The sequence below is a fragment of the Panthera onca genome, chromosome X (assembly GCF_046562875.1).
Source record: "Panthera onca isolate mPanOnc1 chromosome X, mPanOnc1 haplotype 2, whole genome shotgun sequence".
Taxonomy (NCBI): Eukaryota; Metazoa; Chordata; class Mammalia; order Carnivora; family Felidae; genus Panthera; species Panthera onca.
Genome location: NC_138357.1, coordinates 53284169 through 53428347, shown reverse-complemented (window position 1 = coordinate 53428347; position 144179 = coordinate 53284169).

Genomic DNA, 144179 nt, shown 5'->3' with positions numbered 1-144179 from the left:
TATACTTCTCAGCACACAAATCTTTTACATCTTTGGTTAGGTTTATTCCTAGGTATTTATTCCTAGGTTCTTCACGCAACTGTGAATGGTTGATTCCTTGATATACCTTTCTGTTGCTTCATTATTGATGTATAGAAATGCAACAGGTTTCTGTATGTTTTTATATCCTGCGAGTTTGTTGAATTCCAGTATCATTCTAGCAGGTTTTTGGTGGAGTCTTTCGAGTTTCCATGTAGAGTATCGTGTCATTTGTAAAAAGTGAAAACTTGACTTCTTCCTTGCTGATTTGTATGGCTTCTATTTCTTTTTGTTGTCTGATTGCTAAGGCTAAAACTTCCAACACTATGTTAAACAACAGTGTTGAGAGTGGATATTCCTGTCGTATTCCTGATCCTAGGAGGAAAGCTCTCAGTTTTTTCCCATTGAGGATGATAGCAGCTGTGGGACTCTCACATATGGCTTTTATGAGGTTGAGGTGTGTCCCTTCTATCCCAAGTTTCTTGAAGGTTTTTATTAAGAAAGGATGCTGTGTTTTGTCAAATGTTTCTTCTGCATCTATTGACAGTATCATACGGTTCTTACCCTTTCTTCTATTGTTGTGGTGTATCACGATTGATTTGTAAATATTGAACCAACCCTGCAGCCCCAGAATGAATCCCACTTGATCATGGTGAATAATTCTTTTAATATACTGTTGAAGTTGATTTCCTAGTTTTTGTTGAGAATTTTTGTGTCCATGTTCATCAGCAATAGTGGACTGTAAATCTCCTTTTTAGTGAGGCCTTTGTCTGGTTTGGGAATCTAGATAATGCTGGCTTCATAGAATGAATCTGGAAGCTTTCCTACCATTTCTGTCTTTTGGAACACCTTGGGAATAATAGGTATGCTTTAAATATTTGGTAGAATTCCCTTGGGAAGCCATCTGTCCCAGGAGTCTTATTTATTTATTTATTTATTTATTTATGCAAGATTTTTAGTAACCAATTCAATTTCTTCACTGCTTAAGGGTCTGTTTAGATTTTCTATTTATTCCCTTTTGAGTTTTGTTAGTGTGTGGGTATCTAGTGATTTGCCCATTTATTCCAGATTTTCCAGTTTGTTGGAGTATAATGTTTCATAGTATACTTTTATAATTGTTTGTATTTCTGTGGTGTTTCTTGTGATCTCTCTTCTTTCATTTGTGATTTTATCTATTTGAGTCCTCTTCTCTTTTTGGAGAAATCTGGTTAGGAGTTTATCAATTTTGTTTATTTCAAAAAACGATCTCTTAGATTCATTGATCTGTTCTTCTGGGTTTTTTTTTCTTTTCTTTTCTTTCTTTCTTTCTTTTTTTTTTTTTTTTTTTTATTCTATATTCTTTACTTCGGCCCTAATCTTTATTATTTCCTTTCTTCTGCTGGCTTTGTGCTTTCTTTGCTGTTGCATTTCTGGCTCCTTTAGGTTTAAGGTAAGGTTCTGTAATTATGACCTTTCTTGCTTCTTGTGATAGGACTGGAATGCGATGTAGTTTCCTCTTAAGACTGTCTTTGGGGGTACCTGGGTTGCTCAGTCGGTTAAGCCTGCAGCTTCAGCTCGGATCACAATCTCGTGGTTCGTGAACTTGAGCCCAATGTAGGACTCTGTGCTAAGAGCCCAGAGCCTGGAGCCTGCTTCAGATTCTGTGTCTCCCTCTCTCTCTGACTCTCCCCTCTCTCACTCTGTTTCTCTCTCTCTTTTTCTCTGAAAAATAAATAAACATTAAAAAAAACCTAAAAAATAAAATAAAATAATTTTGGGGGGCACCTGGATGGCTCAGTCAGTTGAGTGTCCGACTTTGGCTCAGGTCATGATCTCACGGTATGTGAGTTTGAGCCCTGCGTCAGGCTCTGTGCTGACAGCTCAGAGCCTGGAGCCTGCTTCAGATTCTGTGTCTCCCTGTCTCTCTGCTCCTCCCCTGCTCACACTCTCTCTCTCAAAAATAAATAAAGATTAAAAAAAATAAAAAAAAAAGACTGTCTTTGCCACATCCCAATGGGTTTGGGCTTTCTGTTTTCATTTCCATTTGCTTCCATATATTTTTTAAATTTCTTATTTAATTTACTGGTTGATCTATTCATGTTTTAGTAAGATGTTTTTTAACTTCCATGTATTTGGGGCCTTTCCAATTTTTTTTGTGTGGTTAATTTCAAATTTCATAGCATTGTGATATGACAATATGCATGCTATGATCTTTATCATTTTATATTTGTTGAGGGCTGTTTTGTGACCCAGTATGTGATCTGTTTTGGAGAATGTTCCATGTACACTTGAGAAGAATGTTTATTCTCCTGCTTTTGCATGAAAAGTTCTGAATATATCTTTTAATTCCATCTAGTTCAATGTGTCATACAGAGACATTGTTTCCTTTTTGATTTTCTGCCTAGATGATCTGTCCATTGCTTTAAGTGGAGTATTAAAGTCCCCTACAATCACATTATTATTGTCCATACATTTATTTATGCTTGTGATTGATTTATATATTTGTGTCTTTCACATTGGGGCCATAAAACATTTACAATTATTATCTCTTCTTGATGGATATACCCATTAATTATAATATAATGAACTTCTTCATAGCTTGTCACAGTTTTGTTTTAAAATCGATTTTGTCTGATATAAGTATGGCTACTCTGGCTTTTTTCTGACATCCAGTAGCATAATAGATGATTTTCCATCCCCTCTCTTTCAAGCTGCAGATGTCCTCAGGTCTAAAATGAGTCTCTTGTAATGCAGTATACAGATGGATCTTGTTTTTTGTTTTTGTTTTTTATTCATTCTGATACTCTATGTCTTTTGATTGGAGCATTTAGTCCATTTACATTCAGAGTGATTACTGATAGATATGGATTTAGTGTCATTGTGCTATCTGTAGGTTTCATGATTATGGTGATGTATATGGCACGTTGTAGTTTTTGCCATTTTCCACTCACAGAGTCCTCCTTAGGTTCTTTTGCAGGGCTGGTTTAGTGGTCATGTATTCCTTTAGTTTTTGTTTGTCTGGGAAAGTCTATCTCTCATTCTATTCTGAATGACAGCCTTGCTGGATAAAAGATTCTTGGCTGCATATTTTTCCTATTCAGCACATTGAATATTTCCTGTTATTCCTTTCTGGCCTGCCAAGTTTCAGTAGACAGGTCTGCTACTACCCTTATGTGTACCCTTGTAGGTTAAGGCCACTTTGTCCCTAGCTGCTTTCAGAATTCTCTCTTTATCTTTGTATTTTGCCAGTTTCACTATGTTATGTCGTGGTGTTGACGTATGTTTGTTGATTTTGCATGTATATTTCTGCACCTCCTTGACTTGGATGTCTTTTTCTTTCTCCAGGTTAGGGAAGTTCTCAGCTATAATTTGTTCAAATAAACCTTCTGATCCTTTCTCTAGCTCTTCATCCTCCAGAACTCCTATGATATGGATATTATTTCATTTCATTGAATCTCTTAGGCCTCTAATTCTCACTTCATGATATAATAATTTTCATTCCCTCTTTTTCTCAGTGTCATAATTTTCCATAATTTTACCTTCTATATCACCTATTCTCTCCTATGCTTATTTTCAAAAAAAATGTTTATTTTTGAGAGACAGAGAGACAGAGTAAAAGTAGGGGAGGGGCAGAGATAGAGGGAGACACAGAATCTGAAGCAGGCTCCAGGCTCTGGGCTGACATGGGGCTCAAACCCACAAACTGTGAGATCATGATCCCAGCTGAAGTCAGACGCTTAACTGAGCCACCCAGGGTCCCCTCTCCTGTGCTTCTTCCATCTTTGCTGTCACTGCATCTAACTTATTTTGCATCTAATTTACAACATTTCTTAATTCATTGTGACTATATCTTAGGTCTTTGATCTCTGTAGTGATAGATTCTCTGCTGTCTGCTATGCATTTTTGAAGACCAGCCATTAGTCTTATGACTATTATTCTAAAGTCTTGTTCAGATATATTGTTTATAACTGTTTTGAGCAATGCTCTGTCTGTCCTTTCTTTCTGGAATTTCTTTTGAAAAGAATCCTTCCATTTCATAATTTTGGCTAGTTTCTGTCCTTTACGTTTTTAATAGCCTGCACCTGCAAGTACTGCTATCTTAAAAAGGGGTCATACACTATCCAGGGCCTGGCACTTCAGAAAGTGTTTTTGGAGTGTGTTGCACGCACTCTGTTGTTGCATCTTTGGCTGTTCTATACCACTGTTTGTAGTGGTGGATTGTTTGGTCCTTCCACCAGGCATGCTTTTATTTGTTTGTTGAAATAACCATGGAATAAAGGGGGAAAAAAAGGCAGGGAGCCTTATCCTGTACAAAGAGAAATGAAAGGAGCAAAAAAAGAAAAAAAAAAAGACCAGGTAGAGAATCAAAGAAATTATAAGGCTTAATCCAAAGAGAGAGAGAGAGAGAGGAAAATAAAGAAGAAAAGATGTAGAAAAGGTGTAAAAAGAATAGAGTAAAAATAGCTGATTTAAAAAAGAATCAACCACAGCAGAGAAAGAAAGAAAAATGAAAAATATATATTTATATACAATAGGAATTGGCCAAAAATAAAATCATATTCTATGAGCCTGATTCCAAAGGAAAGGAAAAAAAACCCAGAAGGATAAAAAGAAAAATAAGGGAAAAGAGAATAGAAGGAAAGAAAAGTGAAAAAAAAAACCACAACAGACTAACGTGTAAAACCACAGGACAGTTATCTGTTGGTGCCTGGGACTGGTGGCTGTGCTGGTCTGGAGGAGAGGCTGTCTGGTTTGGTCAGTGTCAGTCCCACTCTAGTAGATAAGCAGTTACCAGACACTGAGGAGTGGGTTTGGTGTAAGAGGGTCCTACCTCCACCGGGGGCTACTGTGCTGTTCCCTGAAGCTCCATGGTTTTTGTGATGGGGAGAAAAATGGTGACACCCAAATCTCTCCCCACCCCCAGACATGATGTCTAAAACCATGCTGCTTAGGCAGTCCTCACCGAGCAGCAAAGACAGCTGACTTGTCCTGCTCCACAATCTCCCAGGCCTCCTAGGTGCTCAGCTGGGATTCAAAACCCAAATGTCCTGAGGTGCCTGGGTGGTTCAGTTAGTTAAGCATCCAACGTCCGCTCAGGACATGATCTCACAATTTGTGGATTAGAGCCCTGAATTGGACTCTGTACTGATAGCGCAGAGCCTGGAGCCTGCTTCAGTTCTGTGTCTCCTTCTCTCTCTGCCCCTCCCCTGCTATCTCCCTCTCTCTCTCTTTCTCTCTGCCTCTCTCTCTCTCAAAAATAGAAAAAAACATTAAAAAAAATATCTTAAATGATTCTGCTCTACTTGGACCTGTTTCTGGGTTAGTGCCTCTCAGCTGACAAAGGGCCTCTGGCTGGTGCCTGCAGGGGTTTTTGTCCTTGGTGGGGGGCAAAATACCGTCTTCCCACATTATTCAATGGAGGGGACTGTTCTTTCCCATTGTGCCCCTGAGATCACTACTATGCCCCGTGGCCAGCTCCTTCCCCACTAGGCACGGGCACATGGTGTGGCTCCAGTCCATAGAAAGTCACGCGCCACTGAAAACTCTGATTTTTATCTCCTAAGGCTGTTTGCAAAGTAGAAACTGACTGTCTCAATATTATTCGTTCCCCAGTCTGTGGTCTGGAAAGGTTTTTCTCTTGTCCAAATACAACCCCACACTTCCACAGACCTTCTTTTTCTTCCTTTTGTCTCTCCACAAAAGGGGTTCCCCTTCTCTGTGACTGTGCTGCCCATTGTATCTCTCCCAACTCACATACACGCATCTCTGTCTGACCAAGCTGTTTCTTTTCACCTGTGATTTTTCTGTCACTCTGCAGCCTGTATTCCTGGGTATTCCTAGTTTTATGACATCAATACAGCTGTGTTTAAGAAACAAGTGAAATTCAAATCCCCCTCCTTCTCCACCATCTTCATAATCGTATATATATATATTTGGTCTCATCCATGTTTTCTGGCTTACAACCCCCCAAACCCTTGGAATTACCTGAGCAATAAGAGCAATGGGAGCATCTTTTGTTATAAATTTTGTCTCTTGTTCTCAGTTACTGAAATCCCCTCAGAGTCATAAAGGTGAAATAGGTGTCTTGTTATTCATAAAATACCCCTTTCCACTCTAACTGCATTTATGTTACAGAAGGTGACTTTTGGAAAATACCTAAGGATAAAGGCTGCTTGTCAGGAAGTCCAACCATAAATAGAGGTTTGGAACTTTCAGTCCCACCTACTGATTTCTGGGGAGGGGAAAGGAGCTGAAGTTTGAATCAATTACCAATAGCTAATAATTTAATCAATCATGCCTATGTAATGAAGTTTCCATAAAAACTCAGAAGGAGGGGGTTCAGAGAGCTTCTGGGTTGGTGAACATGTGGAAGTTTGGGGACAGTGGTGGGCTGAGAGAGGGCAGGGAAGCCCACTGCTTTTTCTCCATACTCTGCTGTATGCATCTCTTCCATCTGGTTGTTCTTGAGTTATATTCTTTTATAATAAACAAGTAATCTAGTAAGTAAAATGTTTTTATGAGTTTCTGTGAGCTTCTCTAGGAAATTAATCAAACCCAAGGAGGGGTTCATCAGAACTTCCAATCTATAGCCCATTAGTTAGAAGCACAGGTGATAACTTGAGTTTGTGATTGGCATGTGAAAGGGGGCAGGGAAATCTTCTGAAACTAAACTCTTAATCTGTGGAATCTGATGCTACCTCTGTGTAGATAGTATCAAAATTGAATTGAATTGTGAGGCATTCAGCTGATGTCAGAGCATTTCTTGTTAGTGTGGGGAACCCCTTCTCCAGACATTGGATTTGGGTGCAGAATCTGTACCCCCTCATTCATAATTAATTCCCCCCCACACAACTTCCCCATGGTACTTTGTATATCTTAAAAACTAAGCACAATGTACCTCAAAATAAAGTTATCTGTATCTGTGTCTGTCTCCAGATTCTATTACAGATTCTAGTATGTAGTGTCTACTCAAATGATGGATGGAATTAAATATTTGTGAGCTCTCCCATCCCTGTCAATGTTCATTTAAACTATTCACCTTATATTATATTTTTCCTATTGCTTCTTAATTGTTTCAATTTATTTGACATGGGAGTGTAATTTCCCCCCAGTTAGATTTTAAGGTAGCAAAACCTTCTGTTTCTTTAAGGTTTCTTATTCCTTGCCCTTTCTATTGTCAAGACTATCTGCTTCCCACCTTAGTTCCCCCAATCCTAGCCCTTTCTTTACATGTAGCATGTTGCTGAACTTATAGCAAGTATACTCTGTATAAACAGTGAATGAATACTAAGCAAATAAATGAATAAAAATAAACTTCTAATAAGTTCAGTCTGAGAAGTTGAAAAAAATAGCATGAAAGCAGTCCAACTAGTTTTTCCCTTTCTTTCAAGTGGAACAAAGGCTAATTGAGGAGAAAGGGGTGTGGTGGTAGCCCTGGGCTCCTAGCCAGAGACAGTAATAGGGAATTAGAATCCCTCGGCTCATAATTTCTGGCAGATATACACAGAGATTTAAGAGAAAAGATAGGACCAAATAGACAAAACAGGGCCAGGATATTATTCGCCTTTCCTTCTTTCCATACTTGCCACAACACAGAGACAAAAGCAGCTTTGGCATGAGTAAGTGCAGTTTGATTTTTCCTTAGCATTATTATTTCATGTTACTGGGGAAGGCTTAAAAATGGCTATTTGTCAAGAATATCCATTCGTTAGACAAATAACAAAAATCTATTATGCTTATGAACTTTATGCATATCCTTGGAAGGCAAGAGGACTATCTATTAATAAATTAGTGGACTGGTAAATATTTATTGGTTAATTTATAGGTTGCAGTGGCCATGATTATTTGTTTTTTTAAACATGAAATTTAGTCTGGACAGGCATCCTTATTTAAGATATATATATCTCTTATATCATACATATATATATGTGATATATGTATATGTATACATATATCATATGTATGTATGTATACATATATGTATCTATACATATATGTGTACATATACATATGTATATGTATGTATACATATGTATACATATGTATACATATATCATATGTATGATACATATATCATACATATATGTATATATATATGTATATATATATATATATATATATATATATACATACATACATACATATATATATATTACCCACGATGGCTTATGACATAGTCTAGATGAGAAAATCCAAACAAATATCTCCTATGTATTTTTTGGAATAAACATTTCCCAGAGGCAGAGCTCTGCCATCAGCCCTGCCTACTAAAGCACATAGCTGTTTGAGTTTTTCTTATAAACACAAGGAAGAGATGAAGAAAGAGAGAGAGAGAGAAATGCAAGGCAAAGTTTCTTAATGCATAAATTAAACATTGAGTCTCTGGAGGAAAACCAGCATGTTTGATTAGTTGTTTTTCTTTCATGAGTTGTATGTTTGTTTTAGAAAGACCTCTCCAGCCATGAACAAAAAACAAACAAAATAACAACAACAGTAATTGGAGAAGTGACTCAGCCACTGAAGACTATCTAGAACAATGATAAACTTATCAAGCTCCAATTAGGTGAGAAAAACAAAAAAAATAAAACAAAACAAAATAACATTGCTATTATCAAGATGCTTAAGCATGTACAGTAGTAGTCTGCAAGGGAGCTTTCCTGGACCCAGACTGTAAAGCAGAGGAAGCAAAAGAATGGTGAATAGTGAACAATGAAGTCTGTCAATTCTATTGTAGCTAAAGAAAGGAATTTCACTCTGGGAATTGAGATCTATCTCTTGACAGTTTAGTATAATTATATCATCAGCCACCAACCATAAAGAATACTTTTGATGGGATCAAGACTTTAATATACCAGAAAGTCTTTCATAGGAGAAACTGTTTATAATACAGTAACAGCAGCATTCAAAAAAGTCTTTTAGATTTTATTTATTTATTTTGAAGTTCGTTTATATTTATTTTGAGGGGGGAATGGACAGAGAGAGAGGGAGAGAGAGAATCTCAAGCCGGCATAGTGCTGTCAGCCCAACACAGGGTTCGACCTCATTACCCATGAGATCATGACCTGAGATGAAATCAAGAGTCAGATGCTTAACTGATGGAGCCACCCAGGCACCCCTTAGGATTTAAAAATAAAATTACCCTAAGGGAGCCTGGGTGGTTCAGTTGGTTGAGTGTCCGACTTCAGCTCAGGTCATGAGCCCTGGGTCTGAGCCCTACGTCGTGCTCTGTGTGTCAAGCTCAGAGCCTGGAGCTTGCTTCAGATTCTGTGTCTCCCTCTCTCTCTCTCTCAAAAATAAATAAACATTAAAAAAATTTAAGTTAAAATTACCCTTACTAATGCAATCATTTCCAGCTATGATATAGTCCTCTTTTCAAACAATGGATAAATTGAGATTTGTATTTTAAAATATTCTGACACATTTTACTTGAACTTCCAGTTGATGTAGTAGACTTCTATAATCTATAACCAACAACTAAATACATAATGCAATACCCCACTCTGATGCATTTTTGTCACACTACAAATATTGCCTTATTTACCTATAATATCTTTCTCTGCATGGTAGAAAGTTACTTTTTTATATATAACTTAAAAAATCCTTTAATAAGCAAATATATTGCAATTGTGGCTGATCAGAAAAATATTAAGCCTAATGAGTCAGGAATGGTATAAGCCACCTAAACAAACTGATGTCTAGGACATTTGGAAAGAGACAACACACACAAATAACTTCTTAGATAGAAATTTCATGGAAGAATGGATTGTACTTTTTATTACAAAGTAAATAATATTTATAGAAGATTGAAATCCATCAAGTTCAAATGTTTGTTAGAACTGTGTGAAATAATGTATTTAAAGATATGAAGTTTTGTACATCTAATCCATTTGGCACTCCAAATTTCTAAATTCTAATAAGGTAAGGCATTTGCTGTCATGCCAAAAAAAGTGAAAGTTAAAGACATACATTTTAGTGCGTTATTATACAAACACAGCAAGTGGATTATGTACATCAGAATCACCAAGAGTATTTGGTACAAATATGGATTCCAGGTTCCACCACCCAGATATTCTAAAGTATATTTATTTTCTGAGATTGAGAACATTTGGAATTTTTCCTTGTAATAAACTCTCAGATTATCTTATCATAATTAACATTTGAGAATCACTGATTTAAGTATTTATTCTAAGTTATTCCTTTAATACTCAAACAAGTCTTTCTAACCTTTCTGTGTGAAGGTTTACTAATATACTAAATTGATGTATTGTCCTGTTTCCAAATGAGAGCAATAAGCAAAGTCATGAGGTTCCGGAAGATGGCGGCGTAGGAGGACGCGGGGCTCACAGCGCGTCCTGCCGATCACTTAGATTCCACCTACACCTGCCTAAAGAACCCAGAAAACCGCCAGAGGATTAGCAGAAGGGAGTCTCCGGAGTCAAGTGCAGACCAGAGGCCCACGGAAGAGGGTAGGAAGGGCGGCGAGGCGGTGCGCGCTCCACGGACTGGCGGGAGGGAGCCGGGGCGGAGGGGCGGCTCGCCGGCCAAGCAGAGCCCCCGAGTCTGGCTGGCAAAAGCGGAGGGGCCTGACAGACTGTGTTCCGACAGCAAGCGCGACTTAGCGTCTGGGAGGTCATAAGTTAACAGCTCTGCTCGGAAAGCGGGAAGGCTGGAGGACAAAGGGAGGGAGAGCTGCTGAGCCCCCGGACGGCAGAGCTCAGCTTGGCGGGGAACAAAGGCGCCAGCGCCATCTCCCCCGCCCATCCCCCAGCCAAAATCCCAAAGGGAACCAGTTCCTGCCTGGGAACTTGCTCCCTCCGCGCAAACACCCAACTCTGTGCTTCTGCGGAGCCAAACCTCCGGCAGCGGATCTGACTCCCTCCCGCTGCCACAGGGCTCCTCCTGAAGTGGATCACCTAAGGAGAAGTGAGCTAAGCCTGCCCCTCCACCCCCCATGCACCTTGCCTACCCACCCCAGCTAATACACCAGATCCCCAGCAACACAAGCCTGGCAGTGTGCAAGTAGCCCAGACGGGACACGCCACCCCACAGTGAATCCCGCCCCTAGGAGAGGGGAAGAGAAGGCACACACCAGTCTGACTGTGGCCCCAGCAGTGGGCTGGGGGCAGACATCGGGTCGGACTGCGGCCCCGCCCACTAACTCCAGTTATACACCACAGCACAGGGGAAGTGCACTGCAGGTCCTCACCACGCCAGGGACTCTCCAAAATGACCAAACGGAAGAATTCCCCTCAGAAGAATCTCCAGGAAATAACAACAGCTAATGAACTGATCAAAAAGGATTTAAATAATATAACAGAAAGTGAATTTAGAATAATAGTCATAAAATTAATCGCTGGGCTTGAAAACAGTATACAGGACAGCAGAGAATCTCTTGCCACAAAGATCGAGGGACTAAGGAACAGTCACGAGGAGTTGAAAAACGCTTTAAACGAAATGCAAAACAAAATGGAATCCACGATGGCTCGGCTTGAAGAGGCAGAGGAGAGAATAGGTGAACTAGAAGATAAAGTTATGGAGAAAGAGGAAGCTGAAAGAAAGAGAGATAAAAAAATCCAGGAGTATGAGGGGAAAATTAGAGAACTAAGTGATACACCAAAAAAAAATAAATATACGCATAATTGGTATCCCAGAGGAGGAAGAGAGAGGGAAAGGTGCTGAAGGGGTACTTGAACAAATTATAGCTGAGAACTTCCCTGAACTGGGGAAGGAAAAAGGCATTGAAATCCAAGAGGCACAGAGAACTCCCTTCAGACGTAACTTGAATCGATCTTCTGCACGACATATCATAGTGAAACTGGCAAAATACAAGGATAAAGAGAAAATTCTGAAAGCAGCAAGGGATAAACGTGCCCTCACATATAAAGGGAGACCTATAAGACTCGTGACTGATCTCTCCTTTGAAACTTGGCAGGCCAGAAAGGCTTGGCACGATATCTACAGTGTGCTAAACAGAAAAAATATGCAGCCGAGAATCCTTTATCCAGCAAGTCTGTCATTTAGAATAGAAGGAGAGATAAAGGTCTTCCCAAACAAACAAAAACTGAAGGAATTTGTCACCACGAAACCAGCCCTACAAGAGATCCTAAGGGGGATCCTGTGAGACAAAGTACCAGAGACATCACTACAAGCATAAAACATACAGACATCACAATGACTCTAAACCCATATCTTTCTATAATAACACTGAATGTAAATGGATTAAATGCGCCAACTAAAAGACATAGGGTATCAGAATGGATAAAAAAACAAGACCCATCTATTTGCTGTCTACAAGAGACTCATTTTAGATCTGAGGACACCTTTAGATTGAGAGTGAGGGGATGGAGAACTATTTATCATGCTCCTGGAAGCCAAAAGAAAGCTGGAGTAGCCATACTTATATCAGACAAACTAGACTTTAAATTAAAGGCTGTAACAAGAGATGAAGAAGGGCATTATATAATAATCACAGGGTCTATCCACCAGGAAGAGCTAACTATTATAAATGTCTATGCGCCAAATACCCAAGCCCCCAGATATATAAAACAATTACTCATAAACATAAGCAACCTTATTGATAAGAATGTGGTCATTGCAGGGGACTTTAACACCCCACTTACAGAAATGGATAGATCATCTAGACACACAGTCAATAAAGAAACAAGGGCCCTGAATGATACATTGGATCAGATGGACTTGACAGATATATTTAGAACTCTGCATCCCAAAGCAACAGAATATACTTTCTTCTCGAGTGCACATGGAACATTCTCCAAGATAGATCATATACTGGGTCACAAAACAGCCCTTCATAAGTTTACAAGAATTGAAATTATACCATGCATACTTTCAGACCACAATGCTATGAAGCTTGAAATCAACCACAGGAAAAAGTCTAGAAAACCTCCAAAAGCATGGAGGTTAAAGAACACCCTACTAACGAATGAGTGGGTCAACCAGGCAATTAGAGAAGAAATTAAAATATATATGGAAACAAACGAAAATGAAAATACAACAATCCAAACGCTTTGGGATGCAGCGAAGGCAGTCCTGAGAGGAAAATACATTGCAATCCAGGCCTATCTCAAGAAACAAGAAAAATCCCAAATACAAAATCTAACAGCACACCTAAAGGAAATAGAAGCAGAACAGCAAAGGCAGCCTAAACCCAGCAGAAGAAGAGAAATAATAAAGATCAGAGCAGCAATAAACAATATAGAATCTAAAAAAACTGTAGAGCAGATCAACAAAACCAAGAGTTGGTTTTTTGAAAAAATAAACAAAATTGACAAACCTCTAGCCAGGCTTCTCAAAAAGAAAAGGGAGATGACCCAAATAGATAAAATCATGAATGAAAATGGAATGATTACAACCAATCCCTCAGAGATACAAACAATTATCAGGGAATACTATGAAAAATTATATGCCAGCAAATTGGACAACCTGGAAGAAATGGACAAATTTCTAAACACCCACACTCTTCCAAAACTCAATCAGGAGGAAATAGAAAGCTTGAACAGACCCATAACCAGCGAAGAAATTGAATCGGTTATCAAAAATCTCCCAACAAATAAGAGTCCAGGACCAGATGGCTTCCCAGGGGAGTTCTACCAGACATTTAAAGCAGAGATAATACCTATCCTTCTCAAGCTATTCCAAGAAATAGAAAGGGAAGGAAAACTTCCAGACTCATTCTATGAAGCCAGTATTACTTTGATTCCTAAACCAGACAGAGACCCAGTAAAAAAAGAGAACTACAGGCCAATATCCCTGATGAATATGGATGCAAAAATTCTTAATAAGATACTAGCAAATCGAATTCAACAGCATATAAAAAGAATTATTCACCATGATCAAGTGGGATTCATTCCTGGGATGCAGGGCTGGTTCAACATTCGCAAATCGATCAACGTGATACATCACATTAACAAAAAAAAAGAGAAGAACCATATGATCCTGTCAATCGATGCAGAAAAGGCCTTTGACAAAATCCAGCACCCTTTCTTAATAAAAACCCTTGAGAAAGTCGGGATAGAAGGAACATACTTAAAGATCATAAAGGCCATTTATGAAAAGCCCACAGCTAACATCATCCTCAACGGGGAAAAACTGAGAGCTTTTTCCCTGAGATCAGGAACACGACAGGGATGCCCACTGTCACCGCTCTTGTTTAACATAGTGCTGGAAGTTCTAGCCTCAGCAATCAGACAACAAAAGGAAATCAAAGGCATCAAAATTGGCAAAGATGAAGTCAAGCTTTCGCTTTTTGCAGATGACATGATATTATACATGGAAAATCCGATAGACTCCACCAAAAGTCTGCTAGAACTGATACATGAATTCAGCAAAGTTGCAGGATACAAAATCAATGTGCAGAAATCAGTTGCATTCTTATACACTAACAATGAAGCAACAGAAAGACAAATGAAGAAACTGATCCCATTCACAATTGCACCAAGAAGCATAAAATACCTAGGAATAAATCTAACCAAAGATGTAAAAGATCTGTATGCTGAAAACTATAGAAAGCTTATGCAGGTAATTGAAGAAGATATAAAGAAATGGAAAGACATTCCCTGCTCATGGATTGGAAGAATAAATATTGTCAAAATGTCAATACTACCCAAAGCTATCTACACATTCAATGCAATCCCAATCAAAATTGCACCAGCATTCTTCTCGAAACTAGAACAAGCAATCCTAAAATTCATATGGAACCACAAAAGGCCCCGAATAGCCAAAGTAATTTTGAAGAAGAAGACCAAAGCAGGAGGCATCACAATCCCAGACTTTAGCCTCTACTACAAAGCTGTCATCATCAAGTCAGCATGGTATTGGCATAAAAACAGACACATAGACCAATGGAATAGAATAGAAACCCCAGAACTAGACCCACAAACGTATGGCCAACTCATCTTTGACAAAGCAGGAAAGAACATCCAATGGAAAAAAGACAGTCTCTTTAACAAATGGTGCTGGGAGAACTGGACAGCAACATGCAGAAGGTTGAAACTAGACCACTTTCTCACACCATTCACAAAAATAAACTCAAAATGGATAAAGGACCTGAATGTGAGACAGGAAACCATCAAAACCTTAGAGGAGAAAGCAGGAAAAGACCTCTCTGACCTCAGCCGTAGCAATCTCTTACTCGGCACATCCCCAAAGGCAAGGGAATTAAAAGCAAAAGTGAATTACTGGGACCTTATGAAGATAAAAAGCTTCTGCACAGCAAAGGAAACAACCAACAAAACTAAAAGGCAACCAACGGAATGGGAAAAGATATTTGCAAATGACACATCGGACAAAGGGCTAGTATCCAAAATCTATAAAGAGCTCACCAAACTCCACACCCGAAAAACAAATAACCCAGTGAAGAAATGGGCAGAAAACATGAATAGACACTTCTCTAAAGAAGACATCCGGATGGCCAACAGGCACATGAAAAGATGTTCAACGTCGCTCCTTATCAGGGAAATACAAATCAAAACCACACTCAGATATCACCTCACGCCAGTCAGAGTGGCCAAAATGAAGAAATCAGGAGACTACAGATGCTGGAGAGGATGTGGAGAAACAGGAACCCTCTTGCACTGTTGGTGGGAATGCAAATTGGTGCAGCCGCTCTGGAAAGCAGTGTGGAGGTTCCTCAGAAAATTAAAAATAGACCTACCCTATGACCCAGCAATAGCACTGCTAGGAATTTATCCAAGGGATACAGGAGTACTGATGCATAGGGGCACCTGTACCCCAATGTTTATAGCGGCACTCTCAACAATAGCCCAATTATGGAAAGAGCCTAAATGTCCATCAACTGATGAATGGATAAAGAAATTGTGGTTTATATACACAATGGAATACTACGTGGCAATGAGAAAAAATGAAATATGGCCTTTTGTAGCAACATGGATGGAACTGGAGAGTGTGATGCTAAGTGAAATAAGCCATACAGAGAAAGACAGATACCATATGGTTTCACTCTTATGTGGATCCTGAGAAACATAACAGAAACCCATGGGGGAGGGGAAGGAAAAAAAAAAAAAAAAGACGCTAGAGTGGGAGAGAGCCAAAGCATAAGAGACTGTTAAAAACTGAGAACAAACTGAGGGTTGATGGGGGGTGGGAGGGAGGGCAGGGTGGGTGATGGGTATTGAGGAGGGCACCTTTTGGGATGAGCACTGGGTGTTGTATGGAAACCAATTTGACAGTAAATTTCATATATTAAAAAATAAAAAAAAAAAAATAAGCAAAGTCTTTAAGCATTTTAAAAGATAGTCCCTCTTTCTGGAAAGGGACTTTTTTATTTTACACTACTAGGATAACTATAATTTATTTTTTTTCAGTCTTTAAAGCTTTATTATAATTTAAAAGAATTAAAAAAGAGAGAAAATGGAAAAATCTTATCAAAGGCTGGAAATGATCTTTGTACTGAATAGTTACTTTACAAACTGTTAAGTTACTTTGAACTGCTAAGTACTGCTAATAGTTACTTTACAAAGCTAAGTTACTTTGAACTGCTAAGTTCAGTCAGTTAAGCCTCCAACTTTAGCTCAGGTCATGATCTCATGGCCCATTAGTTCCAGCCAGGCACGGGCTCTGTGCTGTCAGTTCAGAGCCTGGAGCCTGGTTCAGATTCTGTGTCTTCCCTCTCTCTCTGCCCCTCCCCCACTCATGCTCTGTCTCTCTGTATAAAAACAATGAATAAACATTAAAAAATTTAAAAAGGTTTGCTGAGACTAAAAGTGCTAAAGTACTGATACTATTTTAAGCTATAATTCCTAGAGGGCAGAGAATGTTTAACTGAACCATGGTTATGTAGGAAAATTTTTTAAAAGGCAAAGTTTTTGATGATTGCTATTAGCAAAAATAGAAAAGAACAGTTTAATATTTACTCAGTAGACTCTAAGAAACACTCAGTGAATGTTTATTTAAACCACACTCTCTCTCTCTCTCTCTCTCTCTCTCTCTCTCTCACACACACACACACACACACACACACACACAAGCCAATTAACAGTTTTTGCTGAGCATGTAGAAAAACTGCTATCTGTTCTGATTTAGACATTGTAGTCAATGAAACCTGCAGAAGATTCACAGAATAGTGGCTTACAGCAATATTCAAAACTTTCCATGTTTTTCTGGTGAAGTTAATTATCACAGTGTCTTTTAAACCCCATATGGGCAATTCCTATTGATTATAATGTTGCCTGCTGTTGAGAGTAAAACTGATTCATTATGCACTCGAATGGATAATCCTTGCCAGCAGGTCAATTATGCATCCTAAGGTTTCCTTTTAACACAACTAATTATGATGATGATGGTGATGAAGATAATAATAATAATAATAATAATTTTTAATTTTTTTTAACTTTTATTTATTTTTAAGAGAGAGAGAGGTAGAGTGCGAATGGGAGAGGGGCAGAGAGAGAGGGAGACACAGAATCTGAAGCAGGCTCCAGGCTCTGAGCTGTGAGCGCAGAGCCCAACATGGGGCTTGGATCCACCAACCGTGAGATCATGACCTGAGCTGAAGTCAGATGCTTAACCGACTGTGCCACCCAGGCGCCCCAGTAATAATAATTTTTAATGCTTACTCAACACATTGAGTAAATAGGGATTACAGAATACCATTTCCTTGACAGTGCACTATAGTGTAGAATATTCTAAAGGCCCAATTACAGTTTGATAGTAATTTGAGATGTTTTTTCAGAAACTACATCCTAAATTCATCCTTGAATTAAAACACTTTTAATGAACAGCTATAAGATAACTATACATTTACTACAGTTATATCCTTTACTGTATAAGGTTTTCTTATTTCCCATAACTCATATCAAAATAATTCTCAAAGGATATATATATATATACATGTGTGTGTGTGTGTGTGTGTTGCAGGTGGCTTCTTCTCAGTAAAGGAAGAAAGTAGTTCTTATAAGTTTTGCAAAATATACCTTCTTACTAGAGATATTTTCTTTTATTAAAGGAATATAACCAAAAAATCTTACTCCATCAATTATCAAATTTGTTTATCCATCAAATTTGTTTATCTAAATTACCAAATTTTGTTTATCAAAATTGTTTATCCAACCTACCCTTAGTAGGTTCAAAAGTGAAGACAGTTTCTTTCACTTAAAAAATATGGTAAAGCCAAACATGTTTTCTGAAGCTCCAATAATAGGTGGGTCCAAAGTTGAATTAAATTTTTCCTTAAGAGGACTATGGAAAAAGATGGTGGTGTAGAGGGTGCTGGGCTCACCTCCTCCTGCTGATCACTTAGATTCTACCCACACCTACTTAAATAACCCAGAAAACCACCCAAACACTAGCAGAATGGACTCTCTGGAGCCAAGCATAGACAGGCAGCTCACAGAAAAGGGTAGGAAGGGCAGAGAGGCTGTGCTTGCTACAAAGACTGGCAGGAGGGAGCCGGGGTGGTGGAGGGGCAGTCCCCTGGGCAAGGAAAAGTCCCTCGCAAGAGTGGAGGGTCTGGACTCCATGAGTTCTGACAGCCAGTGGGACTGAACATCTGGAATGTTAAAAGTTAACAGCTCTGCTCTCAGAGAGCAGGGAGGGCGAGAGGACACAGGGAGGGAGAGTCGTTAAGCCCCAGAAGACAGAGCTCAGCTCTGCAGGGGAACAAAAGTGCTGGCAAGTGCCATCTCCCTCTCCCATCCCCCAGCCAAAATTCCAAAAGAAACCAGTTCCCATCACTGAACTTGCTTGCACTGAACAAATGCCCAACGTTGTGCTTCTGTGGATCCATTACTCAGAGAGGTCTGCCCACCCTCCCAGTGCTACAGGGCCCCTGACATATCAGGGGACCACCCATGGCAAAGCTAGCTCAGCCTGCTCCTTCCACCTCTGTGCACCTTGTGGATGCACCCCAGCTAATATGCCAGATCCCATCGAAGCAACACCACATGCCTGGCAGTGTGCAAGTAGCCCATACAGGGGCCACACCACTCCACAGTGAGTCCTGCCCCTGGGAGAGGGGATGATAAGGTACACACCAGTGTGACTGTGGCCCCAGCAGTGGGCTGGGGGCAGACATTGGGTCTGACTTCACCCCCACCCACCAACACAAGTTACTCCCAACAGCACAGAGGAAGTTTCCTGCAGTTTGGAGCTACTGCAGGACTACCCAAAATGATGAAACAGAAGAATTCTCCTCAAAATAAACTCCAGGAAGTAGTGACAGCTAACGAATTGATCAAAAACTAAGCAATAAAATGGAACAAGAATTTAGAATAATAGTCATAAAATTAATCGCTGGGCTTGAAAAAAGTATAGAGGACAGCAGAGAATCTATTGCTATAGAGATCAAGAGACTAAAAAATAGTCATGAGGCATTAAAAAATGCTATAAATGAGGTCCAAAATAAAATGGAGGTGGCCATAGCATGGATTGAAGCCGCAGAGGAGACAAATGAATTAGGAGATAAAATTATGGAAAAAGATGAAGCTGAGAAAAAGACCCCGAATAGCCAAAGTAATATTGAAGAAGAAGACCAAAGCAGGAGGCATCACAATCCCAGACTTTGAGCCTTTACTACAAAGCTGTAGTCATCAAGACAGCATGGTATTGGCTCAAAAACAGACACATAGACAAATGGAATAGAATAGAGACTCCAGAATTCGACTCACAAAAGTATGGCCAACTAATCTTTGACAAAGCAGGAAAGAATAGCCAATGCAAAAAAAAGAGAGTCTTTTTAACAAATGGTGCTGGGAGAAGTGGACAGCAACATGAAGAAGAATTAAACTAGACTACTTTCTTACACCATTCACAAAAATAAACTCAAAATGGATAAAGGACCTGAATGCAAGACAGGAAGCCATCCAAACCCTAGAGGAGAAGGCAGGAAAAAGCCTCTCTGACCTCAGCTGCAGCAATTTCTTACTTGACACATCTCCAAAGGCAAGGGAATTAAAAGTAAAAATGAACTATTGGGACCTCATGAAGATAAAACAAACAAACAAACAAACAAACAAACAAACTTCTGCACTGCAAAGGAAACAATCAAAAAAATTAAAAGGCAGCCAATGGAATGGGAAAAGATATTTGCAAATGACATATCAGATAAAGGGCTAGTATCCAAAATCTATAAAGAGCTCACCAAACTCCACATCCGAAAAACAAATAACCCAGTGAAGAAATGGGCAGAAAACATGAATAGACACTTCTCTAAAGAAGACATCCGGATGGCCAACAGGCACATGAAAAGATGCTCAACGTCACTCCTCATCTCCTCATCAGGGAAATACAAACCAAAACCACACTGAGAAACCACCTCATGCCAGTCAGAGTGGCTAAAATGAACAAATCAGGAGACTATAGATGCTGGAGAGGATGTGGAGAAATGGGAACCTTCTTGCACTGTTGGTGGGAATGCAAACTGGTGCAGCCACTCTGGAAAACAGTGTGGAGGTTCCTCAAACAATTCAAAATAGACCTACCCTATGGCCCAGCAATAGCACTGCTAGGAATTTACCCAAGGGATACAAGAATGCTGATGCATAGAGTCACTTGTACCTCAATGTTTACAGCAGCACTTTCAACAATAGCCAAATTATGGAAAGAGCCTAAGTGTCCATCAACTGATGAATGGATATAGAAATTGTGGTTTATATACACAATGAAATACTACTTGGAAATGATAAATAATGAAATATGACCTTTTGTAACAATGTGGATGGAACTGGAGAGTGTTATGCTAAGTGAAATAAGTCATACATAGAAAGACAGATACCATATGTTTTCATTCTTATGTGGATCCTGAGAAACTTAACAGAGGACCATGTGGGAGGGGAAGGAAAAAAAAGTTAGAGAGGGAGGGAGTCAAACCATAAGAGACTCTTAAAAACTGAGAATAAACTAAGGGTTGATGGGGGGTGGGAGGGAGGGGAAAGTGGGTGATGGGTTTTGAAGTGGGCACATTTTGGGATGAGCACAGAGTGTTGTATGGAAACCAATTTGACAATAAATTTCATATTAAAAATATTTTCCTTAAGAGTATAAATATAAAACCAATATATCGCTAGTATCATCTTTAAACTTTTTTGTCTTTCTATATATTTCCTTTATTTTTTAATGGTCTAGTTGCATCATCAATTTTTAAAATATCATTTGGTAATGTAGCTATAGATATTCTTTCATTCATCCTTGTTTTCTTGGAGAAGTAAAATGAAATGGCTATACAACTTTACTTTAATGATCCCTTCAAGAAGCCTATGATTATGACCTATTAAAGAACTACTTAATTTCTTACTTCATTTAGAAAGAAAATACAGGCTGAGAGGACGTACCTCCTGTTGAATGCAAGTTTCATATTCACCGCCATCAAGCTATAAAGCTATTATTTATTTATTTATTTATTTATTTATTTATTAATTTATTTATTTAAAAATTTTAATGTTTATTTCTCTTTGAGAGAGAGAGATAGATACAGATTTGAGTGGCAGAGGGGGAGAGAGAGAGGGAGACACAGAATCCGAAGCAGGCTCCAGACTCCAGGCTATCAGCACAAAGCCTGACATAGGGTTTGAACCCACAAACCGTGAGATCATGACTTGAGCTGAAGTTGGACACTTAACCATCTGAGCTATCCAGGCACCCCAAAGCTATTTTGTATAAAGCAAAATTTGTTATACGGTACTTTTAGTTGTTTGGAACCCAAACAAGGATAGCTATTTTCTGACAAAATATAAGGCAGTATCATTATAGAAGCAGAAACACACCAAAATCAGTGAAAGACTTTATACTATCATTATAAAAATCATTCAAAAAAAGCAGGTGTTTAAAACTATTGTTGTCTAAGTCAGCTTGGGCTGCCATAACAAAATCCATAGGCTGGATGGCTTAAACAAAAGAAATTTATTTCTCACAGTTCTGAAGGCTGGAAAGTCCAAGATCAATGTGATGGCAAGATAGGTGTCATTCTTAGACCTCCTCTCTTGATTTGCAGGTAGTCACCATGTCCATATGACCTCTTCTTTGTGTGTACCCAGAGAAAGAGAGAAAGCTCTCCAGTATATCTCCTTAAAAGGACACTAATCTCATCATGAGGGCCTCATTCTTATGACCTCATCGAATCTTAATCATTTCTCAAAGACTCCATCTCCAAATAGTATCATGTTGGAGGTTATGGCTTCAACCTATGAATGGGGTGAGGGGACACCAACATTCAGTCCATAACAATCATGTTGCCTACACCACAAAAATTTGTCATTTTTTCTGATGAGACACAGATTTAAAGGACAAAATTCAAACATTGAATGCAAATAGAAAGTAAGAGTTGAACAATACAAGTATACAATTTGAACAACTTCTTACAGTGAAAAATAAAGGACCTTCCCACCCCAAGCCCTGCCTATAACCTTGTTTTTGGCCTAGTTAATCTGTTTAAAAGCCCTATTTCTTTACTCTATGCACTCACTTTACAATAATTCTATGGTGAAATACATATAATTAACTGAGAAAGTATTTTTTCCCAAGTTGGCTTCACTGTATAAAGACCTCCTCTGTACTAATATAAAGACCTCCCTTCAAAAAAATGAAAAGGCAGTGTTCAAGTAGCCTCTTTTATCACTAGATATGAATGATTCTATCCAGGTGGGAGTATGACTTACTCACATTAACTAAAGTTCCAGATTTGGCAGTACATTGTAGAAACAGTAAACTAAGGAACAAATTTTGTCATTGCTCATCATCCTGCTGTATTTGTTTTCCTATTTTCAGAAGGTAGCAACTCTCTGGAAGACTGGGAGCACGACTGCTATGATCTATAATTTTTATGTACCCCCCAAAATTAATATGCTGAAGTCCTAATGCCCAAGGTGATAGTATTAGTACATGAGGTCTTTGGGAGATGCTTAAGTCCTGAGGACGCAGCCCTCATGAATGAGATTAGTGTCCCTGTAAAAGAGGCCCCAGAGAAGTCTCTTGACCCTTCCACCAAGTGAGGATGTAAGAAGTTCGTGGAAGAGGGTGCTCACCTGAGCATTCTGGCACCCTGATATTGGATTTCCAAGAACTATAATAAATAAATTTTAATTTTTTATAAGCTATCCAGTGTGTGATATTTTGTTATAGCACTCTGAATAGATTGAAAACAGAACTTCATCTATGAAATGCTCCCCAAAGCTAGGATTTCACAGAGCAAAATACAATTTTAAGATAGTAATATTTGATATCTGATTTTCTTAATAATTCTTACCATAATTCAACACATGATTTTGGATTCTAAATATACATTTATTGTTTTTGCTTAAGAAACCAATGCTGACTGCAATGTTTTGTGGGCTTTTGGCTCAAAATTCTTTTTTACATGCTTGAATGATCAGTTCAATAATCTCTGCTTCTAATGGTATCCCCAAACTTTTATAGCAATACAGAATGGACTTTTTTTCTCAGTTATTTCAATCCCTAAAGTGGTCACCAGTGGCTCCTTTCATTAATCATACAATGTCATAAATTTATGTATATTTTAACACTGGAGCTACTTTGAAATGAGCAGATTTCAAATTAATTCGTGCCTATGAATTTTGATATTCAAGTTGGTTTCTTAGTTCTGTCTCACTTCATGGATGTGACAATCACAATCAGTTTCTACACACAAAATATAGGAAATTTAGAGATCTAAAATTAGTGTGAGTGAATTATTTCAATAAATGCTGCATAAGAAAAAGATTAATCAGGTCACAGGAATGGCTGGAATGTCTCAAATCTGAGCTCTCACTTATTTTCTTCTCCACTAGTAGTATAACCAAAGGTAGCACAAATTTCATTTAATGAACTTATAGAACTTACAGTGTTTTATTGGTTTTTAAACCCATAATGATCTGATATCCATAGCTGAATTTAGGAATTTTTGTTCATTTTCTGACTGAAAATATTTTCAAAATGAATGTACAATTAAGCTTTACATACAGTTGAGAATTTTCAAAAGGAACGTACAATTAAGCTTTACATACAGTTGAGAATTAATGAATATTATTGATCAATAAAGGCAAGATATAAGTTCATTGTTGTATCTTGCTAATTATATGTCTAATTACCTGGTTTATGGCTTTTACAAACAAGACTTATTATGTGTCATTTTAATGAAGCAAAACCAATGCAATTTTGAAGCTTATAATTACTTTCTATTTTTACAAAATAGAAAACTTATGAATATCTTTACTTGTCCTAAAACTGTCACGAAGAAAATCTAAACAAAATCTCATAAGCATACATGTTATTCATATATAATTTCTATTTTCACTGTTTTTTCATGCTATGTTATAAATTAACATATATCTATTATATGTTATATAATATATATATATATCTATTATTATGAAAAAAATATCATAAAATGCATTTTGGAGTTGTAAACCCAATTGCTTATAGTATGCATGCTTTGAATATTTATTTGATGAATAAATCAAGAAGCATTTCTCTTCCACACTCCAAGGAAGATAGACAGTACTTTCTGAAGAAAATGGTGATAACTCATATTCTCAACTGTTGAATCTATTCCTGTCTATATAAGGTTTTAACTACGTCTCAGGCAAGAAACATAGATTTTTCCATAGTTAAAGAAAGCCAAGATCCAGTGAGGCAGTGGGCAAATTGTATGCAGAAAACTTGTAGTTGGATTGTAAAAGGAGAATTTCAGATGAGAGCCACGCTAATTTTCAATAACAGCTAGGGTCCAAGAGCCTGTTCCTAGGTAGCAAATATTTACAAGCTCCAGAACTGTTACTTTCCACTTTCCTTTAAAAAAATTGCCATGAGTAAGGCCAACAAGACCCTCAGAGAATCCAGGCATAAATGTTACATTATTAATGTATTTGGCATTATTACAAAAGGTTGGGACAGAACAAAAAGTGAGTCAGATTTTAACACGCAGTTTATTTTTGCTTTTGTTTCCCTTGCCTCAGGAGACATAGCTAGAAAGAAGTTGCTTCAGCTAATGTCAAAGAAGTTATTGCATGTGTTCTCTTTTAGGATTTTTGTGGTTTCAGGTCTCACATTTTGGTCTTTCATCAGTTTTGAATTTATTTTTGTGTATGGTGTAAAAAGTTGTGAGTTTCATTCTTCTGCATGTTGCCGTTCAGTTTCACTGACACTATTAGCTGAAGACACTATCCTTTTCCCATTACATATTCTTTCCTTCTTTGTTGATGATTAATTGACCATACAGTTGTGGACTTATTTATGAGTTTTTAATTCTATTCGATTGGTCTCTGTGTCTGTTTTTTGTGCCAATACCATACTGTCTTAATCACCACAGCTTTGTTCATCCTGACTGGTTCTTAGGACTTTGATCTCTGCAGCAAAGGTTTCTCTGCTGTCTTCTATGATTTTTTAAAGCTGAGCTATTTGTCTTATGCCTTGTTCTAATTTGTTGTTCGATATGTTTTGAGCAATTATTTGGCTGTGATTTCTTCTTGACCTTTCTTTTGGGGAAAATTCTTCAGTCTTGTCATTTTGGCTAAGTTTCTGTCTTTTGTGTGTTTTAAAAGGTTGTTATGTGTCTTGCACCTGAGAGTACTACTATATCAAAAACGGGTCATATACTATCCAGGGCCTGGCACTTCAGGAAGTGTTTCCAGTGTATGTTGTGTGCACTCTGCTGTTGCATTTTGGCTGTTCTTTTCCACTGATCAGTCTTCTGCAGAGCTCCTACTTGCTTGTAGTGGTAGAGTGTTCAGACCTTTAATTACGTGTGCTTTGATTTGTTTTTTGAAGTAACCCTGGAAAAAATAGAGGTGGGAAAGCTGATCCCTTAAAAAGAGCAAAAGGAAAAGGGAGAAAAGAAAATCAAACAGAGAATAAAAAAACTATAAGGTTGATTCCAAGGAAAAAGAAAGGAAAGAAAAAGAAGAAAAAAAGCAGAAGAAAATAGAAAATATGGAATAAGAATAGAATAAAAAGTCATATATATATATTTACTATATATATATATTTACATATATATATTTACTATATATATATTTACATATATATATTTACTATATATATATTTACATATATATATTTACTATATGTATATATTTACATATATATATATTTACTATATATATATATTTACTATATATATACATATATATATATATATATATATATATGTATATATATATGTATAAAACTGACTAAAAACAAATCAGGAACTGTGAGCCTGATTCCAAAATTAAAAAAAAAAGGGGGTGGAATAAAAGGGAGAAGAAAAGAAAAAAAAGACTGTTGTTGCCTTGGACTGGGGCTGTGCTGGTCTGGAAGAGAGACCAGCTATGTTGGGTCAGTCTTGCTCCAGTAAATAAGCAGTTGTCAGGCACAGAGGGACAGGGTTGGGTGTAAGCAGGTCCCACCTCCACTGGGGGCTGCTGTGCTGCTCTCTGAAGTCCCATCCTGTTGATGTTGGGTGGAAAATGACATCACCCTACTCTCTCCTCCCTGGACTGGGGAACTCAGCCCAGGCTGTTCAGGCAACCCTCACAGAATAGCAAGAAGAGTCAGTTTACCCTGTGCCACAGTTCTCCTGAACTTTCCCCTTGGCACTTGGCCAGGATTCAAAATCCAACATCTTAAAGGACCCAGCACCACATGGATCTGCTCCCCTCCTCCAGAGTAGAGCCTCTCCACCTTGCTAATGAAAGGCCTTTGGCTGGCACCCGCAGGGTCTTTTGTCCTTGGGGAAGCAATAACCCCTCTTCCCAAAGTACTCCGGGAAGGGTACTGTTCTCTCCCAGTGTGCCCTGGAGATAACTACACCATGTTATTCAGTCCGGGGCTAGCTCCCTCCTCCCCAGGAGTGTGTGCCATGGTTCCACTCTGGAGAAAGTTGTGCACTTCTGAAACCTCTGAGTTTCAGCTCCAAAGGCTGTTAGTAAAAAAGAAATGGAACTCTCTGTACTTCTCATTTTCTGTCCATGGTCCAGAGAGGTTTTCCTCTTGTACTAACTTCATGCCACACTTTCACAATCCCTCTCTCTTTCTCTCTTTTGTCTCTCTATAGAAACAATTCCCTCCCCTCCATGACTATGCTGTTTTATCTCCCCCAATTTACATACACGCACCTAGATCCTGCCAAGCTGTCTCCCTCCAACTGTGGATATCCTTCTGTCACTCTGTGGATCGATTTTCTGGGTGTTCCAAGTGATATGACCTTAATACAGAATGCGGAAATTCCTAGTCCCCTTACTTCTCTGCTATCTTAATTCCTCTGATCACTACAGCTTTGTAATATAACTTGAAGTCCAGAATTGTGATGCCTCCAGCTTTGCTTTTCTTTTTCAAGATTGCTTTGACTCTTCAGGGTCTTCTGTGGTTCCATACAAATTTTAGAATTATTTGTTCTAGCTCCGTGAAAAATGTGGTTGGTATTTTGGTAGGAATTGCATTAAATGTGTACATTGTTTAGGGTAGTATAAACACTTTAAAAACATTTGTTCTTTCAATACATGAGTGTAGAATATCTTTCCAATTCTTTGTGTTCTCTTCAATTACTTTCATCAGTGTTATATAGTTTTCAGAGTATAGATCTTTCACCTCTTTGTTTAGTATTTTATTTTTTGTGCAATAGTATATGAAATTGTTTTCTTATTTTTTCTTTCTGTTGCTTCATTATTGGTGTATAAAAATGCAACATATTTCGGTATATTGATTTTTGTATCCTGCAACATTACTGAATTCATTTATCAGCTCTAGCAGATTTTTATACAGTCTTTCAGGTTTTCTATAAATGGAATCATGTTATCTGCAAATAGTGAAAGTTTTACTTCTTTGCTGATTTAGATATCTTTTAGTTCTTTTTGTTTTCTGATTGCAGTGACTAGAACTTTCAGTACTATATTAAATAGACATGGTGAGAGTGGACATTCTTGTCTTGCTCCTGACCTTAGGGGAAAAGCTCTCAGTTTTTCCACATCGAGTATGATGTTCCTGTGGGGTTTCTGTGGGTTTTTTTACATAAGGCCTTTATTATTTTAAATCTACTTTGTTGAGAGTTTTTATCATGAATGGATGTTGTATTTTATCAAAATTTTTTTTTTGCATTTACTGAAACGTTCATATGGTTCTTATACTTTCTCTTATTGATGTGATATAACGTGTTAATTGATCTCCAAACATTAAACCACCTATGAAACCCAGAAATAAATCCCACTTGGTCTTGGTGAATGATTTTTAAAATATATTGTTTTGCTAGTATGTTGTTGAGGATTTTTTCATCTATGTTCATCAGAGATGCTGGCATGTATTTTTTTTCCAGTGAAGTCTTCATCTGGTTTTGGAATCAGGGTAATGCTGGCCTCATAGAATGAATTTGGAAGTTTTCCTTCCTTTTATATATTTTGGAATAGTTTGAGAATAAGTATTACCTCTTTTTAAATGTTTGGTAGAATTTGCCTGTGAAACCATCTGGTTCTGGACTTTCTATTTGTTGGGTGGTTTTTCACTACTGATTCAATTTCCTTGCTGGTAATTGTCTGTTCAAATTTTCTATTTCTTCCTTTTTAGGTTTTGGTAGTTTATATGTTTCTAGGAACTAATCCATTTCTTCCATTTTGACATATAGTTTTTCATAATCTCTTGTAATTGTTTGTATTTCTGTTGTGTTGGTTGTTATTTCTCCTCTATCATTTGTGATTTTATTTATTTGAGTATTTTTTTTCTTTTTTTATTGAAAAGCCTGGCTGGAGGTTTATCAATTTTATTGAATTTTTCAAAGAGCCAGCTCCTGGTTTCATTGATCTGTTCTATTGTTTAATTTCTATACCATTTATTTCTGCTCTGATCTTCATTATTTCTTTCCTTATACTGTTTTTAGGTTTTCTTTGTTGTTCTTTTTCTAAATCCTTTAGGTATAAGGTTAGGTTTTTTATTTGAGATTTTTCTTGCTTCTTGAGATAAGCCTGTATTGCTATAGACTTCTCTCTTACAACCACTTTTGCTGCATCCCAAAGGTTTTGGATATTTTTTTCAATTTCATTTGTTTCCATGTACTTTTTATCTTTCGTTTTATTTCCTTGTTGACCCATTCATTGTTTAGTAGTATGTTGTTTAACCTCCATGGATTTGTGATCTTTCCATATTTTTCTTGTGATTGACTTCAAGTTTCAGGGTATGTGATCCAAAAAGATACATAGTATGACTTCAATCTTCTTGAATTTGTTGAGACTTGATTTTGGGCCTAATATGTGACCTACTCTGGAGAATGTTTCATGTGCACTTGAAAAGATGTGTATTCTGCTGTTTTAGGATGTAATGTTATGAATGTATCTGGTAAATCCATCTGGTCCAGGGTGTCATTCAAAGACATTGTTTCTTTGTTGATTTTCTGTTTGGATTGGTCCCTTGATGTGATCGGGGGTGTTAAAGTCCTCTAATATTATTGTATTATTTTTAATTAGTTATTTTATGTTTAGTATTAACTGTTTTATACATTTGGATACTCCTATGTTTGGTGCACAAATAATTGTAATTGCACAATCTTTTTGGATTGCCCCCTTTATTATTATACAGTGTCCTTTGTCTATTATTACATTCTTTGTTTTAAAGTCTATTTTGTCTGAAATAAGTGTTGTTACTCAGGCTTTCTATTGACATCCATTTGCATGACATGTTTCAATCTTCGGGTCTCTTTAGTTCTAAAATAAGTCTCTAATAGGCATCATACAGATGAGTCTTGTTTTATCCATTCTGTCACTCTATGTCTTTTTATTGGAACATTTAGTCCATTTACATTCAAAGCAATTATTGATGGATATGTCTTTATTGTCATTTTATTATTTTTTTTTGGTTATTTGTAAGATTTTTTAACATCCTTTCTTCTTTTTCTCTTTCATGGTTTGCTGATTTTCTTTAGTGACATATTCGTATTTTTTTCTCTTTATTCTTTGAATATTCATTAGTTGTTTTGATATATTGTTATCATTATGTTTGTATATAACATCTTCTGCATATAGTAGTCTATAGTAAGTTGATTGTTGTTTAAGTTTTAATCTATTCTTTATTCCTCTCCTCCCTACGTTTTAAGTATATGTCCTTATATTTTACATCCATTTATTCTCTTCTTTGATTGACTGAGTTTTAACAGAAAGAATCATTTTTACTGCTTTTGTGTTTTCTACCTTTATACTGTCACTTTTTGTGTCTGCTTTCCACTCAAAGAGCCCCCTTTAGTATTTCTGCAAGGTTAATTTTGAGGTTTCCACCTCCTTTAGTTTATTTATTTATTTTTTTCCCAGCAACTCTTTATCTGTCTTTCTATTCTGAATGGTAGCTTTGCTGGATGGAGTATTCTTGGCTGAAGAATTTTTCCCAGTCAGCACTCTTAATATTTCATTCTACTCCCTTCTTGTTTGCTAAGTTTCTGTTGAAAGGTCTCCAGCTACCCTTATGGGTTTCCCCTTATAAGTTACTCTCTTGCTGCTTTAAAATTGTTTTTCTTTATCACAGTTTTGCCAATTTAATTACAATATATCTTGGTGTGGTTCTGCTTTTGTTGATTTTTATGGGAGTTCTCTGTGCCTCCTGGATCTGGATATGTTTCTTTTCCCATACTAGGGAAATTTTCAGCTATTATTTATTTACATAAAGTTTCAGTCCCCTTTTCTCTCTCTTTGTCTTCTAGATGTCTCTAATATGAATGTTATTACATTTGATGAAGTCATTGACTTCCCTAAGTTTATTCTCATACATAATTATTTTTTGTCTTTTGTTCAGTTTGATTACTTTCCATTACTCTGATTTATAAGTCACTAATTTGTTCCTCTGCTTCTTCCATCCTGCTATTTATTCCATCAAGTGCTTTCTCATTTGGCTTATTGTATCCTTTCTCTCTGTTATATTACTCCTTATCTCTGTGTTAAGTGCTTTACTCATGTCTTCTACTCTCTTCTCAAGTCCAGTGTGTATTCTTGTATACATTGTTTTAAATTCTTTATCAGACATATTACTTATATCTGTTTTGCTTAGGTGTCTGGCTGTGGTCTTGTTCTGTTCTTTCATTTGGGATAATTTTCTCTGTCTTCTCATTTTTGTCTAAGTCTCTGTACCTGTTTGTCTGTGTCAGGAAAGTGAACTATGTCTTCTCTTCTTCAGGGTAATGGATTTATGAAGAAAAGGTCTTATAGTGTCCTCCCATGTTGTGTCCTCACTTCCTCAGGGCCTGGCATGTCCAGTAGTGTCCCCAAAGTGTGCGGTGTATGGTCTGCTATTCTGTCCTGGCCACTTTAGCCTTCAGGGTAGTTGTCTGCAGAGCGTCTTTTTCCTTTTTGGACAGTGTTTAATCCATAGACTGAATGTGGTGCATTTTAAGTAGGTGTACTTTGGTCCATTTGTGAAATAAAATCTGTCACCACACTGCCAGAACTGAGTGTCTGCAAAACTCCCACATCCGGAGATGTGGTACTGGTAGGGGTTTGGGATATTCTTCTGGACGGGGGGGGGGGGGCACTATGCTGTGACTGAGGCAAGCGTGACTGGGAATAGCACTTCCACATGGGCAGAGTGGGAGCAGGGCTTGGTGTAAGCAAGTTAGGAAACGAGTGTCTGAGTTGTGTTGGTTCTTGTAAGTAGTCCTGTGCTTATGTTGTGGGGCATGGGAGGGAAATGGCACTGGTCAGTTCCTTTGTTCCTGGAGGAGTCTTTCCATGAATGCTATCTCTCTGGGTTGCGCTCTGAGATGAGTGAATATCCTCTCCACTGTGTGCCCATCTTCCTATTGCTGTTCTCAAACTGTATGTCCATGGGTTGTTTGCCTGCCTTTTCTCCAAGAACAGTGCAATGCCCCCCAGGCTCTATCCCAGTCAAGCCCCCTGGCCCTTAAAACTTCAGGCTTTAAGCCTTGCTGGTGGCCATAAGTCATGAAATTTGAACCCTCTTGATTTCCAAGCCAATTGTTATGGGGGTTTGTCTTCCCCATGCACTTCCCTGTGTTTAAGTCTGCCTCTCACCCTTCTCCATGATCCTGGCTCCCTCCCCACCACAGCAGCCATGATCAGTTTCTCTCCTAAACCAGGTCTTCATACTATCTAGCTTCTATGTGGCCTCCTCTCTACCTTAGTGGTGGAGTTTATTCTTCTAGACTTCACATCAACTTCTTAGGTATTTAGGATGATTTGATAGTTATCTAGTTGCATTGTGGGACAAGGTGAGCCAGGGTCCTCCTATTCTTCTGCCATCTTTCCCAATCCTTGACCTCTATTTTTTTTAATAGTAGGCCATAGATTAACTTAAAATGAAGAAAGGGAATAGTGACATAAAGAACATTCTGTTCCATATTCAGCTTCTGGTTTCAGATACACTTACTACCCTAAGACCCACCATTTTAGCACTAATTTATACATTAGCTTCTTAGTGAATAGCCACTTCATATCCCATCAGAATACTCTTTCTTCCTCCAAGAGACAAACTTTACTATGAAATTCTCAGATCCTAGTGTTTTAAAAGACAGACTGCATCCCCCAAAATAGTCTCTTGCATACTCAAAAACAGCTTTCAATAGTCTTGTGGTTAGTTTCTTATATTTGAAGAACACACACTTTTATATCTTTTTATCTCATAAAACCATTTTACCATTAACATTTTTCCCCATCATCTTCAGATTTCTATTTGTATGTTAGTTTTGTATGGTATAATCCCCTTCCAACACTTCTGGAAACATCCACTATAGATCACAAAATGTACTATGCCCACTTAACCAGCAAACACGTTTAATACAAAATTGTAAAAATGACATTTAATTACAAGTGCAAATGCATGTCAAGGAATAAAATTACGGTTTTAACTATGAAAGTGGAAAGCCTTGTGAACTTCTATTCTTCACTGCATATCTTGACAAACTCATAGCCAATGTCATGGATACCAAATAGGCAGACCCAGACACATTTTTTCCAAGACTGAGGAATTTACTAGAATGTTGGACTTTCAGTGTTAAAACTAAGAAATTTCTCAGGAAACTAGTATGTTTGGTTACCCAAAGACCAAAAAAATGTAGTGGATAGTGCTACTGTCAAGAAAATGTTCTCTATAAAACCAATATTTTGTTCTGTTTGTTTTGTTTTGTTTTGAAAGACAGTGTGAGTGAAAGGCAGAGAGAGAGAGAGAGAAAGAGAGAGAGAGAGAGAGAATCTCAAGAAGTGCAAAGAGAGAGGGAGAGAGAAAGGAAAAGAGAGTTTGAAGCCCAGAGTGGGGCTCTAGCTCACCTGAAGTGGGGCTCAAGTTCACCTGAAATGTGGCTCGAGCTCATCTAATGCAGGGCTAGAACTCACAAACCATGAGATCATGACCTGAGCTTAAGTCAGACGCTTAACCTACTGAGCCATGCAAGCATCCCCCAAACCAATATTCTGTGTCTTCCAGTTTTCTTATTATGATTGCTGTTTTGACCAAAAAGATAGTAATTTCTTTTGAAATCATCACTTTAAAGACTCTTCCTTAACTATTTTATCTTATACTTTTTAAAAAGAAATTATAGGGGGTGCCTGGTGGTTCAGTTGGTTGGGTGTCCTGCTTCAGCTCAGGTCATGATCTCATGGTTTATGAGTTCAAGCCCTGTGTTGTACTCTGTGGTGACAGCTCAGAGCCTGGGTCCTGCTTCGAATTCTGTGTCTCCCTCTCTCACTGTCCCTCCCCTGCTCATACTCTGTCTCTCTCAAAAATAAATAACATATTTTTAAAAATGAAAAAGAAATTATAGATATGTATTACATGATAACTTCTCGCATCATGCTATCTATTGTATCCATTTCTCCCTTTTTCATCTCACCAATGAAAGTATCTGGGATTTTGCTATCTTACGACACTTATGCATTTGTTACATTTATCTTGCCATCACAATTACAGATATTGTTCCCATTTCCATGATGAAAAAATAGAGGCTAAGTGGAATAAGATGACTGGCATAGATTGTACAACTAGTCACAGAATAAGCCTACCGTCTACCATGGCCTTGGCTTTCCATATATATATGAATAGTGACTCTCCATTTTCTAACCTCTCTTTCAAATGTACTTAACATCAATATGCATAGAAGGAATGTGACCTAACTTGTAGATCAAAACATCTACTGAAAAAAAAAATTTTCAGCCCTGTCTTGCCTGTAGCTTAGACAGCTTGATGGTTGACTTTTATAATTCCATGAAATAAGAAAATCTAATTCTCTGACAGAGTGTTATTGAGTTGTTGTCTTTATTTTTATATTGGATATACCATTTGTGTTTTAAGTTTTTATGGTAAAAAATACCCAGAAATTGGAGTCTAATAATATTTCAAAAGAAAAACTATATTCAAGAACTTGAAAAATAAGAAGGGAAAAACATAGTCCTTAATTTTTTTTTCACTCAAAGTACTTTTGATTGAAGTTTGAATTTCAGGGCACCAGACCAAACATTTTTTCTCCAAACTTGAAGTTAAAATCCTCTTTATTTTTTCATATTTACTATGCAAGAAAAACAAACATGCCAGTAACCCATAATTCACGTTAGTGGAAGAAGTTTTTGGGGAATTATATTCTTTTTTTTTTTTTAATTTTTTTTCAACCTTTTTTATTTATTTTTTGGACAGAGAGAGACAGACCATGAACGGGAGAGGGGCAGAGAGAGAGGGAGACACAGAATCGGAAACAGGCTCCAGGCTCCGAGCCATCAGCCCAGAGTCTGACACGGGGCTCGAACTCACGGACCGCGAGATCCTGACCTGGCTGAAGTCCGACGCTTAACCGACTGCGCCACCCAGGCGCCCTTGGGGAATTATATTCTAAAAATAGCTATACTTTGGCAATTCTAGAATCTCTAGAATCTCTACTTTGAAAGATAACTCTGCTTTATGAAATTCACATAATGAAAGGGAAAATAAAAGCTTAAGTTAACTCTGTAAGAGTATAGGAATACATCCAGTCTTTGATACAAATTAATGACATCAAATGAAGTCACAAACTTGAACAATTTATTGGGAAGAATATCTGCAAAGTCAAAATATACAAACAGTATTTATGAATGTGAAGTAAGATACCAGAACAAAGATCACTGAAACACAGACTTAGAGTTCTACTTTAACTTTCTATAGGGAAGTTTTTATTTGGTTCATCCTAGAAGATTCCAAAATAGGAGTTAACTAAATACTAATTTACAAAGAGAACTGACAGCTACTCAGGCACATTTCACTCTAGTTGGTTAGAGCCAATGATGCCTTCATGGTTTTATAGTACTAGAAAGGATGTGTATATCTCTGTATACAGGTTCACAGCAATTGTAAGGAAACAAGGGCAAACAATATAGACTTTGAATATATAGGTATAATGGATAAATTAATAAAATCTTAACTCCTACATTTTATATCTTATACATGTCTGGCTTAGGTATATGTAACAGAAGTATTCAAATTTTGTTATAAGAAAAATGAATGTCCCTGACGATTTTCATAATATGCCTGTTTATTTTTAACACGATTGCTTTAAGATTTAAGATGTATTGCTTAAACTAGTGTCCTATTAAACTGCAACTTTCAAAGTATAGCAAAACATAACTTACTATCATTTATAAACCAGTGATTACCATTTGTATGGGCAGGGTTCAGTAAACTGAATAAAGTAAATAGGTGTCTAAACATCTACATTAACACCTCTGGTATACTTTATAATCAGTTTAGGAGGGAATAATAATCACAATCACTTGGGAAACAGTGGATGCAAATTACTAAAGCCATTAGGCTCTAACATTTCTAGAAAAATTGCCTTATTAAAATAGATTGATGATCTATATTGTATTATGAGCCTGGATACCTCATTCTACACTTAATTTAAGATATCCACAAATATCACAGAGCTAAAAAGACATTCAAATGAAAAAAATATATATGTGTATGTATATATATATATATATATATGCTTTCAATTTGATTATTATAGTAATCTATCACATTGAAATCACAATGCATTTTTTTAATCAAATCATGGTTCCTAAATACTTCAAAGACCATAGCTAAGACAGTAAAATACTTTTCATGTTTCACATGCATTCCCTTCCATCTGCTAGGAACATTTATTTTTATAAGTTTATATCTTTAGAGTACAGGAAAACAAAGTGGTATGATTAAGGTTGTAAAATTTTAAGAAAAGAATTGGTGATTTTAGTACAATACTGAGAACTATTTCTTCACCCCTAAAAATATTTTTATATCTGTTCAACTATTAGTAATACATACTGAACTATTTTTGAACATAATATGATAAATTTGTCCTAAAATATTCCAGGCTAAAGAAAATGAGTGGGATAGATGAAACAAAATTGTAAAAGTGTTAATGTGTTAATAATTCTGGAAATTGGATGATAGCTACATGGAATTGATTATATTATTCTCTCTACTTTCGTGTGTATGTGAAAATTTCAGTGTGTGTATAATAAAAGTTTCAATTTTTAAAAATCACAATTCATCCTATTTTCATGGGACTAACTTTAGAAAGTATGGCATAATGATGTATATGAACTTCATGTAAAAATACCACATTTTATTCTTTTCTGAATCCAAAAATGAAAGAATATTTCCCTGTAAATGTTATCCTATGACAAATACATAACTGTTGAAAAGAAGGGTAAAATCAGTAGGATTCTGTGAGACCTATCCTTGAAGTAATTTAACGGATGGCTTTACATCTCAAAAGTAGTGGGAGTATATAAGGATATAATTTAGGCATCAGTTTCCTGATATGAATCAATCAACTATTTTCAGGCATGTCTCATTTTTTTGTGCTTTGGCTAGCTGTATGATCCTGTCAATCAATGAAGACAAAGCATTTGACAAAATTCAGCATCCTTTCTTAATAAAAGCCCTCGACAAAGTTGGGATATAAGGAACATACTTAAACATCATAAAAGCCATTTATGAAAAGTCCACAACTAATATCATCCTCAATGTGGATAAACTGAGAGCTTTCCTCCTGAGATCAGATTATGACAGGGATGTCCACTCTCACTGCTGTTGTTTCACATAGTGTTGGAAGTGCTAGCATCAGCAATCACAACAAAAGGAAATCAAAAGCATCAAAATTGTCAAAGATGAAGTTAAGCTTTCTCTTTTTGCAGATGACATGATAGTACATATGGAAAACCCGATACACTCCACCAAAGTATGCTAGAACTGATACATGAATTCAGCAAAGTCACAGGATACAAAATCAATGTACAGAAATCAGTTGCATTCTTATACACTAATAATGAAGCAAGAGAAAGACAAATAAAGAAGTTGATCCCACTCACAATTGCACCAAGAATCGTCAAATACCTAGGAATAAACCCGACCAAAGATGTAAAATATGTGTATGCTGAAAACCATAGAAAGCTAATGAAGGAAATTGAAGAGCATACAAAGAAATGGAAAAACATCCCATGCTCATGGATTGGAAGAATAAATATTGTTAAAATGCCAATACTACCCAAAGCAATCTACACATTCAATGCAATCCCAATCAAAATTGCACCAGCATTCTTCCCGAAGCTAGAACAAACAATCCTAAAATTCATATGGAACCACAAAAGGCCCCGAATAGCCAAAGTAATATTGAAGAAGAACAAAGCGGAGGTATCACAATCCCAGACTTTAGCCTCTACTCCAAAGCTGTAATCATCAAGACAGCATGGTATTGGCATAAAAACAGACACAGAGACCAATGGAATAGAATAGAGACTCCAGAATTCGACCCACAAAAGTGTGGCCAACTAATATTTGACAAAGCAGGACAGAATATCCAATGGAAAAAAGACAGTCTCTTTAACAAATGGTGCTGGGAGGACCGGACAGCCACATGCAGAAGAATGAAACTAGACCACTTTCTTACACTATTCACAAAAATAAACTCAAAATGGATAAAGGACCTCAATGTGAGACAGTAAACCATCAAAACCCTAAAGGAGAAAGCAGGAAAAAAACCTCTGTGACCTCAGCTGCAGCAATTTCTTACTTGACACATCTCCAAAGGCATGGGAATCAAAAGCACAAATGAACTATTGGGACCCCATGAAGCTAAAAAGCTTCTGCACTGCAAAGGAAACAATCAACAAAACTAAAATGCAACCAAAGGAATGGAAAAAATATTTGCGAATGACATATTGGACAAAGGTCTAGTATCCAAAATCTATAAAGACCTCACCACACTCCACACCCGAAAAACAAATAACCCAGTGAAGAAATGGGCAGAAAACATGAATAGACACTTCTCTAAAGAAGGCATCCAGATGGCCAACAGGCACATGAAAAGATGCTCAATGTCACTCCTCCTCAGGGAAAGACAAATCAAAACCACACTGAGATACGACCTCACACCAGAGTGGCTAAAGTGAACAAACCAGGAGACCATAGATTCTGGAGAGGATGTGGAGAAATGGGAACACTCTTGCACTGTTGGTGGGAATGCAAACTGGTGCAGCCACTCTGGAAAACAGTGTGGGGGTTCCTCAAAAAATTAAAAATAAACCTACCCTATGACCCAGCAATAGCACTGCTAGGAATTTACCCAAGGGATACAAGAATGCTGATGCATAGGGGCACTTGTACCTCAATGTTTATAGCAGCACTTTCAACAATAGCCAAATTATGGAAAGAGCCTACATGTCCATCAACTGATGAATGGAGAAAGAAATTGTGGTTTATACACACGATGGAATACTATGTGACAATGAGAAAGAATGAAATCTGGCTATTTGTAGCAACATGGATGGAACTGGAGAGTGTTATGCTAAGTGAAATAAGTCATACATAGAAAGACAGATACCATATGTTTTCACTCTTATGTGGATCCTGAGAAACTTACCGAAGACCATGGGGGGGGGAAGGGAAAAAAAGTTAGAGAGGGAATGAAGCAAACCGTAAGTGACTCTTAAAAACTGAGAATAAACTGAGGGTTGATGGGGAGCAGCAGGGAGGTGAAAGTGGGTGATGGGCATTGAGGAGGGCACCTGTTGGGAGGAGCACTGGGTGTTGTATGGAAACCAATTTGACAATAAATCTCATATTAAAAAAATCAATGTGGTATAAAATATAAGAGGTCAAAAGAGTATGTATGAAATATTATCTCTTTCCTGACTCTTAGTAGCTATTTATATTAAACTACGTTAACAACCTTCTTTTTGGAAGTTGTACTACTATAGTTTTTTTCCAGCTAAAAAGACAATGTTCTAGGATAAGGAAACACAGTTTTATTAGTAAATATATCTTCGGGTGCCTGGTGGCTCAGTCGGTTGAGTGTCCAACTCTTAATTTTGGCTCAGGTGGTGATCTCACAGTTCGTGAGTTTGAGCCCCACACCAGGCTCTGTGCTCACAGCTCAGAGCCTGCACCTGCTTTGGATTCTTTGTCTTACTCTCTCTCTCTCTGCCCCTCCCCTGCCTTGCTCTGTCCCTCTCTCTTTCAAAAAGAAATAAACATTAAAATTATTTTTAGAAAGAAAGAGGTGTTTCTTCAAGTGGAAGGTATTTATCTATCTGAATATATAAAAATATTTATATGTATATATAATTAATGTATCTTGTGGGGATATTCAGCTTCAAAGGTGTATTTTATACTAAAAAGGACATGATTTACAAGAATCTCTGCAGGTGACTTCCTTGAAGAGTAGAGCATCCAAAACACAACAGCATAGTGCACACAACACACAGCAGAGACACTGCCTGAAGCACCAGGCCCTTGACAGTATATGACCTCTTCTTAATAAAGCCATTCTTCCCAGGAGCATGAAACATAGCAAGCTTGTGTAACACATAGAAGAAGGCAGAAACTTAGACAAATTACCCAGATGAAGGAATTCATCCCAAAAGAAAGAACAAGGAGGGTCACAGCCAGGAATCTAATCAAAACAGATAAAAGTAATATGCCTGATTCAGAGTTTAAAGCAACAATCATAATGACACTAGCTGAGCTTGAGCAAAGCATAGAAAATATCAGAGATTACTTTACAATAGACATAAAAGAATTTAAAAGCAATCAAACCAAAATGAAAAATGCAATAACTGAGATTCAAAACTACTGGATATAATGCCACCAAGACATGAGGAAAAAGAGAAACAAATAAGTGCTATAGAAGATAGAATTATGGAAAATAATTAAGTGATCAAAGCAGGGGAAGAAAAATCTTGGATCAAAAAAAACAGACTTAGGGAACTCAGTGACTGCATGAAACATAGTATTAGTATCATAGGATTCCTAGAAGAAGAAGAGAGAAGATGAGGCAGAAGTTTTATTTAAGGATGTTACAGCTGAAAACTTCACTAATCTGGGGAAGGAAACAGACATCTACATCCCAGAGGCACAGAGAACTCCCATAAAAATCAACAAAAGCAGGCCAACATCAACACATATGATAGTAGTAAATTTGCAAAATATAGAGATAAAGAAAAAGTCCTAAAGGAAACAAGACAAAGAACTTCCTAACCTACAAGAGAAGATAAATCAGGTTAATGGCAGATCTTTCCACAGACACTTGGCAGGAATGAAGGAAGTGGAATTACATATTCAACATGCTGAATGGGAAAAATCTGGAGCCAAGAATACTCTATCCAGCAAGGCTATTATTCAGAATGGAAAGGAGACATAAAAAGTTTCCCAGTCTAACAAAACCTAAAGGAGTTTGTGACCACTAAAATACCTTCTGCAAGAAATATTAAAGGACAATTTTGAGTGGGAAAGAAAGACCAAAAGTGACAAAGACCTGTTGTCGCAAACAACAACATCCAAATAAGAAATAAAATGGCACTAAACTTATATTTATCAATAATTACTCTGAATGTAAATGGATTATTGCTCCAATCAAAGACATAGGGTGTGAAAGTGGATGATAAAAATAGGAACCATCTATATGAAGCCTATAAGAGACTCATTTTAGAGCCAAAGACACCTCAGATTATAAGCGAGTGGATGGAGAACCGTTTACCATGCAAATCGCTATAAAATTAAAGCCAAAGTACCAATACTTATATCAGACAAACTAGATTTTTTTTTTAAATTTTTTTTTTAACGTTTTTTATTTATTTTTGGGACAGAGAGAGACAGAGCATGAACGGGGGAGGGGCAGAGAGAGAGGGAGACACAGAATCTGAAACAGGCTCCAGGCTCCGAGCCATCAGCCCAGAGCCTGACGCGGGGCTCGAACTCACAGACTGCGAGATCGTGACCTGGCTGAAGTCGGACGCTTAACCGACTGCGCCACCCAGGCGCCCCCAGACAAACTAGATTTTAAACCAAAGACTGTAACAAGAGTTAAAGAAGGACACTATATCATAATAAAGAGGTCAATTGACCAAGAAGTTCTAACAATTGTAAATATTTATGCCCCCAACTTGAAGGAACCCAAATACATACAACAATTAATAACAAATGTAAAGTAACTCATTGATATTAATACAATAATAGGAGGAAGCCTTAATTTCCCACTTACATCAATGGACAGGTCATTTAAGCAGAAAATCAACAAGGACACAATGGCTTTGAATGACCTTGCACCCGTGGGACATAACAGATATATTTGGAACATCTCATCCTAAAGCAACAGATTACATATCCTTTTTTGAGTGCACATGGATCATACCTCAGATTAAATCATACAGTAGGTCATAAATAAGGCCTCAACAAGTACAAAATGACTGAGATCATATGACACATATTTTCTTATCATAATGCTATGAAACCTGAAGTCAACTACAAGAAAAAATATGGAAATACCACAAATAAATGGAGGTTAAAGAGCATTGTACTAAAGAATGAATGCATATTAAAGGAGAAATAATAAGAGAGAATTTTTTAAAAATGAAGAGTGCCGGAGTGTCTCAGTTGATTAAGCATCTGACTCTTGGTTTTGGCTTAGGTCATGATCTCCTGGCTTGTGGTATCAAGTGCCATGTTGGGCTCTGTGCTGACAGCACGGATCCTGCTGGAATTCTGTCTGTCCTTCTCTCTCTCCCTCTCTCTCTGTTTGTCTCTCTCTCAATAAATGAATATTTTTTTAAAAAAATTAAAAAAAAGAAATTAAGGAAAACATGGAAAATAAATGAAAATGAAAACATGACCACACAAAACCTTTGGGATGTACCAAAATGGGTCATAAGAAGGAAGAATATAGCCATAAAGGCCTACTGAAGAAGCAAAAACTATCTAAAATATGCAATCTAATATTATACCTGACAGCACTAAAAAAGAACAGCCCGCAAAGCCTAAATCAAGCAGAATAAGGGAAATAATAGACACCAGAGGAGAAATAAATGATATAGAATAAAAAAAAAAACAGTAAAACATATTAAGGAACCAAGATCTGGTTCTTTGAAAAAACTAATAAAATTAATAAACTCTAGCCAGATATATCAAGAAGGCAAGAAAAAGGACCTAAATATTTAAAATCATGAATGAGAGAAGGTATATCATAATAAACATCACAGAAACACATTTATAAGAGAATATTATGAAGAATTATATGCCAACAAATTGGACAATCTGAAAGAAATGGATAGATTCCTAAAAACATATAAACTGCCAAATTGGAAACAGGAAGAAATAGAAAAGTGGAACTGACCAATAACCTGCACAGAAATGGAATCAGTAATAAAAAATTTCCCAACAAACAAAAGTCCAGGGACAGATGGTTTCATAGGGAAATTCTACCAAACAATTAAAAAGTTAGTACCTATTCTTCTCAAACTATTCCAAAACATAGAAACAGAAGAAAAACTTCCAAACTCACTCCATGAGGCCAACATTACCCTGATTCTAAAAACAAAGACTCCAGTGAAAAAGGGACTATATCCCAACATCACTGTTGAACATGGATGCCAAAATTCTCAGAAGATATTGACAAATCAAATCCAACAGTACATTAAGAGTATCATTCACTACTTTCAAGTGGGATTTATTACTGGGGCAAAGGGTGGTTCGAATTTCACAAATCAACCAACATAACACACCACATAAATAAAAGGAAAAGTAATAATCATATGATCCTAAATAAAAGGAAAAGTAATAATCATATGATCCTCTAAATAGGTGCAGTAAAAGAATTTGACAAAGTACAGCATCCATTCTTGATAAAAACCCTCAGCAAAGTAAGGATAGAGGGAACATACCTCAACATCATAAAGGCTATATATGAAAGAACCACAGTCAGTATCATCATCAATGTGGAAAAACTGAGAGCTTTTCCTCTACAGTCAGGAACCAGACAACGATGTCTACTCTCACCACTGTTATTTAACATAGTACTGGAAGTCATAGCCTCAGCAATCAGACAACAAAAAGAAATAAAAGGCACCCAAATAGGCAAGGAATAAGTCAAACTGCACTATTTGCAGATGACTTGATGCTCTATGTAGAAAACCTGAAAGACTCCACCAAAAAACAAACAAAAAAAAAAATTCTAAAACAGATGCATGAATTCAGCAAAGTTGCAGAATCCAAAACCAATGTACAGAAATCTGTTACATTTCTATACACCAATAATGAAGCAGCAGAAAGAGAAGTCAAGTAATAAATCTCATTTACAGCTACACCAAAAGCAGTAAGACAGCTAGGAATAAATCTAACCAAAGAAGTAAAAGATCTGTACACAGAAAACTATAAAACATTGAAAAAAATAAATTGAAGATGACACAAAAATTGGAAAGACATTCCATCCTCATTGATTACAAGAACAAATATTGTTAAAATGTCTATACTACCTGAGGTATCCTACACTTTTAATGCATTCCCTATAAAATACCACCAGCATTTTTCACAGAGCTAGAAACAACAATCCTCAAATTCATATGGAACCACAAAAGACCTTGACTAGTGAAAGCAATCTTCACAAGAAAAGCAAAGCTGGAGGCATCACAATACCAGACTTCTAATTATATTAAAAAGCTGTAGTGATCAAGACAGTATGGTACTGGCAAGAGAGAGAGAGAGAGAGAGAGAGATCAATAGAAGAGAATAGCAATCTCAGAAATGGACCAACAGAATTATGGTAAACTAATCTGCAACAATGAAAAGAATATCCAATGGAAAAAAAGACCATCTATTCAACAAATGTCCTCGGAAACCTGGACAACCACACACAAAAGAATGAAACTGGACCACTTTTTTAGTCTATACACAAAATTGAATTCAAAATGGATGAAAGACCTAAATGTGAGTCAGGAAACCATCAAAATCCTTAGGAAATCACATGCAACAACCTCTTGGCATTGGCCAAAGAAACTTCTCTCCTGACATGTCTCTGGAAGGAAGGGAAACAAAAGTAAAAATAAGGTATTGGGACTTCATCAAGATAAAAACATTCTGCAAAGTGAAGGAAACAACTAACAAAACTAAAAGAGAACCTTGAGAATGGGAGAAGATATTTGCAAATGGCATATCTTATGAAGGGTTAGTATTCAAAGTATATAAACAAATTATACAGCTCAACACCCAGAAAACAAATAATACAGTTAAGAAATGGACAGAGTATATTAATAGACATTTTTTTCCAAAGAATATATACAGATGGATAATAAACACATGAAAATATACTCAACATCATTCATCATTGGGTAATACAAAATTAAACTAGAATGATATATTACCTCACACCTGTCAGAATGGCTAAGATTAACAAAGCAGGAAACAAGAGATGCAAGAGAGGATGCAAAGAGTAAGTCTTATACTTTTGTTGGGAATGTTAAATGGTTCAACCACTCTGGAAAACAGTATAGAGGTTCCTCAAAATGTTAAAAATAGAATTACACTATGACACAGCAATTGCACTACTAAGTATTTACCCAAAGGATACAAACATAGTGATTCAAACAGATACATGCACCCTGATGTTTATAGCAGCATTATCAACAGTACCAAAGTATAGGAAGAGCCCAAATGTATGTTGACTGATGAATGAAGAAAGAGCAATATATATACATGTATATATAAAATGGATTACTCAGCCATAAGAAATAATGAAATCTTGACATTTGTAATGATGTGGACAGAGGTAGACAGTATTATGGTAAGTGAAATAAGTCAATTAGAGATAGACAAATACAATATGATTTCACTTATGCATGAAATTGAAAAAGCAAAGCAGATGATCATATGTGGAAATAAAAGAGAGGGAAAGCATAAAACACACTCTTACCTATAGAGAAGAAAATGAGGATTGTTGGAAGGGTGTTTGACAGGGAAATGGATTCAATGGCTTATGGATTTTAAGGAGGGTACTTATTGTGATCAGTGCTGGCTGTTGTATGTGATGAATCACTAAAGTCTACACGTGAAACAATATTACACTATTTATTAACTAACTGTGATTTATTCATTTATTTATTTGAATCTAAATAAAAAAGTGAAACCATGAAGGAAAGAGAGAGAACGAGGAATTATGGAACTGGGGAATAAACTTAGGGAACTCAGTGATTCCATAAAGCATAATATACTCACATTATAGGAGACTCAGATGAAGAAGAGAGAGAGAAGTGTGCAGAAAATTTATTTCAGGAAATAATAGCTGTAACCTTCCCTAATCAAGGAAGAAAACAGACATACAGATCTGGGCGGCACAGAAAATTCCCATCAAAATCTAGAAAATAAGGCAAACACCAAGACATATTGTATTTAAATTTGTAAAATGTACTGATAAACAAACATATTAAAAGCACCATGAAGAAAGAAGTCCTTAACTTACAAGGAGAGACCCATCTCTTCTTAATATAACCATTACCCTCAGGATGAGGTAAAGCAATAAGATTTCCTAACATACAGTAGACAGAGGTCTAGACCAAATGCGAAGATGGAGGAATTAATCCCAAAAGAAAGAATTGGAAGAGGTCATGGCCAGGGATCTAGTGAGAACAGATATAAATAATACGTCTGAACCAGAATTTAAAATAATAGTCATAAGCATACTAGCTAGGCTTGAGAAATGGATAGAAGACACTACAGAATCATTTTCTGAAGAATTAAAATTACTCAGGCTGAAATAAAAAAAAAAAAAACTAATACAACTGAGATGTAAAACTGACTGCTGCAATAATAGCTAGGATGGATGAAGTAGAGGGAAGAATCAGTGCTATATAAGATAAAATTATGGAAAATAATGAAGAGGGAAGTCAGTGTGAAAGAAAAGCATTGGATCATGAATGAAGACTTAGGGAACTCAGTGGCCCATAAAGTGTAATAACATTATTATCATAGGAATCCCAGAACAAGAAGAAAGGAAAAAAAGAGGCAGAATCACAGGAATCCCAGAACAAGAAGAAAGGAAAAAAGAGGCAAAAGGTCTATTTGAACAAACTATAGCTGAAAACTTCTTTAATCTGTGGATGGTAAAAGGCATCCAAATCCAGGAAGCACAGAATACTCCCATTAATACATCATCAAGACATATCTTAGTAAAATTTGCAAAGTATAGAGATGAGGAAAGAATCCTCCAAGCATCAAGGGAAAAGAAACCCCTAATCTACAAGGGAAATCAAATAAAGTTAGCAACAGATCTCTCCACAGAAACTTGACAGCCCAGAAGGGAGTGGCATGAAATATTCAACATGGTGAGTGGGAAAGGGATAGATATGCAGCCCCAAATACTTTATCCAAGAAGGCTGTCATTCAGAATAGAAGGAGAGACAAACAAAAACTAAAAGACCAGAAAACCATCCCTGCAAGAAATATTAAAGAGGACACTTAAAGAAGGAAAAAAAGACCAGGAGCAAAGAGTAGAAAGGAACACAAAAAAATCTCAAGAGAGACTTCACAGGTAATAAAATGGCACTAAATTCTTACCTATCAATGATTACTCTGAATGTGAATAGACTAAATGCTCCAAACAAAAGATATAAGGTATCAGGGGCGCTTGGGTGGCTCAGTTGGTTAAGCATCCAACTTCGGATCAGGTCATGATATCACAGTTCACAAGTTTGAGCCTTGTGTTGGGTTCTGTCCTGACAGTTCAGAGCCTGGAGACTGCTTCAGATTCTGTGTCTCCCTCTCTCTCTACCCCTCCCCTGCTTGTACATTCTGTATCTCTCTCTCTCTCTCTCTCTCAAAAATAAATAAAACAGTAAAAAAATTTAAAATATATAAAAATAAAAAAAAATACATAGGGTATCAGAATGAGTTAAAAAAAGATCCATCTATATTTGCTTACAAGAGACCCATTTTAAACCTAAAGATACCTTCAGATAATTGAGGAGATGCAGAACCACTTATCATGCTAGTGAATGTCAAAAGAAAGCCAGGGTAACCATTCTTATATCTGACAAACTAGATTTTAAACCAATAACTGTAACAAGAGATGAAAAAGGCCACTATGTCATAATTAAGAGGTCTATCCAAGAAGAAGATCTAAAATTTGTATATATTTATTCCTCAAATTTGAGAGCACTCAAATATATAAATCAATTAATAAAAAACATAAAGAAACTCATGGGTAATAATATAATAACAGTAGGGGACTTTAACACTCTATAGCAATGGACAAATCATCTAAGCAGAAAACCAGCAAGAAAAAAATGACTTTGAATGACACGGTGTATCAGATGGACTTAACAGATATATACATAACATTTCATCCTAAAGCAGCAGAATACACATTCTTTTTGAGTGCACATGGATCATTCTCCAGAATAGAACACCTACTGGGTCACAAATCATGCCTCAAAATGTACAAAATTACTGAGACCATACCATGCATATTTTCTGACAACAACACTATGAAATGCGAAGACAACCACAGGAAAAAATTTGGACAAACCACAAATGCATGGAAGATAAGAAACATCCTACTAAAGCACGAATGGGTTAACCAGGAAATTAAAGAAAAGATTATATATATATGTATATATATAATCTCATATATATATAATCTCTTATATATATAATTTCTTATATATATAGATCTCTTCTATATATATATAATCTCATACATCTATATATATAATCTCTTCTATATATATAATCTCTTCTATATATTTTATATATATATAATACATATATATGTATAATATATATATTATATATATATTATATATAGATAATAACTATATTTAATCTCTTCTATATATTATATATATATTATACATATATTATATTACATATATATAATATATATATTATATATATAATACATATATTATATGTAATATAATATTATATATATGTAATTATAACATTATACAATTATTACATGTAATAATATTATATGTAATATAATATATATATAAAATGCATATATTATATGTAATATAATATTACATATATGTAATATTATATTACATATAATATATGTATTTTATATATATATATATATATATATATATATATATATATTCTATCTATATATCTATTGAAGCAAAAAGAAAATGAAAACACAATACACAATAGTCCTAAACCACCCCTGGGATGCAGCAAAGTGCATCATACAGGGGAAATATATACCAATGCAAGCTTACCAATAGAAGCAAGAAAAGACTCACATACACTACCTGACCTTACACCTGCTGGATGTAGGCAAATAAATGCTAAAGCCAGCAGAAGAATGGAAATAATAAAGATTAGAGCACAAATTATATAGAAACAAACAAAAACCCCACTAGAACAGATCAAAGAAACCAAGATCTGTTTCTTTGAGGGAATTAATAAAATTGATAAACCCTAGCCAGACTTATCAAAAAAAAAGAGGACCCAAATAGATAAAATTATGAATGAAAGAGGAGAGATCACAACCAACACCACAGAAATACAAACATTTATAAGAGAATACTATGAAAATTATAGGCCAACAAACTGGACAATCTAGAAGAAATGGACAAATTCCTAGACACTCATACACTATCAAACTTCAAACAGGAAGAAATAGAAAATTAGAACAGGTCCATAACCAGCAAATAAATTGAATCAGTTATCAAAAGTCCCCCCCCCACCACCAAAAAAAAAGAGTCTTGGGCCAAATGGTTTCCTAGGAGAATTCTACCAGAAATTTAAGGAAGAGTTAATACCTATTCTTTTCAAACTGTTCCAAAAAATAGAAATGGAAGGACAGCTTCCAAATTCATTCTATGAAGCAAGAACTACCTTGATTCAAAAGACAAAGACTCCCCTGAAAAGGAGAATTACAGGCCAATATAACCTGATAAACAAGGATGAAAAAACTCTCAACAAGATGCTAACAAATCAATGCAACATTAAAAGAATTATTCACCACAATCAAGTGGGATTTATTCCTGGTCTTCAGGTTTGGTTCAATATTCACAAATCAATGTGGTAAAATACCCGAATAAAAGAAACAATAAGAATGATATGATACTCTCAATAGATGCAGAAAAAAGCATTTGACAAAATATGGCATCTTTTCTTAATAAAAACCCTCAAAAATGGGGATAGAAGGAACATATCTCAATAACATAAAGGGAATATATGAAAGACCCACAGCCAATATGAGGAAAATCTGAAAGTTTTACCTCTATAGTCAGGAGCCAGACAGGGATTTTCACTCTCACCTTTGTTATTTAACATATTACTGGAAGTCTTAGCCTCAGCAATCAGACAACACAAATAAATAAAAGTCATCCAAATTGGTGAAGAAGAAGTCAAATTTCACTATTTGAAGATGATATGATACTCTGTGTAGAAAACCCAAAAGAGTCAATCAAAAATTTGCTAGAACTGATAAATTAATTTGGTCAAATCTCACAATACAAAATCAATGTGCAAAAATCTGTTACATTTGTACACACCAATAATGAAGCAGTGGAAAGAAAAATCAAGGAATAAGTCTCATTTATAATTGCACTAAAAACCATAATATACCTGGGAATAAACCTAACCAAAGAAGTTAATGATCTATACTCTTAAAATTATAGAACACTTATGAAAGAAATTGAAAAAGACAGAACTTAATGGAAAAAAAAATCCCATGCTCATGGATTGGAAGAACAGATATTGTTAAAATGTTTATACTACCGAAAGCAATCTACACATTTAATGCAACCCCTATCAAAATACCACTAACAGTTTTCACAGAGCTGAAAAAAACAATTCTACAATTTGTATGGAGCCAAAAAAGACCTTGATTAACCAAAGCATCACTGAAAAAGAAAAGCAAAGCTGGAGGAATCACAATTCCAGACTCAAGCTATATTTCAAAGCTTTAGTCATCAAGTCAGTATGGTACTGGCACAAAAACAGAAACATACATCATTGGAAAAAAATATAAAACCCATAAATTGACCAACAACTATATGATCAACTAATTCTCAACAAAGCACAAAAAATATCCAATGGAAAAAGTGACAGTCTCTTCAACAAATGGTGTTGGGAATCCTGGACAGCAACATCAGAAGAATGAAAATGAAATACTTTCTTACTCCATACATTGAAGTAAATTCAAAGTGGATGAAAGACCTAAATATGAGACAGGAAACCATCAAAATCCTACAGGAGAACACAGGCAGTTACCTGTTTGATCTTGGTCAGAGTGACTTCTTACTAGACACATCCTGGAGACAAGGGAAATAAAAGCAACAATAAAAGATTGGGATTACATGAAGATACAAAGCTTCTGCACAGCGAAGGAAATAATCAACAAAGCTCAAAGACAACCTACATAATGGGAGAAGATATTTACAAATGACATATCTTATAAAGGGTTAGTATCTAAAAACAATCCAGAACTTATCAAACTCAAGACTCCAAAAAATAAATAATCCAGTTAAGAAATGGTACTAGACATGAATAAACATTTTTCTAAAGAAGACATACAGATAGCTAACAGACACATGAGAAAATGCTCAAAATTAGTCATCATCATGGAAATACACATCAAAATTGAGGAGGGCACCTGTTGGGATGAGCATTGGGTATTGTATGGAAACCAATTTGACAATAAATTACATATATATAAAATCACAATGAGATATGACCTCACCTACCTGTAAGAATAGCTAAAATTAACAACACAGGGAACAACAAATGTTGGGAAGGATGTGGAGAAAGGGGCCTTTTTTTATATTGTTTATGGGAATGCAATTTGGTGCAGCTACTCTGGAAAACAGTATGGGGGTTTCTTAAAAAGTTATAAATGGATTTATCCTATGACCCAGAAATAGCACGCCTAGGTATTTACACAAAGGATACAAATATATGGATTTGAAGGGGCACATGCACCCTGATGTTTAAGAAGCATTATCAACAAGAGCTAAATTATGGAGAGCCCAAATGTCCATCAACTGATGAACGGATAAAGAAGATGTGGTATATATATATATATATATATATATATATATATATATATATATGTATATATATATATATATATATTTAATGGAACATTTCTCAGTCCTCAAAATAATGAAATCTTGCCATTTTCAATGATGTGGATGGAAGTAGAGTGTATTATGCTATGTCAAATAAGTCAGTCAGAGAAAGACAAATTCCATATGATTTCACTCATATATGGAATTTAAAAACAAAACAGATGACATATGGGAAGGAAAAAAAGAGAGGGGAGCAAACCATTAGAGACTCTTAACTATAGAGAACAAACTGTGGGGAATAATGAGCTTTTCCTCTCTGGTCCGGAAAAAGATGGGATATCCACTCTTATCACTGTTATTTAACATAATACTGAAAGTCCTAGACACAGCAATCAGGTAACAAGGACAAATAAAATGCATCCAAATCTTCCAGGAAGAAGTCAAATTTCCACTATTTGCAGTTGACATGATATTCTATATAGAAAAACTGAAAGACTCCCCTTAAAAATTGCTAGAACTGATAGATGAATTCAGTAAAGTTTCAAGGTACAAAATCAACATACAGAAATCTATTGCATTTATATACACCTATAACAGGAGCAACAGAAACAGAAATTAAGGAAGCAATGTCATTTACAATTGCACCAAAACCAATTAAGATACCTAGCAATAAACCCAACCCAAGAGCTGAAAGGTCTGTATTCTGAAAACTATAAAACACTGATGAGAGAGAAGCACCTAGGTGGCTCAGTCAGTTAAATGCCCAACTCTTGATTTCAGCTCAGGTCATGATCTTGTGGATTGTGAGTTCAAGTCCCCTGTCAGGCTCTACACTGACAGTGCGGAGCCTGCTTAGGATTATTTCTCCAACCCCCCCCCCCCCGCTCCTTTCCTACTTGTTCTCTCTCTCTCTCTCTCTCAAAATAAATAAGTAAACATTAAAAAAACACTGATAAAAGAAATTGAAGATTATACAAAGAAATGGAAAGACATTCCATGCTACTGGATTAGAAAAACAAATATTGTTAAAATATCTATACTACCCTAAGAAATCTACACATTTAATGAAATCCCTATCAAAATACCACCAGAACAAACAATCCTAAAATTTGTATGGAAGTACAACAGACAATGAATAGCCAAAGTCATCTTGAAAGAGAAAAGCAAAGCTGGAGGCATCACAATTTTGTACTTGTTATATTACAAAGCTATCTTAATCAAAACACTATGGTGTTGGCACAAATATAGACACAAATATCAATGAAACAGAATAGAAAATCCGTAAGTGAACCCACAAGTATGTGGTCAATGAAACTTTGACAAAGCAGTAAAGAATATCCAATGGAAAAAAAGTCTCTTCAACAAATCGTTTTGGGAAAACTGGACAGCTACATGGAAAATAATGAAACCATTTTTTTACACCATACACAAAAATAAATTCAAAGTGGATGAAAGACCTAAATATGAGACAGTAAACCATTAAACTCATAGAGAAGAACACAGACAGTTATCTCTTTGATATAGGCCATGGCAACTTCTCTCCTGAAATATCTCCTGAGGCAAGGGAAACAAAAGGAGAAATAAACTATTGAGACTTCATCACAGTAAAAGTTTCTGGACAGTGAAGGAAACAATCAACAAAACTAAAAGGCAACTATTGGAATGGGAGAAGATACTTGTAAATGACATATCTGATAAATGGTTAGTACCCAAAATATATAAAGATGTTATAACAGTCAATATTCAAAGAAACAAATCATCCAATTAAAATGAAAAGACATTTTTCTAAAGAAGACATACAGATGGCCAACTCATGATAAGATGCTCAACATCACTTGTTATCAGGGAAATACTAATTAAAAGTACAATGAGATATCACCTCACACCAGTCAGAATGACTAAAAGTAACAACAGAAACAATAGATGTTGGCATGGATGTGGAGAAAGGGGAACCCTCTTAACTGTTGGTAAGGATGCTAACTTGTACAGCAATTCTGGAATACAGTATGTAGTTGCCCCAAAAAATTAAAAACAGAAGTACTCTACAATCCAGAAATTGCACTACCAGGTGTTTATTCCCCAAATACAAAAATACTATTTTAAATGGCTTCATGCACCCCTATGTTTATAACAGCATTATCAACAATAGCCAAATTGTGGAAAGAGCCCAAATGTTCATCGGCTGATGAATGGATAAAGAAGATGTGACATATGTGTGTATATATATATACATATATATACACACATACACACACATATGTGTATATACACACACACACACACACACATATATATATATATATATATATATATATATATATATATAATGGAATATTCTGGAATACTCCTCAGCCATACAAAAGAATAAAATTTTGGGGAACATGTGTGGCTTAATCAATTGAGCATCTGACTCTTGGTCTCAACTCAGGTCTTGATCTCAGGGTCATTAGTTCAAGTCATATATTGGGCTCTATGGTGGGTGTGAAGGCTATTTAAAAAAGAAATAATAGGAAAAAAATAATGAAATCTTGCCATTTACAACATGTGGATGGAGCTAGATAGTATTATACTAAGGAAAATAAATCAGGCAGAGAAAGCCAAATACCATATAATTTCATTCATATGTGGAATTTAAGAGACAAAACAAAGGAACATAGGAGGAATAAAAAAGAGAGGAAAACCAAGAAACAGACCCTTAACTATAGGAAACAAATTGGTTGTTACCAGAGGGGTGGTGGGTGGAGGGATAGGTTAAATAGTCTATGGTTATTAAGGAATGCACTTGTGATGAGCACCAGGTGTTTATATAAGTGTTGAATCACTAAATTGTATACCTGAAACTAATATTGCACTGAATGTTAAATAACTGAATTTAAAGAAAAACTTAAAAAGAAAGGAAAAAAAAAACCCTAGAAATCAGAAGAGACTTAATGGTTTTGAAAACTAAGAGGAAATAGTGTATTGGACACCTTTGGTTCTGTTACCTCATGTGCACTCAGTCCACGTTTTACTCTGGTCGTTGCTGGAGCTGACAGATTTGCATAGTTATGACTTAGTAATTTTGGACACTTCATCTTTCTTTCTGATGTGTGGGAATCCATAGCACTTATACGTGTATGCAACTTAGAAGTAAGTGGCATTTAATAGCCCATCTTACCATGCTTGATCAATGAGAAGCAGGAGTCACTGGAGTGAATGGTAAACAGTTCTGTGCTGCACTCCGTATGCTCTTTCAAAGGTCACTTGTAGAAAAAAGTCCCAGTTGGCCAAAGTCGTGATCAACTCAATAACACAATCTTTATTTTTTAATTAATTTTTTATTCTTATTTTTATTTTATTTTATTTTTTTGACCTCAATCTTTTTATTTCCCTTTTTAAATTTTATTTTTTATTTTTTTAAATTTACATCCAAATTAGTTAGCATACAGTGAAACAATGATTTCAGGAGTAGATTCCTTAGTGCCCCTTACCCATTTAGCCCATCCCCTCTCCCACAATCCCTCTAGTAACCCTCAGTTTGTTCTCCATATTTATGAGTCTCTTCTGTTTTGTCCCCCTCCCTGTTTTTATATTATTTTTGTTTCCCTTCCCTTATGTTAAATTTTTAATTTTACTTTTAGAGACAGAGTGCACATGAGAGCGGGGGAGGGGCAGTAGGAGAGAGAGAAAGAATCTTAAACAGGCCACACTCAGTGCAGAGCCTAATGTGGGGATTGAACCCACAACCCTGGGATTATGACCCGAGCCAAAATCAAAAGTCAGTCACTCAACTGACTGAGTCACCCAGGCACCCCAATAACATAATCTTGAATAGGCCTTCCTTCCTTCCTTTATTCACTCTTCTCCAGTGCCACATACCTATTCCCTGGAATCATACACTTTGCCCCAACTATATTACCTGCATATAAGTTCTTATCTCAGAGAATAAATAAAGGCCTAAACAATTGATAAAGTTTCCAGACAAATATAAAATATCATAATGAAGCTAGAAGAAACAGAAAATCTGACTAAACTGATTATCATTAAATAAATTGAACTGAAAGTTAAAAAAAGATATTGCCATCCCTCCTATTCCATTGTAAAGTTATCAAGTGCAGCTACATGTGTATTTTATCACTCCTTCAAGAATAGAATCCCTATTAAATAAATATTTTTCAAATTTGAAAAAATAAAGATATGCTCCCCAACCAACTTTATAATTTTTATTAATAATTTATTACTGAAAAATAGACAAAGGAAATACAGCAGAAGAAAATTATAGTCCAGTGTCTTTTCTTGACATAAATATAAAAATTATATATAAAGCATTAAAAATTGAGAGAAATATGACAGTATCTAATAAGGTTTAAAGTGATTCAATAATTGAATATTCAACTCAATTATTCAAACATCCTGGTGGAAAAATTAATATTTATGTATATAACATATAGAATTTAATGCACAAATGCACAAGGTTGGTAGCTAAATCAATGTTTAGAATACCAAAAGCAAGAGTCAAGTTAAATGTTTATCATAGTGAATGGGTAAATAATGGCATCTTGATATGATGGAATATTATATAACTGTTAAAAATGAATGTGTGTTATATAAATAACATGGATATATTGGTATAAATTAATAAGCTAGATATTTATACATCAACATGGATAGATCTCAAAAATGTTAAGTAAAAAATGTGAGCAGCAGAATGATGAATATGATATTTACCTTTTCTTTAAGGCAGTCCAAATAATATCAAATACTTTTTCATGAAAATACTTATAATGTATAATAACAATGAGAAGTATATAAATAAAAATCATGGTTATTGATGGTTCTGGGTGGGGGGGGATAGATCTGATTTAAACAATGATATAAAGGCACCTTAATTCTGTAATATTTTACTTATTCTTAAAAAAAGAAAAGTTATTGAGAAATTAAAATAGTATTGATATTTATTACTTCTGGAAGGTGGATAATTATACTTGTATTATTTACTGTAATTTTCTATATATTTTCACAATAGATTTGCAAACCTGATTGAAAGGTTACATTTCAATATTATATATTCAAGTGTGCTTACAGTTCATTGAGAATGGGAAAATATTTAAGAAGATATATAAAAAATCAGAAATATAAGTAACTACTGTCCACATAAAATTAATGCTTCACTAGTGACAAAGAAATGTAAGTTAGAGTAATGAGATCCCTTTGGCATCTTTAATAAATGCCACTGAAGTGTGCGTGTTGTGTGTGTGTGTGTGTGATGTATATATGTATTTATATATCTACTTATCTATCATCTACTGCACTGTTAGTGAGAAAAACATATACACTGCTGATGACAGTGTAAAATAATTCCTGAAAGCAATTGCGTAGTATTTATTAAAAGATTTCAGGGGCACCTGGGTGGCTCAGTCGGTTAAGCGTCTGACTTCAGCTCAGGTCATGATCTCATGGTCTGTGAGTTCGAGCCCCGGATTGGGCTCTGTGCTGACAGCTCAGAGCATGGAGCCTGCTTCAGATTCTGTGTCTCCCTCTCTCTCTGCCTCTCCCCAACTCATGCTCTCTCTCTCAAAAATAAATAAAACTTGAAAAAAAATTAAAAAAATAAAAGAGATTTCAAAACGTTCACACTGTTTGCTTAATTCCCCTTCCAGTAATTTATCCATAGAAAATAACAAATGATTAAAAGATATATATTTATTATGCATTTAGTTATAATAACAAAAAATCAGAAATAGCTTAAATGGTCTATAGTATTTTGCTTAAATGCCTTATGGTCCGTTTATACTATGGAATCCTATGTAACTACTTACAATTGGAACTATATCTACAGATGGGGAAAATTTCCATTATATAGTCTGAAGTGAGAAAAACATACCATGAATCCATGTATATACTGTATAAGACACTGTAGACACACACACATACACAATGCACACAAAGAGAAATACAGCAAAATATTGACACTTGTAATTTTTGAGTTTGGGGATAATAGGTTTTATAATTACTGAGTTTGGGGAAAGGAATGATTTTTTGTAATGTTATTTTTTTTTTGATACTCCAGATTTTCTATAGTAAATGCATATTTTTAAGCAGAGAAAGAACTTACTTCTAAAATGTTAATATAGGGGCGCCTGAGTGGCTCAGTCAGTTGAGTGTCCGACTTCTGCTCAGGTCATGATCTCTCGGTCTGTGAGTTCCAGCCCTGCATTGGGCTTTGTGTGGACAGCTCAAAGCATGGAGCCTGCTTTGGATTCTGTGTCTCCCTCTCTCTCTGACCCTCCCCCACTCATGCTCTGTCTCTCTCTCTCTGTCAAAAATAAATAAACATTAAAAATTTTTATATAGGTCTCCAGAGCCAAGCGCAGACGAGAGGCCCACAGAAGAGGGTAGGAAGGGCGGCGAGGCGGTGCGCGCTCCACGGACTGGCGGGAGGGAGCCGGGGCGGAGGGGCGGCTCGCCGGCCAAGCAGAGCCCCCGAGTCTGGCTGGCAAAAGCGGAGGGGCCGGACAGACTGTGTTCCCACAGCAAGCGCGACTTAGCGTCTGGGAGGTCATAAGTTAACAGCTCTGCGCGGAAAGCGGGAAGGCTGGAGGACAAAGGGAGGGAGAGCTGCTGAGCCCCCGGACGGCAGAGCTCAGCTTGGCGGGGAACAAAGGCGCCAGCGCCATCTCCCCCGCCCATCCCCCAGCCAAAATTCCCAAAGGGAACCAGTTCCTGCCAGGGAACTTGCTCGCTCCGTGCAAACACCCAACTCTGTGCTTCTGCGGAGCCAAACCTCCGGCAGCGGATCTGACTCCCTCCCGCTGCCACAGGGCTCCTCCTGAAGTGGATCAGAAGGAGAAGTGAGCTAAGCCTGCCCCTCCAGCTCCCGTGCACCTTGCCTACCCACCCCAGCTAATACGCCAGATCCCCAGCACCACAAGCCTGGCAGTGTGCAAGTAGCCCAGACGGGACACGCCACCCCACAGTGAATCCCGCCCCTAGGAGAGGGGAAGAGAAGGCACACACCAGTCTGACTGTGGCCCCAGCAGTGGGCTGGGGGCAGACATCGGGTCGGACTGCGGCCCCGCCCACTAACTCCAGTTATACACCACAGCACAGGGGAAGTGCACTGCAGGTCCTCACCACGCCAGGGACTCTCCAAAATGACCAAACGGAAGAATTCCCCTCAGAAGAATCTCCAGGAAATAACAACAGCTAATGAACTGATCAAAAAGGATTTAAATAATATAACAGAAAGTGAATTTAGAATAATAGTCATAAAATTAATCGCTGGGCTTGAAAACAGTATACAGGACAGCAGAGAATCTCTTGCCACAAAGATCGAGGGACTAAGGAACAGTCACGAGGAGTTGAAAAACGCTTTAAACGAAATGCAAAACAAAATGGAATCCACGATGGCTCGGCTTGAAGAGGCAGAGGAGAGAATAGGTGTACTAGAAGATAAAGTTATGGAGAAAGAGGAAGCTGAAAGAAAGAGAGATAAAAAAATCCAGGAGTATGAGGGGAAAATTAGAGAACTAAGTGATACACTAAAAAAAAATAATATACGCATAATTGGTATCCCAGAGGAGGAAGAGAGAGGGAAGGGTGCTGAAGGGGTACTTGAACAAATTATAGCTGAGAACTTCCCTGAACTGGGGAAGGAAAAAGGCATTGAAATCCAAGAGGCACAGAGAACTCCCTTCAGACGTCACTTGAATCGATCTTCTGCACGACATATCATAGTGAAACTGGCAAAATACAAGGATAAAGAGAAAATTCTGAAAGCAGCAAGGGATAAACGTGCCCTCACATATAAAGGGAGACCTATAAGACTCGTGACTGATCTCTCCTTTGAAACTTGGCAGGCCAGAAAGGCTTGGCACGATATCTAGAGTGTGCTAAACAGAAAAAATATGCAGCCGAGAATCCTTTATCCAGCAAGTCTGTCATTTAGAATAGAAGGAGAGATAAAGGTCTTCCCAAACAAACAAAAACTGAAGGAATTTGTCACCACGAAACCAGCCCTACAAGAGATCCTAAGGGGGATCCTGTGAGACAAAGTACCAGAGACATCACTACAAGCATAAAACATACAGACATCACAATGACTCTAAACCCATATCTTTCTATAATAACACTGAATGTAAATGGATTAAATGCGCCAACTAAAAGACATAGGGTATCAGAATGGATAAAAAACCAAGACCCATCTATTTGCTGTCTACAAGAGACTCATTTTAGATCTGAGGACACCTTTAGATTGAGAGTGAGGGGATGGAGAACTATTTATCATGCTCCTGGAAGCCAAAAGAAAGCTGGAGTAGCCATACTTATATCAGACAAACTAGACTTTAAATTAAAGGCTGTAACAAGAGATGAAGAAGGGCATTATATAATAATCACAGGGTCTATCCACCAGGAAGAGCTAACTATTATAAATGTCTATGCGCCAAATACCCGAGCCCCCAGATATATAAAACAATTACTCATAAACATAAGCAACCTTATGGATAAGAATGTGGTCATTGCAGGGGACTTTAACACCCCACTTACAGAAATGGATAGATCATCTAGACACACAGTCAATAAAGAAACAAGGGCCCTGAATGATACATTGGATCAGATGGACTTGACAGATATATTTAGAACTCTGCATCCCAAAGCAACAGAATATACTTTCTTCTCGAGTGCACATGGAACATTCTCCAAGATAGATCATATACTGGGTCACAAAACAGCCCTTCATAAGTTTACAAGAATTGAAATTATACCATGCATACTTTCAGACCACAATGCTATGAAGCTTGAAATCAACCACAGGAAAAAGTCTGGAAAACCTCCAAAAGCATGGAGGTTAAAGAACACCCTACTAACGAATGAGTGGGTCAACCAGGCAATTAGAGAAGAAATTAAAGCATATATGGAAACAAACGAAAATGAAAATACAACAATCCAAACGCTCTGGGATGCAGCGAAGGCAGTCCTGAGAGGAAAATACATTGCAATCCAGGCCTATCTCAAGAAACAAGAAAAATCCCAAATACAAAATCTAACAGCACACCTAAAGGAAATAGAAGCAGAACAGCAAAGGCAGCCTAAACCCAGCAGAAGAAGAGAAATAATAAAGATCAGAGCAGAAATAAACAATATAGAATCTAAAAAAACTGTAGAGCAGATCAACGAAACCAAGAGTTGGTTTTTTGAAAAAATAAACAAAATTGACAAACCTCTAGCCAGGCTTCTCAAAAAGAAAAGGGAGATGACCCAAATAGATAAAATCATGAATGAAAATGGAATGATTACAACCAATCCCTCAGAGATACAAACAATTATCAGGGAATACTATGAAAAATTATATGCCAGCAAATTGGACAACCTGGAAGAAATGGACAAATTTCTAAACACCCACACTCTTCCAAAACTCAATCAGGAGGAAATAGAAAGCTTGAACAGACCCATAACCAGCGAAGAAATTGAATCGGTTATCAAAAATCTCCCAACAAATAAGAGTCCAGGACCAGATGGCTTCCCAGGGGAGTTCTACCAGACATTTAAAGCAGAGATAATACCTATCCTTCTCAAGCTATTCCAAGAAATAGAAAGGGAAGGAAAACTTCCAGACTCATTCTATGAAGCCAGTATTACTTTGATTCCTAAACCAGACAGAGACCCAGTAAAAAAAGAGAACTACAGGCCAATATCCCTGATGAATATGGATGCAAAAATTCTTAATAAGATACTAGCAAATCGAATTCAACAGCATATAAAAAGAATTATTCACCATGATCAAGTGGGATTCATTCCTGGGATGCAGGGCTGGTTCAACATTCGCAAATCGATCAACGTGATACATCACATTAACAAAAAAAAAGAGAAGAACCATATGATCCTGTCAATCGATGCAGAAAAGGCCTTTGACAAAATCCAGCACCCTTTCTTAATAAAAACCCTTGAGAAAGTCGGGATAGAAGGAACATACTTAAAGATCATAAAGGCCATTTATGAAAAGCCCACAGCTAACATCATCCTCAACGGGGAAAAACTGAGAGCTTTTTCCCTGAGATCAGGAACACGACAGGGATGCCCACTGTCACCGCTGCTGTTTAATATAGTGCTGGAAGTTCTAGCATCAGCAATCAGACAACAAAAGGAAATCAAAGGCATCAAAATTGGCAAAGATGAAGTCAAGCTTTCGCTTTTTGCAGATGACATGATATTATACATGGAAAATCCGATAGACTCCACCAAAAGTCTGCTAGAACTGATACATGAATTCAGCAAAGTTGCAGGATACAAAATCAACGTGCAGAAATCAGTTGCATTCTTATACACTAACAATGAAGCAACAGAAAGACAAATGAAGAAACTGATCCCATTCACAATTGCACCAAGAAGCATAAAATACCTAGGAATAAATCTAACCAAAGATGTAAAAGATCTGTATGCTGAAAACTATAGAAAGCTTATGCAGGTAATTGAAGAAGATATAAAGAAATGGAAAGACATTCCCTGCTCATGGATTGGAAGAATAAATATTGTCAAAATGTCAATACTACCCAAAGCTATCTACACATTCAATGCAATCCCAATCAAAATTGCACCAGCATTCTTCTCGAAACTAGAACAAGCAATCCTAAAATTCATATGGAACCACAAAAGGCCCCGAATAGCCAAAGTAATTTTGAAGAAGAAGACCAAAGCAGGAGGCATCACAATCCCAGACTTTAGCCTCTACTACAAAGCTGTCATCATCAAGTCAGCATGGTATTGGCACAAAAACAGACGCATAGACCAATGGAATAGAATAGAAACCCCAGAACTAGACCCACAAACGTATGGCCAACTCATCTTTGACAAAGCAGGAAAGAACATCCAATGGAAAAAAGACAGTCTATTTAACAAATGGTGCTGGGAGAACTGGACAGCAACATGCAGAAGGTTGAAACTAGACCACTTTCTCACACCATTCACAAAAAGAAACTCAAAATGGATAAAGGACCTGAATGTGAGACAGGAAACCATCAAAACCTTAGAGGAGAAAGCAGGAAAAGACCTCTCTGACCTCAGCCGTAGCAATCTCTTACTTGGCACATCCCCAAAGGCAAGGGAATTAAAAGCAAAAGTGAATTACTGGGACCTTATGAAGATAAAAAGCTTCTGCACAGCAAAGGAAACAACCAACAAAACTAAAAGGCAACCAACGGAATGGGAAAAGATATTTGCAAATGACACATCGGACAAAGGGCTAGTATCCAAAATCTATAAAGAGCTCATCAAACTCCACACCCGAAAAACAAATAACCCAGTGAAGAAATGGGCAGAAAACATGAATAGACACTTCTCTAAAGAAGACATCCGGATGGCCAACAGGCACATGAAAAGATGTTCAACGTCGCTCCTTATCAGGGAAATACAAATCAAAACCACACTCAGATACCACCTCACGCCAGTCAGAGTGGCCAAAATGAAGAAATCAGGAGACTATAGATGCTGGAGAGGATGTGGAGAAACAGGAACCCTCTTGCACTGTTGGTGGGAATGCAGATTGGTGCAGCCGCTCTGGAAAGCAGTGTGGAGGTTCCTCAGAAAATTAAAAATAGACCTACCCTATGACCCAGCAATAGCACTGCTAGGAATTTATCCAAGGGATACAGGAGTACTGATGCATAGGGGCACCTGTACCCCAATGTTTATAGCGGCACTCTCAACAATAGCCAAATTATGGAAAGAGCCTAAATGTCCATCAACTGATGAATGGATAAAGAAATTGTGGTTTATATACACAATGGAATACTACGTGGCAATGAGAAAAAATGAAATATGGCCTTTTGTAGCAACATGGATGGAACTGGAGAGTGTGATGCTAAGTGAAATAAGCCATACAGAGAAAGACAGATACCATATGGTTTCACTCTTATGTGGATCCTGAGAAACATAACAGAAACCCATGGGGGAGGGGAAGGAAAAAAAAAAAAAAGAGGTTAGAGTGGGAGAGAGCCAAAGCATTAGAGACTGTTAAAAACTGAGAACAAACTGAGGGTTGATGGGGGGTGGGAGGGAGGGCAGGGTGGGTGATGGGTATTGAGGAGGGCACCTTTTGGGATGAGCACTGGGTGTTGTATGGAAACCAATTTGACAGTAAATTTCATATATTAAAAAATAAAATAAAAAAAAAAAGAAATATGAAAAATAAAAAAAAAAAATTTTATATATAAAATTTAAATATAATCCTTGTCTAGTACATCTGTAGAAGGATATACCCTTCAATACACATTGCCATTTCCTGTGTTTGTTTCTTTTTTGGACAGCTATCAATTATAATAGCAAATGGCTGGTCTGATTGTTATATAAGCCAGCAGTATATATACAGTACTTAAGTCTAGGCCTATTTACTCACTTTGCATCTTTTTTGGACAATGCTGAAATAAATAATGCTGCTAAATGTCTTGATTTCATTAACACTGTAAGGCTATAAATACTGGTAACATTCTCCCATTCACAGACACTCTACCTTTTAATTATCCATGGGAAAGGAACTGAAATTTATTTGGTATTCAGTTAGGGTCTCTGTCTTTTCCAGAAAAAAAAGAGGATGATAGTGGATTAAATTGTTGAGTCTTAAAGGCCAAGTAAAATTATTCTCAAACACCATCCTTGAATATTTTAATAACTAGCTAGTACTCCTATAACCTATTAAATATTGGGGTAGCTCCTTATGGTTCCGTGCGCTGTTGGAAATTATCTAACTGTGCTTGAATTAATTACCTAATAAGTTTTAGGTAAATTATATAAGAAACTTAGAAATGTCTTCCTTTATAAAAAAGAAAATAAGGAAAGCAATTAAAAGCTTAATAGTAATAATATTTACATTTATTTCAGTGTATTTTAAAATGTCTCTTAAAATATTGAAATATATGTAAAATAACTTCATACCTATTGATTGGGATGTGGCACAAAGAGTATGGGGAAAGCAATATAATTTATTATAAGCATTTAAGAAATGCTGGTAATATTGTAAATAGTGTCTCACTTATCTACCATGAGGTGATTCAGATAGTGTAATCTTATCTTGTTTTAGTGTTCAAAGTTATATTGGTTTAAAGTGGTTTTTCATTATTTTTTTAGATAGAATGTGTACTGGGCTAGGCATAGGGAAGGGATGTATCAATAGGAAAGAATCTTATAATTTTGGCTTATAATTTTTTTTAATGTTATGTTTTTATTTTTTTAAATTTAATCCAAATTAGTTAGCCTACAGTGAAACAATGATTTCAGGAGTAGATTCCTTAGTGCCCCTTACCCATTTACCCCATGCCCCCTCCCACAACCCCTCCAGTAACCCTCAGTTTGTTCTCCATATTTATGAGTCTCTTCTGTTTTGTCCCCTTCCCTGTTTGTATATTATTTTTGTTTCCCTTCCCTTATGTTCATCTGTTTTGTCTCTCAAAGTCCTCATATGAGTGAAGTCATATGATATTTGTCTTTCTCTGACTGACTAATTTCACTTAGCATAATACCCTCCAGTTCCATCCACGTAGTTGCAAATGGCAAGATTTCATTCTTTTTGATTGCCGAGTAATACTCCATTGTATAAGTATACCACATCTTCTTTATCCATTCATCCATTGATGGACATTTCTGCTCTTTCCATACTTAGGCTATTGTTGATAGTGTTGCTATACACATAGGGGTGCATGTGTCCCTTCGAAACAGCACACCTGTATCCTGTGGATAAATGCCTAACAGTGTAATTGCTGGGTAGTAGGGTAGTTCTATTTTTAGTTTTTTGAGGAACCTCCATACTGTTTTTCATAATGGCTGCACCAGCTTGCATTCCCACCAACAATGCAAAAGAGATTATCTTTCTCTGCATCTTCGCCAACATCTGTTGTTTCCTGAGTTTTTCCTGTTAGCCATTCTGACAGGTGTGAGGTGGTATCTCATTGTGGTTTTGATTTCTATTTCCCTGATGATGAGTGATGTTGAGCAGTTTTTCATGTGTCTATTGGCCATCGGGATGTCTTCTTTGGAGAAGTGTCTATTCATGTCTTTTGCCCATTTCTTCAATGGATAATTTGTTTTTTGGGTGTTGAGTTGGATAAGTTCTTTATAGATTTTGGATACTAACCCTTTATCTGATATGTCATTTGCAAATATCTTCTCCCATTCTGTCAGTGTCTTTTAGTTTTGCTGATTATTTCCTTAACTGTCCAGAAGCTTTTTATCTTGATGAGGTCCTGATAGTTCATTTTTGCTTTTGTTTCCCTTGCTTCTTGAGACATGTTGAGTAAGAAGTTGCTGCAGTCAAGGTCAAAGAGGTTTTTGCCTGCTTTCTCCTCTAGAATTTTTATGGATTCCTTTGATGTCTTTCATCAATTTTGAGTTTAGTTTTGTGTATGGTGTAAGAAAGTGGTCCACGTCCATTTTTCTGCATGTTGCTGTCCAGTTTTCCCAGCACCATTTGCTGAAGAGACTGTCTTTATTCCACTGGACATTCTTTCGTGTTTTGTCAAAGATTAGTTGGCCATACATTTGTGGGTCCATTTCTGGGTTCTCTATTCTGTTCCTTTGATCTGAGTGTCTGTTTCCATTCCAGTACCATACTTTCTTGATAATTACAACTTTGTAATACATCTTGAAGCCCAGGATTGTGATACCTCCGGCTTTGGTTTTCTTTTTCAGGATTGCTTTGGGTTTCGGGGTCTTCTTTGGTTCTATATAAATTTTAAGATTGTTTCTTCTACCTCTGTGAAGAATGCTGTTGTTATTTTGATAAGGATTGCATTGAATATGTAGGTTGCTTTGTGTAGTATTGACATTTTAACAATATTTGTTCTTCCTATCCAGGAACATGGAATATTTTTCATTTTTTTGTGAATTTTTCAATTTTTTCATACACTTTCTATAGTTTTCAGTGTATGCACTTTTCATCTCTTTGGTTAAGTTCATTCATATTTATTTTATGTTTTTTGGTGCAATGGTATATGGCATCAATTCCTTGGTTTCTCTTTCTGTTGCTTCATTGTTAGTGTATAGAAATGTAACAGATTTCTGTGCATTGGTTTTATATCCTGCGAATTTGCTGAATTCACAGATCAGTTCTAGGGTTTTTTGGTGGAATATTTTGGATTTTCCATATACAGTATCATGTTGTCTGTGAAGAGGGAAAGTTTGACTTCCTCCTTCCTGATTTGGATGCCTTTTATTCTTTTGTGTTGTCTGATTGCTGAGGATAGTACTTCCAATACTATGCTAAATAACAGTGGCAACAGTGGACATCCCTGTCATGTTCCTGACTTTAGGGGGAAATCTCTCAGTTTTTAAACATTGAGGATGATATTAGCAGTACGTATTTCATATATGGTTTTTAAGAATGAGGTATGGTCCTTCTATACCTACTTTCTTGAGGGTTTTTATCAAGAAAGGATGATGTATTTTGTCAAATGCTTTCTTTGCATGTATTGAGAGGATCATGTGGTTCTTTTCCTTTCTTTTATTGATGTGATGTATCACACTGATTGTTTTGCAGATATTGAACCAGCCCTGCATCCCAGGTATAAATCCCACTTGGTCGTGGTGAATAATTCTTTTAATGTATTGTTGGATCCTGTTGACTAGTAATCTTGTTGAGGATTTTTGCATCCATTTTTGGTCTGTAGTTCTCCTTGTTAGTAGGGTCTCTGTCTGCTTTTGAGATCAGGGTAATGCTGGCTTCACAGAATGAGTTTGAAAATGTTCCTTCCATTTCTATTTTTTGGAACTGCTTCAAAAGAATAAGTTTTAAGTCTTCTTTAAATGTTTGGTATAATTCCCCTGGAAAGCCATCTGGCCCTGGACTCTTGTGTTTTGGGAGATTTTTGATTACTAATTCAATTTCTTTACTAGCTATGGGTCTGTTCAAATTTCCTATTTTTTCTTGTTTCAGTTTTGGTAGTTTATATGTTTCCATGAGTTTTTCCATTTCTTCTGGATTGCCCAATTTATTGGCATATAATTGCTCATAATATTCTCTTGTTATTGTTTGCATTTCTGCAGTGTTGGTTGTGAGGTCTTCTCTTTCATTCTTGATTTAATTTTTTGGGTACTTTCCTTTTTCTTTTTGATAAAACTGGCTAGGGATTTATCAGTTTTGTTAATTTTTGTTAATTTTTTCAAAAAACCAAGTCCTGGTTTCATTGATCTGTTTTTTTTTTTTTTTTTGATACCATTGACTTCTGATATAATCTTTATAACTTCGTGTCTTCTACTGCTTTTGGATTTTGTTTGCTGTTCTTTTTCCAGCTCTTTAAGGTGTAAGGTTAGGTTGTGTATCTGAGACCTTTCTTCCTTCTTTAGGAAGGCCTGGATTGCCATATACTTCTCTCTTGTGACAGCCTTTGCTGCATCCCATAGGTTTTGCGCTGTTGTGTTATCATTTTCATTGGCTCCCATGTACTTTTTACTTTCCTCTTTAACTTCCTGGCTAGCCCATTCATTCTTTAGTAGGATGTTCTTTAGTCTCCACGTATTTGTTATCTTTCCAATTTTTTTCTTGTGGTTGATTTTGAGTTTCATAACATTGTGGTCTGAAAATATGCACAGTATGATCTCAATCTTTTGTACTTGTTGAGGGCTGATTTTTGTCCCATTATGTGATCTATTCTGGAGAATGTTCATGTAAATTATCTAAGAATGTGTATTCCACTGCTTTAGGATTACATGTTTGAATATCTGTTGAGTCCACCCTGCCCAGTGTGTCATTCAAAGTCATTGTTTCCTTGTTAATTTTCTGTTTACATGATGTGTCCATTGCTGTAAGTGGGGTGTTGAAGTCCCATACTGTTATGAGTTACTTTATGTTTATGATTAATTGATTTACATTTTTGGTTGCACCACGTTTGGAGCATAAATGTTTACAATTGTTAGATCTCAGTGATAGACCCGTTAATTATGATATAATGTCCTTCTTTATATCTTGTTATACTCTTTAATAACTAGATTGTCTGAAATAAGTATGGCTACTCTGGCTTTCTTTTGGCGACGATTAGCATGATACATGGTTCTCCATCCCCTTACTTTCTATCTGAAGGTGACTTTAGGTCTAAAATAGGTTTCTTCTAAACAGCATACAGATGGATCTTGTTTTCTTCTCCATTTTTTACTCTATATATTTTTTTTGTTTTTGTCACTGTTCTTTTCTTTCTAATTTTTTATTTATTTTTTCAATATACGAAGTTTATTGTCAAATTGGTATGCATACAACAACCAGTGCTCATCCCAAAAGGTGCCCTCCTCAATACCCATCACCCACCCTCCCCTCCCTCCCACCCCCCCATCAACCCTCAGTTTGTTCTCAGTTTTTAAGAGTCTCTTATGCTTTGGCTCTCTTCCACTCTAACTTCTTTTTTTTTCCTTCCCCTCCTCCATGGGTTTCTGTTAAGTTTCTCAGGATCCACATAACAGTGAAACCATATAGTATCTGTCTTTCTCAGTATGGCTTATTTCACTTAGCATGACACTATCCAGTTCCATCCATGGTGCTACAAAGGACCATATTTCATTCTTTCTCATGGCCACGTAGTACTCCATTGTGTATATAAACCACAATTTCTTTATCCATTCATCAGTTGATGGACATTTAGGCTCTTTCCATAAATTGGCTATTGTTGAGAGTGCTGTTATCAGCATTGGGGTACAAGTGCCTCTATGCATCAGTACTCCTGTATCCCTTGGGTAAATTCCTAGTAGTGTTATTGCTGGGTCATAGGGTAGGTCTATTTTTAATTTTTTGAGGAACCTAAACACTGTTTTTCCAGAGTGGCTGCACCAATTTGCATTCCCACCAACAGTGCGAGAGGGTTCCAGTTTCTCCACATCCACGCCAGCATCTATAGTCTCCTGATTTGTTCATTTTGGCCACTCTGACTGGCGTGAGGTGATATCTAAATGTGCTTTTGATTTGTACTTCCCTGATGAGGAGCGACGTTGAGCATCTTTTCATGTGCCTGTTGGCCATCCGGATGTCTTCTTTAGAGAAGTGTCTACTCATGTTTTCTGCCCATTTCTTCACTGGGTTATTTGTTTTTCGGGTGTGGAGTTTGGTGAGCTCTTATAGATTTTGGATACTAGCCCTTTGTCTGATATGTCATTTGCAAATATCTTTTCCCATTCCGTTGGTTGCCTTTTGTTTTGTTGGTTGTTTCCTTTGCTGTGCAGAAGCTTTCTATCTTCATATATATGTATATATATATTTAGCAGTTGACCTGGTGATGTCCATTCATTCAGAGAGGTGCCAGCAAGGATCTTTAACATAATGTAAAGTATAATTTATTCATTTTTGCCTTTTGAGTAATATTTGATCATTGAATGTTAAAAATATTTTAATTCATTGAGAAATTATAGTACTAGCAAATAGCATTAATACAAAAATGCCCTTTTTCTTTTGACATTTTGAAAACTTTAAGGATAGTGTTAAAATCTAACATTTCAGACTAAAAACACACTTTCTTTTTTGCTTTTTTGGTTCCATGTGTATTGAAGGAGTTTGGAAATTGTGTTTATGGGCTTAAGAAACTTTAAAGCTTTGCCATTTTCCAGTTTTATTATCTTTGAAAAATCACTCTGTCTCTTTAGGTTTTAGGTTCTGCACCTATAAAATAAGGGAATTGTTGGAAAAATAATCTCTAGGCCCTTTGCACCTCTAAAATTCTGTGGTTCTGTGCTCAAAGATTCCTTTTTTTTTCATGAACATCTCATCTGTGAGATTTAAGGGAGTTTAGTTTTAAGTTCCACAGCAATTTAAAGTTTCATTTTTTCAAGGTCCAAATCCCCTTATAACATTTATAACATCATTCTGAAACTTTTTTTGTTTGTCATCCTTTTTAGAGTAGTCTGACAGCCTTGAAGGCAAAGGCATTCCACTGTCAACTCACACAATATCTGGCATATAGCAATCTTTCAATAAATGATAAACGGATGGATGGAAAAATAAATGTATGATTGTTTATGGTTGTAATTTTGATTATTTAAATGTGTGCCTCTGTGCTTACCTGTTAGAAGGGCTTCATTCCTGGGTTCTTTCTTACAAGTCAGTTGTATTAAATGAAATTGTTGATTTGAAAGGGCTTTTGAAACTTTAATCATATTACATAAAAGTAAGGCTTCACTGTTAATGTTTTCCATAGTGGATTAAATAGCTTTAGTTGTTCAAAAAGTTTTTTATAATTAAAAATTTATTTGAGAGAGAGAGAGAGAGAGAGAGAGAGAAACTGAGTGAACAGGGGAGAGGGGCAGAGGGAAAGAGAGAATATCTTAAGCAGGCTCTATGCTCAGCATGGAGCCCAATGTTGAGCTCAATCCCAGGACCCTGGGATCATGACATGAAGTGACATCAAGAGTCAGACACTCAACTGACTGAGCCATCCAGGTGCTTTGAATTGCTCACAAATTTTGGGTTTTGTTTCTCCTTAGCCAACTTCTCATTTCCTAATATATTGTAATTGTTAATTGTTGCTTTTTTCTTGTTACAGTTTCTTTAAAAGATATTTCATACCTCAATTTGAAAGATCTTTAGGGACAAATTCCAGATAGCTTTAGGAGTTCTAAAATTTCTACCATTTGGAATAGGAGAAGTCACATTATGAAAATTAAAGACGAATCACCTTGCTTTTTCCTTCTGGGGGAATCATAATATAAGAACCAACCATTTCATTCCACTTGTCAGTATGCTTCACTAGAAACTACACCATCAGGCTTTCCTACAAGTAAAACAAATGGGATTTTGGTTATTCTCCATATGCATGAACTGTGTGCTTCTCAAAAATGTTAGAAATGAAAGAATCAAAGTAATGACATGGAATTTCAGAAATCCTGTTGTATTAATCTTATTATTATTAATAAAAAACATATACCTACTAACAAATCTTGATAGGAATTTGAATATTTTAATAATATTGTAATACTATTTTAATAATATTATACTGGAGATATATATATGTGTGTGTGTGTGTGTAATTTTCATATTAAATGTGTGTATATATATATATATATGTGTGTGTGTATACATACATATAGTATATTAATCATGTATAAATATGTTTGGAAGTTAAGTATTCAGTCTAGAGGTGATTATATAAGTAGGAGACCAATAGCTGCCTAGATGGTTAGGACATTTTATGTCCCTTATATAATGTCTCTCTCATTTCTTGATTATTGTCAGGATTATTTCACTATTCAAAACCAATAAGATAATTCTGTTCTTAAAAATATGAAACTTACATAATTAGCAAAAACTATCTGATTGAGTGACCAAATTGATCACTTTTCAGGCTGTGTTTGGTGTATGAAGATACAATCTTTTTTTTTCAATACTAGATACTGTATTTCAGTAATAAAGCTTTCACTAATGAATACAATTTTCCCTATCTCTTTAAGGAAGGGTCTCCCAAATTATCATTACTAGATAAAATCATATGTTATAGAGCATTGTTTTGAAACTCAGTTCACATTGGATATTATCTACATCTCACTTACTATTATAGAAATTTCAAATACACTTAACATACCTTTTGACAAATTTTAATGTCCTGATAATAAAAAGGAATGAAATCACAGAGTTCCTATGAACCTCTGTGTATTTGTTTTAGTACAGGCTTTTAGAAGCAGAGTCACAGGTTTGGGAATAAGCAAAGTTGCAAGTTTCTGTGGGAAGACTGAAGAATGAAGATCAAAATCCAATTCAGAGCTTTGGCTTTTCCAATTATGAAGAAATGTATGTGTTAGCCTTGTGTGTGCCATTGTAAGATACATTTCCAAAGGCCACACATTTCATATTCTCTAGGGAACTCAGTAAGGAAAGGTGCTCAGGGATAGTAAAAAGCTAGTGGTCAAGATTCTGGACTGATAGGTCACAGCCTTGCTTCTTGCTTCGTTTATCTCTAGGAGTGATATTTCCTTCAGTGTCTTTGATCTGTTGTTCTTGTAGTACCTCACATGGAAACGTGGAAGGAAGAAAACGGATTGAAATTACAGAGATTTTGGTGGAGAATTATGTCCCTAAATTGGTATTTTAACTATAGTGTTTTGATTTGTTATATTTACTATTTTAAGATTCTGGGATAGCATTTTCCTTTTTTTTTTTTTTTTACTTTATATGTATCATAAGTTTATAACAAGGGCACCAGGGTGGCTCAATTGGTTGAGTGTCTGGCTTCGGCCCAGGTTATGATATCGCAGTTTGTGAGTTTGAGCCCAGTGTCGGGCTCTGTGCTGACAGATTGGAGCCTGGAGCCTACCTCAGATTCTGTGTCTCCCTCTCTGCCCCTTCCCTGCTCACTCTGTCTCTTTCTTTCAAGAGTAAACATTGAAAAAAAGAAGTTGATAACAGGTACTTTTTGAATTAACTGCCTGGTATATTGTGAGATTCAATAAATAATTGTTGAGTGAATATAAGAATTATTAAAGTTAATAATTTTATAATCTATTAGAATTACCCAATTACATGATTTTAAATAATTTCTCCAAAGATAAATACAAACATAGCTATATTTTATTTATTTTATTATTTTATTTTATTTTATTTTATTTATTTTTTATTTTAGAGAGAGGGAGAGAGTGTGACGTGGGGGAGAAGGGCAGAGGGAGAGAAAGAGAATCTTAAGCAGGCTCCATGCTTAGCGTGGAGCCTGACATGGGGCTTGATCTCAAAACCTTGGAATGGTGACCTGAGCCAAAATCAAGAGTCAGATGCTCAATCAACTGAGCCATCCAGGCACCCCAGCTATTATATATATTATATATATATGTGTGTATATATATATATATATATATGTATATATATATATATGATATGTATATAATATATATTATATATATATGATATGTATATCATATATATCATATATATATGATATGTATATCATATATATCATATATATGATATGTATATCATATATATCATATATATATGATATGTATATCATATATATCATATATATATGATTGATATATATGATATATATATGATATATATATATGATAGATAATAATATGGATGTCTTTTTCTGTTCATTTATCTAAGTATTTCTTGATCAATTTTTTGCAACTGCTGTCTCTTTTCTTATCTTTCACACACACAGAGGCAGATGCACATATATATTGTGTGTATATACACACATGTGTATACACAAATGCAATATATATATATATATATATATATATATATATATATATATATACAATATACATACATATGTTGCATTATTTTCTCAAGACCCATCTCATTTCTATTTTTGTTTTTCTAAGTCTTTTTGCCTTTGGCTGTGATCCTTCCTTTTCCTGTACTGTCTTTTCTCTATCTGCTAAACTTCCCTTCTACCAGTCTGACTATGTATACATCAAGGTCTCTATATAGCCTGCCATGATCTCCAAGGAAAATGATTTGCTCCTTTGTGCTTCCTGGCCTTTGTTCATATCTCTATAGCAAATTTACCACATGTCATTTATTTCTGAGTACTAGGCATGTAGCCAAACTCAAGGTGTTCACTGTTTAGCGCACATTAAGTTGAACATAGCCCAAGAAAGTGTTGAAAGAAAAGGGTTTTTTAAAAATGTTTATTTATTTTGAAAGAGAGAAAGCACACAAGCAGGGGAGGGGCAGAGAGAGGGAGAGAGAGAATTCCAAGGAAGATTTGCACCATCCCCATGGAGCCCGACATGGGGCTCAATCTCACAAACTGCAAGATCATGACCCAAGCTGAAATCAAGAGTCGGATGCTTAACTGACTGAGCCACAGAGATGCTCCAAAAGCAAAATACTTTTTATTACTTGTTACAAGTAAGGAGACGGGGAAATAACTCTCAAAGCACTGTCTCTTTGTGGGGTTAGTGCAAGAAGCTTTTATTCAGTGTAATAGAGGACAGGGGCAGAGAGCTTGCATACACATTAAAGAATTTGCACATATTCTATTACTTAGGCACTTCAGTTTAATTGCACATGCCTAGCATGTCAATGTGATAGTACATACATCATACGTTCAAAAAATGGCTGAAAACTCCATTCTTAAGAGGAGATCTTAGTATTGTAATAAGGTAAGTGTAACTTTAGGACAACTTAAGGGGTTTCTGTACAGATACTCAGCTCCAAACTGGCTCAAATGGGCTCACATAAGGGGCTATCATGCCTAACTGGCCATCTCCTTATCTGTAACTGCTGGACCTCCAAAATAAAACACATGCCCTCCCTGATTTTGTCCTCTCCCCCTCCTCCCTTCTATGGATAACTTTCAGCCCTATGATTTGAGTAACTTCCCATTGCATCCTACTTGAATGGTAGAGTGGTCATTGCTGAAGCATAGGACAGTGAAGACTATGGGAAGGAAAAAACTTGGATTTAAATCCTAGCTGCACCACTTGGGCAAGTTTCTTAATCTCTCTAGGCCTCTTTCCCTAACTCATAATTGTAAGATGAACCATGTAAATTATTATCCAAACTGAAGCATGTCTGAGAGTGAATGAGGGTTCTGAAAACAAAGCTAAATAATAGCTGGAAATATTTATTGAGCAGCAGATTGGTTTTACTTTATTAATGAACCTGTAAAATAGTTTTATGCAAAAACTTTCCAAAAATAAAATATTTCTAAAAGTAAAAACAACACATATTTGTGTACATTAAAGCAAATTAAAACAAATACACTTTATATTGATTATCTGAGCCACCTCTGTAATCAAGATGTAAAAGATTTACAGTACTCCAGAAGATTTCCAATTAATCATCAAGTTGTTCCCCCGACCCTAGGCAAACATTGATCTGCTTTCTATGACTAAAAAATAGTTTTGCCTATTTTAAAATTTTATATAGATACAATCAAACAGCATGTACTTCTTTGGCTTCTCTCACTCAGCATCATGTTTTTTTATATTAAACCATATCCATGCCTTATTTTTATAGGAAATATTTCATTTTATGGACAAATCATGATTTGTTTATGTTTGATGTTATTTCATTGAGATTTCAGCAGGAAGTGAAAGCAGACCCTCTTGTCCAATCTATATCAGTCTTATTTAAAAGAAATATCCTTATTTTCCTGGTTTGCTGAGTTTCTTGTTATTGTTTTATTCCTGCATGATTGCTAATTTAGTTAGATCACTTTTTTTTTCCTGGATCTTTGGAGGTAATATTTTTTTTTATTTCTTCCCTTTTTTTCTGCTAAAACAGTGAATTGCATTATACATTTCCTAATGTTAAAACAACCTCACATTCTTGAGATAAACACAATTTTGTCATGATGTATTATCCTTTTTATCTGTTGCTGGATTTAGTTTGCTACTGTCTCATTTACATTATTTGTATTTATTTTGTAATTGAGACTGGTTCATGATTTTATGTTCTCATCCCCTTCTTTTGCCCTAGTTTTTGTATCAAGATTATATTAGCCTCATAAATTAAGTTTGGGAGAGGTTTCTCTTTTTTTCTTTCTTGAAATATATTATGTAAGATTTATTTATCTGTTCCTTATTTAATAAGAGTAAGTTCTATATTAGTTTTCTTTTGCTGTGGTAAATAATTACCCAAAATTTAGGAGCTTAAAGCAACACCCACTTATTATCCATAGTTTCATAGGTCAGAAATCAGGTGAGCATGTTTGGTTTCTCTGTTTAGAGTCTCACAGACCAAACTTAAAAAGTCAAAATAGCTTCATACCTTTCTGGGCTTTCTAGGGCAGAGTCCATTTTGAGGCTCATCAAACCATGGTCTGAATTCAGTTCTATGCACCTGTAAGTTTCTGAGGTTATGGTTTCCTTGAATAAGCTTATTATCAACTTTAATTCCATGAGGAAAGTCTCTTCTGACTTGTAATATAACATGTTCACAGGCATAACACCAGGGACGAAATCACAAGGGCCTAAAATTTTGCATATCAAGATTCATCCATAGAACCATTCGTGCTTGGACTTTTTTCTGTGTAAAAACATTCAGCTGTTGATCTTTACAAATACAAGTTTAAGATTTTCTATTTCTTTTTGACTTAATTTGCAAAGTTAATTCTTCTAGTATTTATACATTTTAATGCAAACTTTCAAAATTAGTGTGTAATTTAATTTTTTTTGCAATATGTACAATCATATACTCCTTTGTGGTGGAAATAAATTTAGATATACAGTTAATGATAAGAAAGGTAAATATTCACACAATGGAAAAGCACATAAGAGTCAGAACAAACTGACCAGATCTATATGTATCAACACAAATCTCATAAACAATTGTACTCTGAGTACAAAATAAAATTCAAAAGGATATACATAGTTTGGAACCACTTTGTAAATTGTAAAATGACACAAAGCAATGTTATTTATTGCTTATGGATACCAATGTAGGTAGCTGAATTTGAATGGAGGAATACACACTAAAAATTTTTTAAAAACCAAATGCCACTAAAATTAAAATAAAACACTTTCCAGTTGATGCAGAGATTCTGCAAGGCAAAGAGAATCTGAGGATCTCTCAGACCTTCGGAATACTCAGCTTCCAAACTGTGAAGTCACCTTCCAGAATGCCTAGTCTGATTGAGATTTCTTAATTTCTATAAATTCTTGTCATAGACTAATGAAATACTCCACTATAATCATTCATTTAAAATATATTAGATCATGATACTTCTCAGCTCAGATCTATCAGTAGTTCCTCATACTACTCAGGAAAATAGCTGAATCCTGCAAATAGCCTGCAAAGCTCTCCATACTTGATATTCCCTATAATAGCAAACCTCCAAGATGGCCTCCAATGGGTCCCACCTCCTGATATTTAAACTTTTGTACAATCCCTTTCCACTCTTTCAAGATTTACCTGTGTAGTAAGTAGAATAAAGTAGAAGTAATGGCATATTACTTACAAAATTAAGTTATAGACACTGGAGTTTACATATTGGTTGCTTTCTCCATCTGGCTTGGATGATTCACCTTGGGTAAAACCAGCTGCTATGTCATGAGCAGCCCCACATAGAGTGCACCTGTTAAGGAATTATATTCTTCTACCAACAGGCTTGTGAGTTTGGAAGTTGATTCTCCAGCTGTAGTGAGGCTTAAAGGAGAGTTTTTGTTTTTCTCTTTTTTCTTTTTAAATTTAATTCCAGTGTAGTTAACACACAATGTTGCATTAATTTCAGGTGTACAATAGAGTAATTCAACAATTCTATATATAACTCAGCACTTATAAATGTACTATTAATCCCCTTCAACTATTTCACCCATCACCCACCCACTTCCTCTCTGGTAACCGTCTGTTTAATTTCTATAGTTAAGAATTTATTTTGTGTATTTGTTTTGTATTTTATTTTTTGATTTATTTTTTAAAATAATTTATTGTCAAATTGGCTAACATACATTGTGTACAGTGTGCTCTTGGGTTGGGGGGTAGATTCCCATGGTTCATCACTTACATAAAACACCCACTGCTCATCCCAACAAGTGCCCTCCTCAATGCCCATCACCCATTTCCCCCTCTCCCCCACCCCCCTTTCAACCCTCAGTTTGTTCTCTGTATTTAAGAGTCTCTTATGGTTTGCCTCTCTCCCTCTCTGTTTGTAACTATGTTTTACCCTTCCCTTCCCCCATGGTCTTCTGTTAAGTTTCTCAAGGTCCACATATGAGTGAAAACATATGATATCTGTCTTTCTCTGGCTGACTTATTTACTTAGTGTTATACTCTCTAGCTCCATCCATGTCAATGCAAATGGCAAGATTCCATTCTTTTCTATGAATGAATATTATTCATATATATATATATATATATATATATATATATATATAATCCATTTGTCAGTTGATACACATTAAACATTTGGGCTCTTCCCATAATTTGGCTATTGTAAGTAATGCTGTGATAAACATAAGAGTGTATATATTTTTTCAAACACTGGTTCTATATAGTTTGGGTAAATAGTAGTATGATTACTGGATCATATGGTAGTACTATTTTTCATTTTTTTGAGGAAACTCAAACCTCAACCACAGTGGCTGTTCCAATTTGCATTCCCACAAACAGTGCAAGAGAGTTCCTTTTTCTCTGTATCCTCACCAAAACTTCCTGTTTCTCGTGTTTTTTTTATTTTATCCATTCTGATTGGAGTGAGGAGATAAATCACTATGATTTTGATTTATATTTCTTTGATGATGAGTGATATGAAGCATCTTTTCATGTGTCTGCCGGCCATCTGTATATCTTCACTGCAAAAATGTCTATTCATGTCTTCTGCCCATTTTTTAACTGGATTATTTGCTTTTTGAGTGTTGAGTTTGATAAATTCTTTATAGATTTTGGATATTAATCCTTTATCTCATATGTCATTTGCAAATAACCTCCCATTCCATAGGATGCCTTTTAGTTTTGTTGATTGTTTCCTTCACTGTGCAAAAGCTTTTTATCTTGATGAAGTCCCAATAGTTCATGTGTGCTTTTGTCTTCCTTGCCTTCAAGCGATGTGTCTAGTAAGAAGTTGCTCTAGTCAAGGTAAAAGGGGTTGCTGCCTGTGTTCTCTAGGATTTTGATGGTTTCCTGTCTCACATTTAGGTCTTTCATCCATTTTGAATTTATTTTTGTGTATAGTGTAAAAAAAAAATAACTGGTCCAGTTCATTCTTTTGCATCTTGCTGTCCAGTTTTCCCAGCATCATTTGTTGAAGAGACTGGTTTCCACATTAGATATATTTCTTTTTTCATCGAAGATTAGGTGGTCATATAGTTGTGGATCCATTTCTGGGTTTTCTATTCTGTTCCATTGATCTGTTCATGTGCCCCTATCATACTATCTTGATGATTACAGCTTTGTAATACAGCTTTTAGTCTGGAGTTGTGATGCCTCCAGATTTGCTTTTCTTTTTCAATATTGCTTTCACTAATCAGGGTCTTTTGTGGTTCCTTACAAATTTTAGAACTGTTTGTTCTAGCTCTGTGAAATATGTTGGTGGTATTTTGATACAGATTGCATTATATGTCTACGTTGCTTTGGGTAATATAGACGTTTTAACAATATTTGTTCTTCCAATCTAAGAGCATGGAGTGTCTTTCAATTTATATTTTCTTCAATTTCTTTCATAAGTATTCTATGGTTTTCAGAGTACAAATCTGTTACTTCTTTGTTAGGTTTATTCCCAAGTATCTTATGGTTTTTGGTGCAATTGTAAATGGGATCGATTCTTTGATTTCTCTTTATACTGCTTAATTATTAGTGTATGGAAATACGACAGATCTTTGTATGCTGATTTTGTACCAGCAACTTTACTGAATTCATGTATCAGTCATAGCAATTTTTTTGGTGGGAGTCTTGTTTTTTTCTAAATAGAGTATCATTTCATCTGTGAATAGTGATGCCAATTTGGATGCCTTTAAAAAATTTTTGTTGTCTAACTGATGAGGTTAGGACTTCCAGTATTATGCTAAATAACAGCAGTGAGAGTGGATACCTCTGTCTTGTTCTTTAACATAGAGGAAAAGCTCCTAGTTTTTCCCCATTGGGATGATATTAGCTGTGGATCTTTTGTATATGGACTTTCTGATGTTGCAGTATGTTTCCTCTATCTCTACCTTGTTGAGGGTTTTTATCAAGAATGGATGCTGGAGGAAAGGAGTTAATATGGCAGAAAAGTAGGGGGACCATAAATTTGTCTAGTCCCTTGAACACACCTAAATAGTTATCAAATCATTCTGAACACCAAAGAAATCAACCGAAGGTGTGAATGAACAAAAACTTCAAGACTATATTTAGAAAAGGGACCACTGTTTGGAAGGTAGGAGGTGAGGAGGGTTTACCAGGGGAGATATTGTTCTGGGTCTGCTGGAGGAAGGGATCCTACTTACAAAGGCTACCGCAAAGTAGTATAAGCAGCTGTCTGCAAAATCTGAACTTTAGCAGTTCACTACCATGGGGGGAAGTGCCGGGCTTAAAGGAGCTCAAGTGGTGAAGTGGGGTAGAATCCCAAGAGTGAAAGCATAGACTGATAATCCTTTGGGTCATAAAGGAAACTGGTTGCACCAATCTGCTGTGTTATTTCTAGACATAAGAGGGGGAACTTGCTCTGGCTGAGGGCTGCAAGCAACACTGCTGGCTTTCTACTCTGTTTTGACATGAAATATGAACACCTGTGCAGTCATTCCACTGTCTTTCTTTCTTTCTTTCTTTCTTCTTTCTTTCTTTTTGCATGAGCTGGCAAAATGCAAATGATGGTAGGACCCTCCCCCATAGGAATAGCATGGATGCATGCTGTGGGAATATCCCTAAAATTTGGAGTTTTGAAAGTCAGTAACATGTCTGAGATAAAAATGGCATGGACACAAGCTGGGTGAACATGGGGTTCTAACAGAAACTGGGGACACAAGAAGTATGATTACTTTCCTGTTATGTTTCCCTGAAGAGTTGGGGTATGTGAACATTCAGGTCCTGGACTATAGAGCTGAAAGTGGGCATATTCATTTCACCCTTCAGAGCTGAAAGCCTTCAGGGGGCAAACACCACAACCTAGTGGAGGCTTAAGCCACTTATATCCGGTCCTATCCCTCTACACCATGGAAGCACATTTCCCAATGATACAAGTCAGCTTGAAAATCAGTGCAGCAGACCTCTCTCCCAGACCAGGACAAACAACTCCCGTTCACCAACTCTACAGAAAATACTGCCACAAAGCTTCAGCTATAGGGGAAATAGGACCAAACTTCCATTTTACTTTTATTCTTTATTTTTTATTGTTATGTATTCAATTATTTTCTTATTTTCCTCAATTCCTTTTTTTTAACTTTTCACTATTATTATTTTTTATTTTTATATATACATATAATTTTGTTTTTATTTTATTGGGGTTTTTTGTATGCTTTCATTTTATTTCATTTTGTTTTGCCTTTTCTTTTCTTTCTTTGCTCTTTTCTTTTCTGGAAAAAATTATGAGACAGACAAACTCACCCCAAAAGAAAGAACAGGCAATAGAACTTATGACCAGGGATTTAATTAGCAGAGATATAAGTAAGATGTCTGAATTAGAATTTAAAACCATGAATAAGAATACTATCTGGGGATCCGGGAGGTTCAGGAGGGAAGATGGCGGCATATGAGGACGCTGGGTTCACCGTGTCCTGCTGATCACTTAGATTCCACCTACACCTGCCTAAATAACCTGGAAAACTGCCAGAAGATTAGCAGAATGGATTCTCTGGAGCCAAGCGCAGACGAGAGGCCCATGGAAGAGGGTAAGAAGGGCGGAGAGGCTGTGCATGCTACACAGAGTGGTGGGAGTGAGCCGGGGCAGAGGGGCAGCCCGCCAGCCAAGCAGAGCCCCCGAGTCTGGCTTGCAAAGGCAGAGGGGCCAGATGGAGTGTGTTCTGACAGCAAGCGGGACTTAACATCTGGAAGGTTATAAGCTAACAGCTCTGCTTGGAGAGCGGGAAGGCTGGAACAACAGGAGGGAGAGTTGTTGAATCCAGATGACAGAGATCAGCTTGGCAGGGATCAAAGGCGCTCGCCAGTGCCATCTCCCTCACCCATCCCTCAGCCAAAATCCCAAAGGGAACCAATTCTTGCCAGGGAACTTGCACCGCACAAACACTGAATGCTGTGCTTCTGCGGATCCATCCCTCCAGCAGGTCTGAGTCCCTCCCAGTGCCACAGGGCCCCTCCTGAAGCAGAACTCCAAAGGAAAAGCTAGCTGAGCCTGCCCCTCTCACCACTGTGCACCTTGCCAACCCACCCCAGCTAATAAGCCAGATCCCCAGCACCACAAGCCTGGCAGTCTGCAAGTAGCCCGGACAGGCCACACCACCCCACAGTGAATCTCGCCCCTAGGAGACAGGAAGAGAAGGCACACACCAGTCTGACAGTGGCCCCAGCGGTGGGCTGGGGGCACACATCAGGTCTGACTGTGGCCCCACTCACCAATGCAAGTTATTCAAGACAGCACAGAGGAAGTGCCCCACAGTTCCGCACCACTCCAGGGACTATCCAAAATAACGAAACGGAAGAATTTCCCTCAAAAGAATCTCCAGGAAATAACAACAGCTAAAGAACTGATCAAAAAGGATTTAAACAATATAACAGAAAGTGAATTTAGAATAATAGTCATAAAATTAATCGCTGGGCTTGAAAACAGTATAGAGGACAGCAGAGAATCTATTGCTACGGAGATCAAGGGACTAAGGAACAGTCAGGAGGAGCTAAAAACTGCTATAAACGAGCTGCAAAATAAAATGGAAACAACCACAGCTCGGATTGAAGAGACAGAGGAGAGAATAGGTGAACTAGAAGATAAAATTATGGAAACAGAGGAAGCTGAGAAAAAGAGAGATAAAACAAATCCAGGAGCATGAGGGGAAAATTAGAGAACCAAGTGATGCACTAAAGAGAAATAATCTATGCATAATTGGTATCCCAGAGGAGGAAGAGAGAGGGAAAGGTGCTGAAGGTGTACTTGAAGAAATAATAGCAGAGAACTTCACTGATCTGGGGAAGGAAAAAGGCATTGAAATCCAAGAGGCACAGAGAACTCCCTTCAGACATAACTTGAATCGATCCTCTGCATGATATATCATAGTGAAACTGACAAAATACAAGGATATAGAGAAAATATTGAAAGCAGCTAGGGATAAACGAGCTCTAACATATGAAAGGAGACTGATAAGACTCATGACAGTTCTCTCTACTGAAACTTGGCGGGCCAGAAAGGAATGGCAGGAAATCTTCAATGTGATGAACAGAAAAAATATGCAGCCAAGAATCCTTTATCCAGCAAGTCTGTCATTCAGAATAGAAGGAGAGATAAAGGTCTTCCCAAACAAACAAAAACTGAAGGAATTCGTCACCGCTAAACCAGCCCTACAGGAGATCCTAAGGGGGATCCTGTGAGACAAAGTACCAGAGACATCATTACAAGCATGAAACCAACAGACATCACAATGACGCTAAACCCATAACTTTCTATAATAACACTGAACGTAAATGGACTAAATGCGCCAACCAAAAGACATAGGGTATCAGAATGGATAAAAAAAACAAGACCCATCTACGTGCTGTCTACAAGAGACTCATTTTAGATCTGAGGACACCTTCAGATTGAAAGTCAAGGGATGGAGAACTATTTATCATGCTACTGGAAGTCAAAAGAGAGCTGGAGTAGCCATACTTATATCAGACAAACTAGATGTTAAATTAAAGGCTGTAACAAGAGATGAAGAAGGGCATTATATAATAATTACAGGGTCTATCCATCAAGAAGAGCTAACAATTATAAATGTCTATGTGCCGAATACGGGAGCCCCCAAATATATAAAACAATTACTCACAAACATAAGCAACCTTATTGATAAGAATGTGGTAATTGCAGGGGACTTTAACACTCCATTTGCAGAAATGATTAGATCATCTAGACACATGGTCAATAAAGAAACAAGGGCCCTGAATGATACATTGGATCAGATGCACTTGACAGATATATTGAGAACTCTGCATCCCAAAGAAACAGAATATACTTTCTTCTTGAGTGCACATGGAACATTCCCCAAGATAGATCACATACTGGGTCACAAAACAGGCCTTCCTAAGTGGAAAAGAATTGAGATCATACCATGCATACTTTCAGACCACAATGCTATGAAGCTTGAAATCAACCACAGGAAAAAGTCTGGAAAACCTTCAAAAGCATGGAGGTTAAAGAACACCCTACTAAAGAATGAGTGGGTCAACCTGGCAATTAGAGAAGAAATTAAGAAATATATAGAAACAAACAAAAATGAAAATACAACAATCCAAACACATTGGGATGCAGCGAAGGCAGTACTGAGAGGAAAATACATTGCAATCCAGGCCTATCTTAAGAAACAAGAAAAATCCCAAATACAAAATCTAACAGCACACCTAAAGGAAATAGAAGCAGAACAGTAAAGACACTCCAAACTCAGCAGAAGAAGAGAAATAATAAAGATCAGAGCAGAAATAGAGAATCTAAAAAAAAACTGTAGAGCAGATCAATGAAACCAAGGGTTGGTTTTTTGAAAAAATAAAAAAAATTGATAAACCTCTAGCCGGGCTTCTCAAAAGAAAAGGGAGATGACCCAAATAGATAAAATCATGAATGAAAATGGAATTGTGACAACCAATCCCTCAGAGATACAAACAATTATCAGGGAATACTATGAAAAATTATATGCCAACAAAATGGACAACCTGGAAGAAATGGACTAATTCCTAAACATACACACATTTCCAAAACTCAATCAGGAGGAAATAGAAAGCTTGAACAGACCCATAACCAGCGAAGAAATTGAATTGGTTATCAAACATCTCCCAACAAATAAGAGTCCAGGACCAGACGGCTTCCTAGGGGAGTTCTACCAGACGTTTAAAGAAGAGATAATACCTATCCTTCTCAAGCTATTCCAAGAAATAGAAAGGGAAGGAAAACTTCCAGACTCATTCTAGGAAGCCAGTATTGCTTTGATTCCTAAACCAGACAGAGACCCAGTAAAAAAAGAGAACTACAGGCCAATATCCCTGATGAATATGGATGCAAAAATTCTCAATAAGATACTAACAAATCGAATTCAACAGCATATAAAAAGAATTATTCACCATGATCAAGCTGGATTAATTCCCGGGTGCGGGGCTGGTTCAACGTTCACAAATCAATCAACGTGATACATCACATTAATAAAAGAAAGATAAGAACCATATGATCTGGTCAATCAAAGCAGAAAAGGCATTTGACAAACTTCTGCAACCTTTCTTAATAAAAACCTTCGAGGAAGTTGGGATAGAAGTAATGTACTTAAACATCATAAAAGCCATTTATGAAAAGTCCACAGCTAACATCATCCTCAATAGGGAAAAACTGAGAGCTTTCCCCCTGAGATCAGGAACACAACAGGGATGTCCACTCTCACCACTGATGTTTAACATAGTGTTGGGAGTTCTAACATCAGCAATCAGACAACAAAAGGAAATCAAAGGTATCAATTTGGCAAAGATGAAGTTAAGCTTTCACTTTTTGCAGATGACATGATATTATACATGGAAAATCCGATAGAATCCACAAGAAGTCTGCTAGAACTGATATATGAATTTAGCAAAGATGCAGGACACAAAAATCAATGTACAGAAATCAGTTGCATTCTTATACACTAATAATGAAGCAACAGAAAGACAAATGAAGAAACTTATCCCATTCACAATTGCACCAAGAAGCATAAAATACCTAGGGATAAATCTAACCAAAGATGTAAAAATCTGTATGCTGAAAACTATAGAAAGCTTAGGAAGGAAATTGAAGAAGATAGAAGGAAATGGAAAAACATTCCCTGCTCATGGATTGGAAGAATAAATATTGTCAAAATGTCAATACGACCCAAAGCTGTCTACACATTCAATGCAATCCCAATCAAAATTGCACCAGCATTCTTCCCGAAGCTAGAACAAGCTATCCTAAAATAATATGGCACCACAAAAGGCCCCGAATAGCCAAAGTAATTTTGAAGAAGAAGAGCAAAACAGGAGGCATCACAATCCTAGACTTTATCTTCTACTCCAAAGCTGTAATCATCAAGACAGCATGGTATTGGCACAAAAACAGAAATATAGACCAATGGAATAGAATAGAAACCCCAGAACTAGACCCTCAAAAGTATGGCCAACTAATCTTTGGCAAAGCAGGAAACAACATCCAATGGAGAAAAGACAGTCTCTTTAACAAATGGTGCTGGGAGAACTGGACAGCAACATGCAGAAGGTTGAAACTAGACCACTTTCTCACAACATTCACAAAAATAAACTCAAAATGGATAAAGGACCTGAATGTGAGACAGGAAACCACCCAAACCCTAGAGGAGAAAGCAGGAAAAGACCTCTCTGACCTCAGCTGTAGCAATTTCTTACTTGACACATCCCCAAAGGCAAGGGAATTAAAAGCAAAAATGAACTACTGGGACATTATGAAGATAAAATCTTCTGCACAGCAAAGGAAACAACCAACAAAACTAAAAGGCAACCAATGGAATGGGAAAAGACATTTGCAAATGACATATCAGACAAAGGGCTAGTATCCAAAATCTATAAAGAGCTCACCAAATTCCACACCCAAAAATCAAATAACCCAGTGAAGAAATGGGTAGAAAACATGAATAGACACTTCTCTAAAGAAGACATCCAGATGGCCAACAGGCACATGAAAAGATGTTCAACGTCGCTCCTCATCAGGGAAACACAAATCAAAACCACACTCAGATATCACCTCACACCAGTCAGAGTGGCCAAAATGAACAAATCAGGAGACTATAGATGCTGGCGAGGATGTGGAGAAACGGGAACCCTCTTGCACTGTTGGTGGGAATGCAAATTGGTGCAGCCACTCTGGAAAACAGTGTGGAGGTTCCTCAGAAAATTAAAAATAGACCTACCCTATGACTCAGCAGTAGCACTGCTAGGAATTTACCCAAGGGATATAGGAGTACTGATGCATAGGGGCACTGGTACCCCAATGTTTATAGCAGCACTCTCAACAATAGCCAAATTATGGAAAGAGCCTAAATGTCCATCAACTGATGAATGGATAAAGAAATTGTGGTTTATAAACACAATGGAGTACTACGTGGCAATGAGAAAGGGTGAAATATGGCCCTTTGTAGCAACATGGATGGAACTGGAGAGTGTGATGCTAAGTGAAATAAGCCATTCAGAGAAAGACAGATACCATATGTTTTCACTCTTATGTGGATCCTGAGAGACTTAACAGAAACCCATGGGGGAGGGGAAGGGAAAAAATAAGGAGGTTAGAGTGGGAGAGAGCCAAAGCATAAGAGACTCTTAAAAACTGAGAACAAACTGAGGGTTGATGGGGGGTGGGAGGGAGGGGAGGGTGGGTGGGGAGGTGGGGTGTGATGGGTATTGAGGAGGGCACCTTTTGGGATGAGCACTGGGTGTTGTATGGAAACCAGTTTGACAATAAACTTCATATATTGGAAAAAAATCTATTTTCATGATGAATATTTTTCCATCCCTTCTCTTTCAATCTGCAGGTGACTTTAGGTCTAAAATGAGGCTCCTGTATGTAGCATAGACAGGTGTTTCTTTTTTTTTTTTTAATCCATTCTGAAACCCTATGTCTTTTGATTGGAGAATTTAGGCCATTTATATTCAGAGTAATTATTGATCGATATGTAGTTGGTGCCGTTTTGTTATTTGTTTTGTCATTGTTTCTGGAGATTTTCTCTGTTCTTTTCTAATCTTTGTCATTTTTTTGTCTCCTTCTGACTCACAGGGGTCACCTTTAATATTTCTTGCAGGGCTGGTTTAGTGGTCATGAATTTCTTTAGTTTTTCTTTTTCTGGTAAACACTTTATCTCTCCTATTCTGCATGATAGTCTTGCTAGATACAGTATTCTTTTTTTTAATATTTATTTATTTTTATTTTTGCGAGAGAGAGAGAGAGAGAGAGAGAGAGAGAGAGAGAAGAGGAGAGGAGAGGAGAGGAGAGGAGAGGAGAGGAGAGGAGAGGAGAGGAGAGGAGAGGAGAATCCTAAGCAGGCTCCAGGCTCTAGGCTGCGAGTACAGAGTCCAACACGGGGTCAAACCCACAAACTGGGTGACCTGAACCGAAGTTGGATGCCTAACTGACTGAGCCACCCAGGTGCCCCGCTGGATAGAGTATTGTTGGCTGCAGATTTCTTCCCATTCAGCACGTTGAATATATCATGTCACTCCATTCTGTCCTGCCAAGTTTCAGTGGAGAGATCTGCAGCTAGCTTTATGGGTCTTCCCTTGTAAGTTAAGGACTTATTTTGTCTTGCTGCTTTTAGGATTTTTCTTCATCACTGTATGATGCAAATTTAACTACAGTATGTCTTTGTGTGGCCTGCTTTTGTTGATTTTCTTGTGAGTTCTCTGTGCCTCCTGGGTCTATATGTCTGTTTCCTTCCCCAGATTAGGGATGTTTTCAGCTGCTATTTCTTCAAATAAGCCTTCTGTCCCCTTTTCTCTCTTTTCTTCTTCTGGGAATTCTATGATATGAAAGTTATTACATTTGATGGTGTCACTGCGTTCCCTAAATCTATTCTCATAATCCATCATTCTTTCTCTGTCTTGTTCAGCGTCCTTATTTTCCATTATTATATGCTCAATAACACTTACATGTTCCTCAGTTTCTTCATTCCTTGCAGTCATTATATCCAGTCAGTTCCAAATCTCTGTTTTTACTGATTGTTTTTTAACTGTTTTATCTCTGTGGTAAGGGTCTTCCTGATGTCTTCCTTTATTTTCTAAAGCTCAGAGAGTATCCTTATGATTGTTGCTTTAAATTCAAGCATATTACTTATATCTATTTCATTTAGATGTTTGACCTAGACCTTTTCTTTTCTTTTTTGGGGGTGAATTCCTCCATCTTGGTATTTTGTATGGTCTCTGTTTTCTTCTTTGTGTTAGAATATTCTGTCATGTTTCCTGTCTCTCAGCATAATGACTTTATGAAGAAGAGCTCATATAGTGTCTAGGTTCTTGTGCTTCAGGAAATGTCCCTGGTGTGTGATGCATGCACTCTGATGCTGTGTTTTGTCTTCTCTGTGCCTCAGGTCAGTCATCTGTAGAGGTCCTCTTTGCTTGCAATGGGCAGTGTTTGTACCTCAGCCAGAGTGTGGAGACTTTTAATTAGGTGTGCTCTGTTGTGCTTATTAAATGAGACATGATGCTGCTTCCACTAGAACTGAAGCCTTACTGAACTCTATCTTCAGTATGCATAGTTCATGCATGGGTTTGTGCTGGTCCGCTGGGTATGGGGCCTGCTGTCCTGGTCCTCAGGCATACTTGTCCAAGAAATCAGCACCAGCAAAGCACATGGCGGTGGGACTTGGTGTACACAGGTTAGGCAGCCAGTATTGGTATTGTGCTATTTACTAAAGTTGGTTTATGCTGAAGGATGGAGGAGGGAAATGGCATCTATGAGCTACTTTGTCACCAGAGAGAGGACTTCGTGTTTGCTGCTCTCAGGGAAGTACTCCCAGAAGAGTGAACAAGTACCCCTGGTGCATCCCAGGGTTTCCAGGTTGCTGTTTTCACACTGTCTCCCAGTTGCTTGTCTGCCTGGAACAGTGCAGAGTGCTTTGGGCTCTATCCCAGCCAAGCCTGCTGACTTTTAAAATCCAAACTTTAGGACCTGGTGTGAAAGGGACCTGTGATGGTTTTCTAGGAGAGGGTCTTGCTGTGCTGGGACTCATGTAGGTTTGACCAAGAAGGACAGTTGTGCGAGAGTGCAGGGGTGTGGGATTTGGAACAAAGCAGGCTAAATAGCCAGTGTCTGATTTAGCTGCCCCCAGAAGGTGTCTCTGTGCCTATGCTGAGGGGGAAGGGAGGGAAATGGCACTTGCCAGCTCTTTTCTCCCTGGAGAGGCCACTCTGAGAACTCCACCTCTCACAGATGCACTCCAAGAAGAGTGAACAGTCTCTCCTTGTGTGCCTCATGCAATCCTCAGATCACACCTTCTGACCTGGGGCTGCTTGCCTGCCTTCTCTCCAAGAGTGGCCTAGTGCCCTCAGGTCTTTATCCCAGTCAACCCTGTCCACCTCCAAACACCAGTCTTTGAGCCTTGCTGGTAGCTAGCAAAAACAGAATATCAGCTCCTCTCATCTCCCCAGACAATGGCTTTGGGGAAGTATTCTCCTTGTGCGTTCCCCTGTGCATTCCCCTCTCTCTCACCTTTCTCCAAGATCAGAGCTCCCTCTACTCTGCAACACCTGAGATCCCTTTCTCCCCCAACCACCTCTCCACACTTCCTACCTTTCTCATTGTGGCTTCTTCTTTCCCTCTAGTTGTGCAGTTTGTTCTATCAGTCCTCAGGTTGATTTCTAGGGTATTCTAGAAATCTAGAATGATTTGATAGTTATCTAGCTGTGTTCAAGGGATAAGGCAAGCAGAGCGTCCTTCCACTATGCCACCATCTTAGCTCCCCTGCTAATACAATGAAACTCCACACAGGCATGCTTTATAAGTTTCATGAAACCTAGAAATTTTTGCTTTCACAGGCCCCTTTTCTCATAAAAATACAAAAATTATACTTTATGGCTGCATTGGCATAAAAAGTAATCCAGTCGAGTCAGGATTATATTCATTTTTTCCATTCTCCTTTTAAAAGAAATTAGAACATTTTCATGGACCCCTAAAGAGTATTGTGAACCTAGACATTATGTTTACTATGCCTAATGAGTATGTTGGCCTTGGCCTCTTTACAGGGACAGTACCTGTCTTAGTCACCACTGTATGCTCAATGTCTAGTATTGAATAGATGTTTAATAAATAGTTATCAAATGAATGAGTGGAATTAAATTTTGTTAAACAAGAAATATTTCTAAATATTTGAGCTACAAGAGACTCTACAATAATTTTGAGTCAAGATATACTCATATCATTGAATATTTTCCTGTTATTATTTGCTCTAGTTTTGATAAGTTGAAGAATAGTCTACATTTTCTCATCATATTTATTATTTAAATATAACTGATATGATGTTTTAAAAAGCTAAATAAATCCTTGACTGTCTACACTTCTGCATCATTCTGATATCAAATACTTGTGGTCAAACTGAAGATAAAGGCCTATAGTATATATCACATTATTTTATTTGGGATTTCCATAATTTTCTACTAGCTTTTTTTTATTTTGGTGAATAAGGATGCAATAGGTAAATCTGCAGGTCTAATAGGATGTGTAAGAGTTGAGTGGCAATTAAGAGTCATTTTTTCTTGGGGCACCTGGGTGGCTCAGTCAGTTAAACATCCGACTCTTGATTTCAGTTCAGGTCATGATCTCACGGTTGTGAGGTCAACCCCTGCTTTGGTCTCTGCACTGGGTGTGGAGCCTGCTTAACATGCTCTCTCTCCCTCTTCCCTTTCCCCCTCTCAAGAAAAAGTCAGTTTTTCTTTGCTGGTACTTAGGATTGTGATTTGGACAATGTTGTGAATTTGGAATTTTGCCAGTTTACCTAAGGGGTCATCAAGCACTGCCATTTTCATCTATGCTAGTCATATAGTCCTTGCCCTCAAGGAGTTCGCACATTAGTGCTGTCCTTAAAAGTTTCTTTTCTGGGATTAAGATGCATGATTACATTAGTGATCAAAAGACTACTAGGCAATTATGGAATAAGAGCAGAATAATTGGTAGTCTTGGAGAAGAGTGCATCTTAGTCACGTTTGAGCCAAGCAAACTACTCATGTTCTACTCCATAGTACATCTTTCTAGCAATAGAATATTTATATTCTTCTGCTCCTTTAGGCACTGCTCAAAATGTTATTTTTCTGCAATTAAGATTTATGACATTATTCTTCTTGAATTAAATATTTATGCTTTTGTAACATGTTGCAATTACCATAAGACTAGATATTATTCACTTATAGCATTTTAAGTTGTACGATTCATGATGACATGGCCAAAAACTCTTTGTTTCATTAATGACATTTCTCCCTTTGTAGGATGGATAATCTCTGAGCAGGTTTCCCAACATATATTAAATCCAACTAAAGAATGCATATTCTCGTTTGATTTTACAAAAGATGTGGCTTAATTTGGTTTCTATGATTCAATTCTCACCTCAGTTAAGCGCCCCCCCCCCCCGCACCAAGTCCTTATTGATCAGAATCAATCACTTATTTCCTTGAGTTCTTCCAAAATAGGGTATTTCTATCTCTATTTAGTACTTAACTTATTCTGCTTTGGTTATTTGTCTAATTATCTTATCTTTGTTAGAAAAAAGGAGGCACTCTATTATTTATCTCTGTGATCCCCTAAGCACCCATATTGACAGTACATATGTGTGAGTGTATTTTGTGGAACTCTTATGTGAAATCTGGCCTAGATTTTTTTCAAACAGCATTTTCATCTGCTAGGCAGCTTTTAGTGTTTGCAACCTTATCACTACCAGCAGTAAATTTCTTTGAAAATTCCAAGGGAGGGTCATCAAACTAATGGATTTATCCACTATGATATTCTAGGAAGTTATGCCATTCAACTAGCCACAAGTTGCTTCAAGGTCAAACACTGAAATGTCTAAGTAGAGTACAAGGGTGCCTAGAAGATTATTTTTTGATAGTCTTGCCTATTTGTGTATCTGTATTTCTAATTCTGGTTACATATTACTATTGTACAATGTTAATATGTCCATTATAACTTTTTTCTGTTTACAATTAGGAACCAGTAGTTATTTAAATTCTCAGATCACTGGATATTTCAGAAAATATTACCCTGTTAACAAGCATTTCTTTGACTCTAAGGAACAGGTATAAAATCAGGAAGATAAAATAGTAACACTTCATTTAGAAATGACTTTCTACAGAGCAAGTGAACTCTGATTAAGAATTAGAATATTACCACACAGGTGCACAGAATGGGCTGAAAAACCTCTCTTGTCATTGATTCATGTGTAATGATTGGCAGATATGGGATATCTTGCTAGACAATAAGAACATAGAGCTCCCCCTCAGTCAGACTTTCTGAAAAGATTATTCCTCCCTGGCCACTTCTTGTCCACTTATTCACTCAAGACAGGTCTTAAGTCATCTGACCAATTATAAAACACAACACTTACTCCCTGGTTACTCTCTGGCTTCCTATTTACTTTGACAGGTCTCTAATCATTGGATTAATGAAAAGAAAAACTCCCATCCCAAAAACATACTAACTATGACAAAGGCCCCAACTTGAGCCTAAGCTGTGCTCAGGTATATTTCAAAATGCCTATATATATATATATATATATACACATACATATATATATTCCTTTAAGGCAGGGACCATCTCTCTTGTATTTTCTAAGCTTCACCTTTGTCTTCATTGTCACTTTTGAGCTTCTGGTTTGACATTTATCCTGTTTGATTTTTTAATTTCACATCTTATTTTATGGCTTTGATGTCACATACCTTCCTTGAACATGTCAGTGGCACTTTGGAGAATCAAGCAAGAAGAGTGCTATATAGAAAGGTGGGAGGCTGGAGGGCTACAAAGTGGGAAAAGAAAATGTCAGCAGCTTTCAAACATGATGATAAGGGGATTGAGAAATAAGGGTGGCATATTTTGGAATGAGATTTCACCTCTCCAGCCACCAACTCCCACCCCAGGAATCCTTAGATTTTAGGAAAGGTATTGGGTTTCTCCTTGTGTGAGTAATGTGATTTATATCATTTTAAAGTTGGATATTACATGAAAGAGTAGCCTCAGAATACAGGACAACTTGTCAGCATCTGGGTATTCTAGAAATTGTTCTTCATATTCAGCTGTCTTTGTTAAAATTCCTGGGTTGGATTTTTAACCCGATTGAAGACGAAAATCAAAGACGAGGGTAGAGAAATCTTTCTTTACCTCTGTGCCAAGGGAGTATATGAGAATTTTAACTCAAGATGTAGCCGTGTACTTGATTCAGGAAAATACCATAGAACCCTCTAATTGAATTCCTATAAAGAAACAAGTTCTTTAATTCAATGTAATCTTTTACTAATCACAAAGAACATGCCAACACAATGTCCCAGTCAAGTAGATTTCCATTTACTTACCTTGAAGTGCTGTATGTAATGAAGTCATTGTTAAGCTCTATTTATTTTTTAAAGACAAACAAGGGAAAAAGAGTAAAACTCAAATCTCTACATATCTATTGATCACAGAATGACAATCTTATTTATTGTCTCTTAATCTGTCAAGACATGAGAATACATAGCTTAAAAAATATTAAAAACTTTGATTTAGTTATCTTCTCTTTCTCTCTAGTAATTCTGTGAGTACTTTAAAAGGTAGAAAGATTTTAAAAACTTATATTTTGATGTCTAGACACTATTTTGTTAAAATTATAGCAAATATGTTTTGGTTTTGAAGAAGTAGAACAGAATATTATGTCAATGTTGTGATAAAGTATATAATGTTAATAAGAAAATGTTAAATAGTTTTCAGACACTAATACTTTTAATTTGTAATAAGTTTTAATTAAACACATATTTTGAGTTAAATGATAAATTACAATAACTAGATCTGATTGTAATCTGTAATATGTTCAACCACAAAACAAATACGCTTGTAAAATTAAATGGTTTAATTCTGTATAATTTCTCAGTATGCTGCAGTTACTTGTATTTCTGTATAGGAAGAAGTAGTAGAGCAAAACAATAATGTGTTAGTAAACTAAATATGATAAATCATGAAGTTTTACATCAATATATTCTTTATTTTTAAAATGGAAGGGATGTTGCACCTCTTACTTGGCAAGGATTGGTATTTGCTTCTTATGTGTGAGAAATTGGTTATAACAAAAACTTGCTTTGGGAACTGGAGGAGACAAAGATGCCTTATATACTATTAAGTCATTACAGTTTTTTTCTCACCTAGTGTTTCTGTTTAATTGAAGTATAATTAACATACAATGTTATATTAGTTTCAGGTATACAAAATAATGATGCTACCTTTGTATATATTACTCAGTGCTCATCACAATTATACTCTTAATCCTCTTTATCTATTTTATCCATTTCCCACCTCCCCTCTGGCAACCACCATTTTGTTCTCTTCTGTATTTAAGAGTCTGTTTTTTTAAAATTTGTTTTGTATTGTTTAATTTTTTTTCTTTGTTGATTTGTTTGTTTCTTAAACTCCATATATGAGTAAAATTATATGATATCTGTCTTCCTCTGACTAATTTCACTTAGCATTATACCCCATCTATATGTATATGTATATGTGTATGCATATGTGTATGTATATGTAAATGTATATCTATCTATCTATATCTATCTATATCTATATATCTATATCATCTATATCTATATCGCACATGTATATATAATGCATATATATGTATATAATGCGCATGTATATATGTATATATAGTACATATATATTGTAATTATACATATATATAACAACTTCTTTATCAGTTCAGCTATCAGTGGACATTTGGGTTTCTTCCATATCTGGGCTAATGTAAATAATGCTTCAATAAACATAGAGGTGCATATATCTTTTTGAATTAGTGTTTTCATTTCCTCCAGTTAAATACCCAGTAGTGGAATTACTGATCATATTGTAATTTTATTTTTAATTTCTTGAAGAAACTCCATATTATTTTCCACAGTAGCTGCACCAATTTGCATTCACAACAGTGCACAAGGGTTTCTTTTCCTCCACATCCTCGTCAACACTTGATGTTTCCTGTCTTTTTGATTCTAGCCATTCTGACTAGGTGTAAGGTGAAATCATTTTTTTGTAAGGTGATATCTAATTGTGATTTTGGTTTGCATTTCTCTGATGATTAGTGATGTTGAACATCTTTACATGTGTCTATTGGCTCTCTATGTGTATTCTTTGAAAAAAATGTCTATTCAGGTCCTCTGCTCATTTTTTTTTTACTCAATTATTTGAAGGCTTTTTGGTGTTGAGTGGTATAGGTTCTTTATATATTTTGGATATAAACATCTCAATGGATATATAGTTTGCAAAGGTTTCTCCCATTCATTACGTTGCCTTTTTGTTTTGTGGATGGCTTCGTTGTGCAAAAGCTTTTTATGTTGGTGTGTACTAAATAGTTAATTTTGCTTTTGTTTCCTTTAACTGAGGAGACATATTGAGAAAAATGTTTCTATTATTGATGTCAAAGAAATCACTACCTATGTTTTCTTCTAGGAGTTTTATGGTTTCAGGTCTCACATTCATGTCTTTAATCCATTTTGAGTTTGTTTTTATATATGGTGTAAAAAATAATCCATTTTCATTCTTTTGCATATCACTATCCAGTTTTCCCAGCACCATTTGTTGAAGAAACTTTTTCCCATTGTTTATTCTTGCCTCCCTTGTCAAGATTAATTGATCATATAAACGTAGATTTATTTCTGGACTTGCTAATCTGTTCTGTTAGTCTATGTGTCTATTTTTCTGACAGCACCATACTGTTTTAAGTACTACAGCTTTGTAAAATATTTTGAAAACTGGGATTGTGATACCTCCACATGTGTTCTTCTTCCCTTACTTTTGTTATTCAGGGTATTTTGTGGTTCCATGCAAATTTTAGTATTACTTGTTATAGTTCTGTGAAAAGTGCTCTTGGTATTTTGATAGGATTGCATTAAATTGGTAGATCGCTTTGGGTAGTATATACATTTTACCAATATTGGTTCTTCCACTCCATGAGAATGGAATATCTTTCCATTTGTTTGTGTCATCTTCAATTTCTCTCATCAATGATTTATATCTTTTGGACTACAAGTCTGTTACCTCCTTGGTTAAATTTATTTCTAGGTATTTTATTGGTTTTGGTGCAACTGTCAATGTGGTTATTTTCTTAATTTCTCTTTCCCCTATTTCATTATTAGTGTATAGAAATGCTACAGATTTCTGTATATTAATTTTGTATCCTGTGACTTCACTGAACTCATTTATCAGTTCTAGTTTTTTTTTTTTCATGTAGTCTTTTGGACTTTCTGTATATAATAATATGTCATCTGCAAATAGTGAAAGTTTTGCTTCTTCCTTACTGATTTGTGTGTCTTTTATTCCTTTTTCCTGTCTGATTGCTAGGACTTTTAGTCCTATGTTGACTAAAAGTAGTGAGAATGGACATCCTTGTCTTCGTGATCTTAGAGGAAAATCTCTCAGTTTTACTCCATTGAGGATGATGTTAGCTGTGGGTTTTTTATATATAGCCTTTATTATGTTGAGGTATGTTCCCTTTTAACCTACTTTGTTGAGAGTTTCTACGATGAATGGATGTTGTACCTTATAAAATTCTTTTTTTGCATCTATTGAGATGATCATATGATTTTTATCCTTTGTCTTATTTCCCTGGAATAAATCCCAGTTGATTATGGTAAATGATATTTAATGTATAATTGGAATTGGTTTGCTAATATTTTGTTGAGGATTTTTGCCTTTATGTTCATCAGAGATATTGGCCTGTAGTTTTCTTTTTTCATAGTGCCTTATTTGATTTTGGTGTTAGGGTAATGTGGACCTTGTAGAATGAATGTGAAAGCTTTCCCTTCTATTTTTTTTTTTTTTTTTTTTTTTTTGAGTAGTGTGAGACGAATCTGTATTGACTCTAAGTGTTTGGTAGAATTCCCCTGTGAAGCTGCCTGGTCCTGGACTTTTGTTTGCTGGGAGTTTTTTGATTACTGATTTAATTTCATTGCTTGTAATCTGCCTCTTCAAATTTTCTATTTCTTCCTGATTCAGTTTTAGAAGTTTATATGTATCTAGGAATTAATACATTTTCTAGGTTATCTGATTTATTGGTGTATAATTTTTCATAATATTCTCTTATAGTCCTTTTGTTTCTGTGGTGTTGGTTGTTATTTCTGCTCCTTCATTTCTGATTTTATTTGAGTCCTCTCTCTTTTTTTTCTTGAGTGTGGCTAAAGGTTTACAAATTTTGTTGACCTTTTCAAAGAACCAACTCCTGGTTTTATTGATCTGTTCTATTGGTTTTTAGTGTCTATTTCATTTATTTCTCTTCTAATCTTTATTATTTCCTTTCTTCTACTGGATTTGGGCTTTGTTCTTCTTTTTCTAGCTCTTTTAGGTGTAAGATTAGGTGGTTTCTTTAAGATTTTTCTTGCTTCTTGAAAAGGCCTGTTTTGGTATAATGTTTCCTCTTAGAAGAGCTTTTGTTGTATTCCAAAGATTTTGCACTGTTGTGTTTTAATTTTCATTTGCTTTTCTTTATGTATTGTTTAATTTCCTTTAAAATTTTAATGTTTATTCATTTTTTTTAGAGAGATACACAGAGGGGGAGTGGGGGAAGGGCAGAGAGAGAGGGAGACACAGAATCTGAAGCAGGCTCCAGGCTCTAAGCTCTCAGCATAGAACCCAACGCGGGACTCAAACCCATGAACTGTGAGATCATGACCTGAGCTGAAGTCAGACGCTTAACCAACCGAGCCACCCAGGTCCTCCTTTAATTTCCTTTTTGATTTCTTGATTGACCCATTCATTGTTTCCTAGCATGTTATTTAACCTCCACGTATTTGTATTCTTTCCAGATTTTTTTTTTCTTGTGATTGATTCCTAGTTTCACACCATTGTGGTTGGAAAAGGCGCAGGATATAATTTCAATATTTTGAGTTTATTGAGATTTGTTTTATAGAATAACATGTGATCTGTCCTGGCACATGTTCCTTGTGTACTTGAAAAGGATGTGTATGATGTAATGTTCTGTATATACCTATTAAATCTATCTGGTCTAATGTGTCATCCAAAGCCACTGTTTCTTCTTGAATTTCCATCTGAATGACCTATCCATTGATGTAAGTGAGGTGTTAAAGTCTTCTACTATTATTATATTAAGGTCAAATTTTTATGTTATGGCTATTATTTGTTGCTTTTTATATTTTGGTGCTCCCATATTTCATGCATTAGATATTTACAATTGTTATATCTTCTTGTTGGATTGTTCCCTTTATTTCTATGTAGAGTCCCACTTTGTCTCTTCTTACAGTCTTTGTTTTAAATTCTATTTTATTCTAAACATGTTTTGCTATTCTATCTTTACTTCTGCTTTCATTTGCATGGTAAATTTTTCATCCCTTCATTTTCAATCAGCATGTGTCTTTAGGTCTGAAGTGAATGTCATGTAGGCAGCATAAATGGGTCTTGCGTTTGTATCCATTCAGTCACCCTTGTCTTTTGATGGAGGCATTTAGCCCATTTACATTTAAAATAATTATTGATAGGTGTTTACTTATTGCCACTTTTTAAACTTGTTTTATGGTTGTTTTTTGTAGTTCTCTGTTACTTTCTTTTCTTGCTCACTTCTTTTGTGGTTTGATGGTTTTCTTTCGTGTCATGCTTGGATTCTTTTCCCTTTATTTTTGTGTATCAATTACAGGTTTTTGATATGTGATTATCATTAGGTTCATATATAACATTTTATGCATCGGATTTTATATTAAGTTGATGATTGCTTAACTTTGAACCTATTCTAAAAGCACTAAATTTTTACTCTCCTTCTCATGTTTTGAATGCCTTGACTGAATTTTGTGGATATAATTGATTTTACTGCTTTTGTGCTTTAACCTCTATATTGGTTTTATAAGTTATTAATCTACTACGTTTACTACATTTTTGCCTGTGAAATTTTTCCTTTCATAATTATGTTACTCCTTGGTTATGGCCTTTTCTTTCTGCTCAAAGAATTCTTTTTAATGTTTCATGTAAGGCTGGTTTAGTGGCGATTAACTCCTTTCACTTTTGTTTATCTGGGAAATTCTTTATCTCCCCTTCTATTCTGAATGATAGCTTAGCTGGGTAGAATATTCTTGGCGGCAGGTTTTTCCTTTCAGCACTTTGAATATATCATGTCACTCCTTTCTGGCCTACAAAGTTTCTGCTGAAAAGTCAACTGATAGCCTTATAGTATTTCCCTTGTATGTAACTATTTTTGTTTCTCTTGCTGTTTTTAAAATTCTCTATTTATTGGTACTTTTTTGCCATTTTAATTATTATGTGTCTTGATGTGGACCTCCTTGGGTTAATTTTGCTGGGAGCTCTCTGTGCTTCCTTGTTTTGGATGTCTGTTTCCTTCTCCAGATTAGGGAAGTCTTCAGCTATTGTTTCTTCAAGTAACTTTTCTGTCCCTTCTCTTTCTCTTCCCCTTCTGGAATCCCTATAATTCCAATGTTATCACAGTTGATAATGTTGCTGAGTTCCCTTAACCTGTTCTTATTTTTTATTATTCTTTTCTCTTTTTGCAGTTCAGCTTGGTTGCTTTCTATTACCCTGTCTTCCAGATTGCCAATCCATTCTTCTGTCTACTCTAGTATGCTATTGATTCCATCTGGTGTATTTTTTTTTATTTCAATAGTTGATATTTTCATCTGACTGGTTCTTTTTTATATTTCCTATCTCTTTAGTGAAGGTATCATTGAGATCCTCCACTCTTCTCAACTCAGTGAGTATCTTTATGACCATTACATTGAGTATCATTATGAATATTATGTTGAATTCTTTATCAGTGATGTTGTTTACCTCCATTTCATTCAGCTATTTTGCTCTGGTTTTGTACTGTTCTTTCATTTGGGACATATTCCTTTGTCTCCTCATTTTGTTTAACTCTCTGTGTTTGTTTTTTTATACGTATTAGGAAAGTCATCTGCATCTCATGATTTGAAAGAAATAGCCTTATGAAGAAGAGGCTCTGTGCATCCTGTGGTGCAATGCTCCCTGTGCACAGATCCAGATGCCCAAGGGGTGTCTCCTATGGGCTGCATGCACTTTACTGTTGTGGCTGAGCCATGTTTGTCTTCAGTCCAGTTGACTGCAATGTCCCACTTTGCCTGTTGTGCACACACCAGGCAGGATTTTGTTATTAAGGTGCCTGTCTGAGGTTGCAGTGGGCTTGTTGTTGGGTGGTCAGCAGTCAGACCAGATGTCTGCCCTCAGTCCCTCTGTGGGAGCTGCAGTTGCATTGATTGGCTGGTCACACTATGTTGCCAAGTATAAAGTTTGGTTGCTGAGAATATAGGCATAAAGGCATGTGTGGTTATCCCCCCCTTTCCCCGGGGCAAGAGTCACTTTAACATAGCACCAATTTTGCCAGTGTTGCTTGCAGGGTGTGGCAGGATAAAAGCTGCTTTGGAGGGAATTTCATAGGGGAATGTGGCAGTGGGGCATGCAGTGCTAGCAAGATAAGTAGAAAGTGTTCTTACTGATTCCTGCAGTTGTCTAACTCTTTAGGCTTGGGGGGCATATGTGGTGAGAGATAGCACCTGTCAGCACTTTTGTTTTTGGAGAGCTCTCCTAAAGATCTCTGTCCCTCCAAGACACATTCTGAGATTAGCAAATAAATCTCCCTCAGGTATACCCCCAGGTACTTTTCAAACTGCTGTTTCTATGTTGTACTTCAGTGGGGTTATTTATTATGCTGTATCTTTAAGGGTGAGAACTGGTTTTCTATTGCCCTTCAGCTCTCCTGGAGCTAAACCTTTTGATTTTTAAAGTACCTGGATTGAACCCCCACTGATTGTAAAAATTCATGAGCTTAAGCACCACTGGTTTTCAAAGCCAAATGTTATAAGCACTAGTCTTCCCAGTTCAGGTCCCCTGTGCCTGATATGTCTAGTATAGGGTATGATCTTCTCTATTCTTAATCCTTGTGGTGTCTCCTGGGGATTTTTGGCTCCTGACAGCATTTCGGCCTTTCCTACCTTTTTGATGTGGTCTTCTCTCTATGATTAACTGAAAAGTCTGTTTTTCCACTCTTCAGGTTCAGTTAGTTGCCACAGATTAGCTGTTATCTCAGTTTGTCTGTGGGATGAAGTGAGCTTAGGATCTTCCTACTCCACCATTTTCCCAGAAGTCCAGGCATTGTATTTCAAAGTGTCTTCAGGGAGGAAATAATAATTACTGTGATAATTTGGTTACTTCTCATCTATGTGAGTCAAAGTTATTTGCAGAAGGACACTGCACAGCAGTCAGGTTTTGTTTTGTTTTGTTTTGTTTTCAAGAAGTTTCATTGATGAGAAAGTACCTATATATTCAGGGAAAAGAACAGAAACATGATCTCAGATAATTATTTAAACCCGATCATCCATGTGTTGAAAAAAAATCAAAGGCCCACATAGAATTAGAAATATGATTTTCCTTTTTTTTATAGGAAAGGGGAATGTGAGGTAATTTATTAAAATAAACTGCAAAATGTCCTCATGCAATTGAAGGTTGTCATTAGCTTTTTTTAAATAAGGAAACTATTTTTATCTCTGTATTACAGTGTCAAGGTTATCTTTCATCTGGAGGATTTTGTAATTTTGCATTGATCTAGAGACTGTTACTTATTTTCAAAATGAATGTATGCAAATTATTATTAAATTCTTCAGTGTTTAGTCTTCTGAATATCATTTAAAAATATGAGTGAAGGTACAATAATATGATAATTAACTCATTATGAATAATTTATTTTATGGCTTGAAACCCTGCATAAAGCAAAGTTGATGTTGCCTAAATTTTCAAACAGAATCCAGTTGAGGTACCACTACATTTAAGCCATGTGCATAGTATTATATATTAAGGGAGAAATCTCATTACAAAAGCCATGCATTTATGTTTCTTAGTTTATAATACTCATTCTTAAATTCGCAGCTTGGGACCCTAAAGGATTTATAATATCCAAATAATGTTGTTACAGAAAACATATTTTATTTTTTTTAGATTTCCTGTAGAAAAGGCAACAAAATCCACTTTGACTATAGGTAGTGTTTATATTTTAAATGTTTACAGCAATTATAATTAGTGTTTTTTAAAGCTGGTGAGTGAATATAACCATCTTTTGCTTACACATTTTAAATAATAGAAACCGTTAGATATCTTAAGATTTGCCATGATCAAACAGAGTGTTATTTGTAGATTATACGAAATTCTCAGGTAAAGGAGGAGCCCCTTGATCCACTATTTTTCTATTTATTTATATTATAATTTTGCACTCTGTTTAACTATTTAGCCCATACTATGTGCATGATAATATTCTAAGTATTTACAATGGTCCTATGAGGCAAACACTATTATGATCCCTACTTTATTGAGGAGGAATGAGATATAGTACATATAGTATGATATTAGCATCAAATAGTCTTGTTTAAGTCATGAATTCACCACTTACTAATACCGTCTCCTTGGCATTTAATATGTACTAATGTCTCTGAACATCAATTTCTTTTATACAAAATGAGGGAAGATGCTAGGTACTTCACAAAGTTATTGTAAAGATTAAGTAATAATATTAGAAACATCTGGCAGTTTCTGGCATATAACTTCTCAATACAATTTAATATTTTCCCCATTTCCTTTAGCCTTGTGTTAGTCAAAACTCTTAGCTACAAGTGATGGAAAACCACATCAAACAAGCTTTTTGAAAAGAAATATGTTCAGGGCCGCCTTCAGCTCAGGTCATGGTGTCACAGTCCGTGAGTTCAAGCCCCGCGTCAGGCTCTATGCTGACAGCTAAAAGCCTGGAGCCTGCTTCCGATTCTATGTCTCCCTCTCTCTCTGCCCCTCCCTTGCTCATGCTCTGTCTCTCTCTGTCTCAAGAATGAATAAAAACGTTAAAACATTTTTTTAAAAAGAAAAGAAATATGTTCATTAATTTAACTGGAAATTCAAGGGTTTCCACCCATGGCATTATAATGTTTTTCTTTTGGCACTGCCTACGACTGGTTTGGCTTACTTTCATGCACACTATTAATCCAATTTATTGCCAATACAGCTTTTTGCCAATTTACATCTGGTCAATTTCATAGGCTGATAACCTAAGACACATATTTCTTTGAGTCACAGTCCTTGAATCTGTGCCTCAGAGTTTCTGCCTTTATGCAATAGACCAAGCTGCTTACCCATTGACACCATCCTTAGTTAAATGGCATCTCATCTTGATTTTTCTTGGGACAATACAAGTAATAGTAGGTTAGGGTGTGGTGGAGATACAGTTGATTTTAGACTCTTTAAAATACAAGCACTTGTGTTCTTTGTTGCACAGGGAATGCACAGACTAAGGGTCTTGGTAGGGAAGTAGGGTATAAGTACCAGTCTTATCTCCTGCTATCTGCTGTTCTCCATTTTGTTCACAGTAAGTTTAGATTGGAGTAGAATATACAGCACTTCAAACTTGGTAAGATTCATGATTACCTGCCCATGAGCCATATTGTATTGCTGTCCAGAAGCAGAAAGTATTTCTGTTTTCTTCCTTGTCTGCTTTCAGACACACCAGCTTAGACCACAGTTTTTATTCACATGATAGGCCCTTATTCAAGGTCAAAAACAATAGTCAATGAAATTGAATATGTTGAAGTATTTACATCAAGTCCCTAAACTTTGGTCAGCCCAAAGTCTAAGTCCTAATATACAATAGGGGCAGTTTATTTTTTTAAATGACATTTATCATCAAATTGGTTTCCATACAACACCCAGTGCTCATCCCAACAGGTGCCCTCCTCAATGCCCATTACCCACTTTTGCCTCTCTCCCACCCCCATCAACCCTCAGTTTATTCTCAGTTTTTAAGAGTCTCTTATGGGTTGGCTCCCTCCTTCTCGAACTTTTTTTCCCATTCCCCTCCCGCATGGTCTTCTGTTGAGTTTCTCAGGATCCACATAAGAGTGACAACATATGGTATCTGTCTCTCTGTATGACTTATTTCACTTAGCATAACACTCTTCAGTTCCATCCATGTTGCTACAAAAAGCCATATTTCATTCTTTCTCATTTCCAACTACTATTACATTGCATATATAAACCACAACTTCTTTATCCATTCATCAGTTGATGGACATTTAGGCTCTTTCCATAATTTGGCTCTTGTTGAAAGTGCTGCTATAAGCATTGGGTACAAGTGCCCCTATTCATCAACACTCCTGTATCATTTGGGTAAATTCCTAGCAGTGCTATTGCTGGGTCATAGGGTATAGATCTATTTTTAATTTTTTTGAGGAACCTCCCCACTGTTTCCCAGAGTGGCTGCACCAGTTAGCATTCCCACCAACAGTGCAAGATGGTTCCCATTTCTCCACATCCTCTCCAGAATCTAGTCTCCTGATTTGTTCATTTTAGCCACTCCGACTGGCGTGAGGTGGTATCTCAGTGTGATTTTGATTTGCATCTCCCTGCAGAGGAGTGACATTGAGCATCTTTTCATGTGCCTGTTGGCCATATGGATGTTTTCTTTAGAGAAGTGTCTATGCATGTTTTCTGCCCATTTTGTCACTGGATTATTTGTTTTTCAGGTATGGAATATGGCGAGTTCTTTATAGATTTTGGATACTAGCCCTTTGTATGATATGTCATTTGCAAATATCCTTTCCCATTCTGTAGGTGACCTTTTAGTTTTGTTAATTATTTCCTTTGCAGTGCAGAAGCTTTTTATCTTCAGGAGGTCCCAATAGTTCATTTGTGCTTTTAATTCCCTTGCCTTTGGGGATGTGTCAAGTACGACATTGCTACGGCTGAGGTCAGAGAGGTCTTTTCCTGCTTTCTTCTCTAGGGTTTGGATGGTTTCCTGTCTCACATTCAGGTCCTTTTTCCATTTTGAGTTTACTTTTGTGAATGGGGTAAGAAAGTGGTCTAGTTTCATCCTTCTGCATGTTGCTGTCCAGTTCTCCCAGCCCCATTTCTTAAAGAGACTGTCTTTTTTCCATTGGCTATTCTTTCCTGCTTTGTCAAAGATTAGTTGGCCATACTTTTGTGGGTCTAATTCTGGGGTTTCTATTCTATTCCATTGGTCTCTGTGTCTGTTTTTGTGCCAATACCATGCTGTCTTGATGATTACAGCTTTGTAGTAGAGGCTAAAGTCTGGGATTGTGATGCCTCCCGCTTTGGTCTTCTTCTTCAATATTACTTTGGCTATTCGTGGCCTTTTGTGGTTCCATACAAATTTTAGGATTGCTTGTTCTATCTTCGGGAAGAATGCTGGTGCAATTTTGACTGGGATTGCATTGAATGTGTAGACTGCTTTCGGTAGTACTGACATTTTGACAATATTTATTCTTCCAATCCATGAGCACGGAATGTTTTTTCCATTTCTTTCTATCTTCTTCAATTTCCTTCATAAGCTTTCTATAGTTTTCAGCATAGAGATCTTTTACATCTTTGGTTGGGTTTATTCCTAAGTATTTAATGCTTCTTGGTGCAATTGTCAATGGGATCAGTTTATTTGTCTTTCTGTTACTTCATTATCATTGTATAGGAATGCATCTGATTTCTGTACATTGATTTTGTATTCTGCGACAGTGCTGAATTCATGTATCAGTTCAAGTAGACTTTTGCTGGAGTCTATCGGGTTTTCCATGTATCATATGTCATCTGCAAAAAGTGAAAGCTTGACTTCATCTCTGCCAATTTTGATGCCTTTGATTTCCTTTTGTTGTCTGATTGCTGATGCTAGAACTTCCAACACTATGTTAAACAACAGCGGTGAGAGTGGACATCCCTGTCATGTTCCTGATCTCAGGGGGAAAGCTCTGAGTTTTTCCCCCATTGAGGATGATATGAGCTGTGGGCTTTTCATAAATGGCTTTGATGATGTTTCAATATGGTCCTTATAACCCACATTTCTCAAGGGTTTTTATTAAGAAAGGATGCTGAATTTTGTCAAATGCTTTTTCTGCATCGAAAACAGGATCATATGATTCTTATCTTTTCTTAATGTGATGTATCACATTGATTGATTTGCAAATGTTGAACCAGCCTTGCATCCCCGGAATGAATCCCACTTGATCATGGTGATTAATTCTTTTTCTATGCTGTTGAATTCGATTTGCTAGTATCTTGTTGAGAATTTTTGCATCCATATTCATCAGGGATATTGGCCTGTAGTTCTCTTTTTTTGCTGGGTCTCTGTCTGGTTTGGGAATCAAAGGAATGCTGACTTCATAGAATGAGTCTGGAAGTTTTCCTTCCCCTTCTATGTTTTGGAGCAGCTTGAGAAGGATATGTATTATCTCTGCTTTGAATGTCTGGTAGAATTCCCCAGGGAAGCCATCTGGTCCTAGACTATTATTTGTTGGGAGATTTTTGATAACTGATTCAATTTCTTCACTGGTTATGGGTCTGTTCAAGTTTTCCATTTCTTCCTGTTTGAGTTTTGGTGGTGCTTAGGAATTTGTCCATTTCTTCCAGGTTGTCCATTTTGTTGGCACATAGTTTTTCATAGTATCCTCTGATATTTGCTTTTATTTCTGAAGGATTGGTTGTAATAATTCCATTTTCATTCATGATTTTATCTTTTTGGGCCCTCTCCCTTTTCCTTTTCAGAAGCCTGGCTAGAGGTTTATCAATTTTGTTTATTTTTTCAAAAACCTAGTTCTTGGTTTCATTGATCTGCTCTACAGTTTTTTGAGATTCTATATTGTTTATGTCTACTCTGATCTTTATTATTTCTCTTCTTCTGCTGGGTTTGGGGTGTCTTTGCTGTTCTGCTTCTATTTCCTTTAGGTGTGCTGTTAGATTTTATATTTGGGATTTTTCTTGTTTCTTGAGATAGGCCTGGATTGCAATGTATTTTCTTCTCAGGACTGCCTTCGCTGCATCCCACAGAGTTTGGATTGTTGTATTTTCATTTTCATTTGTTTCCATGTATTTTTCAATTTCTTCTCTAATTGCCTGGTTGACCCATTCATTCTTTAGTTAGGTGTTCCTTAACCTCCATGCTTTTGGAGGTTTTCCAGACTTTTTCCTGTGGTTGATTTCCAGTTTCCTAGGATTGTGGTCTGAAAGTATGCGTGGTATGATCTCAATTCTTTTATACTTATGAAGGGCTGTTTTGTGACCCAGTATGTGATCTCTCTTGGAGAATGTTCCATGTGCACTCGAGAAGAAAGTATATTCTATTCCTTTGGGATGCAGAGTTCTAAATATATCTGTCAAGTCCACGTGATCCAATGCATCATCCGGGCCGTGGTTTCTTCATTGATCCTGTGTCTAGATTTTCTATCCATTATTGTAAGTGGGGTATTAAAGTCCCCTGAAATTACCATATTTTTATCAATAAGTTTGCTTATGTTTGTGATTGTTTTATATATTTGTGGGCTCCCGTATTCGGCATATAGACATTTATAATTGTTAGCTCTTCCTGATGGATAGACCCTGTAATTATTATATAATTCCCTTTTCATCTCTTGTTACAGCTTTTACCTTAAAGTCTAGTTTGTCTGATATAAGTATGGCTACTCCAGCTTTCTTTTGACTTCCAGTAGTATGATAGATAGTTCTCCATCCCCTCAGTTTCAATCTGAAGGTATCCTCAGGTCTAAAATGAGTCTCTTGCAGACAGCAAGTAGATGGATCTTGTTTTCTTATCCATTCTGATACCCTATGTCTTTTGGTTGGAGTATTTACTCCATTTACATTCAGTGGTAACATCGAAAGATATGGGTTTAGAGTCATTGTGATATCTGTAGGTTTCATGCGTGTAGTGATGTCTCTGGTACTTTGTGGTCCTTGAAACATTTCACTCACAGAATCCCCCTTAGGATCTATTGTAGGGCTGGTTTAGTGGTGATGAATTCCTTCAGTTTTTGTTTGTTTGGGAAAACCTTTTTCTCTCCTTCTATTCTGAATGACAGACTTGCTCGATAAAGGATTTTCGGCTGCATATTTTTTTGTATCATCACATTGCAGATTTCCTGCCATTCCTTTCTGGCCTGCCAAGTGTCAGTAGATACATCTTCCAGTAGTCTTACGGGTCTGCCCTTGCAAGTTAGAGCCTGTTTATCCCTAGCTGCTTTCAGAATTCTCTATTTATCCTTGTATTTTGCCAGTTTCACTATGATATGTCATGCAGAAGATTGGTTCAAGTTACATCTGAAGCGAGTTCTCTGTGCCTCTTGGATTTCAATGTGTTTTTCCTTCTCCATATCAGGGAAATTCTCAGCTATGATTTGTTTAAGTACACCTTCAGCCCCTTTCTCTCTCACTTCCTCTTCCGGAATTCCTATTATACAGATATTGTTGTGTTTGATTGCATCACTTAGTTCTCTAATTCTTCCCTAATACTCCTGGATTTTTTTATCTCTCTTTTTTTCAGCTTCCTCTTTTTCCATAATTTTATCTCTTAATTCACCTATTCTCTCCTCTGCCTCTTCAATCCATGCTATGGCCACCTCCATTTTATTTTGCATGTCATTTATAGCATTTTTAGCTCCTCCTGACTATTTCTTAGTCCCTTGATCTCTGTAGCAATACATTCTTTGCTGTCCTCTATGCTTTTTTTCAAGCCCAGTGATTAATTTTATGACTGTTATTCTAAATTTTTGTTCCGTTATATTGCTTAAATCATTTTTGATCAATTCGTTAGCTGTGTCTACTTCATGGAGTTTCCTTTGAGAATTCTTCCATTTTGTCTTTTTGGATAGTCCCTGGGGTGGCTCCCAACTGCAGGGCACTTCCCTTGTGCTGTCTGGACTAACACTTGTTGGTGGGCGGGGCCGCAGTCAGACCTGATGTCTGCCCCCAGCCCACCGCTGGGGCCACAGTCAGACTGGCGTGTACCTTATCTCCCCCTCTCCCAGGGGCAGGACTCACTGTGGAGTGCTGTGGCCCCTGTCTGGCCTGCTTGCACACTGCCAGGCTTGTTGTGCTGCTTAGATGGGATCAGGAATATTAGCCAGTGTGGAATTGCAAGGTGCACAGAGGTGGGAGGGGAGGCGTCGTTCACTTTGCTGTCAGTCATCACCTGTGGGAGGGGCCCTGCAGCACTTGGAGGGAGGCAGGCCCGTTGGAGGAATGGATCCACAGGAGCACAGTGTTGGGCATTTGCGAGGTGCAAGCAAGTTCAGTGACTGGAACTTGTTCCCTTTGGAATTTTGCCTAGGGGATGGGAGAGGGAAATGGTGCTGGCCAGTGCCTTTGTTCCCCTGCTGAGCTGAGTTCTGTGTCTGGGGCTCAACAACTCTCCCTCCCAGCGTCCTCTTGCCCTCCCCACTCTGTTAGAGCAGAGCTGTTGACGTTTAACATTCCAGATGTTAAGTCCTGCTTGCTGTCAGAACTCACAGAGTTTGGCCACTTCACTTTTGCAAGCCAGACTTTGGGGGCTCTGTCTTGCCTAGCGGGCTTCCCCCTCCACCGCCCTGGCTCCCTCCTGCCAGTCCACCACCTCTCTGCCCTTCCTACCCTCTTCCATTGACCTCTTGTCTAAGCTTGGCTTCAGAGAGTCCATTCTGCTAGTCTTCTGGTGGCTTTCTGGGTTATTTTGGCAGATATGGATGGAATCTAAGCAATCAGCAGGATGAGATGAGCCCAGCGTCCTCCTATGCCACCATCTTCTCCCCCCCCCCCCAAAAAAAGGGGGCAGTTTAATAAGCTAGTGCAAAATAGAGCTTGCAAATTCAGGCTGGAGGAAGGAGAATTCAGTGTTCCACATTCCAATTGCAATCAATCAGTTCCAGTTTTGGGATCAGTTACTTTCCAATATCACTTTTCTAGATATCAAGAAAAAATTTCAATTTTCATAGCAGTATTTGGGTTGCAAGGGACAAAAAAACAATTCAAATTTGTTTGAATTTATTGACTAGCATAACAAAGATTTTCTGGAATGCCTGAATTTAATGTTTGAAATCATAATAATGTGGTTCCATGTCTAAGAAAATGAGCAATTAGGGTACAGAATGATGGAGTTAAACACAGGGTGCAATGCTAGAGCAGAAATGATAAGAAAGAAAAGCAAAATAAAATATACCTTCCCTTAAGAATTGCCTGGTATAATGGGAGGGAAATCAGTGTATATAACATTCAAAATCTTAAGGAAGAAGAACATGATAAGTGGTCTTTGAAAAGGAAGATAAATGAAGAAAGAAGCTAAGTTTTCCTAGAAACGTATGTAGTTGAAGATAGAGTAGAATTATCTATAGTTCATATGTTATTCAGTCATGCAGACATATGCTATCAGTGTATATTTGCTTGCAGATACAGATTTATACACGTTTGTGGCAAAGTATCATTAAATGAATTCTTCAGGGGCGCCTGGGTGGCTCAGTCGGTTGAGCGGCCAAACTCCGGCTCAGGTCACGATCTCGCGGTCCGTGAGTTCGAGCCCCGCGTCAGGTTCTGCGCTGACAGCTTGGAGCCTGGAGCCTGTTTCGGATTCTGTGTCTCCCTCTCTCTGACCCTCCCCCGTTCATACTCTGTCTCTCTCTGTCTCAAAAAATAAATAAACGTTAAAAAAAAAATTTAAAAAAAAAAAAAATGAATTCTTCAAACAATAAAATCTGGTGTCCTTAATTCACTGAGTCATCCAGTAGATTGATTGCCTATGAAGGGGAGCAGAATTTTACCATTCGAAAATATGTCACTTTGGTATATTGATTATTTTAAAGTTACTTGAGAAACAGCTGGTGCAACAAGGACTCTGTGACCCTCCTTTGTCTCCCTGAAAGCAGGAAATAAATCTCCCATATGAAGGTAGTTTTTCTATATCAGAAGGGTAGAAGGCATCCTTATCACCTGAGATTGGGTTTCAAGGCTTAGAAGGCTGTACAAACAAATCTCGTTGCTTCCTCACTAATTTACTACCCCAAACCCAAACTTCTTTGTCTTGTCAATTCTTCAGAAATCTGTTGTTGTTGTTTTGTCTAAAGGGTATAAAAGCTGCCTGCTTTGTTCACTTCTTTGAACCTCATATCTTTGGGACCCCCGTATGTATAAAATTAATTTTTTTCTCCTGTAATCGGTCTTATGTCAATTGAATTGTTAGACCAACCAAAGATACTAGAATGGAAGAAGGGAAAAATTTTCCTCTCATACACTTATGCTGTGCTGAGTGCTACGTTCTTTGAAGCCACATCAAATCTTTCAAATAAACCTTTTCACAGAAGTTGGTAGTTCTTAAATAATAGTCAAGACATTAAAAATAGAGTCTTTAATCCATTAATATGAGATGCCTACTATGCTGAAATGTTAAATTTTGTTGTAATGATTTATTTTGCCGCAATCTTTCCAGCACTTATTTAAATGTAATTTCTTTAATCATGAAGATGATGTAAAACTCATTTGTAAGTGTTTTCAGAATTCTCATTAGCAACATGAAGAAAATTTTCATTGACTCGATTGAAGGAAAAGATGAGTACTTCCTTATATATTCTTGAAAGTGAAGATAAAAGCCTCAAAGGCAGAAGATTGAGTTTAGGTGATCGTTTTTCTTCTTCTTCTCCAAATGGGTTGCTTCATTTTCCCTCAGTTTGCTTCCTTGTACCCAATAGTAACAATGACTTACTCTGTGGTTACAAACTAACAGCCAGGTCCCGGCCTGGAGGAAAGGAGAGGGGTATCTGATGTAATGTCTAGTTGTCACTTACAGCTTGGCTTTTTGCTTGCATTTCTTTGTGGCAGAAAAATAAATGATATGATCTTAAGAAAGCTTTCAGAATGTCCCAGAGGGCTGCCTTACAAAAAGCCAAATCTCTGTTGAATTAAAAAAAGAAAGCAATTTATTATCCCTGTGAAAGAAGGAGAGGGTAGGACACTATATTGGCCACTGTGGGGATTTTAAGAGTATCTGGGGAATATCGATTTCTCTAGAGTATGATCTATTTCATTTCATTGATGATATCTATTGATGTAGTTATGTCTTTTGTAAAGAAGTGAGCCAACTTACTATTAACTAATGAATCTGAAGAAAAAAGGCAGGGAAAATATAAAACAGCTGTATACTTTCTACCTATCAACTATACATGGATTTGATGTCAAAATAAAGGTAATATCTGTCATGGGAATCAGAATAATATTTAATGATTAACACTTCATATGTTCTTTCATTCTTGTTCATACCTGTTCTCATATGATATAACATTGTTATATTTATGCTTCCCTGTTCTCATATGATATAACATTGTTATATTTATGCTTCATCCCAGAGGATCCCGAAATGAATTACAATCACAGCATACTTTTAAATCAGTCCAGGTCTGTCGGTTGAACAATTTATTTGGAATAACAGCATTATAACTTCCTTGGCATACTCCTGAATAGTTCACTAAGAGTATCTGTAGGACAAAAATAATCAGTTTATATATAATACTTTTTTCTCTCTCCCAAGGATTTTTTTTAATGTTTATTTATTTTTGAGCAAGAGAGAAAGAGAACACGAAAGGGGGAAGTGCAAAGAAAGAGGGGGACAGAGGATCTGAAGCAGTCTCTGTGCTGACAGCTGAGAGCCTGATGCAGGACTCGAGCTCATGAAATAAGAGATCACGACCTGAGTCAAAGTTGGATCCTCAAACAACCAAGCCACCCAGGTGCCCCTTTTTTCTTAGGGTTTTATTTAAATTCCAGGTAGTTAACATACAGTGCAATATTAGTTTCAGGTATAGAATTTAGTGATTCATCACTTACATACAGCAACCCTATGCATCACAAGCTCCCTCCTTAATACCCATCACACATTTAATCTCGTCTGCCATCCACTTGCCCTCCAGCAACCCTTAGCTTGCTCTCCATGGTTAAGAGTCTATTTTCTGTTTGCCTATCGTTTTTCCCCTATGTGCATCTGTTTTGTTTCCTAAATTCCACATATGAGTGAAATCATATGGTACTTGTGTTTCTCTGGCTGACTTATTTTGCTTACATAATACTCTTGTAGCTCCATCCACGTTATTGCAAATGGCAAGATTTCATTCTTTTTATGGCTGAATAATATTCCATTGTGTGTGTGTGTGTGTGTGTGTGTGTGTGTGTGTGTTTCATCATTTATTAGTCAATGGACATTTAGGCTTTTTCCATATTTGGCTATTGGTGATAATGTTGCTTTACACATCAGGATGCACGTATCCCTTAAAAACAGGATGTTGTATCCTTTGGGTCAATACCTAGTAGTGCAGTTGCTGGATCATAGGATAGTTCTATTTTTAACTTTCTGAGGATCTGCCATACTGTTTTCCAGAATGCCTGCACAAGTTTGTATTCCTACCAACAGTGTAAGTGGGTTTCCCTTTCTCTGTATCCTCACCAACACCTGTTGTTTCCTGTATTGTTAATTTTAGCCAATCTTACAGGTGTCAGGTGATATCTCATTGTAGTTTTAATAAATATTTCCCCGATGCTGAGTGATGTTGAGCATCTTTTCATGTGTCTGTCGGCCATCTTGATGTCTCCTTTGGAAAAATGCCTATTTATGTTTTCTACCTATTTTTTAACTGGGTTATTTGGGTTTTTTAAGTGGGTTATTTTGGGTTTTAGAAGTTCTTTATACATTTTGGGTAATAACCATTTATCAGATATGTCATTTGCAAATATCATATCTTATTCCAAAGGTAGCCTTTTAGTTTTGTTATTTCCTTTGCTGCACAGAAGCTTGTTATCTTGATGAAGCCCCAATAGCTTGTTTTCACTTTTGTTTCCCTTGCCCCAGGAGACCTATCTAGAATAAAAGTTCCTAAGGCCAATGTCAGAGGAATTACTGTCTATGGTTTCTTCAAGGACTTTTATATTTATCTGTCTCATATTTAGGTCTTTCATCCATTTTGAATTAATTTTTAGTATGGTGTAAGAAAGTTGTCCAATTTCAGTCTTTTCCATGTTACAGTCCACTTTGCCCAACACAATTTGTTGAAGAGACTTTCTTTTTTCCATTGTATATCCTTTCCTGCATTATTGAAGAATAGCTAGCCACAAAGTGTGGGTTCATTTGTGGGTTTCCTATTCTGTTCCATTGATCTATGCATCTGTTTTTGTGCCTGGACCATACTGTTTGGATCGCTACAACTTTGTCATATAACTTGAAGAGTGGCATTTTGATGTATCCAGCTTTGCTTTTCATTTTCAAGAGTGCTTTGGCTATTCAGTGTCTTTTGTGGTACCACACATATTTTAGGATTGTTGGTTCTGGCTCTGTGAAAAATGCTGGTGGTATTTTGATAAGGATTGCATTATATGTGTAGATTGCTTTGGGTAGTATAGACATTTTAACAATATTTGTTCTTCAAATCCATGAACATGGAATGTTTTTCCATTTATTTGTGTCAACTTCAACTTTTTTCATCAGTGTTTCATAGTTTTCAGAGTGAAGATCTGTTTTACCTCTTTGGTTAAGTTTATTCTTAGGTATGTTTGGGCTTTTAGTGCAATTATAAATGGGATCAATTTCGTGATTTATCTTTCTGTTGCTTCATTATTGTTGTATAGAATTGCAACAGATTTCTGTACATTGATTTGTATCCTGCAACATTACTGAATTCGTGTATCAGTTCTAGCAATGTTTTGGTGGAATCTTTTGAGTTTTCTAGGTAGAGTATCATATCATCTGCAAATAGTGAAATTTTATCTTCTTCCTTGCTGATCGGGATGCTTTTTATTTCGTTTTGTTGTCTGATTGCTGAGGCTAGGACTTACAGTACTATGTTAAATAACAGTGGTGAGAGTGGACATCCCAGTCTTGTTCCTGATCATAGAGGAAAATCTGTTACTTTTTCCTCATTGAGGATGATATTAGACCTCGGTTTTTCCTATATGGTCTTTATGACTTTGTGGTATGTGAGGGTTTTCATCATGAATGGATGTTGTCTCATGATTTTTCTGTATGTATTGAAAGGATCATATGATTCTTACCCATTCTTTTATTAATATTGTGTATCATGTTGGTTGATTCATAAATATTGGACCACCCTTGTAACCCAGGTATAAATCACACTTGATCGTGGTAAATGATTCTTTCAATGTATTATCGGATTCAGTTTGCTAGTATTTTATTGATAATCTTTGCATCCATGTTCATCAGGGATATTGACCTATGGCTCTCTTTTTTAGTGGACTCATCTGATTTTGGAATCAGGGTAATGCTGGCCTCAGAGAATGAGTTTGGAAGTTTTACTTCCGTTTCTATGTTTTGGAATCGTTTGAGAACAATAGATATTAACTGTTCTGCCAATGTTTGTTAGAATTTACCCGTAAAGCCATATGGTCCTGGACTTTTGTTTGTTGGGAGATTTTTGATTACTGATTCAATTACTTTGCTTGTTATTAATCTGTTCAAGTTTTCTACTTCTTCCTGTGTCAGTTATGGTAGTTTATATCTTTCTAGGAATTTATTCATTCCTTCCAGATAGTCTGATTTGGTGGCATAAAAATTTTCATAATATCTTCTTAAAATTGTTTGTGTTTCTGTAACGTTGGTTGTGATTTCTCCTCTCCCATTTGTGATTTTATTTGTTAGAGTCCTTTCTCTTTTCTTTTTTGATAAGTCTGGCTAGGAGCTTATCTATTTTATTAATTTTTTCAAAGAACCAGCTCTTGGTCTCACTGATTGGTTCTATTATCTTTTTAGTTTCTATATCATTTTTTTCTGCTGTCATCTGTTTATGTCTTTGTTTATGCTGGCATTAGGCTTCATTTGTTGTTCTTTTTCTACCTACTTTAAGTATACTATTAGGTTGTTTATTTGAGATTTTTCTTGCTTCATGTGGTAATCCTGTATTGCCATATACTTCCTTCTTATGACTGATTTTGTTTCATCCCAAAGGCTTTGGACTGTCATGTTTTTATTTTCATTTGTTTCCATGTGTTTTTTATTTCTTCTTTAATTTACTGGTTGATCCATATATTCTTTACTAATATGTTCTTCAGCCTCCATGTCTTTGTGGTCTTTCCAAATTTTTTCTTGTGGTTGACTTCAAGTTTCATAGCATTATCATCAGAAAATATGTATGATATGATCTCAGTCTTTTTGTACTTGTTGAGGCCTATTTGTGACCCAGTATGCGATCTATTCTAAAGAATGCGATATGTAAGCTTGAAAAGAATGTGTATTCTGATGCTTTAGGATGGAATGTTCTGAATATATCTGTGAAGTCCATCTGGTCCACTGTGTCATTCAAAGCCATTGTTTCCTTATTGATTTTTTGCTTGGATGATATGTCCATTGATATAAGCCGGGTGTTATAGTCCCCTACTATTATTATATTATTATCAATGGGTTCCTTTATGTTTGTTAGTAATTGTTTTATATATTTGGTTGCTTTCAAGTTGGGGACATAAATATTTACACTTGCTAGATCTTCTTGCTGGATAGACCCATTTGTTATGATATAGTGCCCTTCTTCATCTCTTGTTACAGTCTATAGTGCCCTTCTTCATCTCTTGTTACAGTCTATGTAAGTAAAAATACTTACATAGTTTGTCTGATGTAAGTATTGCTACCCTGTTTTTCTTTTGATGTCCATTAATATGATAAATGCTTTTCCATCCCCTCACTTTTGATCTTTCAAGAGACTGTAAAATGAGTGTCTTATAGGCTGCATGTAGATTTTGTTAAAACCAATTCTGACACCCTACGTGTTTTGATTTGAGCATTAAGGCAATTTACATTCATAGTAATTATTGATAGATATGTAATTAGCGCCATTTTGTTACTTGTTTTCTCATTGTTTTGGGAGACTTTCTCTGTTCATTTCTAGTCTTTGTCACTTTTGGTCTTTCCATTCCACTCAGAGCGTCCCCTTTAATATTTCTTGAAGGGCTATTTTACTGGTCATGAACTCCTTCATTTTTAGTTGTCAGGGAATCTATTTCTGCTTCTATTCTGTGTGATATCCTTGCTGGATAGAGTATTCTTAGGTGCACATTTTTTTTTTTTTCATTCAGCATGTTGAATCTATCATGTCACTCCCTTCTAGCTTGCCATGTATCTGTATAGAAATCTGCCTCTAGCCTTATGGGTCTTCCCTTATAAGTTAGAGATTCTCTTTGTCTTGCTACTTTTAGGATTTTTTTCTTTATCTGTTATACAATATGTTTTCGTGTTGGCTTGCTTTTGTTGATTTTAATGGGAGTTATCCAAGCCTCCAGGATTTGGATGTCTTTTTCCTTTCTTAGATTAGGGATGTTTTCAGCAATTATTTCCTCAAGTAACCCATATCCTCTTTTTATTTTCTTCTGGGAATCCTATGATATGAATGTTATTATGTCTGATGTGATCATCGTGTTCTCTAAATATACTTTTGTGACTTGTAAGTCTTCTTTCTCTATTTTTTGTTCAGCTTCATTATTTTCCATAATTCTATATTCTCTATCACTTATTATTTTCTTTGCTTTTCCATATTTGTGGTCATTACATCTGGCCAGTTTCAAATATCAGTTTTTGCATATTTCATGTCTATGAGATATTTTTTAGCTCTTTTGTCTTTGCAGTAAGGGTCTCCCTGATTTCTTCCATGTTTTTCTCAAGCCTGGAGAGTATCCTTATGACTGTTGCTTTAAAATCTGCAACAGGCATCACTTATATCTGGTTTGAATAGATCTCTGGCTATGACATTTCCCTGTTCTTTCTTTCGGGATGAATTCCTCCATCTTCGTATGTTTTGTCTAGATTTCTGTCTTCTCTGTGTTAGAAAATCCTTTTACGTTCTCTGCTTCTGAGAGTAATGACTTGGTGAAGAAGAGGTCGTATAATGTCCAGGGCCTTGTGCTTCAGGAAGTATTTCTGGTGTGTGCTGTGTGTATGTACTCTGGTGCTGTGTTTTGGTTGCTCTATACCTCAGGTCAGTCGTCTACAGAGTGTTTGGACTGGGCCCAAGTGTGGTGATATTTAACTAGGTGTGCTCTAGTCTGCTTGTTAAATGAGATCTGATGCTATTTCCACTAGAACCGAATCTTTGCAGAACTCTATTATCAGTAGACATGGTGTGTGCGTGGTGCGTGCTGGTCTACTGGGGAAGGAGTCTGCCTCCCTGATCATTTGGCACACTTGCCTGAGAAAAGTAGAACCAGCAGAGCACAGGGTGGGGGCGGTACTTGATGGAAACAGTTTAGGCAGTCAGTGTGGGCAATGTGCTCTTTACTGAAGTTGCTTTGTGCTGAGGGCCAGCCAAAGGAAATGGCACCAGGAAACTCCTTTGTCCCGGGAGAGGGGTGTCCATGCTTCCTGCTCTCATGGAAGTCCTCTGAGAAAAGCAAGTAATTTCCCCTCTTGTGTACTAGGCATTTTTCAGATCAGTGTTTTCACACTGTCTCTGGGCTACTTGCTTACTAGAGTAGTGTAGTGTGTTTTTGTCCCTATCCCAGCCAAGCCTGCTGACTTTTAAAAATCCAAACTTTAGGCACTTGGTGTGGCAGGGACCTGCACTGGTCTTCTGGGGGAGGGTATTGCCATGGTGGAATTGATGTAGGTTTGTTGGAGGTGGGCAGTCATGCCAGAGTGCAGGAACATGGTTTTGGGTCAAGCAAACTAAACAGCCAGTGTCTGGGTTAGCTGCCCTCAGTACATGTTTCTGAACCTATGCTGAGGTGTGGGGGAGGAAAATAGTGCCTGCCAACTCTTTTTTCCTGGAGAGGCAATGCCACCTCTCACAGACGCACTCCAAGAAGAGGTAACAATTTCTCCCTATATGTCTTAGGTGATCCTCACATCATGCTGTCTGCCCCTGGGTTACCTGCCTGCCTTCTTCCAGAAATAGGGAAGTACTCTTAGGGCTCTGTCCCAGACATGTCAAGAACCCCTAAAACTCCAGTCTTTGAGCCCTGCTGGTTGCAAATACTCACAAAAATAAGCTCCTCTCATTTTCCAAACCAGTGATTTGGTCAAGTGTTTTCCCTGTGTGATCCCCTGTGTGCTCCTCTCTTTTGCCTCTCTCTGCAACCAGGGCTCTCTCGTCTCCACAGCAGGTCTGATCCCTTTCTCCCCCCAAACCATGTTTCTGCACTTCCTACCTTTCTCAGTGTGTCCTCTTCTCTTTCTCTAGTTGTGCAATTTGTTCTGTCAGTCCTCAGGTTAATTGCTTGGGTATTCAGAATGATTTGTTAGCTATATAGCTGTTTTCAAGGAATAAGGCAACTGTAGGGTTGTCTATGACTCCATCTTAAATCCCCCATATATATATTTCTTAACAATGGAAAAATTACTCCCTTAAGTTGAATGAATGTTAAATTGAGGGAGAGGATCAAACAGCAATGCTGAGACAAATGCTAAGAGCACTAAATTTGTGTAAAATTAAAGGTAAAGGTCACCATTCTGCTCCCATCAGTGTTGAGTTTGTAGAGGATTGTGTAAAGGATACCGATGCACATAGCCAATTATATTGTTTATGTATCTGTATATGTCTGTAAGTTGTAATGCATTACCCTCTATTCCAAAACTTTAGCTAGAATTAAACATCTTGTTGAACATACATTAGTCACACTTTTGTAAGTCATACAAAGCATACTAAGTCTAGTATGTACACTACCTGCTCACTTGTTGCTACTCAAATTCACACTCTCTGTGTTAATGTAGATGATACCACTAATTTTCTGCCTTCTCATAGGCTGAAAGATATTTAAAAAAAAGGAAAGCAAATGAAACTTAAAATCAGTTTCTATGTGAGAACTTTCAGAACATATTTGTTAATAAAATGTCACTTTAAACATAAATTTTTTAATAATTTGGGCTTAGCATAATTTTTGCTGAAGAAAAAATTTAAAATTTCTTTGACTTAGAACTTTAAGGTCTAATTAAAGATTAAGAGGAATCAGAATTCAGTAGTTTATGGAATCATCATGCAGAAACTTAAAACACATGAAAAACCGTTTCTTGATCTGAGTGTGCCAATATTTTAATGCAATGTAATGTTATGTAATGTAGTTGATTATGATCAATATGTCATGAATATTTTACTTGATATATATTATCATTTGTATCTTACTTTCTTAATGATATGCCTAAAGGCAGAAAACATGTATTTTGGAAAATACTTAAACATTTGGTCTTTTTTTTTTCCACACTAGATATCTTTCCCACCCTGTTTTTAAAATGTAGTAAAATTTTGGGGCGCCTGGGTGGCTCAGTCGGTTAAGCGTCCAACTTCGGCTCAGGTCATGATCTCTCGGTCTGTGAGTTCGAGCCCCTCATCGGGCTCTATGCTGACAGCTCGGAGCCTGAAGCCTGCTTCAGATTCTGTGTCTCCCTCTCTCTGTTCCTCCCCGCTCGCACTCTGTCTCTCTCTCTCTCAAAAATAAATAAATATTAAAAAAATATGTAGTACAATTTTAACATCTATGTAAATATAGGTTCACACACTCCTGTATGCAAGGGTAGGATTTGTAAACATGGTGTCCAAAAGTGTTTAATTTTAAGCACAGTATGTGACATTACATAAATGGCTTTTCACAATATGGAGTATTTTTTTTTAATTTTCTTAATGTTTATTTATTATTGAGAGAGAGAGATACACACAGAGCACGAGTGGTAGAGGGGCAGAGAGAGAGAGGGAGACACAGAATCCAAAGCGGGCTTCAGGCTCTGAACTGTCAAGACAGAGCCTGACACAGGGCTCAAACTCACAAGCCATGAGATCATGATCTGAGCCAAAGTCAGACATTCAACCGACTGAGCCACCCAGGTGCCCAACAATATGAAGTATTAAAAAATTAAGATCATTGTCATAACAAGAACAAGGAAACTGTACCGTAGCTCTGTACTACTTTTGTGGAAAGGGGTGGAGGGTAGCATAATAAAATGCTGGCATTTTCTGGGGCATTCCCTAAAATTTAAATAGCTAGTCCTAGAAAAATTGAGGACAATAAGATTATTCGTATTATTAGTTAATATTGGACATTTCACTCTTAAGGCAACAAAGAGCTCATGATTGGCTGGTGATCATCCCCAAATTTAAAAGAGAGGAAATAAGGACTGAGTCTTCTCTTTTTCAATTTCGAAAGCATTACAAAGTATAGCACATCCTCAAAATCTTTAAAGTAAGCTGGCACCCTCTTTCTCTCTTCCTTTGTGTTGACTCAAATTTAAAAATAAGGGATCATAATAGGGTTTTTTGGTACTTCAATGAATGGAAAGTATTATTTTTTCATGCTATACCAGTTACCTATTGCTGCTTAACAAATAGCCCCAAATCCCAGAGTCTTATGCAAAAAACTTGTATTATCTCAGTTTCTATGGGTCAAAAATCTATGTGAAGTTTACCTGAGTATCTCTGGCTCAATGTCTATCATAAAACTGGTGTAAAACTGGGCTGCTGTCACCTCAAGGTTAAATTGGGAGAATGTCCATTTCCAAGCCCACTCACATGGCTGTTGACAGGCCTCAGGTCTTTGCATGTGAGCTTCTCCATAGTGCAGCTCACAATATGGCACCTAGCTTCCCTTGAAGCAATAAAGAGGAAGATTCCAAGAGGAAGCAACAGTCTTTTTGTAACCTAATCTCAGAAGTGGCATCCCATCATTTCTGGCACATTTAACGTGTGATGGCACATTTTGTGTGTTGAAAGAAAGTCATTAAGTACAGCCCACACCTAAGGGAAGAGAACTACATTAGGTATGAATATCAAGAGGAGATCACTGGGGGCCATTTTAGAAGCTGTCTACTACATCTGCACTAATTAGTAACTCTTTCAGCATAGTCTAAAGCAGCCAGTCTGGAATTTCTCTAGAGTCTATTGTTTTATTTTTGAAATTGCATTGTACATTCCTGTTATCTTTGAAACCTATCCTATACAAGGAATGAAAGAACCTTATCTGCCTAATATATATTTGCCAAAAATAAAGAAAAAACAGGTTGCTTTCTTTTGCCCATTGACTCCCCCACTCTTTTCTAAATATAGATGATTTTCTTTGTCCTGAGAATGAGTTACTTGCAACGCATATTAGTAAGGGTGTCAGCTGGAAGATAGGCAGCAAAGTATAAAAAATACAAGGCAATTAAATCTGATATTTTGTATTTTCAGTTTATCTACTAACATAGAAAACTGGAAATAGTTTGTTTTGGATTTTTTCTTTCATAAGGGTCTTTATAGAATTGGCAGAAGTGACTTCTTATTTTATTTTACTTTTGTTGTAAGGGGTAGGGATATTTGTACTTTTATGATAGTATGAAGAAAGTAGAAAATGATGAGAAGAAACATTTTTCTTTCATTATGTATTTCTTAGTGACCGTTTATTGAGATATCATTCAGATATAAAGATTAAAGTGTACAATTTGGTGGGGAGCTTGGGGAAGTGGTAGCATGGGAGGACGCTGAACTCACCTTGTACAACATTTATAACTACATATTGTCCACATCCAAGTCAATAAACTGAAGAGCTATCAGAAGACTGGCAGAACAAACTCCAAAACTAAGAATAGAGAATAATCTGCATCTGATAGGTTAGGAAGCTCAGAAGGTAGAAGTAGGCTGCATGCAGGAGAGAGGGAGCTGTGCAGGTGAAGAGGGCCTATAAATGGCCCTCACAGTGGGGAGCTCACACAGGGAAGTCTAATCCCTATAATATTTGGCTTTACAAACCAGAGGGGCTAAATTCCATGAGTTGACACAGCTAGTGGGACTTGGAGAATGGAGTTTTAAAATTCAGCTGACTCACCACTAAGTGAATGGAAGGGTGAATAATAACTGGGCTGCAGCCCTTAAAGAGACAGTAGCCTCCATGAGAGGCAACATAAAAACGACAGTTTACACAAAACTGGGGGCAAATGGGACACAGATCTGTTCATATTGATGTTGGAACATGTTGGGGGACTTCTCTAAAAACAAGGGAACTGGGGCGCCTGGGTGGCGCAGTCGGTTAAGCGTCCGACTTCAGCCAGGTCACGATCTCGCGGTCCGTGAGTTCGAGCCCCGCGTCGGGCTCTGGGCTGATGGCTCGGAGCCTGGAGCCTGTTTCCGATTCTGTGTCTCCCTCTCTCTCTGCTCCTCCCCCGTTCATGCTCTGTCTCTCTCTGTCCCAAAAATAAATTAAAAACGTTGAAAAAAAAATTAAAAAAAAAAAAAAAAAAAAAAACACAAGGGAACTAGCAGGTACCATTTTCCCCTCCCGCCCCCTGTGTAATCACCTGTGGGAGGCTGGGATGCACAGACACTTGTAGCCTCCACCTATGGATCAGAGCAAATTTTGTAAAGCTGTGTCCATACCCTGCTCAACTGCTATTGCACAGCTGCCACTGTGAGGACTCCCGTCAAAATCAACAAAAGCAGAACCACACCAAGGTGTATGGTAATTAAATTTACAAAATATAGTTACAAAAAAAATTTGAAAAGCAGCAGGACAAAAGAAGTCATTAAATTACAAGGGGAAACCCATAAGGCTAACTGGAGATATTTCAACACAAACTTTGCAAGCCAAAAGGGAGTGGCATGATATAATCAAAGTGCTGAATGGGAAAAATCTGCAGCCAAAAATATTCTATACAGCAAAACTATCATTAAGAATAGAGGGAACTAAAGAGTTTCCTAAACAAACAAAAACTAAAGGGGTTAATGATCACTAAAGCAGCCCCACAAGAAATATTAAATGGATGCTTTGAGTGGAAAGGGGAAACAAAATGTGACAGTTATTTTACACAAAAGCTGTGAAAATGAATACTTCTGTAAAAAAAAATCACTCCAGGAAATAACAAAATAAAATGTAACAAAATATACCCAAAACGTGGGGAAGAGTAAAGAATGGGTTAAAACTTAAACAAATATCAACTCAATATAGACTACTAATATGCAGAAAATGTTATATAGAAACCTGATGGTAACCATATATCAGAAACCACTAATACATATGCAAAGAGTAAAGAGAAGGAAATCCAAATATATCACTAGAGAAAATAAGAAAAATACGAAGAGAGAAAGACATTAAAAGATCAGAGGAAATTGTCAGAAACAATGACAAAACAAAGAACAAAATGAAAATAAATACATATCTACGAATAATTATGTTGAATATAAATAGATGTAACATTCCAATCAAAAGGCTTAGGATGTTAGAATGGATAAAAAACCAAGACACATCTATTTGCTGCCTACAAGACACTCATTTTAGACCTGAAGACGTCTGGAGATTGAAAATGAGGGGATGGTGGAACATTTATCATCCAAATGGATGTCAAAAGAAAGCACGAATACAGTACTTATATCAGACAACATAGACTTTAAAACAAAGGCTGTAACAAGAGACAAGAAGGACATTATATGACAACAAAAGGGACAATCCAATAAGAAGATATAACAATTATACATTTTTGTGCACCCAACATAGGAACACCTAAATAGATAAAATAGTTGATAACAAACATAAAAGAACTAATTGATAATAATATGATAATAGCAGGGGACTTTAACACCCCACTTACATCAATGCATAGATCATTAAAACAGAGAATCAATAGGAAACAAGGCTTTGAATGACACACTAGGCCAAATGAATTTAACAGATATATTTACAAAATTCCATTCTAAAACAGCAGAATACACATTCTTTACAAGTGCACATGGAACATTCTCCAGAATAGATCACATATTACCCCACAAACCCAGCCTCAACAAATTCAAGAAGATTAAAGTCATATCATGAAACTTTTCTAACCGCCATGCTATGAAACAGGAAATCAAATTACAAGAAAAAAATCTGTAAAGACCACGAATACATGGAAGTTAAATAACATGCTGCTAAACAATGAATGTGTCAACCAGGAAATAAAAGAAGAAATTTTTAAAAGTACATGGGAACAAAGAGAAATGAAAACACAATGGTTCAAAGTCTTTGGGCTGCAGAAAAGTGGTTCTAAGAGGGAACCTTATGGCAATACAGCCTATATTAAGAAGCAAGAAGAATCTCAAATAAACAACATCAACTTACACCTGAAGGAGCTAGAAAAAGAGCAACAAATGAAGTCTAAAGCCAGCAGAAGGAAGGAAAAAAAGATTAGAGAACAAATAAATGATATAGAAACTATAAAAATAATAGAACAGATCAATGAAACCAAGAGCTTATTCTTTAAAATAAATCAATAAAATTGATAAACCTCCAGCCAGACATTTCAAGAAAAGAAGAAAATGCACTCAAATAAATAAAATCACAAATGAGAGAGGAGAAACACAACCAAAACCACACAAATATAATTATAAGAGGATATTATGAAAATATGTAAACAAATTGGATAACCTAGAAGAAATGGATAAATTCCTAGAAACATATAAACTACCAAAACTGAAACAGGGAGAAATAGAAAATCTGAGCAGACTGAATACCAGCAAGGAAATTGAATTAATAATCAAACTGAAAAAGAAAAGTCAAGGAATAGATGGCTTCTCAGGCAAATTATACCAAGCATTTAAAGATTAGCTAATATCTATTCATCTCAAACTATTCCAAAAAATCTAAAAGGAAATAAAACTTCCAAATTTATTTTATGAAGCCAGCATTGTCTTGATACCAAAAGCTGATAAAGACACCAGTAAAAATAGAACTACAGGCCAATATCCCTGATGAACCCAGATGCAAAAACCTTCAATCAAATCTTAGTGAACCGAATTCAACAATACATTAAAAAATTATTCACCACTGTCATGTGGGATTTATTCCTGGGATGAAAGTGTGGTTCAATATTTGCAAAACATTCAACGTGATACATGACATTAATAAGAGAAAGGACAAGAACCCTATGATCATTTTAGATACAGAAAAAGCATTTGACAAAGTATAACATCAATTAATAATAAAAACCATCAACAATGTACGTTTAGGGGGAGCATATTTCAAGATAGTAATGGCCATATATGAAAACCACACAACTGGCATCGTCCTTAATGGGGGAAACCTGAGAGCTTTTCCTGTAAGATCAGAAACAAGACAAGGACGTCCACTCTCACCACTGTCACTTAACATAGTACTGGAAATCCTAGCCTCAGCAATCAGACAACAAAAAGAAATAAAACACATTCAAATTGGTAAAGAAGAAGCAAAACTTTGACTATTTGCAGCTGACATGATAGTATATATAGCAAACCTCAATGACTCTACCAAATAATGCTAGAACTAATAAACGAGTGCAGTAATGTTGCAGGATACAAAATCAATGTATGGAAATCTGTTGAAATTCTATACACCAATAAGGAAGCAGCAGAAAAAGTAATTAAGTAATCAATCCAATTCATAATTGCGCCAAAAATAAGATACACAGGAATAAACTTAACCAAACAGGTGAATGACATGTACTCTGAAAACTATAAGACACTGATGAAAGAAATCAAAGAGGACACAAAGAAATGGAAAGACAGTCCATGCTCATAGATTGGAAGAACAAATATTGCTAAAATGTCTATACTACTCAAGGCAATCTACACATTTAATGCAGCCCCTATCAAAATACCAAATGCTTTTTTCACAGAACTAGAACAAACAATTCTAAAATTTGTATGGAACCACAAAAGATCTTGAATATACAAATTCTAAAATTTGTATGGAACCACAAAAGATCCTGAATGTACAAAGCAATCTTGAAAAAGAAAATCAAAGCTGGAGGCATCACAATTCCAGACTTCAAATTATATTACAAAGCTGTAGTAATCTAAACGGTATGGTAATGGCACAAAAATAGACACATAGATCAATAGATACGAATAGAAAACCCAGAAACAAACCTATAATCGTATGTTCAGTTGATCTTCAACAAAACAGGAAAGGACAGGAAAAAGACAGCCTCTTCAGCAAATAGTGTTGAAAAAACTAAACAGCAACTTGCAAAAAAACTAACTGGGCCACTCTCTTATACCATAAACAAAATGAAATTCAAAATGGATTAAAGATCTAAATGTGAGACCTGAAACAATAAAAATCCTAGAAGAGAAAATATACAGTAATGTCTTAAACATCAACTGTAGGAACTTTTTTCTAGATATGCTTCCTGAGACAAGGGATATAAAAACAAAAATAAACTATTGGGAATTCATCAAGATAAAAACCTTCTGGGGGCGCCTGGGTGGCTCAGTCGGTTAAGCGTCCGACTTCGGCTCAGGTCATGATCTCGCGGTCTGTGAGTTCGAGCCCCGCGTCGGGCTCTGTGCTGACAGCTCAGAGCCTGGAGCCTGTTTCAGATTCTGTGTGTCCCTCTCTCTCTGACCCTCCCCCGTTCATGCTCTGTCTCTCTCTCTGTCTCAAAAATAAATAAACGTTAAAAAAAATTAAAAAAAAAAGATAAAAACCTTCTGTACAGTGAAGGGATCAACAAAACTAAAAGATAACCTACTGAATGGAAAATATATCTGCAAATGAAATATAGGATAAAGGGTTAGTATCCAAAATATATAAATAACTTATAAGACTTAACACCCAAAAACCAAACAATCCAATGTAAAAAATTGGTGGAAGACATGAGTAGACATTTCTCCAAAGAAGACATCCAGATGGTCAAGAGACAGATGAAAAAATTCTCATCATCACTTATCATCTTGGAAATGCAAATCAAAAGTACAATGAGATGTCACCTCACACTTGTCAGAATAGCTAAAATTAACAACACAGGAAACATCAAGTGTTGATGAGGATGTGGAAAAAGGAGAACCTTTACACTGTTGGTAGGAATGCAACTTTGTGCAGCTACTGTGGAAAATAGTATGGGGGTTCCTTGAAAAGTTAAAAATAGAACTACCCTAATATCTAGCAATCGTACTACAGGGTATTTACCCAAAGAATACAAAAACACTAATTCAAGGGGATGCATGTACCCCTATGCTTATAGCACCATTTTTTATAATAGCCGAGATATTGAAGCAGCTCAAGGGTCCATTGATTGATGAATGTACAAAGAACACACACACACACACACACACACACACACACACACACACACACACACTGGAATGTGATTCAGTCATAAAAAGAATGAAATCTTGCCATTTTCAACAACATGGATGGAGTTAGAGAGTATAATGCTAAGGAAATAAGCCAGTCAGAGCAAAACAAATACCATATGATTTCACTCATATATGGAATTTAAGAAACAAAACATATGAGTAAAGGGGAAAAAAGAGAGAAAGAGTGACAAATCAAGAAACAGACTCTTAATTCTAGAGAACAATCTGATAGTTACTAGAGTGGAGGTGGTGGGGTGTAATGTTAAATGTGTGATGGGAATTAAGGATTACATTTGTTGTGATGAGCACCGGATGTTTATGAAGTGTCGAATCACTGTATATTGTATGCCTGAACCTAAGGCAACACTGTATGTTAACTAACTGGAATTCAAATAAAAACTTAAAGAAATAAAGTGTACAATTAAATGGTATATAGTATATAAATAACATATAGAATTGTGTAACTATCACCACAATCAATTTTAGAACATTATTATCACCCCAAAAAGAAATCACTCACTTTATAACAGCAAATTTCCAGGTAATTCTTGGTGATCAGAGCTGGGTCATATAGCCATTTCTAAAGACTAGAAAAGCAAGCATTTAGTTTCTCTTGCCTCTTAGTATTTGTCTGTAAGATACAAGGGAGGACAAATCTAGTGATGCCTATTGAGTTAGCCAACTGTAATGGATAATTCTATGTGTCAATATCACTGGAGCACAGTGTTCAGGTATGTAGTCAAATATTCTGGATGTTTCTATGAGGGTGTCTTTGGATGGGATCGACGTTTAAATCAGTATATTTATGAGTAAGGCAGATTACTCTACATAACGTGGGGGCCCTATCCAATCAGTAAAAGGTTTCATTAAATTAAACATTCATCTTTTCCTGAGCAAGGGGGAATTCTGCAGCAGATGACCTATGGACTTGAACTGTAACATTTGTTCTTTTTTGGCTCTTCAGCCTACAGGCCTTCAGACTTTTACTGCAGCATTACTTCTTCACTGAGTCTCCAGACTACCAGCCCACGATGGAGGTTTTGGATTTTACCGCCTCTGTAACTACTTTAAAATAGATCAAACAGACAATGTAAATTCAAACCACAAACTCCTTGTTTAAAGGCAGACCTATGGTTAGGAATTTTTAGAAAAGACTCTATGCCTACCCACCTCGCCAAAAGGAAAGGAAGACAACACCAACAATTGTTTTTACATTCTCCTTTTGCTAGTTGTTTACATTCTTCTGTTTCTTCCTTTTATTAAAATTATAGCTATTGGACCTACTCTTTGTGAGGGATTTTTCAGTTTCAACTCCACACTTAATGTATACTCTAGTCTTCATATACTATACCATTTGTACTTTTTAAAAAGTTTTTGTTAAATTCCAGTTAGTTAACATACAGTGTAATATTAGTTTCTGATGTACAATATAGTCCTTCAACACTTTCATACAATACCCTGGGCTTATCACAAGTGCACTCCTTAATCCCCATTACCTATTTAACCTATCTCCCCATATACCTCCCCTCTGGTGACCATCAGTTTGTTTTCTATAATTAAGAGTCTGTTTCTTGGGGCACCTGGGTGGCTCAGTTGGTTAACTGGTCAACTTCGGCTCAGGTGATGTTCTTGTGGTTTGTGAGTTCAAGCCCCACCTGGAGCTCTCTGCTGTCAGTGCAGATCCCACTTTGGATCCTGTGTGTCCCTCTCTCTCTACCCTTCCCCTGCTCATGTTCGATCTCTTTCTCTCTCAAAAATGAATAAACATTAAAAAAAGAGTCTTTTTCTTGATTTGTCTTTTTTTTCTTCTTTGTTCATTTGGTTTTTTTTTCTTAAATTCCATGTATGAATGCAATTGTATGATATTTGTCTTTCTATAACTGCCTTATTTTGCTTAGCATGATACTCTGTAGCTCCATCCATGTCATTGCAAATTGAAAGATTTCATTCTTTGTTATGGCTGAGTAATATTCCATTGTATATACAATGGCTTAAAAATGACTGTGTGTATATATATATATATATATGTATATATATATATATACACATAGGATGGAGCTAGTGTATATTATGCTAACTGAAATAAATCAGAGAAAGACAAATACAATATCATTTCACTCATCTATGGAATTTAAGACACAAAACAGATAAATATGGGGTAAAGGAAAAAGAAATAGAGGGAGACAAACATCTTTTTTTATCCATTCATCAGTGTACATTTGGGCTATCTCCATAATGTGGCTATCATAGATAATGCTGCTATACACATCCTGGTGCACGTATCCCTTTGAGTTAGTATTTTCGTATTCATTGGGTAAATACTACTTGGACTTTAAAACCCAGACTTTTAAATTGTTGTCACTAGCAATATTCCTTAACTCTCTTTTCGTGTCACCTCAGAAGCTTATTTCTCTGGCTCTTAGTTTTTACTTCATTCTTTGCCATTCATCTACTGTCCTTTCATTGAAGCACAGATCTGCTTCTTTTCTTTTAACTGAATGTGTGGCTTTTATTTTATATTTTATTGATAAATAAGTGTCACACATCACTGAATGAGTTTAGGTATGCAGAATGATGGTTTGATTTACATATATTGTGAAAAGATTACCACAATAGGTTAAGCTAACATTAACCTTCTCATACAGGTACAATGTAAAGAATAGGAAGAAGAAAATAAAAAAAGGAAAAAAAAATGTTTCTTGTGATGATGACACTTAGGATTTACTCTTTTAACAACTTCCTCTATATCATATAGCACTGCTAGCTATAGTCATCATGTTATACTCATTACATTCATAATAGTTATGTATCCTTTAACTGGAATTTTATACCTTTTGACCACCTTCCTCCAATTCTCCCTGCCCACTCCCATCTCCTCCTCAGTATTCATAAGTCTGATCTTTTTATGGGTTTGCTTTTTGTTTTTTGTTTTTTTTTTTTTTAGATTCTACATGTAAGTGAGATAATATAATAATTATTTTTCTCTGTCTGACTTAGTTCACTTAGCATAATGCCTTCAAGGTCTTCATGCCATGTTTTTGTAAATCATAGGATTTCTTCTTTTTTATGGGTGAATAATATTCCACTGTGTTTATATATATATATATATATATATATATATATATATATATATATTTATATATATATATCTCACAACTTCTTTATCCATTTATCCATCAAGGGACACTTAGGTTGTTTTCATGTCTTACCTATTGTAAACAATGCTGCTATGAACACGAAAGTGCAGGTATCTTTCCAAGTCAGTATTTCATTTACCTTTGGATATATTCCTAAAAGTGGAATTGGTGGGTCATATGGTAGTTTTATTTTTTTTTAATTTTTTTAAACTTTATTGTTGAGAGAAAGAGACAGAGCATGAGTGGGGGAGGGGCAGAGAGAGAGAGGAAGACACAGAACTGGAAGCAGGCTCTAGGCTCTGAGCTGTGAGCACCAAGCCCAACGCAGGGCTCTAACTCACAGGTGATGAGATCATGACCCGAGGTGAGGTCAGATGCTTAACCGACTGAGCCACTCAGGTGCCCCTGGTAGTTCTATTTTTAATTCTTTGAGGAATTGCTCTGTTTTCCATAGTAGCTGTATCAAGTTACAATTCCACCAACAGTGTATAATGGTTCCCTTTTCTCCACATCCATGCCAACATTTGTTATCTCATATATTTTGATGACACTCATTCTAACAAGTGAAATGATAACTCATTGTGGTTTTAATTTGCATTTTCCTACTGACTAGTGATGTTTTCTTGTACATGTTGGCTTTTTTTATTGTTTTTAATGGTGTTTATTAAAATTCCACTTAGTTAACATATAGGTTAATAATAGTTTCAGGTGTACAATATAGTGCTTCAACACTTTCATACAACACCTGGTGCTCATTACAAGTGCACTCCTTAATCCCCATCACCTATTTAACCCATTCCCCCACCTTTCTTCAGGTAACCATCAGTTTGTTATCTATAGTTAAGAGTCTGTTTCCTGGTTTGCCTCTTTTTTCTTTGCTTGTTTGTTTTGTTTCTTAAATTGCACATATGAGTGAAATCACATGGTATTTGTCTTTCCCTGACTGCCTTAGTTCACTTAGCATTGTACTTTCTAGCTCTAACCATGTTGTTGCAAATGGCAAGATTTCTTTTTTTTTTTTTTTTTTTTTTTTTTGCTTAAAAATCACAAAAACTTATTTAGTAAATTTCTGGAGGCTGGGAAGTCCAAGATCATGGTGCCAACAAGTTTGGTGTATAATGAGGGTCAGCTTTCCAACATGGCTGAGTTTTTGCTTTAACCTCATATGATGGAAGTGGCAAGAGAGCCCTCAGGGGCCTCTGTGAGTTTTTATTTAAATTATAATTAGTTAACATGTAGTGTAATATTGGTTTCAAGAGTAGAATTTAGTGATTCATCAATTACATATAACTCTCAGTGCTCATCACAACAGGTGCCCTCCTAAATACCCATCACCCACTTAGCCCAGCCCCAGCTCACCTGCCCACCAGCAACCCTGAGTTTGTTCTCTATAGTTGAGTCTACTATGGTTTGTCTCCCTCTGTTTCTTTTTTCCTTTTCCCTACGTTTATCTGTTTTTCATCTTAAATTCCATAGATGAATGAAATGATACGGTATTTGTCTTTCTCTGATTTATTTCACTTAGCATAATACACACTAGTTCCATCCACATTTTTGCAAATGGCAAAATTTCATTCTTTTTGATGCCTGAGTATATATATATATATATATTATATATATATATCACCTCTTCTATATCCATTTATCAGTCGATGGATGTTTGGGCTCATTTCGCAATTTGGTTATTGTTAATAGTGCTGCTATAAACATTGGGGTGCATGTTCCCCTTTGAATCAGCACTCCTGTATCCTTTGGATAAATACCTAGTAGTGCAATTGCTGGATTGTAGGGTAGTTCTATTTTAAGTTTTTGAGGAACCTCCATATGTTTTCCATTGTGATTGCACCAGTTTGCATTCCCACCAGCAGTGCAAATGAGTTATTCTCTGTCCACATCCTTGCCAACATCTGTTGTTATTTTTAGCTATTCTGACAGGTATGAAGTGGTATCTCATTGTGGTTTTGCTTTGTATTTCCCTGATGATGAGTGATGTTGAGCATCTTTTCATGTGTCTGGTAGCCATCTAGATGCCTTATTTGGAAAAGTGTCTATTCATGTCTATTGCCCATTTCTTCACTGGGTTATTTTATTTATTTATTTATTTTTTGCGTGTTGAGTTTGATAAATTCTTTATAGATTTTGGATACTAACCCTTTATCAGACATGTCATTTGCAAATATCTTCTTCCATTCAGTAGGTGTCTTTTAGTTTTGTTGATTGTTCCCTTCACTGTGTAGAAGCTTCATGGTGCAAAAGTGATGAAGTCCCAATAATTCATTTTGCTTTTCTTTCCCTTGCCTCAGGAAACATGTCTAGCAAGACACTGATGTCAAAGAGGTTGCTGCCTATGTTCTCTTCTAGGATTTTGATGGGTTCATCTTTCATATTTAGATATTTCATCCATTTTGATTTTATTTTTGTGTATGATGTAAGAAAGTGTTGAAGTATCATTTTTCTGCGTGTTACTCTCCAGGTTTCCCAGCATCATTTGTTCAAGAGACTTTTTTTCATTGGATATTCTCTCCTGCTTTGTAGAAGATTAGTTCACCATATAGTTGTGAGTCATTTTCTGGTTTCTCTACTCTGTTCCTTTGATCTATGTGTGTGTTTCTGTGACAGTAACATACTGTCTTGATGACTGCAGATTTGTGATATTGCTTAATGTCTGGAACTGTGATACTTCCAGCTTTGATTTTCTTTTTCAAGATTGTTTTGGCTAGTCGGTGTCTTTTGTGGTTCCATACCAATTTTAGGATTGTTTTTTCTAGCTCTGTGAAAAATGCTGGTGGTATTTTGATGGGGATTGCATTAAATGTGTTGATTGTTCTGGGTAGTATAGACATTTTAAAAATATTTTTTTAATTTTATTTTTTACTTTTTAAATTTACATCCAAATTAGTTAGCATATACTGAAACAATGATTTCAGGAGTAAATTCCTTAGTGCCCCTTACCCATTTCGTCCATCCCCCCTCCCACAATCCCTCCTGTAACCCTCAGTTTGTTCTCCATATTTATGAGTCTCTTCTGTTTTGTCCCCCTCCCTGTTTTTATATTATTTTTGTTTCCTTCCCTTATGTGCATCTGTTTTGTCTCTTAACATCCTCGTATGAGTGAAGTCACATGATTTTTGTCTTTCTCTAATTTCACTTTGCATAATACCCTCCAGTTCCATCCACGTCGTTGCAAATGGCAAGATTTCATTCTTTTTGATTGCCGAGTAATACTCCATTATATATATATATATATATATATATATATATATATATATATATATACCACATCTTCTTTATCCATTCATCCATTGATGGACATTTGTGCTCTTTCCATACTTTGGCTATTGCTGATAGTGCTGCTATATTTGTTCTTCCATTGCATGAGCATGGAATGTTTTTTCGTTTCTTTGTGTCATCTTCAATTTCTTTCATAAGTGGTCTATAGTTTACAGATACAGATTTTTTACTGCCTCATGATTTTTTGGTGAACTTGTAAATGGGATAGATTCCTTGATTTCTCTTTTAGCTGCTTCATTATTGGTGTATACAAATGCAAAAGATTTATTTATGCTGATTTTGAATCTCATGACTTTTTGAATTTGCCTGCCAGTTCTAGCATTTTTTTTGGTGGAATATTTTGTATGTTCTACAAAGATTATTGTGTTGTCTGCACATAATGGAAGTTTGATCTTTTCCTTGTTGATTTGGATAACTTTTATTTCTTTTTGTTTTCTGATTGCTGAGGCTAGGTCTTCCAGTACTATGTTAAATAAGAATGGTGTCAGTGGACACCTGTGTCTTATTCCTAGTGGAAAAGCTCTCAGTTTTTCTCCACTGAGAATGATATTAGCTGTGGGTCTTTTGTATATCACCTCTATAATGTTGAGGCATGTTCCCTCTGTTCCTACTTGGTTGAGGGTTTGTAACAACAATGGATGTTGTATATTGTCAAATATTTTTTTTCTGCATCTATTGAGAGACTCATACGGTTCTTATCCTTTGTTTTATTAATGTGGTATATCACATTGATTGATATGCAAATATTGAACCACGCCTGCAGCCCAGGAATAAATCCCACTTGATCATGGTGAATGATTCACTTAATGTACTGTTGGATTCAATTTGCTAGTATCTTGTTGACAATTTCTGCATCCATGTTCTTCAGGAATATTGGCCTCTAAATATCCTTCTTAGTGGGGCCTTTGGTCTTGGAATCAAGGTAATGCTGGCTTCAGAGAATGAGTTTGTAAGTTTTCCTTCCATTTCTATTTTTTAACAGTTTGAGAAGAATAGGTATTATCTTTTAAATGAAAAATATTTGGTAGAATTCCCCAGAAGTCTTCTGGCCTTGGACTTTTGTTTGTCGGGAGATCTTTGATTACTGATTCAATTTCTTTGCTGGTTATGATTCTGTTCAAATTTTCCATTTCTGTTTCAGTTTTGGTAGTTTCTACGTTTCTAGGAATTTATCCATTTCTTCCAGATTTGTACAATTTGTTGGCATATAATTTTTCATAATATTCTCTTATAATTGTATTTCTGTGATGTTGATAGTGATCTTTCCTCTTTCTTTCATTATTTTATTTATCTGGGTCTTTTCTTTTTTGTTTTTGATAAGCCTGGTTGGAGGTTTATCAATTTTATTAATTCTTTCCAAGAGCCATCTCCTAGTTTCATTGATATGTTCTATTGTGTTTATTCTCTATCATTTATTTGAACTCTAATCTTCATTATTTTCCTTCTTGTACTGGCTTTAGGCTTTATTTGCTGTTCTTTTCCTAGCTCCTTTAGCTGTAACGTTATGTTTGTGTACTTTATACATTTCTTGTTTGTTGAAGTAAGCCTGTATTGCTATATATTTCCCTTATAACTGTTTTTTCTGCATCCCAAAGCTTTCCATGTATTTTTTAATTTCTTCTGTAATTTCCAATTGACACATTCATTCTTTAGTAGAATGTCCTTTAACTCCGTGTCTTTGTGATGTTTCCAAATATTTTCTTGTGGTTGACTTCAAGTTTCATAGTGTTGTGGTCTCAAAATATTCATGGCATGATCTCAATCCTTTTATAATTGTTGAGGCCTGATATATGACCTAGTATGTAATCTATTCTGGAGAATGTCCTATGTGCATTAGAAAAGAATGTGTGTTTTGCTGCTTTAGGATGAAATGTTCTGAATATATCTGTGAAGTCCATCTGGTCCAGTGTGTTGTTCAAAGCCATTGTTTCCTTGTTGATTTTCTGCTTAGTTCTGTTCATTGTTGTAAGTGGGTGTTATAGTCCCCCACTATTATTGTATTATTATCAATGAGTTTCTTTATGTTTGCTATTAATTGATTTATATTTGCATGTTCAAAGTTGGGGGCATAGATATTTACAATTGTTAGATATTCTTGTCGGATAGACCACTTTATTATGACACAGTGCTCTTTTTCATCTGCTACTACAGCCTTTGATTTAAAATCTAGTTTTCTGATAGAAATATGGCTATGTTGGCCTTCTTTTGACATCCCTTAGCATGATAAATGGTTTTATATCTCCTCACTTTCAATCTGCTTGTGTCTTCATGTCTAAAATGAGTTTCTTGTAGGCAGCAAAAGGATGGGTCTTCTTTTTTTAAAAAAATATTTATTTTGAGGTGGGGGGAGAGAGAGCATTTTTGAGCCAGGAAAGGTAAGAGAGAGAGGAAGATAGAGAATTCCAAGCAGGCTCCAAGCTGTCAGCGCCAAACCTGACATGGGGCTCGATTTCATGTACAGTAAGTTTATGACCTGAGCCAAAATCAAGAGTGGTGCACTTAACTGACTAAGCCACTCAGGTGCCCCTGTTCTTTTTTGTAATCCATTCTGATTCCCTGTCTTTTGATTGGAGTATTTAGTCCATTTGCATTCAGAGTGATTACTGATAGATATGAATTTTGTGCCATTGTAATAACTGTGAAGTCAGTGTTTCTGGAGATTTTCTCTGTTCCTTTGTAGTCTTTGCTGCTTTTGGTCTTTCTTTCCCACTCAAAGAGTTCCCTTTACTATTTCTTGCTGAGCTAATTCACTTGTCATGTACTCCTTTAGCTTTTGTTTGTCTGAGAAACTTTATCTGTTTCTATTCTGAATACAGCCTTGCTGGATAAAGGATTCTTGGCTGCATATTTTTCCCATTCAGCATATTGAATATATCATGCTGCTCCCTTCTGGCATGCCAAGTTTTTGTGGAGAGATATGCTTCTAACCTTATTTGTCTTCCCTTTTAGTTTAGGTATTTCTTTTCCCTTGCTGCTTTCAGGATTTTTTCTTTATAGTTTGCAAATTTACTACAATATGTCTTGGTGTTGGCCTGCTTTTGTTGATTTTGATGGGTGCTGTCTGTGTCTCCTGGGTTTTGATACCTGTTTATTTCCCCAGATTAGGGAAGTTTTCAAATATAATTTGCTCTAATGAATCTTCTGCCTCTTTTTCCCTCTCTTCTGGGACTCCTATGGTATTAATATTACTAAGCTTTCTGGCATCACTGAATTCCCTAAGTCTACTTTCATAATCCAATGTTTTCCTTTGACTCTTCTTTTTAGTTTCATTATTTTCCATAATTTAATTTTCTACATTACTTATTAATTCTACCAATTCTTCCATCCTTGGGGTCAACAATACTCTCAGTTTCAAATCTCAAATTTTGCATTTTTTATTTTGGCCTGACTAGTTTTAGGTCTTTTATCTCTGTGATAAGGGACTCTCTGGTGTAATTTATGCTTTTCTCAAGCCCAGCTGGTATCTTTATGATTGTTGTTTTAAATTCTGGTTCAGGTATATTTCTTATATATGTGTTGATTAGATCTCTGGCTGTGACTACCTCTTTTTCTTGATTTCCTTCATCTTGGCATTTTGTCTAAGTCTCTGTCTTCTGTGTGTTATCAAAGCCTGTTATGTTTCCTGCTCCTGAGAGTAATGGCTATATTAAGAAGAGGTCATATACTATCCAGTGACTGACTCTTCAGGAAGTGTTTCTGGTGTATGTTGTGTGCACTCTGGTGTTTGGTTTTGGCTGCTCTTTCATTTAGGTAAGTTGTATACTGTTTATCCTTGCTTGCAGTGGGGGGTGTTTGGTCCTTGTTCACTGTGTGGCAAGTTTTAAGTAGGTGTGTTTTCATCTGCTTGTTAAAAAGGGTAGATCCAATTTCCCCTAGAGCTCAAGCTTTGCAGCACTCTATGGTCAGTAAAGTTGGTGCATGCTGGGTTTGTACTGGTCTTCTGGAGTAGAGGACTGCTACTACACTGACTCTTAGGCACACTTTCCCTAGAGGGAGAAAAAAAAACACCTGCCAAGTGGTGGTGGGGGGCAGGACTTGGTGTAAGCAGCTCAAGACTTCACTTTGGGTGCTGTGCTGCTCACTGAATTTCATTAGTGCTTATGTGCCAAGATAAAATTGTATCAACTGGCTATATTTTCCCTGGAGAGTGGAGTTCCCACATGCTAATGTTCAGGAAACCCTCACAGAAGAGTGAACAATCTCCCTTTGTTTCTCCCAGGTACCCCTCAGATCCCTGCCTTCACCCTGTCTGTGCCCAAGCTGTCTGCCCCCCTGCCCCCCACTAGTACTGTGTCCATGTGTTTTATCTCAGGTGTGCTGTCTGGGTTTCAAAATTCCAAATTTTAGGGACCCAGCCCAGCACAAGTCTGTGCTGATCATTTGCAGGAGGGTATCTCCGCATTGTGGCTGAAGCTGATTTCTCCCATAGGGTCAGTCACATGAACACACAGGGTCATGGGATTTTTGGCAAAGCACAGGAAAAAGCTTGATTCCAGGTTTGCTTCCCTCAGAAGGACCCTCTGTTCCTATGCAAATGAACAGGGAAGCTCAATGGCACCTGTCAGGCTCTTTTATCCCTAGAAAGGCAGTTCCACCTCTCCAAAATGCACTCCAGGAAGGTGAACTGTTTCTCCCAGTGCAACCCAGGAGATCCTCAGACCACATTGTCTGCTCCTGGGCCTCTGACCTTCTCCAGAGATGCACCTCTATGTTTTCCAGACTTCACCCAATGGTGGCATGGACTTCTAAAACTTCAGACTTTGAGTTCCACTGCTTGTACAAATTTGTGATAATCAGCCTTCTTGTTTTCCCAGTCAATGTTTTTGGGGAAGTGTTTTTCTTGTGAAATATCCTAGATTCTGTTCCTCTCTGTGTTGTCTTTCTCTCCTCTCTCCCTTATCAGAGCTCCCTCCCCCCTCCACAACATCAGTGATTCTTTTCTCTCCCCAAATCATGTCTCCATACCTTCTACCTTCCATGATGTGGCCTCTTTTCCCTGGTTTTGCAGTTCAGTTTGTTCTCTTAGTCCTCATATCAATTTCCTGGATGTTCAGAATTATTTGATATATATAGTTGTGTTCAAAGGATGAGGCAAGCATAGGGTGCTCCTACTATCTTGCCATCATAACTCCCTGGGCCAATTTCATTCCTTTTTATAACAGCAATATTCTATTGTATAGATATACTACATCTTTTTTTTCCTGAGATCTTCGGTTAGGGTTAGTTAGGTTTAGGGCCAAAGTGAGGATATATGACTGGTATCCTGCATTTCAGAGACCTCTCCAGAGAGTTAGTTTTACAGTTAGGAGTAGGTAGTAGGTGTTAGGGGTTAGGGATTCGGGATTAAGGATAGGGTTCAGGTTAGTTTATGTTCCAGTTCAGAGACCTCTGCAGAGAATAAAACCCCAGAAATCTCCAGGGGTTAGAATGTACATGGCAGCCATCTACCAAGCTGAGGCAAGAAGGGGATTTGGGACTCTAGATAAATCAATATTCTATTGTTACTTATGTTTTTATTTCTATCTTCACACCCATTTTCAGAAATATTACCAGTTCTTAAATATTTGGGGTCTTCTGCAGAATAATTAAGCTGTTTTTCTTATTGAGTGCTCAGTAACTGATTTTCTTATGTGTTCAGTAACTGACATTCTCAGAGTTAAGATTAGGTCTTCTTTGAAAAGTGTCCTTAGACTATTTTAAAATGGGTTATTTGTTTGTTTGCTATTGAGTTTATGTTCTTTATATGTTCTGACATTATCCCCTTATCAGATGTATAGTTTGCAAATATTTTTTTCCATTCCATAGTTTTTTTCACTTTGGTGTTTTCTTTTGCTGTGCAAAAGCTTTTATTTATTATTATTATTATTATTATTATTATTACTACTATTATTATTTGTGTGTTTATATTTTTGAGAGACAGAGAGAGAGAGAGAGAGTGAGAGGGGAGGGACAGAGAGAGAGGGAGACACAGAATCCAAAGCATGCTCCAGGCTCCAAACTGTCAGCACAGAGCCTGACATGGGGCTCAAACCCACAAACTGCAAGATCCTGACCTGAGCTCAAGTTGGACACTTAACCAACTGAGCAACCCAGGCTTCTCTATGCAAAAACTTTTAAATTTGATGTAGTCCCCCTTTTTATTTTTTATTTTGTTGCTTGTGCTTTCAGTGTCATATCCAAAAAATCATTACCAAGAAACACTCATGTTGAGGAAATTTGTTCTTATTTTCTTTTAGGAATGTTATGGTTTCAGAATTTATACTTAAGTCTTTAATCAATTTCGCATTAATTTTTGTGCATGGTGTAAGTAATGTATCCCTTTTTTTCTTTTAATTTAATTTAATTTAATTTTTTAAGTTTATTTATTTATTTTTGAGAGAGAAAGAGACAGCACAAATGGGGGAAGGACAGAAAGAGAGGGAGACAGAGATTCCCAAACAGGCTCCATGCTGCCAGCACAGAGCTTGATGTGGGGCTTGAATTCACGAAACTGCAAGATTATGACCTGAGCTGAAACCAAGAGTTGGATGCTTAACTGACTGAGCCACTCCGGGGCCCCCTATATTTTTCTTTTAAATGTAAATACCCAACTATCCCAGCACCATTTATTGAAGAGATTGCGTTTTCTCTACTGAGTATTCTTGGCTCCCTTGATAAATATTAGTTGACTGTATATGCTTGGGTTTATTTGTAGGCTCTTGATTCTGTTCCACTGGCCTTTTGTTCTGTTTTTCTGCCACTGCCATGCTGTTTTGAAGACTATATCTTTATATTATAGATTAAAATCAGGAATTGTGATACCTCCTGTTTTTTTTCCTCAGAATTTCTTCTTTTTATAAAAACGTTTATTTATTTTCGAGACAGAGAGACATACAGAGAGAGAGAGAGTGAGCAAGCAAATGGGAAGGGGAAGAGAGAACAGAGAGGGAGACACAGAATCTGAAACAGGCTCCAGGCTCTGAGCTGTCAGCACAGAGCCTGATGTGGGGCTCAAACCCACGAACCATGAGATCATGATGTGAGCCAAAGTCAGACACTTAACTGACTGACTCACTTAGGTGCCCCATCAGAATATCTTTGGATATTTGGGGTCTTTTGTGGTTTTATATACATTTTAGGAGTACTTTTTCTACTTCCATAAAAAAAATGTCATTGGAATCTTGATAGAGATTGCATTGAATCTATAGATGGCTTTTGGTAGTATTGACATTTTAACAATATCAATTATTCCAATCCATGAACACAGGATACCTTTCCATTTATTTGTTTCTTCTTTGATTTCTTTCATCATTGTATTGAAGTTTTTAGTATAGAGATCTTTCACCTTCTTAGTTAAATTTATTCCTAAGTACTTTATTGTTTTTGATGCTATTATACATGGGATTAATTTCTTTATTTCTTTTTCAGAAATTTAATGTTTGTATATGGAAATGCTAATTATTTTTGTACTTTAATTTTGTATCTTGCTACTTCAGGGAATTCACTGATTAGATCTGATATTTTTTAGTTGAATTTCTAAGATTTTCTATATATAAAATAATATCACCTGCAAATAGAGACAATTTCACCTTCTCTTTTCCAATTTTGATGTATTTTATTTCTTTTTCTTGCCTGATTGCTATGGTAGGACTTACAGTACTATAAGATTTTCAGTACTAGGATTTCTAGTATTAATAGGGGTGGTGAAACTGGGTAGCTTTTCCTTTGCCCTGATCTTAGAGAAAAATCTTTCATCCTCTCATCATTGAGTATGATATTAGCTGTGGGCTTGTCATATATGGCCTTTATTATGTTGAAATATGTTCCTTCTATGCCTAATTTGTCAAGAGCCTTTTATCATGAACTGATGTTGATTTTTGTCTAATGATTTTTCTGTTCTACTGAGAAAAACATACTTTTCTTTCATTCTATTAATGTGATATATTATATCAATTGATTTGCATTTGTTGAACCATCCTTGCATTCCAGGGATAAATCCCATTTGATCATCATGAATGATCCTTTTAATATGCTGCTGAATTTGATTTGCTTGGCTTTCATTGAAATTTTTTGCATCTATATTCAACAGAGTTATTGCCTATAGTTTTCTTTTCTAGTAGTGTCCTTTTCTGGTTTTAGTATCAGTATCATGCTAGTCTCAAAATTAGTTGGGCATGTTCCCTGCTTTTGATTTTTTTCAAAGAGTTTATGACAAATTGGTTTTAATTATTTAAATATTTGGCAAAATTCACCAGTGATGCCATCTGATCCTGGGTTTTTCTTTTTTGGTACATTTTTTATTATTGATTCAATCTCTTTACTAGAAATTGGTCTATTCATATTTTTAATTTCTTCCTGGTTCAACCTTAGTAAGTTGTATATTTCCAAGAATTTTTCCATTACCTCTAGGCTGTTCAGTTTGTTGTTATATAGTTGTTCATAGTACCCTCTTATGATCCCTTGAATTTCTGTGTTATCAGTTGTAATGTCTGTTTTCCTTTATACCTCTGTTGATTTGGGTCTTTATTTTCCCCTTGGTTAATCTAGCTAAGTGTTTGTCAATTTTTATCTTTTCAAAGAAATAACTCTCAGTTTAGGTAATATTTTCTATTATTTTTCTGTCTTCCATTTCATTTATTTTTGCTCTAATATTTATTATTTCCTTTCTTTTAATAACTTTGGGCTCAGTTTTTTCTTCTCTTTCTGGTTCCTTAAGTTGTAAAGTTAGGTTGTTTGGGATCTTTGTTGCTTTTTAATGTGGGTATTTATTGCTATAAATTTCCATCTAGAACTTCTTTAACTGCACCCATAAGTTGTGATAAGTTGTGCTTCCATTTTCATTTCTTTCAAGAAATTTTAAATTTCTCCTGTAACTTCTTTGATCCATTGGTTGCTCAGGAAATTGTTGTTTAATTTACATGTATTTGTGAATTTTCTTATTTTCCTGTTGTGATTGATTTCTAGTTTCATGCCATTGTGATCAGAGAAGATATGTGGTATGATTCAATTTTCTTCAATTTGCTGAGACTTCTTTTATGACCTAACATATGGTTTGTCCTTCAAAATGTTCCATGTGCACTTGACAAAAATGTTATCCTGCTGTTGTTCAATAGAATGTTCTGTATATGTCTGTTAGGTCCCTTTGGTGTACAATATTGTTCAAATTTGCTGTTTTCTTATCAGTTCTCTGTATGATCTACCCATGGTTGAGAATGGAATATTAAATTCCTCAAATATTATTGTATTATTTATTTCTCCTTTTAGCTCTGTTAATTTTTGCTTTACATATTTAAGTACTCTGATGTTTGGTGCTTAAGATTTATAATTATTGTATCTTTTTGCTGTACTGAGCCTTTTATCATTATATAATGACCTTCTTTTTCTCTTTTTATCATTTTTAGTTTAAAGTCTACTTTTTCCAAAATAAATATAGCTACTACTGATATTTTTTGGTTACCATTTGCTTGAAATGTTTTTTCCATCCCTTTACTCTCAGTTTCTGTGTAGACACCATATTGTTGGTTCTTTTTTTTTTTTTTAATCCATTCAGCCATTCTATGT